This window comes from Loxodonta africana, chromosome 21 (assembly GCF_030014295.1).
Source record: "Loxodonta africana isolate mLoxAfr1 chromosome 21, mLoxAfr1.hap2, whole genome shotgun sequence".
Lineage (NCBI taxonomy): Eukaryota > Metazoa > Chordata > Mammalia > Proboscidea > Elephantidae > Loxodonta > Loxodonta africana.
In genome coordinates, this window is record NC_087362.1 from 50931694 (window position 1) to 51067707 (window position 136014).

Here is a 136014-nt window from a genome sequence, read left to right on the forward strand (position 1 = left end):
CTGCCAACCTTCAAACCTGGGAGCAGTCCTAACCAAGATCGGCAAAGCCACCTAGTGGACAAGCTCAGGTATAATTTTAAAAAATCCCAGTTTCTCATTTCGGAAGTTGTTTGTGTATTTTATTGTTTTCCATTGTTGTTGTTAATTGTTGTAGAGTCAATTCTGACTCATGACGACCCCAACGTGTTGTAGAATAGAACTGCTCCATAGGGTTTTCAAGGCTGTGTGACTTTTTGGAAGTAGATCACCAGGCCTCTCTTCCAAAGTTTCTCTGAGTAGGTTTGAACCTCCAACCTTTTGGCTAGTAGTTGAGCGCTTAACTGTTTGCACTACCACAGACTGTTGTTTTTCATGTTGCTGTTATTTTGTGCCGTCAAGTCAATTCTGACTCATGGCAACTCCCTGTGGTTTTCTTGGCTGTAATCTTTATGGAAGCAGGTTCTGTTGTCAGGAGTGATTCAATAGAATTAGAGAATCGATGTCCCCTGTTTCCCAATTATCTGCCCATACACTGCCATCCCAGGTTTCTGGATACCATTTCTTCCCACTCAGTGCCCTTGCTTTAACTTCAGACACTATTCGAGGTTGGGAATTCAATTGGCATTGTAATTCAGCCACTCTTATAAGTCTCTGGGTTTGGTTTTCCGCAATGTCAGCTGTGTTACTATAAGAAATAAGACATTTTTTCAGGGCACAAATGGCAACTTTCAGGTCTTGTATGTGGCACCTGAGCTTTGACTGTAATGCTTTGAGCTCATCCCTTTCTTTCACCACTTTGTCCTTGGTCCAATCACCTTCCCTACACTTCTTATTCTGAAACAATTGTAGAAAAGTATAAAATATGCAATCATTGACCTTGTCTCTCACAAATATTTGATCCCTTGGTGATGATATTTCGATTGCTACCCAATGCCATGGATTAGCAGTGCCCTTTTTATTGCTGGAGGCAGACTCATAAGGGCCTTTAAAACTAGCCAGACTGGAGAACCAATTCAGAAAATTCATCCTTATTATTTTGTTCTTCTAGAACTGCTCTTGGTACCAAATGTCTTAGGCTGGGTCCTCTACTGAAGCAAAACCACTGAAGTGTATATATAAAATACATATATAGAGAGAGCATTATTTCAAGGAAATGGCTCACGCAGCTTTGAAGGCTGGCAAGTCCCAAATCTGTGGGTCAGGTGTCAGAATGGAGGCTTCTGACTCATGTGGTTGCAGGGGCTGATGAACCCAAAATCTGTGGGTTAGATGGCAAGCTGCTGGCTCACAGGGCTGTAGGAGCTGGCAAATCCCAAAACCTTCAGGTCAGATGGCAGGGTGCTGGCTCACATCCCAAGAACCGGAGGTCAGAGGATGACATGTTGGATACAAGATCAGGAGAGGGCAAGCTTTGCCAGAACATCCATACATATTAGATATAAATCACACCCCCAAGGAAACCCCTCTTTCAACTAATTGGCTGCTCACATCAGATCACAAAATGTAGGATGATTACATAATATCTGCCAAACACTGAGAACCATGGCCTAGCCAAGTTGATACATAACCATAACCATCACAGAATGCAGGAGTCAGGGGCTACTGGGCAGCAGCTAACAACAGAGTCTCCCACATTCACTGTAAGATTTCCTCACACAGCCAGGCCTGCAGGGGGGTAATGTGAGGGCTAGGGAGGGAACAGTGAACTTCAAGAGTAGAGGTGCTGTGTCTGGGGCCAGTGGCATGGCCCTAAATTCTGAGAAGGGTCCAGCCAGACCAGATTCCAGCTCTGCCTGCTTCATTGTTGACTCTGTCCCAGCGGCCAGTATCCCTCACCTGAATGACAGGCAGCAGCATCCTTCCAGCTGCACTCCCTTCTCAGCAACAGCCAAGAGTGGGATCTCCCAGTGAGAAGAGGACCTGGCACTTCCTAGCCTCAGGGCATCCACATGGCACTTAGAACAGAGGCGCAAGTCATTACCGTGGCCCCCAACGCCCAGCCAACATCTCACCTCTCGCTGAAAGGCCTCGGCACTGCAGGCTCCCCCACACAGACCTCCTTTCAGCAGCTCTTGTATCACTCAGGGCCCTCCCTCCCCCCCCCCCATGAGGACTAGACTGTCCTGTGAGAGCAGGGTCCTGAGTTAATGCTCAGTCCTCACTGGAAGGAGCCAGTGCAAGTCCCAGAGGGCTGAGCAAGCTCTGAGGGACCATGCCCAAAATTCTACCTGAGCCCACCCTACTGGGTCCAGCAGGTTGACTCAGGACCTTGGAAGCCCCCAGTCCTGAGGAGATACTACCATCCCCACTGCCCCCTCCCAAGGGAACTCCAAACAAGAATCAATACTGTACTGCAAAATAAGAGTAAGGAAGGCTTCCAAGGTACAGCAATTGATCTCTATTTGCCTGGAGCAACAGAGGAAGAAAGAGTCAGGAATAGGAAGAAGATAGGAATGTGGGGCTAATCGAGTCCAGGAACAACTGCCTCCTCTGCCATGAGTCCAAAAGAACTGGATGTTGCCCAGCTACCATTACTGAACAATTTGATCAAAGATTCCATAGAAGAATCCTGTTGTTATGGATTGAATTGTGTCCCCCCAAAATTTGTGTCAATTTAGCTAGGCCATGATTCCCATTACTGACCACCATTTTGTGATCTGATGTGATTTTCCTATGTGCTGTAAATCCTACCTCTATGATGTTAGTGAGGCAGGATTAGTGGCAGTTATGTTAATGAGGCAGGACTCAATCCACAAGATTAGGTTGCGTTTTGAGTCAATCTCTTTTGAGATATAGAAGAGGCAAGCAGAGGGGGACCTCATACCACCAAGAAAGTAGTGCCAGGAGCAGAGCATGTCATTTGGACCTGGGATCCCTGTATTGAGGAGCTCCTAGACCAGGGGAAGATCGATGACAAGGACTTTCCCCCAGAACAACAGAGAAAGAAAGCCTTCCTAGAGCTGGCACCCTCAATTTGGACTTCTAGCCTCCTAAACTGTGAGAAAATAAATTTCTCTTTGTTAAAGCCATACACTTGTGGATATTTCTGTTACAGCAGCACTAGATAACTAAGACATTGATCAAAAAGGGGAACAGAACAAAACAGAATCTCAAATTCACATGGTCTCCAGGCTTCCTACAGCCATGGAGGCTGGATGAACCCCTGAAGCTATTGCCCTGAGATAATCTTTAAACCTTAAGCCATAAATATCTCCTGAATATTCCACTGGTCTTACCCCTTCAGGAGCAAGGAAGAATGAAGAAAACTAAAGATTACAAGGGAAAGATAAGTCCAAAGGAGTAATGGACCACTTCTACCACGGCCTCCACCAGACTGAGTCCAGTCCTACTACATGGTGCCCGGCTACACCACTGACTGCTCTGACAGGGATCACAAGGGAGGGTCCTGCACAGAGCTGGAGAAAAACGTAGAAAAAAATCTAACTCCAAAAGAAAGACCAGACTTTCTGGCCTGACAGAGAGTGGAGAAACCTGAGAGTATGGCCCCCGAACATCCTTTCAGCTCAGTAATGAAGTCACTCCTGAGGTTCACCTTTGAGCCAAAAATTGGATAGGCCCACAGAACAAAACGAGACTAAAGGGGGACACCAGTCCAGGGGCAGGGACTAGGAGGCAGGAGGGAACAGGAAACCTGGTAATAGGGAACCCAAGGTTGAGAGTGTTGACATGTTGTGGGGATGTTAACTAATGTCATAGAACAATGTGTGTACTGCTGTGGAATGAGAAACTAGTTCTGTAACTCTTCATCTAAAGTACAATAAAAAAAAAAAAAAATCTGCTGAAGTCTTCTTAAAGCCAAACAGTAGTTTAGCTTAACTAGTAAAGAAAGTCTGCCTTGAGCATTGTGCTCTTTTAAGATCTGTATGGGATGAAATTAACAACAGCAACTCGAAAGATTAGATAGGAAACTTAGAAGGCAGTGAGTTTGTGTTAATGGAGAAGGAACAACTTAGAAAAGGAGGGTGAGAATAGGTGAACAACTTGAAGAATGTAATCAGTGTCCCTGAATTGTATATGTAGAAACTGTTGAATTGGGGTATATTTTGTTGTGTATATTCTCAACAATAAAATAAAATTTAGAAAAAAAAGAGTAAGGAAGGCCAATAACCTTATTTTTCTCAAAATGACTACTTGGATGCCTTAGAAAAATGTAAAATAAAAATATCAAAGTGAACGCATTTTGTTTTCCAGTTTCTCATTTTCCTCTGGTCCTTTTGGCTGGTTAGTGTTGACAGCTGGTGCCCATCCACACACTCTTGGTCCCCCAATCCTTCTGTGCCATGTAGCCTGGGAGCACCTCCAGGGCTCAGCTCCCACCTCACCTTATGCACCACTTTCAGTAACTTTTGTTAAATGAACAAAATAATGTTTACATCAAGGTCATTTAAAGAGAAATTTCTTTTCCAAGCAAAGGTGGTTATTCAAATGAAAAAGAAAACCATTCTAGAAAGAAGACAAGGAAGACAGTGGAAATAGGTTTTGTTGTAAAATACACTGCCATTTCTGACAGTAGGAGAGTGTCTTTCCAGTCATTTCTTTTCCGTCCCCTTGTCTGGTTCAGGTCCCTGTGGCTTGTTTGCTTCAGGTTCCTTTTCTTTTTCCTTGGTCTTGTCCTTTGGTGGAGGAGGAACCAGCGTAGTCTTTTTGACCCTCTTGCCGGTGAAGTGCCTTCTTTGAAGACATACATCAATTAAAGCAAATAGTCCAGCCACACCAGTGCATATCTGGAAAACAAAGGATCCTCATTACTTCGGCTTTTCATTCCAAAGGTTCCCATCTCTGTTTCTAATTCATCAATAGATGCCATTTAACACGTCCAGTCAGCTTGTCCCCTCAAACTACCAGACCCAAGAGAGTCTGTCCCTCCCCTAGCCTCGCCTTCCCCCAAAGCCATTTTTCAAGTCTTTTCATCTCTTGTCCTTTCTCTCTTTAAACCCAGCAGGGTAGGGCCCTTTGCTCTGGGATCAGCAGCTGCAAGGAGGAAGCCTTTAGCTTGGCTGCCTCCCCAGACATCACCTTCATTTGGCTTCCCCACTGGAGATATTTACCAATTTTATTTACTATTAAACTTTGCCTTGATCCCAAGAGTTTGTAAAAAGAAAAGAAGCCCTTTCTTGAAACAGGAAAAACACACCCATTCTCCCAAAGTGATGAATGCAGAGCAAATAAATGGCCTGACATGGATGAACTCACCACAGCTATGAAGTAGTGCATGTGCATGGTTGGTCGACTTCTCACAGCGAAGATCACAGCCCACAGAAGGAAAATAAAGGCAGCTATGTCGTTGAGAAGGTCCTGAAAGATGGGAGCGATAAGAGTCAGCCTTAAACAGGGCCAAGCCCGCTACCTGCAACACCCAGCCCAGCATGTTGTTTTTGTTTGGTGCTGTTGATTTTCAACTCACGGGGACCCCGCGGAGCAGAGTAGGACTGCCCCCACGGGGTTTTCTAGGCTGTAATCTATTTTTTAATCTTTATGGGAGTAGATCTCTAGGTCTTTCTGCCACAGAGCCGCTGGGTGGATTTGAATCGCCAATCTTTCAGTTAGCAGCTGAGCGCTTAACTGTTGCACCACTAGGGCTCCTTCAACACAGCATAGCTTCCTTCAAAGGGACTGATTTTCAAACTTCCACCTTATTAAAAATAAAAAAAATTTTTTTTGGTGAAAATATACACAGCAAAATGTACGCCAACATAACAATTTCTATATGTACAACTCAATAATGACATTGGTTATATTCTTCAGGATGTGCAACCATTTTATTCTCCCACCATTAACATAAACTCACTGCCCCCTAAGCTTCTCATTTAACTTTCCGAGTTGCTGTTGTCAATTTGAACCCATATAGATAATTATTTAAAACAGCACAATGCTCAAGGCAGACATTCTTTATTAATTAAGCTAAACTATTCTTTGGAAACTCTGGTGGCATAGTGGTTAAGAGCTACAGCTGCTTTGGTTTAAAGATGACTTCAGGGAATAGTTTCAGTTTGAGGTTTAACATTTAATGATTCTCTCATGGTAATAGTTTCAGGGGTCATCCAGCCTCAAAGGCTCCAGAAAATCTGAATTTCAAGAAAATGTGAAATTCTGTTCCATATTTCTCCCCCTTTTGATCAGGATTCTTCTATAAAATCTTCGATCAAAATGTTCCGTAATTATAGCCAGGTGCCACCCAACTCTGGTCTCATAGTCTCTCCCACAGTTGAGAACAGGGCCCATACTGTTTCCTCTGGTACCAGCAAGTTGTACCAGGAATGTGGGTCACAATCTTCATGGCCTCTACTGAGCTGGGGAGGAAGAATGATAGGTGGCTAAGTTAAAATGCCACAATGCTCTCTTATCAGAATCCACTAGCTTCTTTCTTCATTAAGTATTTACCTGGTTGTTTTAAGTTTTTTATTAAATTCAAGTTCCAACAAGATTGAGTCTGACAGTATTTTCCAGCTTAATCATTTCTTTAGTAGAGGGACAGAATTTGGGAGTTCCCCACTCTGCCAATTTCAGTGACATCACTCTCATTACATCTGGAAGGTTCTCAGTCATTATCACTTTGAATATGTCTCCTCCTCCATTCTCTTGAGTCTCTTCTTGTGGGATTCCTATTAGACTTATAATGGACTATCTCATTTTGTCCTCTGTTTCTCATCCTCTTTCATATTTTCTCTTTATCTCTCAATGCTATATTCTGGGCAATTTCTCCATATCTTTCAGTTCACTAATTCTCTCTTTAGCTGTCTCTGATCTGCTTTTTAACCAACCTATTGACTTTTTAAAAAATATTTTTTATTGTGGTAAATATATAACAAAACATTTGTTATTTCAACAATTATGTGTACAATTCAATGAAATTAATTATGTTCACCATGTTCTGCAATCATCACCACTGTCTGTTTCCAAATTTTTCTATCACCCTTAACAGAAGCTCAGTGCTCCCTAAGCAATAACTCCCCCTCTCACCCTCCCAGCCACCCCTGGTAACCACTAATAAACTTTGGTCTCTATGCATTTGCCTATTCTAAATATTTGAATCAAAATCGACTCCACAGCAAAGGGTTTTTAGATATTTCATATTAAGTGGCATCATATGATACCTGTCCTTTGGTGTCTGACTTATTTCACTCATCTATGTCATAGCATATATCAGATCTTTTTTATTTTGACATTTTTATTTCAATAACAATATTTTTAATTCTAGATGTTGTACTTTGTGCTTTGTGCTTAAAAAAAAAAATCTATTCTGACCTCACAGTGTCTTATTCTTCTCTTAGGGCTCTTAATTATGTCTTTAGTCATTTTAAGCATATTTCTTAATATCAGACAACTGTTCTATTATCTCATAGTCTTGTGCTTCTAGTCTTTCAGTTTGTTATTTTGCTTACTCTTACTCACGGGGAATTTTTAAAAAATCAGGTGTTTTGTTTGTTTTGTTTTTGTGAGTTCATGTTTGATATCATTTTTTTTTCTTCCTGTGAGAATCTCTTGGGCACTTGGTTGTGATCTTGCGTTTGTTTCTGGCAGGAGCTCCAAGAATATCATCACATTGGGATCTTTTTTTCCTCCCCTAATTCTAAGGCATGAAGGTTTCTAAAATGCAGGCAGTAAAAATTGAAACTACAAATCTGTACAAAGGGCAGGCCCAAAGTTTCTATTTTCTGTTTGTTTGTTTTCCACTCAAAGGGCAGGAAGAAATGAAAACACTTTCTTGTTCCTCTGTGTGGGGGAATGGTGTGTGTCGTCTCTATCCATTTTTTCCTGAGGATGCACGCAGTCTTTTCAGGGTGCTGGCTTTATGCAGGGTTCCCACTTTGCTTGGGATCAAGACCTCATCTTATGACCTTAAGAGTGTATGAAACCCCAGGACATTACCACACCGGCCATTCCCACCCCCACTTCAGCAGCTTATACGATCACTGCTCCTGTTCTCCACACACTCCCCCCTCCCTGCCCCACCCGCCCCTCATTTCTGGCACCTCTGTATTTCGCTTTCTTTTCTGCCAGCTCAGCCATTCGGTTAAAACACAATTGGTCACATTTCCCCTAGTATTTTTGGTAAGTGCAGCAGGGGAATTTTCAGGTTTCATTGGTTTTTCACCTTGCCAGAATTATATAAGTACCTTCTCAGGCTTCTTCACTGGGGAATTGTCCTCTGTCCTTTTACCTTGTCCTCTGCATGTACCTGCCCATGAATCTTGATTCAACCCTCTTTTCCTTTTTCCCAGTATTGGGGATCCTCACCAACCCCACTGAGACCTGGGCCCTTTTAATAGGGAGGCAGGACAGAGTGTAGTTAGGGGCTCAGACTCTGCTGACAAAGCTGGGTTTGAATTATTTTTCTGCCACTTACTATCTGAGTGACCTGGGGCAAGTGATTTGGCAGTTCTGAGCCCCAGTTTCATCCTGTGTGAGGTGAGTGAAATGGTGAGCATAGAGCTCTGGAGGCACGCTATGGGTGTGCAGTGAGCGTGGAGCCTTGGGAGCTTCATCAACTGGCCAGGAGTCAGGTTGGTGCGCTCTGTGATTACACAGGTGATGCAGAGGGATTTCAGTTCACAGCATCCAGGACTTCGCATTCAATCTGCGGGAACAATCTCATCTCTGTCCTGTTCCACTGGACCACTGCCTTGGCCTGAACATCCTTTATAGGGTGGAGATCTAAGTCTGCTTTAGGAGTGATGTTTAAAAACTCTCATTTTATCTTACTGATTTATGGGGAAGCTGATTTTCTTCCTTAAATTCTGGGGGTAGGTGCCTTCCCCAGTGATCTCCCTCATCAGCTGTGAGCAGCTCTCCCCACCCCCCATGACAGTGAAGCCTCAGGCCCTCTAACCTTGCCCACCAAGTTGGTAAGAGCTCCCACCTCCCCTCCCCGGCCTGGCCCCTTCCAACCTCCCCCACCTCCCCACACACCGCAGCTCGGCTTGCTCAGAGCCTTTCCTGTCTAACTTCCCCCCACCCCCAGCTGCGGCTGCCGGGACTACAGAAACGGGAGGGAAGGCGTGTTTCTCTGTTCAGTCATTTCCCAGGTGCCAAGACCCACGAGGAAGGCACAACGGCAGGGGTACTTCCTCCCTCCTCGCCCGACCCTCACTTACCGTAATGGGCCACAGGATGAAGGGCAGGTATCTGTTGATGGCGAAAGTGTAAATGATGATGAAGAAGATGAGGATGGACAGCTCCATGGTGACGATGAGCGTCAGGAATGGGTGCACCGACAAGCCCGTGAACAGGATCAGCGCTACTACCAGGCAACCCTTTCGGGAGACAGGCTCCTGAGCCAGCGGCCAAGGGTTCTAACCCACCCCGGAGCCCCTCTGGAAACCCCTAGAGCCCGCTCCCCAGTCCTTGGACCTGCGTCTTGGATACCAGCCCTGCTCACCACGGATAGGTATTTGACCTCGCCGTGACCCATAACCCAGAACTCTTTGTTGCTGCTCTTAAGTTCCCACCGGTACCGGCGACACTTCTTCCTAGTGCCCACTTCATCCTTGGGCTGCGGTGACTTTTGCTTTTTGGGCTTCTTCTCTTCTACCTTCTTGTCCTCCGCTGGTTTGTCCGGCGGGGGCGGGGGCGGGGGCGGGGGTGGGGGAGGAGGCGGGGCAGCCGGCGCTGCAGCGGGTGGAGGTGCTGGCGGGGCCTTACCCTTGGCTTTGCCCTTGCCCTTGCCCTTATCAGTCATATTCACTTCCGAGTCCTTAGGTTTTCACGGGCTGTGCAACCTCTCCCGATGTCCCCTGACAGGCCTGATCTGTGAGAGAGCCTGGTGCCCACCGACCTGCTCAGAGGCGGTGCTCAGCCAACGGCCGGGCCCAGGGAAGGCCAACGCTTGAGCTGTCTCGGCGCGTGCTGGCTCAACGCGTGGGTCCCACCTCCGCTTGGGGTCCCGCCCCATCTCAGCGCGCGGTGCAGCGCAGTTCTTATTAACCCATAAGCCTCCAGGCCCACCACCATCCACGCGGAGGCTCCCTCCGGGTCCCCCCTCTGTGCCCGCCACGCTGGTGCTAGTTCCACGCCAAGCTCCCCTTCCTGGCCTGGTGGAGCCTCGCCGGGTGCCCTAAGGCTGTAGCCGCCGTTCTCATTCCGGGTCGGGTCCGGTTGGCAGCAGAAACCCGGGGTCGTGACCCTCGCCGGGCCTCCTGGGGCAGCAGCGCCGTGCAACCAGCTGGCTCAGCACCACATTCATGAAAATGCAACGCGACCTTTACACAAGGCAACATGAGGAAGCAGGAGTGTTCCCGACTTAGCAGCCCCGACTTTATGGTCACAAGTGGGCCAGAATGGGTAACAGCATCCAAGCTCAGTAGTTGGTGGGGTTGAAGTGACTGGAGGAAGACAGGTGCATCTGCGAGTGTCCTGGCTCAGGCGCCGGCTTTTTTAGCACTTTGATTTGCAGGAGTGATTTCATAGCTGACCTCATCTTCTTGGTGACCACAAACGCGTCGAGGAGACACACGATTGCTGCTGCGAGACACAGGGACTGTCCAGCACAAGACCATAGGGGAAGGAAAGGTGGGGTTATTGTGCAGCCCACAGCAATACTCTCTTGTCCCTATCCCGGGGAGGAGCCGCAAGGTCCTTTTCTTCCCCTCTGACCAGTAAAGAGTGTCATGATGTCACCAGGGGGTTGGGGGGGTGCAGACCACACTGGCTGACACTGTCGTAGGGGGTGACACCAAAATGACTATCTCTAGAACTATCCCTATAGTTATATCAGCAAAACATGTTTTGTAAACCCCGCTTACATGTATCAATATACCTACAAGGCTAAAACTCTAGGCTAATTTACTTTTTGAACCAATGTTTTTTTTTGGTTAATGCGCTCTGGTCAGAGCTGTCATTATTATCCAATTACAATGATGCTTAGAATCACGTGGTTTCCTCTGCACCTGCTAGAAGCATGTGATGCTATTTTGTTGCTTCTGTTTTTTTATAGTTGCTGATTTTGTCAAATTTTTTTATGTTTTAGCTACAATATTGTGTTAATCAGCATTTGTGAACCTCTATCAATAACATTTTTGAGACTGAAATAGTAATTAAAGGAAAAGAAGGAGTGATAGGCGGGAATTACAGTTTACCAGTAACATTAGTACAAAGTTGGTACCGAGGAGGTCCATGGCCAGGGGTGGGGGTGACACCATGAGTTACCACAGTGAGTGACACCAACCCTAGTGACACCACTGCCTCTGACCCCCCTCTCCCGCCTGGTGTCTGCCTTGCCAGCTGCTGCAGGCCCATTCTGCCTTTACCAGAGGCAGAGAGAGGGGATTTGAGGAATGGTGAGTCTTGCCACCAGTAGTGGCCTCACTGGATGCTGAGGCACCAGGAAAGGACCAGGGAAGGGCACTGGCCATAACGGCTCAGGTCAGGATGTGTCCTGAGAAGCCTTCTCAGAGGAAAGAACTCTTGGGCTATGTTTGAAAGAGCAGGCAGGAGTTTCCAAGGGCAGTGACTGGGAAGAGGAGAGCTCGAGGCATGGGAGGGGGGTAGGAATTTGGTGTGGCAAAGACCCCTGGAGCCAGTGAAGGAGGGGGCAGAGTTGAGGCTGGAGAGGCATGAGCTATGGAACTCTCCCCAAAGGATGGTGATGAGGCTGAGGGCTGAGGTCAGGTGCGAGGCTCAGAAAGCCCAGTTTCAGTGGCCATGAAGCGAATGGAGGCAGGGACCTGAGGGTACAGGGCAGGAGATGGGGAGGGGGAGGGGAGCTGGGAAACTGCTGCCATCCAGGTAAGAGTTGATAGAGACAGGGGATGGGAGCCTCCGGCAGGCAGGAGAAGGCTGGAGAGCTGAGCTAGCTTCCTTTGGGGACCAGCAGCCCACAGCATTCGAGATTCCTGGTGCTCGGCTGCGCCTGACTGGCTTGGATGTTTCCCTTATGGTCACTTAGTCTCTGGCTGCTTAATGAACTTTTCCTAGGTAGGTCTTGCCCTAGCTAATCTGTGAGCTCCCCTAGGCAAGGGACTCATTCCCCAGCATGGCGATCAGGGCTGGCACAGTCCCATGGGATTGACAAATATTTACTGATTATGGAATGAATTCATAGAATTTAAACCTTTTGCCTTGATTAATTTCTGTCCCCATTGTTTAGCCCTGCCACCCCTTCCCCCCATCTTCCAAGCATTTAATCTGCCATTTCTTGTGCTCCTCCATATGATGAGGGTTTGAGTTCCAGTTTGTCCCAACCTTGTGGCCCAGGGCAAGGCATTTAACCTTAGTTCCCATACCTGTAAAAATGAGAGTTGTAAAGAGTGTCATGATGTGCCCAGTCTGGTGTGAGGCATATACTGGCCACTTCAACTTGTATAGCTTCCTTCCTCCCCTTCCTTCTTGAATAGGCTAGGCTACTCAGTTTTGACAATGCACTTGTTTTCCTTTACAATGCACTCTTTTCATCTGCCTTTAAAATAAAATTCCCTAGTCCAGAAAAAAATCAAAGCCCAAATTTATAAACAAGAACATTTTGCTCCAACATTTCAGAAATGAGTATGTACGACTCTCAAAAGGGGTTTAACAGACTCTTGTTTCTACACCTGTTTGGAGAATGAGTATTAGAATGACGATTTTCAAGATCTTCGCTTGTGCAACTTCACATCTGAGGAAGTCGGTGCAAGGGAGAGATGGAGTGGTGGTGGGGATTTTGTTCTAGAAATAAAATAACAATGGCCTGCCATGTTTCCTTTTCAAAGAGCCTTGGGATCCTGATCTTAAATGGAGTCATGAAGGCCTCTACTTACCCCTCCAGTATAGAACAACTTCCTTCTGTTCTTTTCTTGCATCGCCAAGATGGCAACTATGAAAAGGAACACAGCCGTAATGATACTGTTGATAAGATCCTGTAATACAGAATTGAAAATTGTCAACTTTGCATGAAAATGGAATTCCATAAAATATTTAAATTGGTCAATTACCCGTCAAAGAATGGGTATCTTTTTAAAAACATTCCCTTTGATTTAGAGGAACCCTGAGAGGCATAATTCTTACATCCTTCAGAGACATGAGTTTATGTGATTTCAAGGCCTTGAAGAGGAGTTTGTCTGCAGAAATGGGTTTAACTTCATTATATAAAAAAACCCAAACCAAAACAAAAACTGACAGCACTGTTTTTCAAACTTGTCCAGCAGACTTTTCTTAAAGGGCAGAAGAACATGAGCATAAAAATACGTGGAGGTCTAGGGGCCTAGTCTAAAAAGGCCCTCCGTAATATGATTTTTTCCAGGTTTTGCATTTTAAGTTAATGTAAATTCTGCTTTCTATTTCATAACACATTTGTTTTTATATAAGAATAAAATTTTAGATTAGCACTTTAGTTACTGATTTAATTCCACTTCCAAATCTGCAGGTAAAACCAATGCTCTGGAAGTTAGGTCACACACTTTGCTATGGTTTTGCACATCCCGAGAATGCACAAACCCATCAGAGGCTCGGGCTTGACATTTTAGTGTGCTTGGCTGTGCTGTTGACCTTTGCTCTTCCCTGAGACATGGCTAGAGTTGAGTTCCTCCTGACATCTAAAGGCTGTTTTGTGTCCTTCATTTTGGATTTTCAGCACTGGTTCTTTAGCTGCCAGCCCAACCTGCTTCTTTATGTGCTGAAATGAAGGGTGAGGATGAGTTGGTGGAGGAATCCTTCTGAGAATAAGCAGACGGTGGGCTTTGGTAGCAGAGCAATAATGCAGGAGATGGAGTCATGAGTTAAAAAAAAAAAAATTTTTTTTTTTCAAGTGTTAGGTGGGTCAAAAGCCCAGGGTTATGTAACCACAATAAGATACCTCATCTGACCATTTTAAGTCTTTAAGTCATGATGGCCTGACTTGGTAGTGGCACCCAGTCTGGTGCACTAGCCGAAAGACATCAAGGAGCTCTGCTACCCAGTGTATATGATAATAATTGCTGCCGAAGATGAAGAAATTGAAGATTTTTGCTGACTTCTGCAGTCTGAAATTGATCAAACGTGCTATCAAGATGCATTGATAATTACTGGTGATTGGAATATGAAAGTTGGAAACAAAGAAGAAGGATCAATAGTTGTAAAATATGGCCTTGGTGATAGAAACGATGCTGGAGATTGCATGATAGAATATTCTAAGACCAATGACCTATTTGTTAGAAATACATTTATTCAACAACATAAATGGTGGACCTCTCCAGACAGAATACACAGGGATCAAATTGACTACATCTGTGGAAAAAGACAATGCAGAAGTTCAATATCATTAGTCAAAACAAGGCCATGAGCCGACTGTGGAACAGACCATCAATTGCTCATATACAAGCTCAAGTTGAAGCTGAAGAAAATGAAAATCAGTACACGAGAGCCAAAATACAACCTTGAGTATATTCCACCTGAATTTAGAGACCATTTCAAGAATAGATTTGACATATTGAACACAAATGACCGAAGACCAGACAAGTTCTGGGATGATATCTAGGACATCAAACATGAAGAAAGCAAAAGGTCATTAAAAAGACAAGAAAGATAGAAAAGACCAAACTAGATGTCAGAAGAGACTCTGAAACTTGCTCTTAAACATAGAGAATGAATGGAAGAAATGATGAAATAAAAGAGCTGAACAGCTTTAAAAGGGTGGCTGGAGAAAACAAAGGTAAGTATTTTATAATGAAATAGAAAAGACCTGACTTTAGAAAACCAGAAGGGAAGAACATGCTTGGCATTTCTCACCCTGAAAGAACTGAAGAAAAAATTCAAACCTCAAGTTGCAATATTGAAGGATTCTATAGGCAAAATATTGAACAATGCAGGAAGCATCAAAAGAAGGTGGAAGGAATACATACAGTCACTGTACCCAAAACAGCAGGTTGACATTCAACCATTTTGGAAGGTAGCATATGATTAAGAACCGATAATATTGAGGGAAGAAGTCCAAGCTACACTGAAGCCATTGGTGAAAAACAAGTCTCCAGGAATTGATGGAATACCAATTGGGATGTTTCAACAAATGGATGGTGAGACTTTGTTTCACATACTTTGGATGTATTATCAGGTAGGACCAGTCCCTGGAGAAGGACCTCATGCTTGATAAAGTAGAAAAAAAAAACCCGTATAAAGTAGAGGGTCATCAAAAAAGAGGAAGACCCTCAATGAGATGAATTGATACAGTGGCTATAATGGATTCAAACATACTAATGATTGTGAGGATGGCACAGGACAGGGCAGTGTTTCTTTCTTTTGTACATAGGGTCGCCATGAGTTGGAACCAGCTCAAGGGCACCTAACAACAACAGAGGGTACGCTTCACTGCACCAGGCATAGCTGACAATATCCTTCAAACTCAGTATTGCTGTTATCTTCATTTTACAGAGGATGAAATGGAGGCTTAGAGAGGTTTGTGAAGTTGCCTAAGATTGAATAACTGCTACGGAGTGGAGTCAGAACTCAACTCACTATTGCCTCCCATATTAAACCAGTTGCCATCAAGTCAATTCCAACTCATGGTGACTCCATGTGTGTCAGAGTAGAATTATGCTCTGTAGGGTTTTCAATAGCTGATTTTTTTGGAGTAGATCACCAGGCCTTCCCAGGTGCCTCTGGGTGGACTCAAACCTCCAGTTTTTTGGTTAGCAGCTGAGTACTTAAGTGTTTGTGCCACCCAGGGACTCCTATTAGGAACACCTGAATAGGCTGTGAGTACAGCATCCATTTTTGGCATTTTTTGTAAAACGGGTTCATGGAGGGTCAAAATGGCATGGTGCAAATAAGGTGAGAGTGTTTTTTGTTGATTACCTCTTTTGCTCTGTCAACTCGTAGATGTGTGGCCTGGGGCATGGGTTATCACCCTTTTGTGCCAACTTGCTAATTTTTAACATGGGGACCGTGATTGGTTTAGGATTAAATGGCATAATGGATCCAAAAGCATCTGATAAGGTGCCTGGCCATCTGCTGGGTAGTTAAGAGTGCATCAGAATACAGCTTCACGATATATACTCTCAAAATACGCACAGCTAATAAACTTTGTGCAAACACCAGGTATACTTCCTGTTGAGGCTGGTGAGCAAGGAATCCTACTGTGGAATGCAACTTGCCTCTTGCAAGGGCATTAATGTCTATTGTTTAGGTGTTTGGTAGGTAAGAGTGGAAGGGGGACATGGAGCAGGGCTGGTAGGCATTGGCAGTGAGTCCCAGATGGGTTCTGCGGGCAGGGGCAAGGTCGACTGGGTAGGTACAGCAGCAGGTTGCAACTATACAGGAAGCTTGTACAGGAAGCCTGAGGATTGTGTAAACCAAGATATTGAAAGATGTGAACAAGAACTCTTACAGTTAAGAAGCAGAATGTAAACTTTTAAAAATTGAAATTCATTAGCTGTGGTCATAGATCATTGATAATTTCAATAAAGGCACATTAATAATGATAATAATCATAAGCCAAACACAGACCAGACTTAGCTAATCTTGAGCTGGCTGTCTCCTTCTTGGATTACTAGACATTATAGTTTACTCTGGTCCTCACTGCCAAGGAACTGCTCTCTGGAACTGTCCTTTGGAGTTAAGATTTGCCTGGTACCTAACATTTCTACTAAAGCTCATGTTTCTTGAGCATTTACTATGGGTCATGCACTGTGCCATCTCATTTGATTCTCACAACAAATTCTCATTCTTTCCACTTTACAGATGGGTAAGCAGCAGGCCCAGGGTTGCTCAGCCAGTAAGAAGATATGCCCCTTAGCAATCTGACTTGAGTTCCCAAGGCCTCCTTTCTGACCCACCTCCCTCCTTTGGCCTTGGGCACAGACCCTCTTGTTGGCCTCATCTGGACAGAGAGAGAGCTATGTTCTACCTGATGACTGGGGTACAATTGCAGCTGAGCCTTGCCACATATAAGACTCTGGGTTTCCTCATAAATGTGGCCCATTAGTTGTCCTTACTGATCATCATTTTCTTTCCTCCACTAAATATCCCATTGACTCAAGTAGCCTCCTCTGACTAAAATGAGAAATAGGGTGGTTGCTTGACTATTATTTCCCCCATTGTTCTCCCCAGTTCTCTGAGATACACAAAATTGTGTAGAATTATAAGTTGGAAGGAAAGAGATATTTTAATGGTGAATGCTTATTTTTAAAACTCACTGAATATTAGGAAAAAAGGAAATATTTACTATTTGTTTCATTGGTTTCCCTCACACCAGGAGCTGGCTGAACACGTGGCAAAGCCTGATTGGAAATCAACAGAACTGTTGTTTTTCATTAATCTTACTTGAAGTGGAACCTTCTAAAGCCTCTTATTTATCAATGTAAAGGAGCTGCTGGTATTTTTGAATCATCACATCTATAGAGTTTTAGTTTAAAGTATAGTTTATTATATTCATTTTCTTAAAAATCGCTTTCTATTGGCAAAAACATCTGACCATGTGGGATAGTATTTGTTACAATGTATAAGTATTAGCAATATGGGTTATTCAGAAGACAATAATTACGATGTATACTTTCCTTAGGAGCCCTGGTGGCACGGTGGTTCAGTGCTGAGCTGCTAACCAAAAGGTAAGCAGTTCGAACCCACTAGTTCAAACCCACTAGCTGCTCTGTGGGAGAACAATGTGGCAGTTAGCTTCTGTAAAGATTACAGCCTTGGAAATCCTATGGGGCAGTTCTTCTCTGTCCTACAGGGTTGCCATGAGTCAGAATCGCCTCAACAGCAGTGGGTTCTTTTTGTCTGTGTGTGTGTGTGTGTGTGTGTGTGTGTGTGCGCACTTTAGATGAAAGTTTACAGGCCAAGTTAGTTTCTCATACAAAAATTCATGCACACACTGTTATGTGACCCAGAATGTGACTGCACATTCCTCCTTTCCACCCTAGATTTCCTGTGTCCATTCAACCAGTTCCTGTCCCTTTCTGTCTTCTCCTCTCGTCTCCGGAGATGAGCTGTGCATTTAGTTCCTTGTATCTACTTGAACTAAGAAGCACACTCTTCCTGAGTGTCATTTTACATCTTATAGTCCAGTCTCTACGGAGCAGTTCTACTCTGTCCTATAGGGTCGCTATGAGTAGGAATCAACTTGACGGCAGTGGTTTTTTTGGGTTTAGTCCAGTCTAGTCTTTGAAGAGTTGGTTTCGGCAATGGTCTAGGGGCCATGTCTTCTGGGGTTCCTCCAGTCTCAGTCAGACCATTAAGTCTGGTCTTTTTACCAGAATTTGAGTTCTGCACCACACTTTTCTCCCAGTCTGTCAGAGGCTTTCTGTTGTATTCCCTAGCAGTTATTGGTGGTAGCTGGGCCCATGTAGTTCTTCTGGTCTCAGGCTGATGGAGTCTCCAGTTTATGTGGCCCCTTTTGTCTCTTGGGCTAATATTTTCCTTGTGTCTTTGGTGTTCTTCATTCTCCTTCACTCCAGGTAGGTTGGGACCAATTGATGCAACTTAGATGGCCGCTTGCTAGCTTTTAAGACCCCAGACACCACTCACCAAAGTGGGATGCAGAACATTTTCTTAATTAACTTTGTTATGGCAATTGACCTGGATGTCCCCTGAAACCATGGTCCCCAGACCCCCAGCCCTGCTACACTGTCCCTCGAAGTGTTTGGTTGTATTCAGGAAACTTCTTAGCTTTTGGTTTAGTCCAGTGGTGCTGACTTCCCCTGTATTGTGTGTTTTCCTTCCATTCACCTAAGATAAAAATATAGTTCTTGTCTACTACTATCTAGTTAGTGAATACCCCTCTTTCTCCCTCCCCACCCTCATAGTCATCAAAGAATATTTTCTTCTGTGTTTAAACCTTTTTTTGAGTTCTTATAATAGTGGTCTCATACAATATTTGTCCTTTTGCAACTGACTAATTTCACTCAGAATAATGCCTTCCAGATTCATCCATGTTATGAGATGTTTCGCGGATTCATCGTTGTTCTTTACAGTTGTGTAGTTTTCTATTGTGTGAATATACCATAATTTGTTTATCCATTTGTCCATTGATGGGCACCTAGGTTGTTTCCATCTTTTTGCTATCATGAACAGTGCTGCGATGAACATGGGTGTGCATATATCTATTTGTGTGACGGCTCTTATTTCTCTAGGGTATATTCCAAGGAATGGAATTGATGAATCATATGGTACTTCTATTTCTGGCTTTTTAAGGAAGCACCAAATCGATTTCCAAAGTGGTTGTACCATTTTAGATTGCCACCAGCAGTGTATGTGTTCCAGTCTCTCCACAACCTCTCCAACATTTTTTATTTTGTATTTTTTGGATTAATGCTAGCCTAATTGGGGTGAGATGGTATCTCATTGTAGTTTCGATTTGCATTTCTCTAATGGCTAATGATCAAGAACATTTCCTCATGTATCTGTTAGCCGCTTGAATGTTTTCTTTGGTGAAGTGCCTGTTCATATCCTTTGCCCATTTTCTAATTGGGTTGTCTTTTTGTGGTTGAAGTTTTGCAGTATCTTGTAGATTTTAGAGATTAGGCCCTGATTGGATATGTCGTAGCAAAAATTTTTTCCAGTCTATAGGTTGTCTTCTCACCGTTTTTGTGAAGTGTTTTGAAGAGCATAAGTTTTTGATTTTTAGGAACTCCCTGTTATCTAGCTTCTCTTCTGGTGTTTGTGCACTGTTAATTATGTTTTGTATTCTGTTTATGCCATATATTAGGGCTCCCAGCATTGTCCCTATTTTTTCTTCCATGATCTTCTGTCGTTTTACATTTTACATTTAGGTCTTTGATCCACTTTGAGTTAGCTTTTGTTAATGTATGTAACTCTTGTATAAGTTAGTTACCCATACAAGAGGTATGAGTCTTGTTTCATTTTTTTGCAGATGGATATCCAGTTATGCCTGCACCATTTTTTAAAGAGACTGTCTTTTCCCCATTTAATGGACTTTGGGCCTTTGTCAAATATCAGCTGCTCATAGGTGGATGAATTTATGTTTGTATTCTCAATTCTGTTCCATTGGTCTGTGTATCTGTCGTTGTACCAGTACCAGGCTGTTTTGACTACTGTGGCAGCATAATAGGTTCTAAAATCAGGTAGTGTGAAGCCTCCCACTTTGTTGTTCTTCTTCAGTAATGCTTTACTTATCCAGGGCCTCTTCCCCTTCCATATGAAGTTGGTGATTTGTTTCTCCATCTCATTAAAAAATGTTGTTGGAATTTGGATTGGGATTGCATTGTATCTGTAGATTGCTTTGGGTAGAACTGACATTCCACAATGTGGAGTCTCCTGTCCATGAGCAAGGTATGTTTTTCCACTTATGTAAATCTCTTTTGGTTTCTTGCAGTAGTGTCTTGTAGTTTTCTTTGTGTAGGTCTTTTACGTCTCTGGTTAGATTTATTCTTAAGTATTTTATCTTCTTGGGGGCTATTGTAAATGGTACTGATTTGGTGATTTCCTCTTTGATGTTCTCTTTGTTGGTGTAGAGAAATCCAACTGATTTTTTATGTTTATCTTGTATCCTGATACTTGGCTGAAATGTTTTATTGTTCCAGCAGTTTTCTTGTGGTTTCTTTGGGATTTTTGTGTATAAGATCATATCATCTGCACATAGAGATACTTTTACTTCTTCCTTACCAATTTGGATGCCCTTTATTTATTTTTCTAGCCTAATTGTTCTGGCTAGGACCTCCAGCACAATGTTGAATAAGAGTGGTAATAAAGGGCGTCCTTGTCTGGCTCCCCAGCACAATGTTGAATAAGAGTGGTGATAAAGGGCATCCTTGTCTGGTTCCTGTTCTCAAGGGGAATGCTTTCAGACCCTCTCCATTTAGGATGATGTTGGCTGTTGGCTTTGTATAAATGCCTTTTATTATGTTGAGGAACTTCCCTTCTATTCCTATTTACTGAGAGTTTTTATCATGAATGGGCATTGGACTTTGTCAAATACCTTTTCTGCATCTATTGATAAGATCATGTGGTTCTTGTCTTTTATCTATGTGATAGATTACATTGATTGTTTTTCTAATGTTGAACCATTCCTGCATACCTGGTATGAATCCCACTTGGTCATTGTGAATTATTTTTTTGATATGTTTTTTAATTCTATTGGCTAGAATTTTTTTGAGGATTTTTGCGTCCATGTTCATGAGGGATATTGGTCTGTAATTTTCTTTTTTTGTGGTGTCTTTACCTGATTTTGGTATCAGGGTTATGTTGGCTTCATAGAATGAGTTTGGGAGTATTCCATCCTTTTCTATGCTCTGGAAGGCAGTGGGTTTTTTTTATGGGATATTTTTCCTGGGCAGGAAACCCTGGTGGCATAGCAGTTAATAGCTATGGCTGCTAACCAAAAGATCAGCAGTTCGAATCCACCAGGCACTTCTTGGAAACCATATTGAGCAGTTCTACTCTGTCCTGTAGGGTCACTATGAGTCAGACTTGACTTGACACCAATGGGTTTCTTGGGCATGTTGGCAGATAACCTTAGACTGTTGTTAGATGTCTTCAAGTTGCTATTGACTCATAGTGACCCCATGTGATGGAGTAGAACTGCCCCATAGATTTCCTAGGCTATAATCTTTATGGGAGCAGATCACCAGGTCTTTCTCCTGTGGAGCCGCTGGGTAGATTTGAACTGCCATCCTTTCAGTTAGCAGCCAAGCACTTAATTGCTTGCACTACTAGGTCACTTTTGACTCTGGACTTTGGTGGGTAAAGCTGCTAACCTTAAAAATGAAAACAGTGACTCTACTACAGTTGGAGTGTGGAAAGTTGTCCTTTCACTAATACTGATGTAAAGTCAGGACAGGAGCTGAGGGCTGGACCTGCACCCTCCTTGATAATGTCAGGGTTCCTACTATCAGGGCACCAGCACAGCCTTCACAGAAGCAGACAGCTACAGCTCAGAGACTGGGGTGTGAGTCCCCAAGCACAGGCTCCATAATCTGCCCAGAGATGGTCCTGCCACAACTGCCCAACGTGGTCCCAGAGCTCACAGGTCTCAGCAGGTCACTGTGTCTGAGGCCAGTATTCTTTGAGGGACCTATAAGGGTCTGAAGCCCAGATTTATCAGACTTTTCATCTCTTTCCCTGGTAGAACCCTGGCTCTCAGCCCTTCGTCAACCAAGAATGGAAGTAGGGGATGCTATCCTTGGGGTGAGCCTTGAAGGAAGTCAGTACTCCTTACCCGAATCCTATACCTCCTGGGCACCAAACCATCTTGTCTGGAGGGAAAGGATGAAAGGAAATGACAGCTGAGCGTGCTGGACAGCTTCAGCCCAAGCAAGCACTGAAACAGTTCCAGGATGATGCAGGTGGTATGTTCTGTGGCTTTCTGCTCTGACCTCTTGACAAGGTCCCAGGAGTTTCCTGCAGCTTGATTCCAGCATGTCTCCAAGTCTGGCCACTCTCTCAAGTACTGAACAGTCACTTCCCAGGCACCAGTGCTCTCACTCAACCAGCACATTGCCTGCAATGCCAAGGCCTCCCCACTACCACCCAGTGGTAGCTACTTGCCCCTGCGAGCAAAATTATATGCACAAGTCCTCCATCTCATGCAGTCTGAAAGAGCACAGTAGAAAGGAAGGGACTGCGTAGGGGAAGCGAACACAGTTTGGGCCCTGTTTTGATGGGCATTTTTCAAAGACTTCCAAGTCAAATAGATCACTCACCATCTGACTGACTGTGGGGTTGCTCAGTGTATGTGCTGCTAGGTAGATGAGCATCAGAATCACTGGGCAACCTTCTTGGTGAGTCAGAGTTGTCATACTATGAAGCTCCTAGGAGCTCACCAGGCATATCCATGTGCTGTGCCAGGCCCTGGCCCTGGAGGACAGTAGCAAGAAAAAGGCAAGGCCCTCTGAGCATGTCTCACCCTCTGGGCTCCCACAGTCATCCAAAGAAAGGAGAACGCTCCCTCCCAAGGAAAGAGGCAGCAAGGGGAGTTGGTTATCAGAGCTGACCAAAGGCCATGTGACCTTTAAGGCTCGGTTTCCCCATCAATGAAATGCAGAGGAGGAAAAGGTCACATGGCTAGTAAGGGGACAGGACAAGTAACTGGACCTCGCGTCTGTCTCTGGACAAAACCCGTGTTCCTAACTATGCAGCTGAGCTGCCCCTCTAGTCCATGGAGGATGCAGATCTGTGGGCTCCAGAACCAACAGGCTTTATCTGAGATCTGAGGGAGTCACTGCAAGAATTGTTCAACTGGTAAAGAATGTGAAATTCTGGAAATGGCTACTGCAGGAGGCTGTGCAATGTCTTTTCCTGGGTACTCTACCACATGGCACCCCTTTGGGAGGAAGGGCTCTCAACCAACACAATAAGGTTGACTCCTACAACTCTTCAAGGTATGTGTGGCAATTTTTCTACAACTGTCATATTGCCTCTTGCTTTTGGGTGGGTGTTTGCAAAGTAGAAGCATTCACTGTTTTATAAGCCATGGGTGAAAAGTGTGTTTATCTACTGAATGTACTAATTGAAACATTCTTAAGTGCAAGATGAAAAGAACCATGTGCCACAGTGAGATGGGCTTTACAATCTGAGCCAGCAGTGGGAGTGCGAGTTGGTTGTCCTGAGGACAGTGCACTTCAAGGACTCATTTTAGGTGTTAGGCTATTTTCTCCCCAAGGGACAGGACAACTCCTAACTGTCACAGCTCAGTTATGTCCTTGTCCAGAGAGAGAGAGCGCTCTGTTGTTTCATTTTGAGGAGAGCCTTTACGGGGTGAGGGAAAAGCTTATATTTGAATTATGAAAATGAACACTTACTAGTAAGGGCCAGTGTAAATAAGTCATCAAGTGTTGAAGGGTTATCATATATGTTAGAATAAAAAAAATGACGATGCAGCTTTCTAAAACTGTGATTGCTATAAACGACTCATGGGCTTGGACGTGGATGAAACAGGCCAATGCTCCTGTGATAAGACCCTGCAATAAAAGAGACAGGATTTGTTTTAATGCACATTTAATGTTACTAAAATATATATATATATGTAAATTGTCAGAATATAAATGATTGTGTTGTAATTTCTTGCGTTGTTTTGCACATACATTTTGTTTTTAAAATTTCTTACATTTTTAGAAAATGAAATGATACATGTGCACAGTAAAAATGCACAGAGTATAGAAAGGTAAAAAATACCAGTTTCTTTCTCATCCCTCAATCCCTTAGTTTATACTTCATGCCAGAATACAAACAGATATACATACATATATATATATACATAAAGGGAAAATAGCCTGTGGTTGTCATGTATTGTAAATATTTCTCCCCTTTGTCATTTGTCCTTTGACTTAGTTTGTGGCTTTTTTTCAGTTTAGCAGTTTAAATTTTTTTTTTTATGTCAAATTTATATTTTGTGTCCTGCTTAAATAATTCCATTTTAAATCTTTCATCTCTCTGAAATTGATTTTAATGGAAAGACGGAGGGAGAGCTCCAGCTTTATATTTGTGCAAACAGCCGCTGGTTAGCCCAACAACATTTATTGGAAAACATAATTATTTGTATACACCAACCTCTATTGTATACTAAGTTCTTTTTTGGGTCTCTTGAGACTGTTTTCTTCCATTGAGTTGCCAATTTCTTCTCTAATACCTTTAAAATTATAGGCATTTCACTTTATATTGTGTTTCTGTTTGACCTACTCCTCATTACTTTCTAAGACTGTCTCCCATGCTTGTTTTAGTTAAGTTCCCTAAACTAAGCCCGTTGGTATTTTAATTGGGATTACATTTAATTTATAGATTAATTTGGAAAGATTATGAAATTTAGTTTTACATTAAAAAAAAAAATCATCTTTCCAGTTATTTTAGTGGTTTTTTATATCCCTCGGAATTTTAAAACTTTCTTCATATAGATCTTTTGTATTTATTTCATTTTAATTCCTGTTTTAAAGAGAAATATTTTCTTCTATTTTGACTGGTCACTTGTTTATAGAAACACTTTTGATTGGTTTATTAACTCAATAATGAGTCTCCTAGCTATCTAGTTTTAAATTGCTTTCTAGTTGACCTTGGGTTTTTTAAATATACAATCATATCAGCTGCAAGAAATGAGTCATATATTTTGCTTCTTCTCTCAAATTTTCTTATTTCTTTTTCCTAATTGTGATGACTAGCAGTTCCAGAAACATGTTGAATAATAGCATTGATAGTGAACATCTTTTTGCTCATATTAATGGGAATCCTTCTGATGTTTAAGTATGGTGTTGACTTTTGGTTTGAGATGTCTTTTTATGTCAATAAAATATCTACTTCTATTTTACTGGTTTCTTTTTGCAGTCAGGAATGAGTACTGAATTTTGTCAAATGTGTTCTCTATTTGATGCACTCTCATAGGTTTTTTTTTTTCCTCCTTTTAGATATAATATCATAAGTTATTTTAATTGAGTCCTAATACTGAAATCATCTTTATGTTTCTTCCTCATGGTATGTTTTAAAAATATTGCTGAATATTTTCTGCAAATATATTAAGATTTTTTACTTTGACACAAGTGAAATCTCTGTTTTCTCTTTCTGAACTCAGTCTGGTTTTGATATCAGTGCTATATTGGCTTTTCTTATGTATACTTTTTAATTTTTCTGCAACAAGTATGCTCTACTTATATACTTTTGAAAAAAATTAACAAAAAGATCTTGGGAAAAAAATCACCCACACTCCCACCACTGAAACACAGTTGCTTCCTTTTTGTATATTATCTTCTAGGCCCAACCACAGAGCTGTCTGTCATGTAGCTGCAATCACAGTCATACATATTTTACTTAGAAATTAAAAAAAAAAATCCCCATGTTTCAGGACTCTATTATTATTGTTCTCATTATTAAAAAAATCTCATTATTAGGTGCCATTAATTCTAACTCATAGCAACCCCATATGACAGAGAACTGTTTCATAGGGTTTTCTTGGCTGTAATCTTTACAGAAGCAGATTGCCAGGTCTTTCTTCCCAGGAGCAGCTGGGTGGGCTCAAACCCTTTTGGTAAGCAGCCAAGCCCTTAACCATTGTGCCACTAAGGCTCCTTTCATTATGAATTACTTCATAATAAACTACTATCTTGATGAACATTAATTTCTAAATCATATCCCTATCCTTTAAATTGTTTCTTCTTTCTTACTCAAATAGTCCTGCACTGAATATCTTTATGCATAAAGATTTTGGTCTCTATTGAATAATCTCGTTAGCAGTTCCAGGAATGGAACTGTTGAGTCAAAAGGCAGGAACATCTGCCACATGGCTTTCTCATTACTCATTATTAATTGTCATGCTAGTTTAAATGCCACCAATAGAGCAGAGAGTCCTACTGGTGCAGTGGTTAAGAGCTCGGCTGCTAACCAAAAAGCTGGCAGTTCAAATCCACCAGCTGCTCCTTGGAAACCCTATGGGGCAGTTCTACTCTGTTCTATAGGGTCACTATGAGTCAGAACCAACTCGATGGCAACAGGTATGGACAGAGTAGAAGGGTACAAATTTCACCACAACCTGACAACACTAGATTTTATCATCAAAATTTCTGCTAATTTAATGGATGCAAAGTAGTTGGCCAGTATTATTGTTCTAATTAAATTAACTGAACTTACCAATCATGGATAATCAATGACATTAAGCAGTGACTGGCCAGCTAGTTCAGTTAGCAACATGCCAATTAATAAGAATCCAAACATGGAACTAGTTCGTCTGTACAAACTCAACTTATCACGTGAAAAATACTTTTAACCCTTCAATCAGGCATACTTGGAATAGAAGAACAAAATGTTATGTCTCTGCATAATCAGCCAAACACAGTTTTGGAAAGGACAATATATGTGACAGGAAACATGAGAAATACAAAACCAAGACAGAAAAAGCCAAATTTAGGAATAAGGGCTGAGGTTTTTAGGGGCAGAGATGGAGAGGAGAAGAGCTGAGGCAAAAATAATAATAATAATAATAAAAAAGAGTGGTAAGGGGAAGCCGGGAACTTCCCGGAGGCAGCGGCCCCTGGGCATCAATCCCCAAGGGTGCGGCTGGCCTGTCACCCAGCCAGGTCACCAGCTCTCCACTCACCAGCCTCAGGACCTTCAACATTCCGGTAGGTGAGAAGAAAAAGCGCTTGATGCTGTCCCTGTATCTGTGTGGGACTTTGGCCCGGCCCTCAGCACGCTTTTTGGCCGCATTCTTCATCTTTGCAGTCAATGGCAAGTAATGTACAGGGGAAGGCCCATGTGCCGTGTGAGTCTTTGTGTGTGAGGGGTGCTCCGAAGGTGCTGGAGGCTCCGGAGTCGGAGGTGCGGCTGGCGGCGCCGGGGCTCCATAACTCACTGACTGCTGGGAAGGTGCTGGCCGCACCGAAGCTGAGGAGCGCACAGAGAGCTCTGAGCGTATGGACCGCGCCGGGCCTGAGGAGCGCACCGAGCCTGAGGAGCGCACCGAGAGCCCTGAGCGGCTGGGAGGCGCCGGCGCTGAGTACCGCACTGAGCGCGTTGACCGTCTGGGTTGAAAGTTCTTTGTAGGTGCCCCGCGTCTGGCGTTTTGGGAGGCCATGGTGGGCTTCTGGGCCTGGCGTCTGACTGGCCCTGCGGCTCTGAGCAGCACCGCGGCGGCCGGCTCTCCTCGGGTAACCAGCGGCGCGCCCCAACGGCTGCCAGCCGCCCTTTCGTCGCGCGCAACCCGAGGACAAGCCGAGCCCTCCAGACACCCTCTTCGCAAGCCCACCACCCCCAGGCTGCCAGGCAATGAACTCCAGCGGCCATTTAAGGCGCGCCTTGGCACATTCTACCCCGCTCCCCAATCCCAGGAGCAGTGCTCCCTGCGCCCCACTGGAGGTGAGAGTCAGGGTGAGCAGTGGGCACCGGATGTCCCACGAATCTCCTCAGCCCTCATCCCAGTAAACAAAAATACTGAGAGCAAAATGAGAACTGCAGACATGTGGAAGAATAAAGACAAATTTTAATGCTTAGCATCAACTAAAAAGGAATATAAAATTACAAAATATGTTTTTGTTCATGAGAGGGCTTTTTCTGATAAGGACCACTTGGATTAAACAGAAGCTTCCGGTAAATAAGGGCCCCATCTGCAATACAGCACACTACTGACACGAGTCCAAACACCTGGAAACAAAGACACAGTGTCACAGCAGCCACCAAGTTAAGTGGTTTTCCCCCCAGCACCCTCTCCTGCTAAGGGACTGAGACTGCCCCCACTGTGTGCCTAACGTGCAAATGGGAAGAGACCTCAGAGATGGACATATGCTCCTGATAAAAAGATAGAAAGGGAGGAGATAACTGAAGTGAGCAGGAAGTGGCCCTGGGCTCTGACGTAAGTTACTTGTCTGCCTTTATTGTTTGACTTTGGTCCTGGAAGCTGGATGTATCATTTTGAGCCCTAATGACCATATTTAGTTATCAATCAACATTTCTATTCCCTACGTTCAACTGTTTGACTTCCCTGTTGCCAAACTCTGCTGAAGAAAGGGTCAAAGTTAACACCAGTTTAAGATTAAACCAGGGGGACAGTAGTTGTGATAAAAGCCTTGGAGAGCTGGAATGATGATTTAGAGCACACCCTCAAAGGCTGAGTTCCATCTGATAAAGTGGGATCTAAACAGGGCCTTAGAAAATAAAATTTTCTAGTGATGGGAATACCCTAGAACACAAGGGGGTTCTCTAGATACTCTGATGATGGCCATCTGGTCTGCTCCATTCAGCAGCCAGAAATCTGGCTTCTTGACTGCAGACAAGGCTCCCACAACGTGGCCCTATTCATTACCTCCGTTTCCACCCAGAATCTCAAGACACCACCTCCTAGATTGTGACCACATTGCACACCTCCTCCCGGTCCTTCCATGACCTAGGCACTCTGCACATTGCTGGCTCCTCCACCTGGAACTCCTCTCCTTCCCTCCCCTTTTATTCTCGGCAAACTGCAATTCCTCTGCCAAAGACGTCATTGCTTCCTTTTTTCTGTGCTCCACAGCACTCTGTCAACATCTCATATACAGCTGTTTGCACTACTGTCTCCTGTATTAGGCTCTAAGCAACTGATGGGTAGGACTCACATGCTAGCCTAGTGCTGTCCGAAATATAAATTGAGCCACCAATGCAAGCCACATAATTAACTTAAAAATTTCTAGTAGCCACACTTGAAACCCTGGTGTAGTGGTTAGAGCAATGGCTGCTAATCAAAAAGACTGGCAGTTTGAATCCACCAGGCACTCCTTGGAAACCCTATGGGGCAGTTCTACTCTGTCCTATAGGGTCACTATGAGTCGCAATCGACTCATCGGCAGCAGGTTTTTAGTAGCCACACTAGGAAAGTTAAAAAAGTGAAATTAATTTTTGTGATATATTTTATTCAACTCTATATATCCAAAAATTATTTTAGCACCTTATCAACATAGTAAAGTATTGAGATATTTTTCTTTTGGGTAGTAAAATCCCGTGTATGTTTTACACTTACAGCCATGCTTCCAGGGGTCAGTAGCCACGTGTGGCTAGTGGCCACTGTATTAGACAGCACAGCTCTGTATTTTATGACAGCACCTGCCAAAGCACACTTTAGGAATAAATAAGTGAATGAATGCATAAAGAAGTGAATGAAAGTAAACAACAAAAAAAACCCCAAACCTACTGGTGTAGAGCCAATTCTGACTCATAGCGACCCTGTAAGACGGGAGAACTCCCCCACAGGGTTTCTAAGGCTGTCATTTTCACTGATGCAGACTGCCACATCTTTCTACTGCAGAGTGGCTGGTGGGTTTGAACCACTGACCTCTTGGTTAGCAGCTGAGCACTTTTCCACTGTGCCACCAGGGCTCCTTTTCTCCAGAGGGATAAAATTATCTTTAAAGACAACTGGTGAAACTGCTGTTACAGTGCTAGTATGTCACTTCTAGAGTAATTCTGACTCCTCATGAAGTTGCTTAGGGCCTAATAAGGAAGACAGAAAAATCATGAATTCTGGCCTACATGGTTGTCTGAGAGTGATCAGTTCTTCTAGGTCATCCATACTATGAAAGGGCATGGAAGTAGGAGGGAGATTTATTTAAGAAGAACTTTCTAAATCAATTCTCCAGATCAGGACCTGGAAAAACCCAATGATGCTGAACCACTGTCAAGAAATCTCAAAAGCCTATCAGTCAGAACTATAATGAAATTACTTTTTAAAAACAATTTTGGCTTGCCTTCCAGAATAGTCTGATTAAATTGATTTGCTTTCCTTCAAGCAGGGTTCAAACGAATCCTTTAGTTACAATGTTTCTACCACCATTACTTTATCTATTATATTGCATCTGAAGAAGGAGCTAAACAGTAACTGACTCAGAATAATCTCTCTCTCATTATGTATTCTTTTATTTAAAGGGGAGAGCTTTGAAACTCACCCATCATGTTTTTCCGTACCTTGACCATCAGGTTCCTCAGAGCTAACTATTGTAACTAATTGCAGCAGCTTCCCTCAGTCTAGGTTTTCTGATATGATTATTATCCTTTCTCACTTTTGTAACTTCACAGGGTTTTTTTTCACTCATTTGAATTACTTTCACTTTTATCCTCCTTGGGTCTTTTCTGGGCAGGCTTAAATCCTTTTTGGCAGTACCAAAAAAGCCAAACCCATTTCTGTAGATTTGATTCCGACTCATAGCGATCCTACAGGACAGCATAGAACTGCCCCATAGGATTCCCAAGGAGCAGCTGGTGGATTTGAACTGCTGACCTTTTGGTTAGCAGCCCAGCTCTTTATCACTGTGCCACCAGTGCTGCTTTTGGAAGTAGGGTACAAATATATAGATCTAGTGGTAACAACACTGCCTATAATATTTTTATGTCTGAGGAGTGTTTATTGTGACTGAATATCATTTTCTGGGGGCTGAAATTATTATTCCTGAGCTTCTGGGATATGAGCTTGTGAACAAGAAAGCCCTACATAAAAAAATACGTTGCGATCTCTGTATTTGGTTAAATCCAGTTTTTGGGTGAAATCATATTCCTTCATGTTAATCAGGGCATGCATTCACACACAAAATAATTCATTAAGCCACTAGGCACGGTGTACAGGCCTAGGAGCCTCAATGATGAATAGAGCATAATTTTCTGCCTTGTATCTATTTTTCAGACGGATTTGTATTCTGAACAATCCTGAAGAAAGAATCCAGAAATGTATTCACTTACCCCTCCAAGGACTGTCATTGTTGTGGTTTCTGGTATCAGTGCCAACACAGACACAATTATCATGAATACTGTTGTTACCAATGAGTTGATAATATCCTGAAAACCCAGAATAGAAAGGCCAACTTTACGTGAAGATCACTAAGCAATGCTAAAAAAAGTATCAGCTCTGAAAAGATTTATTTTGAAAGTTCGATTTTATTAGAAAAAACTAACTTACGTGTATATCTCAAGGAAACCAAACTGCCAAGGTCAAACGACACCTGTATTGTATCTGGTCTACAATGACACCTAGTGGTTCCCTTTGTCCGTGATTTGTTGTTACACCAATCATTTAACTACTTAACAAGCTTCGTTATTTTTTAACATAAACGTAGTTGAAGGGAGAACTTATCTAGTTAGGAAAGAAAGTGCTGGCTATGCAGAAAGTTTACGGTAAAATGGATACACCGGGAAGCTAGGATGCTCACTTTTAATAATATGAGCGAAAATGTGTAGTAGTCTACATTGCAAATCAAACAACTTTATAATGCCACTAAGATGCAATTAATAAAACTAAAGCAGTACACAATTAAGAAAAAGGAAACGGTAACTTTCAGGAAAGTCTCACAGCTGTTGGCCATGTTATTACTGTTGTTGCGTGCAGTGCAGTGGATTCTGACTCATGGCAACCCTGTACGACAGAGTAGAACTACCCCACAGGGTTTCCCAGGCTGTAATCTTCGCAGGAGCAGATCACAAGTTTATGTATGTTTGCAGATAACTATAGGCAGGAAGGAACCGTTAACACAGAATTATCAAACTTCAAAATTTGGCTAATTTAGGAAAGTACACATTAAAAGAAAGTAGGAAGAGGTTCAATAGGGGCAGGGCAAAATTAGATACACTTAGGAAGAAAAGTTCTCATTGGCAGGAGATATTGAGACTAACTGTCCTAGGTTAACTCTAAAGTCCTCTCTCCTTAATAGGAGTTGTCAGCTTGGATAACTGGCACTTCAATGTCCAAGAGGATGAGACAAGTGTAGTAGAGGAAGACACAGCAGCCACTGGACACACCAAAGGGGGTTTGAGCAATAGGAAGACTTAGGAGGGAGACCTTCAGAGATGAGATGCTGCAGATGAGACTCACGAGAGGAGAGGTGAAGTCACTCGGTTTTTCCTAGAACCACCATATATTCCAGGCTGAAGTGCCACATACACCTTAACAAATACCTTTAAGTCATCTGTTTGGGCAATTTTCAGAACCATCTGGGTACTCCACTGGGAAGTTATTCCCAGCTCCATGAGTATAGCAGGTGGAAGACTGTATGCTATTAAGTTAAGGTACTTCAGGATGAACTAAAACGACTTAGCATTATTACAAACATTTTTAAGTAAAATAAAATCGTACTTTACTCATCCCCCCCAAATTAGTTTGATTGTTCATGTAGTGATCTGAGATGTGGAAGGCGAAAGGCAGAGATACAGGAGTACTCGCCTCTCTTTTCCCAATTTTGAGGCCATAGCAACATGCACTTAAAAGAGGTAAAGATTAAGAATATCTACACTTTTATCAAAATTATCCTAAATTTAAACTTCTTTAGAAGACCCACACTGAAGTGAATTTTCCTAACAGAAGGGTTAGCCACATCTATGAATAGATGGAGCTCAGAGAAGGGGAATTTATGCTCTGTGGCTGCCCTGGTTTCCTGAGAACCTCCCCCAGGGACTATAGAGAACACATGAGCAGTGGGGTAGAGTTCCTAAACCTATTACATATCATCTTAAAAGCTTAGGAGGACTGAAGAACAGAGTGTGTAGCATAATGGTTAAGAGTTATGGCTGCTAACCAAAAGGTCAGCAGTTCAATCTACCAGGTGCTCCTTGAAAACCATATGGAGCAGTTCTACTCTGTCCAATAGGGTCGCTATGAGTTGGAATTGACTCGATGGCAACGGGTTATGGTAGGAAAACGTAGTTAAATTTTAACTGTAAAACTGAACACTTACAAGCAGAGGCCAAAACAACCATGTCAGTAATCGATCAAGTCTGAGTAAATATAAAATTATAAAAAAGAAAACAACGGTGACTTCAAATCCAGTGATAACAATGTATGGTTCAGGGGCCTGTGCCAGGATAAAAAAGACCATAGATGTCACAGTTAGTACCTGTAAGGAAACAAAAAAACTATTCAATTATTATTGAATACAGTTTTCAGCCATAAAAATGATAATTTCTAAAATAACTAGATAAATGGGTTTCTGCCATATGCGTACACATATAAAACAAGCACGATTAAAGTGTACGGATATTGAGTTCTCTTTGTGTTTTAGAGGACTAGGTATCTATCTTAGTCATCTAGCGCTGCTGTGACAGAAATACCACAAGTGGATGGCTTTAACAAAGAGAAGTTTATTCCCTCATAGTCCAGTAGGCTAGAAGTCCAAATTCAGGGCGTCAGCTCCAGGGGAAGGCTCTCTCTCTTTGTCGGCTCTGAAGGAAGGTCCTTCTTGTCAATCTTCCCCTGGACTAGGAGCTTCTCCGCACAGAGACCTCCAGGTCCAAAGGACGGGCTCTGCTTCCTGCACTACTTTCTTAGTGGTATGAGGCACCGCCCCCCCTTCCCTTTACTTTTTATCTCTTGAGAGATAAAAGGTGGTGCAGGCCACGCCCCAGGGAAACTCCCTTTACATTGGATCAGGGATGTGACCTGGGTAAGGGTGTTACAATCCCACCCAAATCCTCTTTAACATAAAATTACAATCACAAAATAGAGGACATCGGCACAATACTGCAATCATTGCCTAACCAAGTTGACACATATTTTTGGGGGACACAATTCAATCCATGACAGTGTCCCTCTCTGTTTTAGTCTAATTAATTACTCCACTTATACATATAACACCATCACTCTCCACATCTCTTGATATTTTCCCATCAAACATGTCCTTTTCCTTCAATCTCTCCTCCTTCACCAGCTCCTTTCCTCATCCTATAAACATACTTGATTACTCTTAAAAACAAGCACATACATACACACCCCTTCTTTTCATCCTGCTCCCCGCAGAAACCACTTCTGTTTTCCCCTTCCTGTTAATGCTTCTCAACAAAGTCGTTATACTAGCTACCTACCATTCATCACTCCTAAATTCTTAGAAAAATGGAATATACTGTCAAATTTAAATTTATAATGTTGTCATGCAAAATACTGGAGAGGGAAGTTTAAAACAAATTGTCAGAGAAAAACAATTCTGGTGTTTAACAGCTTTATTATTCAAAGTGCAATTTTTACACACTTCTTCTTGTCTAAACACAATACAATCAGAATTGAAAAATATTTTAAATGAGGAAAAAAAAACTCTTGAAGGTAACTCATCTAACCCAGTTACCTCATTTCCAAATGAAGATATAGAACATGGCAATTCAAGCGACTTGTTAAAGGAAAAAAATGAGCTGGCAGGTCCCGGAGAGTTCCATCAATGCCATTATCAGGGACAGCTCTATCCAAAGTCTCTTTGTGTTCTTTGTACACGGTTTGTCAAGTCCTCTCTAGCTGGACTTTTATAATCAGTTGTCAGCTGGCAGCAGCTACATATTCTTTTTTGCTTTGAATCTATACAAGCTTTTTCATAACGCTTTAAATTACTTTATTAGTGTAAAAATAGCCTAGCTTTAAACTTCTAAAGCAGTTTGACTACCTAGTAAATGTAACTAATTAATAACTGATACTGTATAATATTAGCAGCATGTCATCTTAAACCACTCCATTTACTCTAATGAACCAAGTTCTTATGTTCACCAATTATGAAATCAAAGGTCACTTTTTCAGGCTCCATCCTCTAACCTTTCTGCACCATGGTATTTGGCATTGATGATTACCCCATTTTGTTAAAATTTCCAGGGTTCTCCTTAATCCTTATTACAGCTCTATGTCTTTCCTAAGCCCCTGTCCTTTGTTTCTAGTTATTTTTTAAATATCCCACTAGCATGTTTATGATGTCTTTACCACTCTATGGAAACTGCTTCGTAGGCTCATCAATGATTTCCGAATTACTAAATCTAATGAACATTTTTCAATCTTTATCCTATTGGAACCCATGACTTATTTGTTACTGGGCACCTTTCTCCTACTTCCCTACTCTTTTGGCTCCTGCATCACTTTTCCTAGTTCTTCTATCTCTGCAATTGTTCTCTCGGTGGGCTCTCCTTTAACTCATTCCCTTAAAATGCTGGCATCTCTCTGGGTTCTGTCCACAACCTACTCTATGAATTTGGATCTTTAGCCAGGTCTATCCTCCAAAACTTCACAAATAGCCATTTAGAATCTCTAATCTGGATAATTGACAGGAATCTCCAGTTCACCATGCCCCAAACAACTCATCTTGCCCCTTCCTCCTGTATTGACTACCTCGATTGGTGATGCCACCTCCTACCTTATTACTCATGCTAGAAACTTAAGATCACCCCTCCTGCTTCCCACAACTGCTCAATCATCAGGTCCTGCTGACTGAATGCAAACATTCTGAGAATGCTTGCTCCCCTTTTCATTCCTACAACTACTGATCTGCTGCATCTTTTCCTGGAACTACCTTGACAGAGATACTACAGCAAAATTTCTAAAATGCAAATTTGTATATGCATTTCTTCACCTATTTAAAATCCTTCAGTGGCTCCCTGTGGTCTTTAGAATAAAGCCCACCTCCCACAATGGTCGGAATCGACTCAATGGCAACAGGTTTGGTTTTTGGCTGGTTCTCACAATGGTATTCAAGGTTTTTGATGATCCAGTCCCACCCTACTTCTCTAGCAGACATGCCTCATACTTTATCCACAGAATAATTGCGATATTCAATTCTCAGTCCTCATCTTGATGCTTCATCAATATTTGACACAGTTGATCGCTGCCTTGATAGACTTTCTATACTTGGCTTCCAGGACACCATTCTTGGTTTCTCCTGCCTCCCCAATTGCTCCCTCTCAGTTTTCTTTGCTGGTTCCTCCTCTTCTCCCCAACCCCTTAATGTTGAATTGTTCCAGGGCTTAATCTATGGTCCTCTTCTATCTACATTCCTCTCTTGATGATCTCATCCAGTGTGGCTTTAGCTACCTCTACTTCTCAAGCCCAAATATCTTTTCCAAAATCTGGTCTGGTATATGCAAACTGCCTACTCAGTACTGACATTTGGATGTCTAATAAACACCTCTAATCAAACCTTGAAGTCCAAAATTGAACTTTTGATCTTCCTCCCACATCTGTTTCACTCACAGGCTTTGCAGTTTCAGTTGATGACAACTCCATCCTTCCAATTGCTTAGGTAAAAAACCTTGGAGTCACCTGGAACTCCACTCCTCCTCTCACACAGCACATCTAGTTCATCAGAAAATTTTGTTAGGGCTACTTTCAAAATATATCCCAAATGTGAATATTTCTTATGACCCACCCTGAGGCCCCCTTAGTCTGGACCATCATCATCTCGTGCCCAGATTACTGTAATAGCTGTAATTTGTCTTCTTGGTTCTACCCTTGCCTCTGCAGCAATCCCCTCTATTTTCAGCATAGCAGCTGATGTACTTTTTAAAGAATGTAAGTCAGATCATACACTCCTTACTCAAAACCTACTATGTCCCCCTCATTTATTCCACTCCATTCACACTCATTTCATTGCTCTTTCTTGAACCCTCAGGCACATTCCTACCACAGGGCCTTTGCACTGGATTTTCCTCTGCCTTAAACACTCTTCCTCCTGATAGTCTCATAGATAACTCCCTCATCTCCTTCAAGTCTTTGCTCAGATGTCATCTCAACAAGGCCTAACCTGATTACTACTGCAACCAGCAACCTTCCTTCCAGTCCCCACTCTTCTGCTCCCTTACCTGGCTTTACTTTTGTATTGTTCCATAGCACTTACCACCATCTAGAATGCTACATATTTATTTATTATGTTTACTGTGTTGTCTCCCCTGCCCACCAACCCCAATATGTAAACTTCGTAAGGGCAAGGGTCTTTGTTTTATTCACTGATCTTTCCTAGAGCCTGGAAAGTGCCTGGGACATGGCAGGCATTCACAAAATGTCTGTTGAATGAATAAATAAGGCAATAGTCAACTGCTTACAGTTTGCTGCATTAACTATACTGTTTTTTTGCCTCCATGCTTTTGCTCAGGTAACTCCCCCTGACCCTCTACACTAGGTTCCTTTAGGGTGTTTCCTGACACTTCCCCTTATCCTATACTGAGTTAGATGCCTCTTCTGTGTTCTATGTCCATCTTACCACATATGAGAGCTATCTGCTCACATGTGTCTGTGTCTCCCTGACTAAACTAAAGAACTCTGAGTTGGGGAACTTGGTTCTTTTATGTTGTTGCAATTCTTAGCCCAGAGCTTGAACATAAATACTCAAATCGTTTGCTGAAGCAATTAAAATGTCAAAAACTAAAACTCTGTCATAAAACCCTGTTCCTACTCCAGTGTTCCAGAGCTTCCAGTACCTGCCACAAAATTCTCGACCTTCATGCCATTTCTGTGATTATTTACTCCTACCCAAAAGTAACCTCTCCCTCCTTTGAACTCCAGAGCAGTTTCGTATGCATTCTGACTTGTACTATATTATAGTTATTTTTCCGAATGATGAACTCTTAGGTGGGAAGAATATTCCATGTAATTTTATTCTACCCAATCACCTGAAGTTTGAATCTCCTTTACAACATCCTCACCAAGTAGTCTTCCATGCCTGGACACCATGCTGTCCTGGCTTGTACCTTCCCAAGTGACCCTACAATTTCAGAATTTTTTTCCAATATAAAATTCTTCTTCATATTAAGTGGAAATGTGTGTCCCTGTAAGTTTTATCTATTTCCACTCGCTTTTCTACATAAGAACTTTTTAAAATTGAAAACAATTATTTTTCCCTCCCCCTTTTCTCCAATTCCTTCAACATTCTAAGAATAGTTTCCACTTCTCTAACCAGGTCACCTTCCTCCAGATGATTCAAGTTCTCCAAAACTCTTAGGGTGCCATATTGGGAACTGACTGCAGTGTTCCTGTTATGTTACGGTCTGACACCCCACAAACAGGCAGTTCCATCGTTGTCCACTGTAGCAGCCTCCAGCATGGTCACCGCGAACTCCTGACTTAGAATAAACACGGTGTCTTGTTGGCTTCTGAATGCTGCCATTGCATCTCCCTCACCCGGTGCCCTAGGAACTTGGTTTGTGCGTGCAAGTGTAGGTCATTCCTGTTGATCTGGATATTGTGATTTATGACTGGGCCATGAACTCTCTGAGCAAGGCGACAGGGTCTTATTTCTCTCCTTTTCTCAGGTGCAGAGCAAAATGCCTTGCCCCTGGGGAGGACATGAGAAAGACAAGGTAGAAGGAGAAAACAGGACATTCGGCTTCAAATGTACACCGCCCCCGCCCACGGCCCGGCCCTCACCAGCCGAAGGATCTTCACGTGGCCTTTGACGCTTAGACAGAAGGGACGATACGGCGCCTTCGGCAGGGGTTGGGTGGAATCCGGCCTCCGCGGCTGCGCTGCCTGCATAGCGCCGGCAGATCCAGCAGCTGCACTTCCCCTTGCAGCCTGTCTCCTCAGAGCAGTGTTCCGCGGGGCTTCGCGCAGCGACTGCAACCGCCTCTGCTTCCGGGCGCCGCCCGCCGCTCTCCCAGGCTTCCCGCGCTCTTGCGCGCATGTGCGTGTGGGCGTGGCCCGAGCTTGTGGGCATGCGCCCCACGGGGGCCGTCGTCTGGCAACCCTCGCTCAGCCCAATCTCGCAGTTCGTGCCCGGCCGCACGCATCACCGTTAGAGGGCACTGGAGCCCTGGTGGCCCGTGGTTCGGAGCTGGGCTCCTAACCGAAAGGTCGGCAGTTGGAATCCACCAGCTGCTCCTTGGAAACCCTATGGGGCGGTTCTACTTTGTCCTATAGGTGGTTATGAGTAGGAACCGAATCCACGGCGCCTATCAGAAACAGCCACTCAGGCCAAACCGCTGTCCTCAGTCGCTTTAAAGCGCCGCTTCTCCCTGCCTAGCGCTAATGACACTGGTCTTCAGCTCTCCCAAGGAGATTTCCTGTCTGGAAGCCGTTCCTCACGGGGCGGGAGGGAAGGGAGGAGCCTGCCTTCCGACACCCTGGGCTTCTCCAGTGCCATCTCTTTAGAGAGGATTTCGCTTGGCCACCCCGTTTAGAGTAGCTACCGTCACTCTCCCCTCATAGCATTTATCACCAGCTGATATATATATCAGAAACCATGGTGGTGTAGTGGTTAAGTGCTACGGCTGCTAACCAAAAGGTCGGCAGTTCCAACCCGCCAGGCGCTCCGTGGAAACTTCTATGGGACAGTTCTACTCAGTCCTATAGGGTCGCCATCAGGTGGAATCGACTCGACGGCAGTGGGTTTGGTTTTTGGTGGATATATATATCCTACAAAAGCAGGGACCTGCCTGTCTGCCTCCCTCACTGCAGGGTCCCCAGGGTCTGGCACAGAATAGGGTAGAATATGTGTAGTCTGAGTGAATGACCTGGGCCTGAGACTGTATTTCTGCTCGCAGGGGCTCACAGTCTGAGTTTTCAAACGCAGTCTGGGTTATGTTTGTTCTGCATATTTTTATTTTTTGCCTCCCACTGGTGGTGTTTTCCCTAGAATGGTTGGAGGCCCTTTAGATATTTCAATTCATGTTTTTCACAAGTGCTCCTGTGAAGCCATAGTTCCACCATCTTGAAGTGTTTCCTTTTAGGTATATGAAGTCTGTGTTGCTCCTTTTATCTGATTTTAACTCTGTCTTGAATAACTTGGCCATCACCCTAGTCCACACAGACCTCTTTGGATCCTGCCCATCTCAGCTTCAATCCATTTCATACATTCAAATCTGATCAACAGGTACCTTCAACAATCTCATCTTGTTACTCCCCAAAATATTGAACTTAATCCTGAAGTTTATTTATGGAAGGTGCACTTGCCCTGTGCTAGGTCTGTGGCAGATATCTAGGAAGCACAAGATGGGGTTGCAGCTTTCAGATAATAGATCTGGAGGCTAAGTGAACCCTCTGGCAAATAACTTCTTCCTGCCTGCCTGAGAGGTGACTGCTTGCATCATATACTACTGGGAGAGCTGGGAAACACCTCTACTGAAGCACCACCCAAGCACTGGAACACACACATGCAGTCACCACTCCTGAAGGGCAACAACCTGGATTACAGGGCCTGGGCCTATTGGATTATAAGATCCCAGCTACCTCACACCTCCTGTCTGGACTTTTGCAACCCAACTATGGAGGAGGTTGCCACACCATTTGTCTGTCCAGTTGGAATGTTGAATGTGCCTACCTGAGGAACCTAGTACATTTAGAGTCCAGACCCTGGAAATGTTAAAGTGCAGAGGAAAGACCATAAGCTATGAAGCAAGACAGATGGGCTTGAGTTCCAGCTCTACCACTTAATGACTGCTTCTTATAATTTTGAATAAGTTTTCTAATTCTCTGAGTGTTGGATGGGAGAATGGGTGTGACAATATCTACCTTCAGAGTTGTTGGGGGGAAGGGGTGAGGAATAAATGACACTGTGTATGGAGGTGCCTGGATAAGAGTAGGTGCTCAGTTGTTATTGCTAGTTGCTATGGAGTCAGTTCCAACTCATGGCAACACCAGGTGTGCAGAGTAGAACTGCTCCATGGGGTTTTCAAGGCCCTGACCTTTCGGAAGCAGGTCACCAGGCCTGCCTTCCCAGGCACCTCTGGGTAGGTTTTAAACCACCAACCTTTCAGCTAGTGGAGCACTTCATTATTTGTCCCACCCAAGGACTCCTAGGTGTTCAATTAGGTAATCCCTAATAATTAATCACCATCACTCATTTGTCAGTTTGTTGTACTGTGGTGGCTTGCCTGTTGCTGTGATGCTGGAAGCTATGCCACCAGTATTTCAAATACCAGCAGGGTCACCCATGGTGGACAGGTTTCAGCAGAGCTTCCAGACTAAGACAGACCCCATGGGAGGAAGGACCTGGCGGTCTACTTCTGAAAAAAATGGCCCGTGAAAACCTTATCAATAACAGGAGAACATTATTACAGTGCCAGAAGATGAGCCCCTCAGGTTGGAAGGCACTCAAAATATGACTGGGGAAGAGCTGCTTCCTCAAAGTAGAGTTGACCTGAATGATGTGGATGGAGTCAAGCTTTTGGGACCTTCATTTGCTGATGTGGCAGGACTCCAAAAGAGAAGAAACAGCTACAAATATCCATTAATAACAGGAACATGGAATGTACTAAGTATGAATCTAGGAAAATTGGAAGTCATCAAAAATGAAACAGAATGTATAAACATCGATATCCTAGGCATTAGTGAGCTGAAATAGACTTTTACTGGACAATCATAAGGTTTACTATGCTAGAAATGACAAATTGAAGAGGAATGGCACTGCATTCATCATCAAAAAGAACATTTCAAGGTCTATCCTGAAGTATAATGCTTCAGTGATAGGATAATATCCATATGCCTACAAGGAAAACCAGTTAATATGACTATTATTCAAATTTACTCACCAACTGTTAATGCCAAAAATTAAGAAATAGAAGATTTTTACGAATTTCTGCAGTCTGAAATTGATCAAACATGCAATCGAGATGCATTGATAATTACTGCTGAATGGAATGTGCAAGTTGGAAACAAAGAAGAAGGATCGGTAGTTGGAAAATATGGCCTTGGTGACAGAAACAATGCCAGAGATTGTATGTTAGAATTTTGTGTAAGACCAATGACCTATTTGTTGGAAATACATTTATTCAACAACATAAATGGTGACTATGGACCTCTCCAGACAAAATAGACAGGAAGCAAATCGACTACATCTGTGGAAACAGACAATGGAGAAGCTCAATATCATCAGTCAGAACAAGGCCATGGGCCAAGTGCAGAACAGACCATCGATTACTCATATGCAAGCTCAAGCTGAAGCTGAAGAAAATGAAAACAAGTCCGCGAGAATCAAAGTACAAACTTCAGTATATTCCACCTGAATTCAGAGACGGTCTCAAAAGTAGATTTGATACATTGAACACTAATGACCGAAGACCAGAGAAGCTGTGGGGTGACATCAAGAACATCATACATGAAGAAAGCAAAAGATCATTAAAAAGATAGGAAAGAGAAAAGACCAAAATGGATGCCAGGAGAGACACGGAAACTTGCTCTTGAATGCTGAGTAGCTAAAGTGAATGGAAGAAATGAAGAAGTAAAAGAGCTGAGCAGAAGATTTCAAAGGGCAGCTCAAGAAGACAAATTTAAGTATTATAATGAAATGTGAAAAGAGATGGAGCTAGAAAACCAAAAGGGGAGAACACAGCATTTCTCTCAAGCTGAAAGAACTGAAGAAAAAATTCAAGCCTTAAGCTCCAATTTTGATGGATTCTATGGGGGGAAAAAAGTGTTAAAAAGCGAAGATGTCACCTTGAAGACTAAGGTGTGCCTGACCCAAGCCATGGTGTTTTCAACCACCTCATTTGCATGCAAAAGCTGGACGATAAGACTGAAGAAGAATCGATGCCTTTGAATTACCGTGTTGGCGAAGAATATTGAATAGTGTGCCATGGAGTGCCAGAAGAATGAACAGATGTCTTGGAAGAAGTACAACCAGAATGGTCCTTAGAAGCAAGAATGGTGAGACTACATCTGACATACTTGCTGATGTCAGATGGATCCTGGCTGAAAACAGAGAATACCAGGTGTTTACCTTTGTTTTATTGACTACGCTAAGGCATTCAACTGTGTGAATTATAACAAATTACGGATAACATTGCAGAGAATGGGAATTCTGGAACACTTAATTGTGCTCATGAGGAATCTGTACATGGATTAAAAGAGGCAGTCGTTCAAACGGAAAAAGGGGATACTGCATGATTTAAAGTCAGGAAAGGTGTGCATAAGGGTCGTCGTGTCCTTTCACCATACCTATTCAATCGGTAGAATTCGAGAAGCTGGACTATATGAAGAACGGTGTGTCAGGACTGGAAGAAGGCTCATTAACAACCTGCAATATGCAGATAACACAACCTTGCTTGCAGAAAGTGAAGAGGATTTGAAGCACTTACTGATGAAGATCAAAGACCACAGCCTTCAGTATGGACTACACTCAACATAAAGAAAGCAAAAATCCTCACAACTGGACCAATAAGCAACAAAATGATAAAGGGAGAATATATTGAAGTTATCAAGAATTCTATTTTCTTGGATCCACAGTCAGTGCCTGTGGAAGCAGCTGTCAAGAAATCAAACGACAGATCGCACTGGACAAGCCTGCTGCAAAGGACCTTAACAAAGTGTTAAAGAGCAAAGATGTCACTTTGAGGACTGAGGTGTGCCTGACCAAGACATGGTATTTTCAGTAGCCTCGTATGTGTGGGAAAACTGGACCACGACCAAGGGAGATGGAAGACTTGATGCCTTTGAATTATGGCATTGGCGAAGAATATTGAATATACCATTGGACTGCTGGTAGGAGTAACAAATCTATCTTGGAAGAAGTACAGCCAGAGTAGTCTTTAGAAGGGAAGATGGCAAGACTTTGTCTCAAGTACTTTGGACGTGTTATCAGGAGGGACCAGTCCATGGAGAAGGACATCATGCGTGGTAAAGTAGAGGCTCAGTGAAAAAGAGGAAGACACTCAAGGAGATGAACTGACATAGCAGCTACGATCATGGGGTCAAGCACAGCAAGATTGTGGGGATAGCACATGACTTTTTCAAGAGCAAGTTCACAGTCTCTTCTGACATCCATTTTTGTCTTTTCCTTCTATCCTATTTTTTAGTGACCTTTTGCTTTCTTCCTGTATAATGTCCTTGATGTCATCCCACAACTCGTCTGGTCTTCATCATTACTGTTCAGTGTGTCAAATTTATTCGTGTTTGGCTCTGTTGCACATAGTTACGCTATGAGTTGCAACCGGACTCGTGGCACCTAACATCAACAACGATAATTAATCAGTCACTGATAGGGTTAGCCGTCCATCCCCGAGTTTAGCCAAGTCAACAGTTCATTCTGCCAGCATTCCAGTGGTGAGATGTCCTATCTGCAAAACGCGAACGCCTCTGGACAATTACTTGCCCTTCCGGAGAGAGGGTGAAATGCGCCGGGGTCTCTTTAAGAGCCCGCGCGGACACCACGGCGGCGCGCAGAGGCGGCACCCGCGCAGGCATCGTTTGCCTAGACTTGCACAGAAAAGAAATCTGGCCCCCCGGATCCGCCCGGGCCATGCTGCTACGGCCGCTGTGGGGCTGGGCGGCCCGGGCGGTGCGCCGCGTGGCGCGGCGGAGCCCCGGGAGTCCCGCCCCGGGACCCGGACCTCGGGCGGGGGCACATGGCCGGGCCGGGCCTCCGGGTAACTCCTCTCTTTGTTTCCGCCTCCCTTGGCTCCCTACTGCGACCCCCGCGTTTTTGCTCTAGCCCGCCGGCCCTTCACTCCCCGCCTTTGGGCTCGCCGGAAGCCGACACTGCTCCCCCGGCCGCAGGGGGCGGGGACGGCCGTTGGCCGGTACCCGGATGCAAGCCGGCCAGGCCGGGGAGTTGCTTCCCCTTGTCTCGCTCTGGGTTGGGGAGAGGGGCTCTGAAGGGCAGAAAGACCCTTCCCCACTTCCCGCGGGCGGGGGCTGCACTGAACACTGAGGCCCGGGGTCCAGTCGCCGACCCATTTCTGGTCCCATCTTTTTGGCTTTGGGGAAAATTGGGGGCCAGAAGCTGCGTCTAACCAATCCCCAGCAAATCCTGGCGCGAGCTAGTCAGTGTTGGATAGTTTAGGTTCCTAGGGTCTGTCTCTTCTACCCCTCTCTAGGAGTGCGGACCCCGCCTCCTCCTTACCAGGATGGTGGCGACCATTCTAGCAAGTTATGGTGTTCCGAGGCCTCAGATTGTTTAGAGGCTTCTCCGAGCCAGCTGTAGGTGGGTGGGCGAAGATGCCAGAAACCTGGGTCCCCACGAAGTCCATGCCCGTGCCCAGTCTTACCCCGTGTGCCATTTCTAGAGGCCACACCGCGTTTTTATTTGCGGGACACACTTCTGTGGAGACTGTAAATGTAAAATATGTGGGAAATGAGAAATATACTAAGTGAAAAAAGCTGAGCACATTTGAGGCCCAGACAGGGCAGCAGGACGAAGGCAGGCGCATAGAGCAGTGGATAGTCTGCTGCCTTCCCTCGGTGCAGAGTCCCAGGTGGCTTGGAAAACATCTTTAGGCCAAGGAGCAAGCATAAAAATGACTATTTTATGGGTGTTTTTGCAAATTATGACAAAATAATTAGTTGTTTAAAACTAGGTTTAAGCATTGATTTCTTTTATAGGTAAAGACAGAGAAAATGAAAAAGAGAAAAAGTCAGTGGTAAGTCCCTCTTTTATGAGCACTTTCCAGTGTAGGATAATATTTCTTTGGTGGAAGGAGGGTCCGTTCATTCGTTGTACTGGAAATCAGATTTAAAAAATAAATTCCAAAGATAGGTTAAAAAGAAGCACAGGTCACTAACATTTTCACATGAACAAAGGACCTGAACAGATATTTCTTAAGGGAATTTATTAATGGCTAAGGTGGTGTAGTGGTTAAATGCTATGGCTGCTAAACAAGAGGTCGGCAGTTCAGATCCACCAGGCACTCCTGGGAAACTATGGGGCAGTTCTGCTCTGTCCTGTAGGGTCGCTATGAGTCAGAATCGACTCGATGGCAGTAGGTTTGGTTTTTGGTTTTGGAATAAACCTGAAACGTATTCACTCTCCCTCTCAGTGAAAGGATGCTTTTGAAGCATGGAGATATAAAGGCTTTGGAGTTAGACACACCTGGGTTCCAATCCCAACTCTGCTATTACTAGAGGTAGACAAGCCCTTAACCTCTTAAAGCCTCAGTTTCCCCATCTGGATAAAGGGGAAAATAATACTTCATGTGGTTGTTACAAGGATCAGTGTTATAAAGTTTGCAAAACACAGGATATGCAGGAGCTAATACTAAATGCCAAATAAAATTAACAAAGATTTAGAACAAGATATACCCAATTCTGCTCTAATACATGAAGTTGCCATGAGTCAGAATTGATTCGACAGCAAGGGGTTTTTGGTTTGATACCCAGTATTGGGGCTCCTGGGTGGTGCAAACAGTTAAGCGTTTTGCTACTAACTTAAAGGTTGGCCATGTGAATCTACCCAGAGGGACCTCAGAAGAAAGTCCTGGCAATCTCCCTTCAAAAGGTCACAGCACTGAAAGCCCTGTGGAGCACAGTTCTAGTCTGCAACACATTTGGTCACCAAGAGTCAGAATCGACTCAATGGCAACTGGTTTTGTTTTAGTTTTTTATACCTGATGTTAGCAGGGTGTGCGTTAAGGCACACACTCATTCTGCTAACCCCAAACCAAACCAAACCCACTGCCATTGAGTCGATTCCGACTCATAGCAACCCTATAGGACAGAGTAGAACTGCCCCATAGAGTTTCCAAGAAGCGCCTGGTGGATTCAAACTGCCGACCTCTTGGTTAGCAGCCGTAGCACTTAACCGCTACGCCACCAGGGTTTCCCATTCCACTAAAGGGGATGTGAGTTGGGCAACAGTTCTGGAGGGTGATTTGGTACCAAGCATCAGCATCAGAACCCATTTATCCTTTGACTGAGTGATTACACTTCTAGAAATCTATTGAAGGGAAGTAGTTGTAGGCAGTGACAAAGATTTTTGTTCAGGGATGTTCACCACCATAGTATTTATAGTATCAAAAAAAAAAAGTTATCACCAAAACTAAACACACACACACACACACACACAAATCATCACTACATGATTTTGTAATAAAAAATTGGACAGAACTTAACATTCTGCAGTAGGGATTTCAGTTAGTCATGGTATCTCTTATATGATGGAATATTATTCAGCTGCTCAAAATCATGTTTTTGAAAAACACTTAATGACTTGGGAAAGTACTTACTGTGTAAGATGAAAAAAAAAAACACAAAAAAACAAGATAAAAATATGTGAAGCATAATCCGAAGGGGGGGGGGAAGTCTGTAGAATGATGTATAGATGGAGCTCTTTTTAAATATCTAGGAAGAGGAAAAGTTGTTTCCTTTGAAACATCAAAAACTAAAATTGAGTAGCCCCCAAGTGGGGTCTCTGTGCCTTTTGGACACCCCTTCCGGTCAGTTTGTAGTTTGGGGTTCTAACAGTAGCTGGGAGGAGCGTGGACTGGAGGGTGGCCTGGTATCTGTTGGAAGTGTCATTGTTGAGCCATCTGGGGTACTTTTAGGATGAAGGTGGGGGAAACCTTCACAGTAGCCTGAGTGAAGTGGGCGAGGTGAAACTGGCCCACTGTGACCCAGTGTCTTATGTAGGGCCTGACTGGGGTCATGAGAAGTGCCTGCCAGGCCTGGGTGTGATTTCTGACTGTCCTCTTCCAGGCCTGGCTCCTTGGCAAGTTACCTAAGTGACCTGCGTTGCTCTGGGTGCCTCCAGCCCGTGTGTAAAGGAACGGGCCACTGTGCCGTAGGACAGGCAGTTCTCTGTGTGTACTCAAGGGCCAGTTTGTCTTCTTACTGTGATGGAGCTGCCCCATAATCTGCTGGAGCCAAAACTACTTGGCCTGCGTCACCTGGCAGTGCCCAGCTGAGCAGAGCCTCATTAGAGTCCCCGGGCAGCAGGTTTGAGGCCCAGCCCATAGTCCAAATCCGAGGGCCTGGGTGCTACAGGATCCTCATGTCTAACAAACTCATCCGGAATTCTGAAGCAGGGAGTCTGGGTTACACATTGAGAAACCCTGCAGACCAGTGGAATGCAGCCTTAGCTGCCTGTGAAATCACCTGGAGACTTTGACAGGTTGATGCCTATGCACCATCCTCAGAGATCGTGGGTTAATTAGTCTGGGCTGCGGCTAGATGAAGAGAGTTGTGAAACCTCCCAGGTGGTCTTGGATGCTTTCTTCCCCTACAATGAGGTATTTGTAGGAGAGGCTCCTTGGTTTTTGGTGGAGAAAGACCCCAGACTGCAGTTTGTGGCCCCTCCTACCCACCAGATACGGTCATTATGAGCAGATTGTAAGCTTGAGCTGTCCTCCTGCTTTAGTCCTTCCTGTTAGTGCATTGTTCTCTTCTGTCAGGAATGTAAGGACCCACTTCTCAGGTTCTGGAGGGATTAAATGCAATCATGGTGCATGTCACCTGTCCTAGGGCCAGGCCTACAAGGTGCTCAAGTCCTGGCTTTTCTTTTTCTCCCCTTTGCTAATATCTTCTAATCAATGACTGAGTGCTTCATTCTGCACAAAGCAGTGAGTTAAGCACCGGATAACATACATGCTTCCCGACCTCAGAGACCTCAGTTCTGGTTGTGGGGGCAAGACACTTAGGTCTGGTGAGTCGAGCTAGGGAAGGGCAGGCCTAGGGTGGGTGGGCAAGCCATGCATGCTCTAGGAGGGCCTGGTCTCATGGGGAGTCGTCTGGTGACCACCAGTGGGGGCCTTGAGCCTGCCGCTGAGGGGGGATCTGTTTGTTTATTATTAACAGTGGGATACGGGGGTTTCCTGAGAATGGTTTTTGGTTTATACATTGAAGTCTTGGGCTGAAACAGTTATTCTGTTCACATGAGCCCTTCCCAAGACATCATTCCCTGATGTTCCCCTGGGCTTGTGATTTCTGCTTCTAACATATGTTTGTCTTTTGCCAGATCTGTGTCGAGGGCAATATTGCAAGTGGGAAGTCCACGTGCCTGGAGTTCTTCTCCAGCACCACAGACCTAGAGGTACGGCCTCCCTACTGGGTTCCAAAGAGCCTGAAAAACCTTGGAGTGATTTAGAGCGGGCGTAGGCCAGGCCTGTCCAATAGAAATAAAAGGTGAACTGGGCCCAGGGAGCAAGGTTGCCTGTGACCCAGCCTCTGATGGGTCTGAGTGGAGTAGTGGATGTTTCATCAGGGGATAGGAACTGAATGCTGAGAGACCCAGAAGAAGGAGGCAGTTGGGACAGGCAGAGAATGATGTACAGATGAGGGGTATTTGAACTGGATTTTGAAGGCTGTGTAGGTGTTTTCCATATAGTGTGAAAGTTGATGTGAAGTAGGGTAGGCTGGGCATGCTGGGCAGAAGGAACAGCATGAGCCAAATCACAGAGGAGTGGAGAGTGTGTGTGTGTGGGGGCACTCCTCGGGGTCCCATTCAATTGCTTTTCTTTGGGCTCTTGTGTCCTATGGCCCTGCTAATGTTTATTCTGAAGGTTCGCAGATGGATCCTGGTACTCTCAAAATCTTGGCCTCAGAACATCACTTAAATTCTTCCCAGCATATGACCTTACACTCAGAAAGGCTCTTGCACAGCCAGGAATCAGGGGAGGTGAAAGCCCTGCCCCGCCCACAGACAGAGACTTTAAATGCTGCAGAGAGGGCCTGATCTGTGTCTCAGGAGACACAAGGTGGTGAAGTTGGCAGTCATCTGAAAGTTCAGATGGGACCAGAGGGAGAGAATGGCTTCCAGGCCAGGAAGACAGGGAGGCTACTAAAGAAACATAGGCTTTTAGCTGCCAGTGTGTCCAATGCAAAGACTAGAGGGAGGAAATCAAGGCACAGCCATCTGTTGAGGTTGTGGCAGAGCTCCCAGCAGGAGACCTGGGCACGAAGCCTGGGTCTGTCTGGCTTCCCTCTTGGCTCCTCCCACCTTTCTGCCCAGCTCGACATGGTGAGCAGTATGGGCTGGAGGCTGGGAAAAGGTCTAGAGAGGACCAGTCTGGCCTTGGGGGAGCTCCCAGGGCAGCTGGAGAGGTGGGATGCATATATGCTTGCCTACAGAGGTAGATAGAATGTCCTCAGCATTTCTGGAAGTTGCATGAGGAAGTCATGTCTAGACGGGGTTGTGGCCCTCCAGATGGGTCTGCTCAGCCAGTTTGGCCCTCCCTGGGTACCCGAATCTTGATTGATCCTCTGTCTCTCTCTCTCTCAACACTTGCATACTTTCACAGAGTTCAGACCTGAGGGAGAACAGCTCCCTGACATTTTCTTTCCTTCCAGGTGTTGACGGAGCCTGTGCCCAAGTGGAGAAATGTCCGTGGCCATAATCCTCTGGTGAGCAGGTTGCTCTAGCATGAGCCACCAAGTCCCCCCCGAACAGCTGGGAAAGGTGGTGCTGATGCCTGAGTCTGAGCCTGATCTGCCATCCTGCCTGGGCATATTCCCCCCTCTTAGCTGTGTCAGAGGAGGAGGGAGGGGACAAGTGGAAAATGGCGGCATGTTGGTGTTCTGAGGTCAAATATCTGAGGTGGGGTGGGAGGACCTCTCGTCTGCTCTCTCAAGTGGCCAACCTCGGCGGCCCATCTTCCTCTTCTCATTCCACCACCACCCTCTCCTAAAAGAAGCCTACCAGAACCCAGGCCTGGTCCCCCAGGACCTATCTCCAAGTAACCAGGGTCCATGGCAAACCCCTGATTTGAGTTGTACTTGGCATGTCCAAGGACAGGGATGCCCCCCTGCTCACCCTGAAGCTACCTGTCTGCTTTCCCAAGGGTGGACTTAACAAGCAGGGGCTGCACCGTGCCTGTCCCCCTCCTCAATCCTGGTTCCAAAGGCTCTGGGTGCTGGAGAGATCTGGATGCTAAAAGAGGGAGCATAAGAAAGGATGTAGGTTCTAGGCCCCTGCCCCATGACACAGGTACTATTAGTCTCATTTTTCAGGTGAGGAAATTGCAGCTCAGGTAAGTTGCCCAAGGTCACACATCTGGTAAATGACAGATCTAGATTTGAACCTTGGACTCTGAAGCCTGTGCCACACCACCCCCATCTCACACCCCCCTGCCCCTATTTCTAGCAATACGGTTGGTATTTCCTTGTGTGATTGATTAGACCCTTAGTTCTATTAGGGGCAGGGACTGTGTATGTCTGTTTTTGTTTGCCATTATATGGTAGAACAGTGTGTTGCCTAGCACATAGTAGATGTTGCTTCATTCATTCATTCAGTGAATGTTTATTACACGTGCCAGACACCATTCTAGATGCTGGGAACGCAGCAGTGAGCATCACAAAGCCCCTGCTCTCCTGGCTCCAACAGTCCAGTGTAGGGAGGCAGCAGACATGTATAATACATCAGGTGGTGATAAAGAGCTATGGGGACAGCTAAGGCAGGGAAAAAGATGTTACGTAAGACAAAACCTCTGACTCTTTCTTTGAACAACGAATCCACGGAGTCTTAAAATCAATTTTACCTCTCTGCCTGTGGAAGAAGAATGGAATACCAGTCATCCTCTTTGGGTGCAACAAAGAAGCCTCAGACACATATTCTGCAGAAAACAGGGCAAGGCCAGGGCTGGGTTATTAAGTAAGACAGCTAGAGTTGCAGACGGTAGGGGTTTTAGGTGACGTTTCCCAGGACAGAGTCAAGGTCTCAGAAGTCCTAATATCCTTGTAATGAGAGTTTTATGATAAAAAATACATCAGAATTAGACAGCTTTACACATGTTTTCCCTCTGCACAGAAGAGCAAGATTAGTACTTCTGTGTATAGTCTCACGTGATCACTTGATCTGAATTGGTTTTCTGATGCAGAGAGGGGTCTGCGTCTGCAGCTGTGGGCAGGAGGGAGCGCTTCTCCTAACCTTCCTGAGATGGTCTTTCACCTGTCGGTAGGAAGGTTTGCACTGTTCAATGCAGAGCCTCAGAGCTCCATGAGTTAGCCTAAGAGAAAAAAAAATATGGAAAGGAAAAGAACAGAATAAGATTATGAGCAAGGGGAATAAGGGGCATGAAGTGATTTGGATCTGATGTCTATGGGAGATGGGGTGGGGACTTCTAGATAGGATAGCCAGGGAAAGTGGCCCTGATGAGTGACATTTGGGCAGAGACCTAAACAAAGTGAAGGTGTGAGCAGTGCAGGTATCTGGAGGCAGAGCGTCCAGACAGAAGGAACAGCAAATGCAAAGGCCTTGAGGTAGACTTGTGCTCAGTGTGTTTGGGGAACACAAAGGAGGCTCGTGTTGTGTGCTTGGAGGCTGACTGAGCTGGAGGGAGAATGGTAGGAGACAGAGAAGACAGAAGGGATTCTTTAGGGCCCTGTGGGCTGTGGTGAGGGCTTTGGATTTCATTCTGAATGCAGTGGGGAGTCCCTGGAAGGTTCTGAGCGGGATAATGATTGAGGTTGACCAGGCTCACTTTGGCTGCTTGACAGGGAAAAGACTGCAGGGGCTCAGTGAGCATTTACTGAATGAACGTTCCCAGGGACTTTATATCAGCTCCTGTTATAGCTGTTGCTGGGCTGTTGTATGATTGCTCTGGTGCCTGTCTTCTGTCTGTCCAGTTCTGAGGGCTCTGCAGTCTTCTTGTATTCATTTCTGACCCCAGCCTCATTCCTGGGTTTCACACGTTTGCATTTTTTTTTTAAATTAACTTTTATTAAGCTTCAAGTGAACATTTACAATTCCAATCAGTCTGTCACATGTAAGTTTACATACATCTTACTCCCTTCTCCCACTTGCTCTCCCCCTATTGAGTCAGCCCTTTCAGTCTCTTGTTTCGTGCCAATTTTGCCATCTTCCCTCTCTATCTTCCCATCCCCCCTCCAGTCAAGAGTTGCCAACACACTCTCCCGTGTCCACCTGATTTAATTAGCTCACTCTTCATCAGCATCTCTCTCCCCCCCGCTGACCAGTCCCTTTCATGTCTGATGAGTTGTCTTCGGGGATGGTTCCTGTCCTGTGCCAACAGAAGGTCTGGGGAGCATTGCCGCCGGGATTCCTCTAGTCGCAGTCAGACCATTAAGTATGGTCTTTTTATGAGAATTTGGGGTCTGTATCCCACTGATCTCCTGCTCCCTCAGGAGTTCTCTCTTGTGCTCCCTGACAGGGCAGTCATCGATTGTGGCCGGGCACCAACTAGTTCTTCTGGTCTCAGGATGATGTAGGTCTCTGGTTCATGTGGCCCTTTCTGTCTCTTGGTTTCTTAGTTGTTGTGTGACCTTGGTGTTCTTCATTTTCCTTTGCTCCAGGTGGCTTGAGACCAATTGATGTATCTTAGATGGCGGCTTGTTAGCATTTAGGACCCCAGACGCCACATTTCAAAGTGGGATGCAGAATGTTTTCATAATAGAATTATTTTGCCAATTGACTTAGAAGTCCCCTCAAACCATGTTACACGTTTGCATTTTTAATGCGTTCCCAGGAAGTTACATAAGAATCACCTGGGGGTCGTGTTAAAATGCAGATCCTGATTCAGTATATCTGGGGTGCAAATAAATTCCAGCAGGGAGCCTGTTAGAAATGGAAATTCTCAGCAGGGGTTGCAACCACAGTGAACCAGTTCAAAGCCCTGATTTCGTGAGATGGCTGTCAGTGACCAAACAGACCAGGGTCCTGCAGATGCCACTTTGAGGTAAAGGGCTGCGTTCTCCTTCTGCAGGGTCTGATGTACTGTGACCCCTGTCGATGGGGCCTCACACTGCAGACGTATGTGCAGCTCACCATGCTGGACCAGCACACTCGTCCTCAGGTATGTTCTGGATGCTCAGTTTCAACCTTCTTTAAAAAATTTTTTTGTCAAGTCAGGTGTGTGATTGTAAGGAAGGGAAACCTATGTCACAAGGAAGCTCAGCTGGGCCTTCAGTGGGCACAGCCTTCTGTGTCTCTGGGGCCAAGGTCTCCTGTCCCTGTGGCTGTCTGAGGACCAGCCTCCATTCCCCTGCCAACCTCAGCTAGCCAAGTGGTTGCTGTGCTACTGCCCTGAGCCCAAGCCTTCATGACCCTGCCACTCCTGGGCTCAATGCCATTTGACTCAGTTCTCCTCAAAGTGCAGCAGCACCTGGGAATTTGTTCAAAATGCAAAGTCTCTGGCCCCACCCTAGACCTGCTGAATCAGAAATTCTGGGGACACGGCCCAGCAACCTTGTTCATCAAGACCTGCAGGTGAATTTGATACATGGGGAAATTTGAGAACACTGACCTAACTAAGCTCACAGGGTCTGCCTCTTAGTGCACATTCTTCAGAGGCAGAATCTGATTGGCTCAGTTTGGGTCAGGTGTCCCGCCCTGAACCAGTCAGGTGTAGGGGCGGGATAATAGGGCACAAACAGGGCTGCTTAGGCCCATTCCGCCAGTAGGGACGTGAATAGGGGCAGGGTCTCTTAGAAGAAAGGGCGGCTGAGGAGATTCTGATTGGCACCTGTGGTTCAAAATTGTAAGCACAACCTAAGAGACTGGCTTTGGAGGCTCCATGAAGGAGATGGGTTATCCCTGTAACCAGTTATGTTGGCACAGCCATCGGGCCTGGGCACTTGCAACTATAGTTATAGGCCTTCTACAAATCTGTGTCTTTAAAAATGTCAGGATGTAAGCTGAACCTTTTTGATGAATATAAACTTCTACCTCACCACATCTGTCTAAAAGGTACAGATGAGAGGATCTGAAGTTGACTCTTTTCCCTCTTGCCTACCCTGCTTTTCCAGAGTGGCCCTCAGTTACAAACCTAAATTACGCCTAATATATCCACAAGGCTAATTAAGATGGGGCATAAGTGTGTCCTTCCATGAGGGAGGGAGAGAGAAAGAGATGGACAGACTGAGAAAGATGAGCAGAAAGACAGATGGATGATTGGGGAGCTGGCACAAGAGTCGTAAGTGAAGAGAAGGTGGAAAAATGGAAAGGAAGATGGATGGACAGAGGACAGGTGGACAAGCAGGGAGAGCTCTGGTTTGCTGGCCCAGGTCCCATGGGTGGGTGCCCTGGGCTGCTGAGTGGGGAGGCAGTGCTAACTCACTTGGTATCAAGAACGAGGGCCTCTCCTGGTTCCCAGAGGTACACTGTGGACAAAGAGAAAGGTCGTTGGTGGAGGGTGGAACACCCTGGTGGAGAGGGGCATGGCCAGCATCTTCTTCCTCCTGGACACAGTTCTTCCCAACTTAGAAAGGGCTGCAGTGATCTCTGCACAGGCCCTGTGGGGAGGCAGCTAAGTTGAAGGCCTCTTGTGGGCCAGACCCTCAGGCACCAGTGGCAGAGCCCCCAGAACCTCACCAGTATCCCCCAACTCCCATGGAGCTCTAGCTCAGGCATACAGATCCCTGCACTTACACAGATTCACCATATGGATATAGGTCTGGAATAATCACCACACTTTGCCTCTGGGCAGCACTTCGCAGTTTTTCCAGCACTTTCTCAAATTCACATTCCAGTTGAGGCTCACCTCTCCTGTGAAGGAACCTGCTGTGGAGCCCTCAGCTGGGCACTGCTATGCTGCCTACTGATGTCCAGGGCATGGCAAGGGCCCAGGTCAGAGGGAGGAACACAGCTGAGCTTCAGGTCACACCTGGGTTCTCCTCTGGTGACTACCTCCCCTTCCCTGCGGCCTCTGAGTTCTCATACTCAGCAAAGACCTTAGACAGGGGAGTAACAGACCCTTCTCAATGCTTCCTGACCTCTTCTTTGCCTGAGTTAGTGAATCACTTTTTGCTTTCCTTTAGACGTCACCTGTACGGTTGATGGAGAGGTCGATTCACAGCGCAAGATACGTTTTTGTAGAAAACCTGTATAGAAGGTACCAAAGTTTGCACAATTTAATAATTTATTAAGCCATAAATATTTAGAAGTAAAATTGGAACTTGTTTATTCAATGGACAGATGTTGAGTAACTACCATGTTGTATCACTTATTTATGGCCTCAGTAATGCTGTGTAACAAACCATCAGGAAACCTCGGTGGCAAACAGCTGTCTGTTCATGCCCATGCAGCTAGGTGGTTGGCCAGGCAGCTGCTGACCTTGGCTGGGCTCAGTCGTAGGTCTGGGGGCTGGCAGGTCTGGATGGCCTCGGCAGGGGTGACTGGAGTGGCTCCTCTTCCTTCCTCTTGCCTTCATCCTCCTCCTGGAACCAGCCAGCTAGCCTGGACTTTCCCTTCTTACGGTGGCGGGAGAGGCAAAAGTGCTTCGGGAAATGCATGGGCACCCTTTCAGGCCTCTGCTTCACGTTGCTAGCATCCCATTGGTCAAAGCAGGCCACATGGCCTGAGCATCAGTGGTGGGAGGGTCTGTAAGTTACATGGCGCAGGGTGAGGTGAGGGTACAGAAAGGGTGAAGAATTGGGGTGACTAGAGCGACCATTCTGTCACAGTGTGTATAATGGTGTGGTTTTGACCCAAAACTGCCTCTGCCTTCATGGGAAGACTGTCGTATATATAGAGTTGCAGGACTCTGGTGGCCTATCAGTACTGAGGCCTCAGAGGCGTGGGGCCCTCCATTTCTATGCTAGGTTGGCCGCTGATTTTCAGGGGTTTTGGGGGAAGCGGGTTGCAGGTTGGGTCTGAAGTTACTGCTTCTTAGACACCTCTCCCTTCCTGGTAGCCTGTGCCTGGTCCCCCCCCACCCCCATATTACTACCTCTTCCTGCTTTGAGCTTCAGGGTGCTGCTGACAGTGCCTCACAGAGCTGGTCCTCATAGCAGCATAGGACACTCCTCTTCCACTCTCCACCTGCTGGCTCCTCTCCTCTGCAGCTGTCTCAAATGTCACCTCTTCTCCCGACCCTCCTTGACTACCCTGTCTATTTGGGTTGAGTCCCCTTGTTATTCTTTTTTTTTCTCTGTAATTTTTTTATTTTGTTGTTGAGAATATACATAGCAAAACAACACCAATTGAACAGTTTCTACATATACAATTCAGGGATGTTGATTAGATTCTTCACATTGTGCAACCATCCTCACCCTCCTAAGTTGTTCATTCCCCATTAATATAAACTCAGTGCTCCTAAGGTTTCTATCTAATCTTTCAAGTTGCTGTTGTTGATTTGATCCCATATAGATAGTTCTTAAAAGAGCATTATGCTCAAGGCAGACATTTTTTACTAGTTAAGCTAAACTATTGTTTGGTTTTAAGAAGACTTTGGGGGATATTTTTGGTTTAGAGTTTAAAGATTTTCTCAGGGCAATAGTTTCAGGGGTTCACCCAGCCTCCATGGCTCCAGGAAGTCTGGAGTCTGTGAGAATTTGAAATTCTGTTCTGCATTTCCCCTCTTTTGATCAGGATTCTTCTATGGCATCTTTGATCAAAATGTTCAGTAATGGTAGCCAGGTACCATCCAGTTCTTCTGGTCTCATGCCCTTTATTAGTCTTAATTACTGCTTTCAGTTGAATTTCTTTGTATTTAAGACAACTTCTAGTTACACTGAACCATAAGAAATTGTTGTATGTGACCAATTTCGACCTAAAAAACAACAGTTTCATGTGGTTCAACTTAATGAATGTTCATTTGTTTAACTGTCTATTACTCGTTCCCCACCTGGCCCATAGGCTCCTGGAGGGCAGGGATGGCATCTGGGTTACTTGCCTAGCTCGGACAGGCCAAGAGTGGGCTGCTGGTGGGTAGGTACTTGTTAACTATTGTTGGGCAGTGGGACCTGCAGCTGGCCTTTGACTCCAGCCCCTGCTGTTTCATACCCTTCCTTTCATGGGACACTAAAAAGGCTTTTCCCACGGGTCCTGATCCTGCCATGGATGGTGCCCTGGAGCTTGTGTAGCCCCAGAAACGAGACCCTCTGCCCCAAGTCTATTCTGTGCATTATACCCAATGCTGTGGAGTTAGAACAGGCAGCAAGAGCAAGTCCTGACTGTAGCTCTGTCCTCTGACATTTCTCATGGGCTCTGGTTGCCCTTCCAGCAGGTAGCATTTCTGTTGCTGGGCCCCATCTTCACCCATCTGCCTGCGTTTCTGGGGGGACATGAGGCGTCCACTACTAGCTCTAGCTGACCCTTTGCTCTCCTGTGTTCTCTCTGCCAGAGGGAGGACAGGCAGGAAAAAGGAGAGCAACCAAACGGGAGCCCCTTGTTGTTGATTCAAGCCTGACGGGCAGATTCTGGGCAGTGGGATGGGATTTCCTGTGAACTGCATGTAGCTGGATTATTTGTCTTCTAGTCAGAGTCAGCTTGTCAGCTTCTTTGCCACACTTGGTGGCTGTTTTTGAAGAAGGTAACTTGGAATGATCAGAGGTCCGGGGAGAGAGTGAGGCATGGAGTTAGGTGGACTTGGATTCTATCCTGGTTCTGATGTTTGTTCTCTGTTGAGTGTGACCAAATTTCTAACCTCTCTGAGCCCATTTCTCATCTCTAGTTCTCATAGTCCTTCTCTGGATAGCCTATAGACAGTTGTCTAGCTTAGGTCTTGTGACCCTTATATGGGCCCTTGCCTACCTTGGTCTTCATGAAATTTGTCAGCTCTCCACCGACCCTCCCCCCGCCCCGCATACATATACCACCTGTCTGCTGCCCAACCGCATTGAAGTTTCCCAGGAGCCATTTGTCTTTGCTTGTCACAGACCACTGTTTCAGCTGTAGGTGTTGATAACTCCCCCCATGGTCCTTCATCGCAGTTCTGATGGGTCAGTTCTGTATTCTCCATTCTCTGTGGCTGTGTTGCCTAATTAGGGCCTGTGCCCTGGAGCAGTCGAGCCAGTGAAATGTACTCCAAGTCGGAAAGAGTGAGAAGGTTTATTTAGGAAGCATCTGTCAGTGGGGATCCGACAATAATGTAGACTGTCTCTAGGGAGTCCCAAAAGGCAATTTTACATTAGAGCTTATATATGATTTTTACAAGGGTTAGAAGTGTTTTCATAGCCCATGGATGGCATGGCTAGAGAAGTTATTCATTATGAGATAATGACAAGAAACTCTTTATCAGGCTAAAGAGATGCGTGCTGGACATCTCCTTATCAGGCTAAACATATTACATGTCAGACATCTGGGCTCTAATCTCCATGCTGGAGGTCGTAAATTACAGGTGGTCAGACAGAACAAAATAAAGTTATTAGCATCAGACCAAAACAAAGAACAGAGTTGTTAGCATCAGATCCAAACAAAGTCATTAACAAAGGTATGTAGAAAGAAGTCAGGCAGAGGAAGGAGAAAAGCTAATAGGTTCATCATGGCATTAGCTATGTCAAGCTCTCGGTCGCCCATTTTGAAAAGGAGAAAACATGCTAGGGAATATTAGGGTCACAGCTGTGGCCGAAGACACTGCTCCATACCACACTGGCAGAGGCCTTGGCCTGGGCCATTGTGTGGGCAGTGTCACTGTAGGCAAACAATGTGGCATTCAGTGTTTTTTAGCTCTTCTCCCTGCCTGTTTCCTGCACGCCAGCTTGTATTACTCCATTTCACATTTTGTTGCTTCACGTTTCGTTGTTGGGGGTTTTGTTCTGGGTTTAGGTGGGGCAGGGAGGCCCTGAGCCACCCAGGTTTCCTGAGACCTGGAGCAGATTTCTAAGGGGAGCAGCGTCTCTCAGGCCCCAGAGACACCTGCAGATGTGAGTCCCCACCTCCATGTCTCCACATACCTCCGTGCACAGGCGACGTTCGGTTGTTATTTTTGGTTTGGTTTTAGTTAACACCATGCTTCTTTCACCCTGGGTTGTGGTTTAGGAAATTCAGATGTTGTATTTAACAGAGAATCTCTTGAGCATTGCATAGACATATGTAAGGTCTGTCAGGGACAGAGTTTGATAACGCTTCATCTGCCCTAGTGATTTGGGAGAATTTTGTGTTGGGCAGGTTTCTTCTCCAAGCCACTAAAAACCTGTTGCCGTTGAACAAACCCAAACCTATTGCTGTCAAGTCAGTTCTCACTCATAGCGACCCTGCAGGACAGAGTAGAACTGCCTCATAGGTTTTCCACGGAGCGCCTGGTGGATTTGAACTGCCAGCCTTTTGGTTAGCAGCTCTTAACCACTATGCCACTAAGGTTTCCTGTTGTCTTTGAGTCGACTCAGTTCCTACTCAGAAAGACCCCGTGTGTGTCCGAATAGAGCTATGCTTTATAGGATTTTCAATGGCTGATTTCTTGGAAGTAAGTTGCCAGGCCTTTCTTCCAAGGTGCCTCTGGATGGACTAGAACCTCCAGTCTTTCATCTTTTAACAGCTGTTTGAGTTTACTGCTTGGGCTGCTTTGCCCAATCTCCGTTTGCAAGTCTGTTCTGTCTCCTCAGGCTGTGCATTTGGTTGAAAAGTGGAGGGGCTGGCCAGAGCTTCCTTTTTGGCAATCCTCACTCTCTTGGGGTCAGTTTCATTCTGGGTCTTCTTTTCCCAGAGAAGGGAAATATGCCAAAGAGAGAGGAGTGGTTTGGTTTCTTGGATATCAGCTGCTCTCAGCTGGAACTAACTGAGACCCTACACGTAGTGGCCTAAACAATGAGTTTGTTATTACACTCTTAAGGCAGGCTTTGGTGACTCTGGTCTTCTTCTGTCTGGTTTCCTCTTCTGTGTCTTGTTCATGTCTTCAATATGCTTCTCTTATGATGACAAAATGGCTCTGGTAGTTCCAGACTTCTCACCTGCTAACCAGAGGAAAGGGGGGTAATCTTGCCAGTGGCTTTCCCCTAAGCTGGAGGAAGCCTTTTTTCCCTAAACTCTTGCAGAACCCCCTCATGTCTTGCTGGGGATGCCCTGCACTGATTGGCTTAGTTTGGCTTTCTTAACTAATCACTGGGGCCAGGGAATAAGATTTCCTTTAGACTGATTGGGCCTACCCTAAAGCTTGGGATGGGGTCAGGTTTCCTTGAAGCACTTGGGATTATGAGATGGATGCTGAAGCAATGATGAACTACTTTTAAGAAGGAAGAAAGGGGAAAGGATGCTGGGGAGACAAGCCCCTGTCCCCAGTCATACCAGCCTGGGGGTACAAAGTCAACCCCTTAATGTTAATACCTGAATTTCATTAGCTCAGAGTTCCCTCAGCAATGTTGTAGGACTTCTTCCCAGTCCGTCACTCTCCCCCTTTCCCCACGCAGCCTCCCTCAATTATTCTGGGAGCCCTGGTGGTCCTCCCATGTCACCTGTTCTGGTCTCCTTGCTGAGGTCTGATGCCTGAAGACTCTTCGAGGCAGGGCCCCAAGACTCTCCCTGCTGCCCTTGCTGTACTCTCAGCACCGTATGCCCTCCACCACTCTGCCAAGCGCAGCTCTTCTCTGCTGAGGATGTCTTGGTGGTCTCAGGGAGTAGGGGAGAGTGTTCCTCCCAGTCTGTGCTGTGCTGTGTCATCTGGGCTTGGCAAACACACACACACATTCACACACAAGTCTGGGCAGGGGATTGGCTCCTTGCCCCCCCACAGCTGCTTTCCCACCCCTCTTCTGTAGTCAAACATCAGAAGTGCCCTTGCGTAACCACTCTCCCTGGAGCTGGTCTTACAAACCAAGTTCTAAGTGGATTGGGTTGGAGCCCCCTGGTGACAGTTACTCCTGGGATTCTCTGCTTCAATGGAGGATGTTAAAAAGAGAGAATTTCTCTCTTGGGCCTTTGAGGTTCACCAGCTGTTCATGTGTTTGCTTCCTCCAGCTGCTGCCATTCCTCTGTCTCTTCCCTGTTCCTTTCCTCTCAGGGCAGAGGAAACTCCCCGGATGGGTCCTTTGGCTCGTTTCTCACAGGAGCCAGGAGAGACACCAAGGCCCATGTTCACCCTTTTTTTTTTTCTAAATGTGTCTTTTAGGTGAGTTTACAGAGCAAATTAGTTTCCCATTCAACAAATTGTACACAAAATATAACAGGACATTGGTTGCAATCCCTACTCTCTGTCAATTTCTCTCCATTTCCACCCTGGGTTCCCCGTTTCCTTTGATCTGGTTTTCTTAACCTTCTTGTTTTCTCATCTTTACTTTTGGGCAAATGTTGCCCTTTTGGTCTTACATAATTGTTTGTTCAGTGGAGCACGTTCTTTTCAGGTATCATTGTTTATTTTATAGGCCTGTCTGTTGCTTGGCTAGCAGGTGGTTTCTAGGAATGGCTGCAGTTCCAAGTCAGAGGGGTGTTTTAGGGCCATAGTCTTGGGAGTTCATGCAGTCTGTATCAGGCCAGTAAGTCTGGTCTTTTTTTAAATGAATTTTTCTACATTTTTCTCCCTCTCTGTCCGGGACCCTCTATTGTGATCCTGATGAGAATGTTCAGTAGTGGTAACTGGGCACCATCTAGTTCTTCTGGTCTTGGGGTCATGTAGGCTGTGGTGCATGTGATCTATTAGTCCTTTGGACTAATTGCTCCCTTGAGTCTTTGGTTTTCTTCACTCTCCTTTACTCCGGACTGGAAGAGACCACTGGTTGTGTCTTAGATGGCCGCTCGCAAGCTTTAAAGACCCCAGACGCTACTCACCAAAGTAGGATGTAGAACATTGTTTTTATTCCGTTGTACCAGTTGACATAAATGTTCCCTTAGTCTGTGGTCCTTAGCCTTCAAGCCTAGTATCTTTGTCCTGGGAGGTGTTTGGTTTTGCATAAGCTTCCATGACTGCGCATCCTTGTGTGTTCTATTGTCTACGGTAGTATACATGCAACATCTACAAATATGATGTAGAGGTAGCCACACCCTAACCTATATCTGCGGGTGGGCACATTCCCTTAAACCCTCTCACACCTCTGTAGCATAGCTCTCTACCTGTGTATCTCTTCGTAAATCATTGTTTGTTAATACTGTTGCTGCAGGGTTGTCTGTGTTACAGTAATTGCCATAGGTGCCGTTTGTTCCTGTGCTGTGTTCACTCTTGTGCTCTTTCTTCCTACCTCTTTTCTGTCTTCCTTTTTTTTTTTTTTTTGGTTAACGCTGTAAGTTTGTAGTAGTAACCTCATCTCTGATTTGAAAACTAATATGTTGTTAAAATTTGGAAAACAGAGAAGGGAATAAAGAAAAAAAATTCTCCCATAGCCCTACAGCTCAGAGAAGAGCACTGTTTACCTTTCGGTGTTTTCCTTCCTGTCTTGTCAAACACGTGAACGAATACTTCTTAAAATATGGGTGAGGTCATACTATTCATACTATGTTGTTGTTAGTTGCCGTTGAGTCGGTTCCGACTCCCGAAGCCCTTACAGTTTTATATTCTGCTGTTTTCATTGAACGTTAGACTATTGAGCATTTTCCATGTCATTGAATATTATTTTATAACACCATCTTCCAGCTACTGCATGGTTTTCTATTATATAGGTGTACCAAGATTTAATTGTTCATTCTTTAAACAGTGCTACAGTGAGCATCTGTGATTATTTTCACAAAATAAATTCCTAGAAGTGAAATTGGTTTGTAGTTTCAAAGGTTTTTTTGTTGTTGTTTGTTTTTGCTATATATATATTGCCCAAATGCCCTCTGGAAAGATTGCATCCGTTTACATTTTCATAACCACCAGCAGGGTATCAGAGTGCCCCCTACACCCTACCAACCGTGGGTAAGGTCGATTAAGAAAATACTTACCTGATCAAAAGCAGGGAAGTGTAGAACAGAATTTCAAATTCTCGTGGACTCCAGACTTTCTGGAGCCATGGAGGCTGCATGAACTCCTGAAACTATTGCCCTGAGATAATCTTTAAACCTTAAACCAAACATATCCCCTCAAGTCTTCTTAAAACCAAACGATATTAGCTTACCTAGTAAAAAATGTCTGCCTTGAGCATTATGCTGTTTTAAGGACTATCTATATGGGGTCAGATTGAAAACAGCAACTTGAAAGATTAGATTGGAACCTTAGGGGGCCGTGAGTTTATGTTAATGGGGGAGGAGCAACTCAGAAAAGGAGGGCGAGAATGGTTACACAACTTGAAGAATGTAATCAGTGTCACTGAATTGTACACGTAGGAATGTTGAATTGGGGTATGTTTTGCTGTGTTTATTTTCAACAATAACAAAATAAATTAAAAAAAATACCAGTGTAGCAGGTGAAATATTGTACCTTTTTGTTTGATTAGTGTTTCTTTGAGTATCAGTGAGGCTGAGTGTTTTCTCTGATGTCTTTTAACTGTCCTTTTGTGTGAGTTTTCTGCGAACACTTTGAAACATTAAGATACGTAGGTGTCTTCTGTGTGATGGCCGAGTTTTCTGCATTGGAGGTGTAATGTCTCTTTGTCTGCCACATTTGTCACAAATACATGTGCCGGTTTGCTACTGCCTTGCAAGAATATGTTTGAAACCTTAAGTTTGGTTTCAAACTTAAGTTTGGTGTTTCCCGCTGAGTGAGGGCATATCTGGTGAGAGCAGGAGTACTCATGGTTAGGTCGTGGGGGCCCAGTGAGGCTCAAAGATGACAAGGCAGCACTTGAAATCTTAAGTCTCACAATGCATCTTGTCATCACTATACACCCAGTATTGCCTGGATTACACTCTGCTGTGGTGCTGTTGGCAGTGCCCTTTCAATGAAAGTGATTCCCAGATCCTTTTGGGAAATAGTGCAGCTCAGAAACTTTCTCACGGGTGAGCAAAGCCCTTACCACAGTGGGTTCTCTCATTGCAGTGGGAAGATGCCTGAAGTGGACTATGTGGTTTTGTCAGAATGGTTTGACTGGATCGTGAGGAACATTGACGTGTCCGTTGATTTGATAGGTAAGACCCCCCCCCCCACACCCTGCTTCCTCCCTGAGCTCTTCCCTGAGCCCTAGTGAGACTGTGCTTGGCTGAGTCTCAAACCAGCAGGGGCAGCAGGTTGGGCGCTTGCCATCAACAATTCTTTCCCCAAATTAATTCAGCCTCCTCCCCAAAGGCGGACAGGATTTGTGAACAGAACCTAGATATTTCCTGGGACCCACTGTGTGCCAGACCCTGTGCTAAGTTCTATGTGTGGAATCTCATCCAGCTTACAGTGACCCCTTAGACGCTTCATAGACAAAGGGAACAAAAGTCAGGGGATGAGAGTCACTGTGTCTGTTGGGCCACACAGCCGGTCAGTGGTCAAGCTGAGCGCTAACCCGGCCTATCTCTCTTGGTGCTGCTGGCAGATGTTTCTCACCACCCCTACACACTTGCCTTCCTCCCTCCCCTGCTCCTTTGCTTTTACTTCCAAGCCAGGAGCAGAGTCATTAGAGACACATGTTTTTCTTTAACTTCAGTTTATCTCCGGACCACTCCTGAGACCTGTTACCAGAGGTTAAAAATGAGATGCAGGGAAGAGGAGAAGGTCATCCCACTGGTAAGAGCCCTCTCCCCTGTTAAAGACCACCCTGGACGGTTGTGCATCTGTCTGGCTTTGTCTTCCGACCCCACCCACCATGAGACCATCATGCTGTAGAGAGAGAAACAGGAATTGAGCACATTGGTGGTGAATTCTGAACTTCCTCTGTAGCTGGAGACCTGTGTGGACAAGTCAGATCTGCTTCACTTCGTGTGGTCCTTGACTCAGGACTGGAACTCCTGCACTCAGAGGTGCCCCTCCCCTCCCCTTCCCCCCAGGTGTCACCAGGGCTTGTCGGTTCCACCTCCTGAAGGGCTCTTGACCTTGGGCTCCCCTCTGGATCCTCACCAGAATGTGGGTTCCAGGGGCAGGGCTGTGCCTTCTTGCTCACTGCCACATTCCCAATGCTCAGAGCAGGGCCTGACGGAGGTGGTGCTCAGCTATATGTGCCGAGTGGAGGGACACCCTTGCCCGCCCCTCTGGGTTGTGGCTCAGGGCACATGGACTCTAGTCGGGACTGTGGCAACAGGCTCTGAACTGCTCTTCTTGCCCTGGATCCTTCACAGCCTCATGCACTGCTGCTTGGGGCATGTTTCCAATAGGGACCACTGCCCATGCAGCCTCCCGGCCTAAAACCCTGCAGTGCCTAGACAAATGCCCTTGTCTAATATAAAGTCCCTGGTTCGTAGCATGGCGTATGGGGCCCTGCATGATGCAGCCCATGTCTTAGGCATGTGTCCCAGGGCTTGGCATCTGGTAGTCATCCAGTTAATATGAAACGGAACACCCCGTGTGAGCAGCTGCCCCTGGAGGTATACAGACAGAGGCTGGGCAGGCACCTAGTGGGACGTCACAGGACTCGGTGAGCTCAGGATGGGCGAGACTCAGGGTCCTGGGAGGCCTTCCCAGCTCCAAAGTCCCTGCCCAGCCCTATTTTGAGTCTTTCTGGCACTAGTAAGGTAGATTTCAGCCATGAAGGCTGAGCCTTGCTCTGGGCAGCTCCTTTGAAATCCAGGACACAGGTGATTGGAGGGAGGAATGCAATGGAGCAGGCCTGGGCCATGCTGTGACGGGTGCGGCAGCTCTGCACAGTGACCCACATGTCCCCAGGAAATGTCACGGCTGGTGTTCCTCCAAGCCGTTATCCAAGCTATTGCCTTAACAGTTTCGACAAGGCCTGTGGGACAAATCTGTCCTGTCAGTGAGGTAGAACTTGGTGGCAGATGAAAAGGTGGTGGTGCAGTTTACACGAGGGCTCCCGGGCTGGCAAGCAGAGCTGCTGAGGAGGTGTCAGTGGGTGGCCAGGAGCACCTGGGCCTGCGTGGGGAGAGTGTGCTGTCCAGGCCTGCCCAGCGTAGATGCACGAGTGGCTGATGGGCAGGTCCATGCCGTTCTCCCCTTGAGTACCACCTTGCCGGGCTTTCTGAAGTCTTGAGGATCCGGAGGTTACGCATTGTCTGTTGGAACAGAAACAGGATGGAGTAGGGCTTCCCAGCCTGTGAGCGTCTCAGTCTTCTTGGTGGCAAGGACAGAGGGAGGGGAGGGTTCAGAGGCTTTCCAGGGCTGCCACACCTGGTGTCCCCATGTGATGGTAGTGGTGGCTTGGTGCTGGAGAAATGGCAGTAAATGGGAGAAGCCAGATGAGAGGGCCGTGCTTTTTGACGTGGCACTGGAGGTGGTGCCTCTGACTGCTGCGATGCAGGGCCTGGCCCGTGGTGCTGTGTGGCTGCGCTTAGTGCTGCCTATCTGAGTCAGGTTGGCTGGTGCAGAGCTCCTTTGCCCAAGTCACCAGCTGCTCACGTCCTTTGATGGGAAAGGTTGCTCCCCGTCGTGCCCCTGACAGCCTGCTCTTCTGTGATTTCCCTGCAGGAATACCTGGATGCCATTCACCAGCTCTATGAGGAGTGGTTTCTCAAAGGAAGCCCCTTCCCCGTGGCGGCCCCTGTCCTGGTAAGTCAGCCTCCTTCACAGGGCAGGGACTTTTCCAGAAGGAGGAGTGACCTGGGGAATGTCAGCCACTCTGCAGACCAGGGTGGGGTCCTTAAGGGCTGGAGAATCTGGAAGGAGGAAGGTGGGTAGGGTGGGAAGGGCTCTTGCTCTCCTCTGGTCCCCATTTCTGGACTAAGTCTCAGGGTGAGTGGCAGAGATCCGAGAGATGGTGAGCTGTCTCAGCAACACTGTAACATCTCACTTACCAGCACCACCAAGGAGAGAATGTTCCCGATGACCAAAGCCTCTAGACCTGGGCTTTGGTTTTAACCATTTGGGATGGTGGTCTTTCCGATATGACCTTCCCCTTCTTCAGTGGATGACACAGAGCCTCGGGTCACCGTTTCTCGATGACTCAGGGTCATGAGGAGGAACATCGATTGCCGCTCTGGGCCGTGACACAGTGATGCCCTTAGGAGGTGCTGAGGTGTGTCGGACTGTTTGCCCTAGACGAATAATGTCTTTGAGTTCCCATGTTTGCTTTTTATGGTAATCCTTTTTCTTGCTGACGCTCATCACTTCTAACTGACAGTGACGTGCCTACCCCGTCGGTGTGTCCTCACTTCCCATCCCCTCGTTCTCTGACTTGCTGTTGCTAGATTGCTTTAGGCAGGCAAACAGGTACCTGAGATGGTTAGAGAGTGTGCACAGTATGGGATGCCAGGAGGGCCTGCACAGGCTTCTGTGCATGGCCTTGGGGACGTCTACTTGGGCCGTTCACATGTGCTTTTACTCACGGCTCGTCCAGGCAGTGAGGTTGCTGGAAAGTGAGATATTACTGTAGTGGATTTTTAAAGAAGCAAAGTTCATTTTTTCTCCCTCGTTATAGAAAATTGGATGGTATAAAATGGTGAGAAAAAAAAAATCATTGACTGCAGGGACAGCTTTAGTGGATTCTTGAGTGAGAATCTACTTGTGAATGTAGACTTGACCTAGAACTGAGAGCTGTTTGGCTCTAACATTCCTTTTTACCTGCCTGTGACCCTGAGCTTGTTTGCCTCTCTGCCTCATCTTGCCTGCCTCCATCTCTCTCTGTCTGTGAAAAGAGGGCAAGACTCAGGTCAGCTGCAGCTCTGTGACCCATGTGTTTAACTTCCAGGTGATTGAGGCCGACCACAACAGGCAGAAAATGTTGGAACTCTTTGAACAAAACCGGGACCGAATCTTAACGCCAGTGAATCAGAAGCACGGTCTGTAGGACGGGAAGGGCACACAGGATCCTGCCAGAAAAATGCCTGCAGCTGCGTTAGGAGCAATTGGGAAAAATATTCTCTTAGGAGGGCTGTACGTCTGGCCAGGTTTATTTGCCTAATGTCCTTTTCTCCATTGCCAGCATCTTCCTCTGGGGTCTCTGGCCCTCATGGGTGAATAACAAATGGGACCAAGGGGTTTGTTGTGCCTTTTGGTGCTCACAGCCAGTGGCATCACTAGGATTGGTGTTACCCAGTGTGGTAACTCATGGTGTCACAAACCCCTACCCCCTGCTTGGGGTAGGTGAGGCCACCAGCAAACTTGCCCCCATGGGGGGAGTGGCCTGGCCCTGCCCCACCCCCATGCAGGGCCCAGTGCTGTGCTGTGTGCCCTGCCCTTTCCCCCTCCCCCATGGCTCTCTGCAGCTCCTCCCCTCCCCACTGGCCAAGGCGGAGACCATACTCTCCACCCAATGGTGGGCACCATTGCCTGCCTGCCTGCACTGACTGGTGGGTGACGGGTGTGTGTGGGTGATGAGTTACTGCACTGGGTGACACCAACCCTAGTGACTGGCGAGTGATGGGAGTTGAGTGGGGTGGGGTGGGGTGGTGATGAGTTACCACACTGGATGACTACAAGGTGACACCATCCCTAGTGACGTTACTGTCTTGGTGGCCCCTCTGCTGGTGGCACCAACCCACCAGCTGCGGCTGCCACCACAGACCCTGGGGTCATTTTGGTGTCACCCCCTCTAACTGCGCTTCCCCCAGTGACACTATTGCTCACAGCCTTACATTCCCCCAGCGCCCCTCCTGGTGGCTTCCTACTGCTGGGTCCCTCATTTAAGTCTGTAGGGAGAGCTGCCAGCTCCTGAGCACTTGCCGTGTGCCCCACATCATGCGGGACTCTGTCTACGCATTGCCTCTGTCCCTTCAGCCCACCCAAGAGGTTGAAGTAGTGGCCTGAAATTCCAGGTGGGGACGCTGGAGCTCAGGGAGGTTAAAGGCCTCTCCAGGGCCACGCAGCCAATGTGCAGTAGAGCTGGCAATGTTCAGACTTTTGGCCAACCCCAAGCTGATGTCCTTTTCCTGTCCCGGCTGCCTTGTCCTGAGAGCCATCCCTCACAGCCCTAGCACTCCTGCTGGAGACCCTCATGTCTGCGTGGGGAGAGCCTGCAGTGCTGGAGCCAATACCATCATTTTCTTATTATCTGAGCAGCTCTTTTGAGGCAGTTGGCTTTTCTAGACTGTCACCAGATGGTGCTGGGGTTGACCTGACCCTGACGTTCATCGGTTTTCCAATATGAGGCTACTGCAGCATTTACCACTTCATCATCTGAACATTGCTGTCCTTAGAAGAATCCTGTGTGGGCTCCTGAATGGTGTGTGGTCTCCTTGGTGATGAAGGTCCTGCTCTAGCTCCTGCTAATTCCATGTCAGTGAAATAGCATTTCGTGCCCGGCCAGTTAGCCCAGTGCCAAGCTGTGGCAGGGGGCGGCCAGCCATGGCTTCTGAGGCCCCCAGACTGTGGTGTCCCTGTGTGAGCAGCTTTGCCCTTGGAATTACTGAGCGCTTGTGGCCCAGAGGGAGAGAGACACAAGTGGCCTGAAGCCTTCGAAGTGTTTCCATCAAAGGGCTGGGGCCACAGAACATGAAGCCATCTTTGTGGGTTAAGAAGACGTCTCGGCTTCACTCAGCTATGACAGTGCACCAGAGAGACAACTGTCTCTCCAATCATGTAGGCAGCAGGAGAAAGGAAGAACATTCCTTTTGGGGACAGTCTGGATGGAAGAGTCGGGGTTTGCAAATAAAGACTCTTGAAACATTGGTGCTCCTGACATTTTGGAGGGGGGCGGAGGGACTGCCAGAAGGCTGGTTGCAAACACAGGGAAGGGTCAGTGGTGGACTTTGGAGAACTGTGCTTAGGCCTCTTGGGCAGCAGCTGGCTGTGGATGAAGGGGCGAAGGCCATTCCCGGCCTCGGTGTGAGGGTGGATGCCCGTACATGTGATGCTTTGACTCTGCATTGGTGATAGATGCCCTGGGGTCAGTCCCAAGGAAGTCTGAGTGAGAGGGAGCGGTAGGAGGTCAAGGACTCAGCCCCTGCCCTTCCTGTTTGGGCCGATTCTTGGGCTGTGTCGGTAGAATGAGGGACAGCAGCCAGTTGGGGGTTGTGTCTATCAGCACCTGCAGCCCAAACACTGGTGACAAACCAGAAAACTGCTTGGGGCAGACAGAACCTTTGCTACCAGGAATCTTGACGTGCCAGGACGGTCTTTGGGAGTTGATAAGTGAACAGGCCAGTAGTGTCCCATGGCTCAATTTCAGCATCTGTTTTGGGGGAAATGTGTTTCTTATCTTGCTGTGTGGTAGCCAATAAATCCTTCATTTAAAACCTGATGTACATTTTGAAGTGCTTCTTGTGCTGGTAGTTTTAGCTCTCTATAGCCTCCTTTTGCCATTAGGATAATGTGTTTTTATATTTTTAAACACCGTGTTTCCCCCTGTGTGGTTATGTATGGGTCCAGCAGAGCTTGCTCTTCTCCCTCTGGCACCTCAGAGAGACACTGTATGCATCGGAGTAGCCGAGGCTGGTCACAGAAATCTCTGGGCCCTCACGCCCCCTCCTCTCTGCCCCTACGTCACAACACCCTCACTGTCCTGTAGGTAATGTCCTTGGGTCAGCCTGCCTCCCACTAGGCCCATTCCTGAGAGGACAGAGATGACCTGGTCCTTGTTCCCTGCCATGTTCCCATCAGCTTGGTTTTCAGGAGGCCCTTGCTGAATGTGAGTAACTGAATTCATGAATGAATGGATGTGGACCCTGAGAAATGGTGTCCCCAGCCAGCTTTAAGTTTTCAGTTTCTCTTTCTGCCTCCTTTCATTTCCATCAGAGCCCCTCATCTGGATGAGAAGTGCTGCCTTGCCTGGGGGCACCCATCAGTGCCATGAAAGAAAGCCTGGCAATCTGCTTCCCTAAAGATTACAGCTAAGAAAACCCTGTGGAGCAGTCCTCTATAACACATGGGTTCACCGTGAGTCATAATCGACTCTAAGGCAATGGGTTTAGTTTCTTTGGTTATCATAAACAAATCATAAATAACCATGAAGAACTAAACAAATTGAGTGATAAAGGACCAATAGAAACATGAAAAGACATGAACAGAAAATTCATAAAAATATAAAAATGGACCTCAAATATATGAAATAGATTCAAATTCACTCAAAAATCCAAATTAAAACAACACCGAGATACTATTTCTCATACACTAGACTGGCAATATTAAAAAAAAAAATGACCACACATTTTGTTCGCGAGACGTTGGGGACACACATTCTTGTACATTGCTGGTGGGAATGCAAATTGGTATGACCCTTCTGGAAGGAAATTTGGTAAAACCTAAGAAAACTACATAAGCATTTGCCTTGTGACCCAGCAATCCCACTTCTAAGATCTAACATACCGTGCAACAGTATTAAAATAAATATATACATCAGGTTATTTATTGCAGCATCGTTTGTAATTGCAAAGTATTGGAAACATATTTTTCACATTTTCTATGTATTTGACAGTTTCTGGATATAGTAGTGAGAGGTTTCTCGAGCTTATGTACTCTAGTGGGGGAAATAGAAAAGGAACGGTGTGTTATTAGGTGCCATTGAGTCGGCTCCGACACATAGCTACCCTGTGTACAACAGAACGAAACACTGCCCAGTCCTGCACCATCCTCACAACTGTTGCTGTGTTTGAGCCCACTGTCAGTCCATCTTGTTGAGGGTCTTCCTCTTTTTCGTTGACCCTCTATTTTTAGCAAGCATGATGTCTTTCTTCAGGGACTGATCCCTCCTAATAACATGTCCAAAGCACGTGAGACAAAGTCTCACCATCCTCCCTTCTAAGGAGCATTATGGCTAAGAGAGATTTGTTCGTTCTTCTGGCAGCCCGTGGTATATTCAATATTTTTCACCAACACCATAATTCAAATGCATCAATTCTTTTATCTTCCTTATTCATTGTATAGCTTTCACAGGCATATAGGTGATTGAAAATACGACAGCTTGGGTCTGGTGCACCTTAGTCCTCAAAGTCACATCTTTGCTTTTTAACACTTTAAAGAGCTCTTTTGCAGCAGATTTGCCCAGTGCAACATGTCGTTTGATTTCTTGAGTGTTGCTTCTGTGGGCAGTGATTGTGGATTCAAGTTAAATGAAATCCTTGACAACTTTAGTATTTTCTCCTTTTATCATGATGTTGCTTATTGGTCCAGTTGTGAGGATTTTTGTTTTGTTTATGTTGAGGTGTAATCCAGACTGTAGGCTGTGGTCTTTGATCTTCATCAGTAAGTGCTTCGAGTCCTCTTCACTTTCAGCAAGCAAGCTTGTGTCAATCTGCATATTGCAGTTTGTTAATAAGCCTTCCTTCAATCCTGATGCCCTGTTCTAAATATAATCCAGCTTCTTGGGTTATTTGCCCAGTACACAGATGGAAAAAGTATGGTGAAAGGATACGACCCTGATGCACACCTTTCCTGACTTTAAACCATGCAATATCCCACTGTTCTGTTGGAACGACTGCCTCTCGGTCTATGTACACATTCTGTGTGAGCACAATTAAGTGTTCTGGAATTCCCATTCTTCGCAGTGTTATCCATAGTTTGTTATGATTCACACAGTCGAATGCCTTTGGAGAGTCAATAAAACACAGGGAAACATCTTTCTGGTATTCTCTGCTTTCAGCCAGGGTCCATCTGACATCAGTAATGATATCCCTGGTTCCACGTCCTCTTCTGAATCCAGCTGTATTTCTGGCAGTTCCCTGCCGATGTACTACTGCAACTGTTTTTGAATGATCTTAGTAAAATTTTACTTGCGTGTGATGTTAATGATATCATCACGTGCCTGTCAGTTTGTCTTACTGTGGTGGCTTGTGTATTGCTGTGATACTGGAAGCTACGCTGCCAGTATGTCAAATACCAGTTGGAACAACCCCGGAGAGAATTTGCATTTCTAACAAGTTCCCAGGAAGTTATACATAAGAATCTCATGGGGATCTTGTTAAAATGTAGATTCTGATTCACTATATCTGGGGTGGAAATGTAAATTCTCAGCAGGGAACTTATTAAAAATGCAAAGTATCAGCAGGAACAAACAGGTTCAAAGCCCTGTGGCTACAGGTTTCAAGTACCTAGAAGAAGCTAGTGTGGTTTGGCTGCTGTGGCTGAGGAGGAAAGGGACATAAGGTGAGGTTGGAGGGTGAGTGAGGGTATGGCCTTTGGATTTTGAGTGTGACAGGAGCCCTGGAGGGAATTGGGCAGATGAGAGTCGTGATGGAACTTGGGTTTCAACAGGCACCCTGGGTGGCTGGGTGGGGCATAGGCTGCAGGGGAAGGGGGTGGAGCTAGGAGACCAGGAGGAGGCTGGCATTCTCCAGGATCTGGGGGAGGTTGACTGTGGTAACTGGGAGGAAGAGGAAAGCGGTTGGATTCTGGATCCCTTGTGAAAGCAGAGCTATGGATTGAATGAGGGATGAGAAAGAAGACAGAAAAGTCAGGATGACTTCTACATTTGGGCTTCAGCTAGTCAATGGGTGGTGGAGTCACTCCCCAGATGGGAAATGTTGGGGGGAGTAGGCATTGAGGGGAGACCAAAAGTTCTGTTTTGGTTTCGGGATGAGTTTAGTATTTTTAATGATCAGAAAAGAATGAATAAAGTTTAGAAGACTTCTACCCCCTGGAATCCTCCACCCAAGTTGCCGTCTGGGCCCTGGGCAGTACAATGCCACAAGCCTGGTTGTCTAAGCATCTCTTTTTAATCTACACTGTGACAGCTGAATGGGGTCTTAAGGATGCCGGTCATAGCTAAGCTGTAATGTGAAGGGGACAGGAAGCCTCCCAGGGACCCCCTGGGTCAGGCACTGATAGGTGCCATCACACCTCAGCTCACAAACTCTTCCTAGCCTCCTGGGGGTAGGTGTGACCCCTCTCACTATACAGATGAGGAAACTGAGGCTCAGAGAGGTGGAGTGAGTTGTCCAAAGTCACATAGCCAGTAGGTAGCAGGGCTGGGGTTAGCAGATTGGTTCCTTTGCCTGACAAGCCACAGGTTTGGATGTCATTCCCCTCCCCGGCTCCTACCCTCACCATGGTCCCAGGTCCGCCACTTCTGCCTGAAGCCACCTTCCCATGGATGTCACTGTGGGAACGATCTGCTCAGTCAGGGTGTCTGCCCTGGCACCGTCTAGGGGCAGCACAATCAGCTGTTGCCTGGGTGGTATCCTCGAGTGGGCACTGGCGCCTCCAGCCCCCCTGGGGGGATGTAGTGAGTGTTGGGGTGCTATAGTATATGTGAGGGCACCTGGGAAGACTTCCAGAGCCCAGTTCCCCTACTGTCTGTGCTCTAGCTGGCTCTGGCCCCATGTGATGCTCTGGTTGTCCTTTCTCTTCAACCCCATGGCCCAGGAAGCCCCCCGGATGACCTGCTAGCGTTGGGGGTCTAAAGAGGTGGGAGAGACTCTCACAGAGCTTGTCTATCTCGGAGGAGGCACTGGGAGAAATGGAGTCCGTTACAGGGGTGGCCTCCTCCAGCTCAGCTTCTGGTGATTGGGGTCCTGGTGTCAGGTAGAGCTGACTGGGGACGGTGACCAGGGGCTGCTCTCCAGTGCTACTGGAGGGGGCGACCACCTTGCCGAAGAGTGGTCTGGGGGCCAGGGCTGGGTCCTGGAGTTGGTTTCCCTGTAGGCTGCTCAGGAGAAGGTCCCTGTGGAACAGGGGTGTCTGGTGCAGGGCAAGGTCACTGTAGCAGGTCACGAACTCCTCACTATCTGAGCGAGTGCTGGCATGGCACTGTTTGCCCAAGGGGGCCGGAGGATTGTTGCAGGGACCTTTGGGGGCTGTTGAGGCCTCAGGCAGGATGAGAAGCATAGGCAGAGAATGCTGACCTTCAGTGCCCTCGGCCAGAGCCCTGTCAGACCCTGCCACTTCCGAGGGGCCTTGCGGCGATCCCCCCAAGCCTGGGCCTGGCTGGGTGCCCTTGATGCGGTTGCCAGGTTTCCCCAGCCCTCTTTCTGAGCTGCACCTGCAGAGGGGCCTGGCAAGTCTCTCTCTGCCCAGCTCACAGACCTGCTTGTCCGCAGTTCCAACAACAGCCTCAGACGCGACTCTCATCAGGAAGATCTCAAACACCATCTGCTTGGCATCCTCCTTGCTGATGGGCTGGGCCAGCAAAAACTCGGCCTCAGAGGTAGCTGTGTAGCCCAGCCTCCCCAGAATGGTGTCCAGACCGTGTTTGGAAAGCACAGGCTGCACCCAGTAGGCAAAGCTCCCAGTGTATGTCTGGAACAAACAAGGGTGTTTGTGAGAGGTGGGACACGCCTCAGCATAGCTGCCGAGAGCGGCCAGGCCAGCCAGGACCAAAGCCAGGTGCCCAGAGGCACTGGGGTTGAAGGCATTTGGCCAAAGGAAATACTGGCCCACAATCATGTTACCCTCTGTCCCATTTTACAGAGGCCCAGAGACAAGACAGGGCCTGTCTTAAATCACACAGCAGGAGAGTGACAGAGTTGGGGTGAGGCCCCTGGTATCCTGGCTCCCAATCTAATAGTTGGGGCCTGCAGCCAGAAGAGATTAAAGCTCTTCAGTGGTTTTTCCAAGTCCCTGCTGCCTTCTCCACACCTACCTTGTACCCCCCACCTCTCCATCACTAAGCTCTAGTCTCACACAGCCCCTTACCTTTGAAGGCCTTGACCACACCAAGTCCTTGCCCACCTCAGGGTCGTTGCACTTGCCGTTTCCATGTCCAGAATACCCTTTCTTTAGCTTTTCCTTTAACAACTTCTGTTTCTTCAGATTTCAGCTACAGTCTGGCTCCCCAGAGAGGCCTATTTGTTTACTTATTCATTGTCCATCTCCCTGAGGCTGAGTTCCATGTTAAGCAGGGACTGTGTCTACCTCAGTCAGTGACATCCCCAGCGCCCAGTCCAGAGCCTAGCACACAATAGGAGCCTAAGAATTTGGCTTTCAGAAACTGCACGCTTGGCACGACCGCCCGAGTTTCTTGGTTCCTTTTCTCTTTAGAGAGGCAGTATAGTTTACTGGTTAGGACCAGCCCTGCCTGGGTTTGAGTCCTGGCTGTGCCGCTTACTAGCTGTTGACCATAGACAGATTGCCTGAACCTCTCTAGTCCTCAGTTTCTCCAACTGTACAATGGGACCAAAGTCGGTGGGCATCGTGGGCATGCTGCTCCCCACAGAGGTAGAACCCCACCCCCGCCTGAGCCCTCCTTACTCAGGGGCACCACGGTGCTTACCTTCAGGGACCTGATTTCCTTCCTCCAGGGAAACAGAAGCAGGTTGACAGAGATCAGCTCCAGGAACTCTAGTGCCTTCACCAGCTTGGGGCAGACGTCCTGGGCAGGGCTGGGGTCCCCCCAGGAGCAGCCCCCCAGCGCAGGGCCCATGTCTTCAAATAGATGGAGCCCTAGAGGGCCCCCTCTGTCCAGGAGCTGCTGGGCCCTGTGGGTAAGGGCTGCCTGCCTGCAAACCCTGAGCCGGCCGTCCCCTGCTCCCTCCCAGTAGTAGCTGATGAGGTCGCCCAGGAGGGTCTCCACAGCAGCCCTGCCTGGGCCAGGGGGCTGGGGCCTGCTCATGGCAGCTCTGAGGGGCTGGATGCAGACGAGAGACTCCTGTGGGCCTCCGTAGGCCGGGCCGAGGCCAAGCACTTGGAGGACTGGATGGCTGTCCCTGCCCTGCACTCAGTCAGGAAGCCAGGGAGGAAGTGTGTTCGCAAAAGCGAAACCGCACAGCAGCCCTGCCCTGCCTTCCAGGCCAGAGGGCCCAGGGTGCTCCCAGTGCGGCAGGGCCCGTGTCAGACTGTGTCCCCACAGCAGCCCTGCCCTGCCTTCCAGGCCAGAGGGCCCAGGGTGCTCCCAGTGCGGCAGGGCCCGTGTCAGACTGTGTCCCCACAGCAGCCCTGCCCTGCCTTCCAGGCCAGAGGGCCCAGGGTGCTCCCAGTGCAGCAGGGCCCGTGTCAGACTGTGTCCCCACAGCAGCCCTGCCCTGCCTTCCAGGCCAGAGGGCCCAGGGTGCTCCCAGTGCAGCAGGGCCCGTGTCAGACTGTGTCCCCACAGCAGCCCTGTCCTGCCTTCCAGGCCAGAGGGCCCAGGGTGCTCCCAGTGCGGCAGGGCCCGTGTCAGACTGTGTCCCCACAGCAGCCCTGCCCTGCCTTCCAGGCCAGAGGGCCCAGGGTGCTCCCAGTGCGGCAGGGCCCGTGTCAGACTGTGTCCCCACAGCAGCCCTGCCCTGCCTTCCAGGCTAGAGGGCCCAGGGTGCTCCCAGTGCAGCAGGGCCCGTGTCAGACTGTGTCCCCACAGCAGCCCTGCCCTGCCTTCCAGGCCAGAGGGCCCAGGGTGCTCCCAGTGCGGCAGGGCCCGTGTCAGACTGTGTCCCCACAGCAGCCCTGCCCTGCCTTCCAGGCTAGAGGGCCCAGGGTGCTCCCAGTGCGGCAGGGCCCGTGTCAGACTGTGTCCCCACAGCAGCCCTGCCCTGCCTTCCAGGCCAGAGGGCCCAGGGTGCTCCCAGTGCAGCAGGGCCCGTGTCAGACTGTGTCCCCACAGCAGCCCTGCCCTGCCTTCAAGGCCAGAGGGCCCAGGGTGCTCCCAGTGCGGCAGGGCCCGTGTCAGACTGTGTCCCCACAGCAGCCCTGCCCTGCCTTCCAGGCCAGAGGGCCCAGGGTGCTCCCAGTGCGGCAGGGCCCGTGTCAGACTGTGTCCCCACAGCAGCCCTGCCCTGCCTTCCAGGCCAGAGGGCCCAGGGTGCTCCCAGTGCAGCAGGGCCCGTGTCAGACTGTGTCCCCACAGCAGCCCTGCCCTGCCTTCCAGGCCAGAGGGCCCAGGGTGCTCCCAGTGCGGCAGGGCCCATGTCAGACTGTGTCCCCACAGCAGCCCTGCCCTGCCTTCCAGGCCAGAGGGCCCAGGGTGCTCCCAGTGCAGCAGGGCCCGTGTCAGACTGTGTCCCCACAGCAGCCCTGCCCTGCCTTCCAGGCCAGAGGGCCCAGGGTGCTCCCAGTGCAGAAGGGCCCGTGTCAGACTGTGTCCCCACAGCAGCCCTGCCCTGCCTTCCAGGCCAGAGGGCCCAGGGTGCTCCCAGTGCGGCAGGGCCCATGTCAGACTGTGTCCCCACAGCAGCCCTGCCCTGCCTTCCAGGCCAGAGGGCCCAGGGTGCTCCCAGTGCAGCAGGGCCCATGTCAGACTGTGTCCCCACAGCAGCCCTGCCCTGCCTTCCAGGCCAGAGGGCCCAGGGTGCTCCCAGTGCAGCAGGGCCCGTGTCAGACTGTGTCCCCACAGCAGCCCTGCCCTGCCTTCCAGGCCAGAGGGCCCAGGGTGCTCCCAGTGCGGCAGGGCCCGTGTCAGACTGTGTCCCCACAGCAGCCCTGCCCTGCCTTCCAGGCCAGAGGGCCCAGGGTGCTCCCAGTGCGGCAGGGCCCGTGTCAGACTGTGTCCCCACAGCAGCCCTGCCCTGCCTTCCAGGCCAGAGGGCCCAGGGTGCTCCCAGTGCGGCAGGGCCCGTGTCAGACTGTGTCCCCACAGCAGCCCTGCCCTGCCTTCCAGGCCAGAGGGCCCAGGGTACTCCCAGTGCGGCAGGGCCCGTGTCAGACTGTGTCCCCACAGCAGCCCTGCCCTGCCTTCCAGGCCAGAGGGCCCAGGGTACTCCCAGTGCGGCAGGGCCCGTGTCAGACTGTGTCCCCACAGCAGCCCTGCCCTGCCTTCCAGGCCAGAGGGCCCAGGGTGCTCCCAGTGCAGCAGGGCCCGTGTCAGACTGTGTCCCCACAGCAGCCCTGCCCTGCCTTCCAGGCCAGAGGGCCCAGGGTGCTCCCAGTGCAGCAGGGCCCGTGTCAGACTGTGTCCCCACAGCAGCCCTGCCCTGCCTTCCAGGCCAGAGGGCCCAGGGTGCTCCCAGTGCGGCAGGGCCCGTGTCAGACTGTGTCCCCACAGCAGCCCTGCCCTGCCTTCCAGGCCAGAGGGCCCAGGGTGCTCCCAGTGCGGCAGGGCCCGTGTCAGACTGTGTCCCCACAGCAGCCCTGCCCTGCCTTCCAGGCCAGAGGGCCCAGGGTGCTCCCAGTGCGGCAGGGCCCGTGTCAGACTGTGTCCCCACAGCAGCCCTGCCCTGCCTTCCAGGCCAGAGGGCCCAGGGTGCTCCCAGTGCGGCAGGGCCCGTGTCAGACTGTGTCCCCACAGCAGCCCTGCCCTGCCTTCCAGGCCAGAGGGCCCAGGGTGCTCCCAGTGCAGCAGGGCCCGTGTCAGACTGTGTCCCCACAGCAGCCCTGCCCTGCCTTCCAGGCCAGAGGGCCCAGGGTGCTCCCAGTGCGGCAGGGCCTGTGTCAGACTGTGTCCCCACAGCAGCCCTGCCCTGCCTTCCAGGCCAGAGGGCCCAGGGTGCTCCCAGTGCAGCAGGGCCTGTGTCAGACTGTGTCCCCACAGCAGCCCTGCCCTGCCTTCCAGGCCAGAGGGCCCAGGGTGCTCCCAGTGCAGCAGGGCCCGTGTCAGACTGTGTCCCCACAGCAGCCCTGCCCTGCCTTCCAGGCCAGAGGGCCCAGGGTGCTCCCAGTGCGGCAGGGCCCGTGTCAGACTGTGTCCCCACAGCAGCCCTGCCCTGCCTTCCAGGCCAGAGGGCCCAGGGTGCTCCCAGTGCGGCAGGGCCCGTGTCAGACTGTGTCCCCACAGCAGCCCTGCCCTGCCTTCCAGGCCAGAGGGCCCAGGGTGCTCCCAGTGCGGCAGGGCCCGTGTCAGACTGTGTCCCCACAGCAGCCCTGCCCTGCCTTCCAGGCCAGAGGGCCCAGGGTGCTCCCAGTGCGGCAGGGCCCGTGTCAGACTGTGTCCCCACAGCAGCCCTGCCCTGCCTTCCAGGCCAGAGGGCCCAGGGTGCTCCCAGTGCGGCAGGGCCCGTGTCAGACTGTGTCCCCACAGCAGCCCTGCCCTGCCTTCCAGGCCAGAGGGCCCAGGGTGCTCCCAGTGCAGCAGGGCCCGTGTCAGACTGTGTCCCCACAGCAGCCCTGCCCTGCCTTCCAGGCCAGAGGGCCCAGGGTGCTCCCAGTGCGGCAGGGCCCGTGTGAGACTGTGTCCCCACAGCAGCCCTGCCCTGCCTTCCAGGCCAGAGGGCCCAGGGTGCTCCCAGTGCAGCAGGGCCCGTGTCAGACTGTGTCCCCACAGCAGCCCTGCCCTGCCTTCCAGGCCAGAGGGCCCAGGGTGCTCCCAGTGCGGCAGGGCCCGTGTCAGACTGTGTCCCCACAGCAGCCCTGCCCTGCCTTCCAGGCCAGAGGGCCTAGGGTGCTCCCAGTGCGGCAGGGCCCGTGTCAGACTGTGTCCCCACAGCAGCCCTGCCCTGCCTTCCAGGCCAGAGGGCCCAGGGTGCTCCCAGTGCGGCAGGGCCCGTGTCAGACTGTGTCCCCACAGCAGCCCTGCCCTGCCTTCCAGGCCAGAGGGCCCAGGGTGCTCCCAGTGCGGCAGGGCCCGTGTCAGACTGTGTCCCCACAGCAGCCCTGCCCTGCCTTCCAGGCCAGAGGGCCCAGGGTGCTCCCAGTGCGGCAGGGCCCGTGTCAGACTGTGTCCCCACAGCAGCCCTGCCCTGCCTTCCAGGCCAGAGTGCCCAGGGTGCTCCCAGTGCAGCAGGGCCTGTGTCAGACTGTGTCCCCACAGCAGCCCTGCCCTGCCTTCCAGGCCAGAGGGCCCAGGGTGCTCCCAGTGCAGCAGGGCCTGTGTCAGACTGTGTCCCCACAGCAGCCCTGCCCTGCCTTCCAGGCCAGAGGGCCCAGGGTGCTCCCAGTGCAGCAGGGCCTGTGTCAGACTGTGTCCCCACAGCAGCCCTGCCCTGCCTTCCAGGCCAGAGGGCCCAGGGTGCTCCCAGTGCAGCAGGGCCCGTGTCAGACTGTGTCCCCACAGCAGCCCTGTCCTGCCTTCCAGGCCAGAGGGCCCAGGGTGCTCCCAGTGCGGCAGGGCCCGTGTCAGACTGTGTCCCCACAGCAGCCCTGCCCTGCCTTCCAGGCCAGAGGGCCCAGGGTGCTCCCAGTGCGGCAGGGCCCGTGTCAGACTGTGTCCCCACAGCAGCCCTGCCCTGCCTTCCAGGCTAGAGGGCCCAGGGTGCTCCCAGTGCAGCAGGGCCCGTGTCAGACTGTGTCCCCACAGCAGCCCTGCCCTGCCTTCCAGGCCAGAGGGCCCAGGGTGCTCCCAGTGCGGCAGGGCCCGTGTCAGACTGTGTCCCCACAGCAGCCCTGCCCTGCCTTCCAGGCTAGAGGGCCCAGGGTGCTCCCAGTGCGGCAGGGCCCGTGTCAGACTGTGTCCCCACAGCAGCCCTGCCCTGCCTTCCAGGCCAGAGGGCCCAGGGTGCTCCCAGTGCAGCAGGGCCCGTGTCAGACTGTGTCCCCACAGCAGCCCTGCCCTGCCTTCCAGGCCAGAGGGCCCAGGGTGCTCCCAGTGCGGCAGGGCCCGTGTCAGACTGTGTCCCCACAGCAGCCCTGCCCTGCCTTCCAGGCCAGAGGGCCCAGGGTGCTCCCAGTGCGGCAGGGCCCGTGTCAGACTGTGTCCCCACAGCAGCCCTGCCCTGCCTTCCAGGCCAGAGGGCCCAGGGTGCTCCCAGTGCAGCAGGGCCCGTGTCAGACTGTGTCCCCACAGCAGCCCTGCCCTGCCTTCCAGGCCAGAGGGCCCAGGGTGCTCCCAGTGCGGCAGGGCCCATGTCAGACTGTGTCCCCACAGCAGCCCTGCCCTGCCTTCCAGGCCAGAGGGCCCAGGGTGCTCCCAGTGCAGCAGGGCCCGTGTCAGACTGTGTCCCCACAGCAGCCCTGCCCTGCCTTCCAGGCCAGAGGGCCCAGGGTGCTCCCAGTGCAGAAGGGCCCGTGTCAGACTGTGTCCCCACAGCAGCCCTGCCCTGCCTTCCAGGCCAGAGGGCCCAGGGTGCTCCCAGTGCGGCAGGGCCCATGTCAGACTGTGTCCCCACAGCAGCCCTGCCCTGCCTTCCAGGCCAGAGGGCCCAGGGTGCTCCCAGTGCAGCAGGGCCCATGTCAGACTGTGTCCCCACAGCAGCCCTGCCCTGCCTTCCAGGCCAGAGGGCCCAGGGTGCTCCCAGTGCAGCAGGGCCCGTGTCAGACTGTGTCCCCACAGCAGCCCTGCCCTGCCTTCCAGGCCAGAGGGCCCAGGGTACTCCCAGTGCGGCAGGGCCCGTGTCAGACTGTGTCCCCACAGCAGCCCTGCCCTGCCTTCCAGGCCAGAGGGCCCAGGGTGCTCCCAGTGCGGCAGGGCCCGTGTCAGACTGTGTCCCCACAGCAGCCCTGCCCTGCCTTCCAGGCCAGAGGGCCCAGGGTGCTCCCAGTGCGGCAGGGCCCGTGTCAGACTGTGTCCCCACAGCAGCCCTGCCCTGCCTTCCAGGCCAGAGGGCCCAGGGTGCTCCCAGTGCGGCAGGGCCCGTGTCAGACTGTGTCCCCACAGCAGCCCTGCCCTGCCTTCCAGGCCAGAGGGCCCAGGGTGCTCCCAGTGCGGCAGGGCCCGTGTCAGACTGTGTCCCCACAGCAGCCCTGCCCTGCCTTCCAGGCCAGAGGGCCCAGGGTGCTCCCAGTGCGGCAGGGCCCGTGTCAGACTGTGTCCCCACAGCAGCCCTGCCCTGCCTTCCAGGCCAGAGGGCCCAGGGTGCTCCCAGTGCGGCAGGGCCTGTGTCAGACTGTGTCCCCACAGCAGCCCTGCCCTGCCTTCCAGGCCAGAGGGCCCAGGGTGCTCCCAGTGCAGCAGGGCCCGTGTCAGACTGTGTCCCCACAGCAGCCCTGCCCTGCCTTCCAGGCCAGAGGGCCCAGGGTGCTCCCAGTGCGGCAGGGCCCGTGTCAGACTGTGTCCCCACAGCAGCCCTGCCCTGCCTTCCAGGCCAGAGGGCCTAGGGTGCTCCCAGTGCGGCAGGGCCCGTGTCAGACTGTGTCCCCACAGCAGCCCTGCCCTGCCTTCCAGGCCAGAGGGCCCAGGGTGCTCCCAGTGCGGCAGGGCCCGTGTCAGACTGTGTCCCCACAGCAGCCCTGCCCTGCCTTCCAGGCCAGAGGGCCCAGGGTGCTCCCAGTGCGGCAGGGCCCGTGTCAGACTGTGTCCCCACAGCAGCCCTGCCCCTGCCTTCCAGGCCAGAGGGCCCAGGGTGCTCCCAGTGCAGCAGGGCCCGTGTCAGACTGTGTCCCCACAGCAGCCCTGCCCTGCCTTCCAGGCCAGAGGGCCCAGGGTGCTCCCAGTGCGGCAGGGCCCGTGTCAGACTGTGTCCCCACAGCAGCCCTGCCCTGCCTTCCAGGCCAGAGGGCCCAGGGTGCTCCCAGTGCGGCAGGGCCTGTGTCAGACTGTGTCCCCACAGCAGCCCTGCCCTGCCTTCCAGGCCAGAGGGCCCAGGGTGCTCCCAGTGCAGCAGGGCCTGTGTCAGACTGTGTCCCCACAGCAGCCCTGCCCTGCCTTCCAGGCCAGAGGGCCCAGGGTGCTCCCAGTGCAGCAGGGCCTGTGTCAGACTGTGTCCCCACAGCAGCCCTGCCCTGCCTTCCAGGCCAGAGGGCCCAGGGTGCTCCCAGTGCAACAGGGCCTGTGTCAGACTGTGTCCCCACAGCAGCCCTGCCCTGCCTTCCAGGCCAGAGGGCCCAGGGTGCTCCCAGTGCAGCAGGGCCCGTGTCAGACTGTGTCCCCACAGCAGCCCTGCCCTGCCTTCCAGGCCAGAGGGCCCAGGGTGCTCCCAGTGCGGCAGGGCCCGTGTCAGACTGTGTCCCCACAGCAGCCCTGCCCTGCCTTCCAGGCCAGAGGGCCCAGGGTGCTCCCAGTGCAGCAGGGCCCGTGTCAGACTGTGTCCCCACAGCAGCCCTGCCCTGCCTTCCAGGCCAGAGGGCCCAGGGTGCTCCCAGTGCAGCAGGGCCCGTGTCAGACTGTGTCCCCACAGCAGCCCTGCCCTGCCTTCCAGGCCAGAGGGCCCAGGGTGCTCCCAGTGCGGCAGGGCCCGTGTCAGACTGTGTCCCCACAGCAGCCCTGCCCTGCCTTCCAGGCCAGAGGGCCCAGGGTGCTCCCAGTGCGGCAGGGCCCGTGTCAGACTGTGTCCCCACAGCAGCCCTGCCCCTGCCTTCCAGGCCAGAGGGCCCAGGGTGCTCCCAGTGCGGCAGGGCCCGTGTCAGACTGTGTCCCCACAGCAGCCCTGCCCTGCCTTCCAGGCCAGAGGGCCCAGGGTGCTCCCAGTGCGGCAGGGCCCGTGTCAGACTGTGTCCCCACAGCAGCCCTGCCCTGCCTTCCAGGCCAGAGGGCCCAGGGTGCTCCCAGTGCAGCAGGGCCCGTGTCAGACTGTGTCCCCACAGCAGCCCTGCCCTGCCTTCCAGGCCAGAGGGCCCAGGGTGCTCCCAGTGCGGCAGGGCCCGTGTCAGACTGTGTCCCCACAGCAGCCCTGGCCCTGCCTTCCAGGCCAGAGGGCCCAGGGTGCTCCCAGTGCGGCAGGGCCCGTGTCAGACTGTGTCCCCACAGCAGCCCTGCCCTGCCTTCCAGGCCAGAGGGCCCAGGGTGCTCCCAGTGCAGCAGGGCCCGTGTCAGACTGTGTCCCCACAGCAGCCCTGCCCTGCCTTCCAGGCCAGAGGGCCCAGGGTGCTCCCAGTGCAGCAGGGCCCGTGTCAGACTGTGTCCCCACAGCAGCCCTGGCCCTGCCTTCCAGGCCAGAGGGCCCAGGGTGCTCCCAGTGCAGCAGGGCCCGTGTCAGACTGTGTCCCCACAGCAGCCCTGCCCCTGCCTTCCAGGCCAGAGGGCCCAGGGTGCTCCCAGTGCAGCAGGGCCCGTGTCAGACTGTGTCCCCACAGCAGCCCTGCCCTGCCTTCCAGGCCAGAGGGCCCAGGGTGCTCCCAGTGCAGCAGGGCCCGTGTCAGACTGTGTCCCCACAGCAGCCCTGCCCCTGCCTTCCAGGCCAGAGGGCCCAGGGTGCTCCCAGTGCAGCAGGGCCTGTGTCAGACTGTGTCCCACCCTGTCCCAGACACAGAGGGAGAGCCAGGTGGGCATCCTTCACACCCCTGTCAGCCTCAGAGCTCTGGTGGCGCCCTGCCCCATCTCTCAGCTGTCACCTGCTGCGGCCCCTGTGCCTCCGGTGCTCTCAGGCAGCTGGAGCGGCTCCTCAAGTGCCTGAGAGAGCCCCGGGGCAAGCTTAACCAGAGGAAGGCCTGTGGGGCCCTGCATTGGTGGACAGAAACCCCAGCTTCCCGCCCCTGGGTGGGACAGCTCTGAAGTGTGCTCTACATGGTCTCTCAGAGGGTCCCCAGTGGAGGCTGGCCACCAGTTGTCCATGGCAATAACCCACTCGCTAACACACTCTGTTGGCTCTTCTCTCTTCTTTGTCTTAATCCGCACCCCCCACCCCCCACCCACCATGCTTCCTAGGATCGCCTCCCAAATAAACTATTTATACCCAAATCTATTTTACCCAAATCTTGTGTCAGGGGCTGCTTTGGGGGAATCCAGACTGAAACAGCTACCTGTCCACTCTCCCATCACTGCCCTTCCTCCCTGCCTCCATCCCTCCATCTCCCTTCATTCCTCCCATTACCCCATCTTAATTAATTGATCTCATTCACTCATTCAGCCACGAAGTCACTCACTTTTTCCATCTGGTTCAGCATTTCTCAAAGTGTGCTCCATGGAAGGGTTCTTGTCTCGTATTCTTCATCAGTCTTATGTGAGTAAATCCATTTGGGAAACCCTGGGCCAAGGGTCACTATGAGTTGGAATTGGCTCCACAGCAATGGGTTTTTGGGCTAATTACGGTTCCTCTGGTGCAGTGGTTAAGAGCTTGGCTGCTAACCAAAAGGCCAGCAGTTCGAATCCACCAGTTCCTCCTTGGAAACCCTCTGGGGGCAGTTCTACACTGTCTTGTAGGGTCACTATGAGCCAGAATTGACTCTACAGCAATGGATTTGGTTTGGGGTTTATGGTTCCTCCTGCCTCCTGGCTTCGGGACTTCGAGTCCACGTCGCCAGCTAACGGGGATTGTGAATTTCACGGAGGGGGCAACATGAGCAGTATTCTTACTTTTCTGGGCTCTGGGTCCCTTTTAATGCCCTTGTCTGGTGTTTGGAGACCTGCTGATAATGCTGCTGTCCTTGAGTAGGCAGCCTGTGTCCTGTCCTGTGCTGGCCCAGGGGCTTCAAAGGCCAATGAGATATGGTCCTTGCTCTTAGGTTGCCTACAGCCTGGGAGCAGCTCTGGGGGTAGGAGCTGGTTGTGACCTGTGGTCACTACAGCCAAGGAAGACCTGGTTATTGACCATTGTTTGTTTTCTGTAAGACTCTGCTGGCCTGCCCACCACTCACCAGAAGGGCATCTGTGTCACCCCCTGTCCCGTGGGGCCCTGATGAGCCCTAGCCTGAGTGCCAGTACTGGAGTACTCTCCTCAGCCCCTCCCCCCAGGCTCCTGGCAGAGAGGAGGCCAGTCTCCTTGGAGGAGTGTGCATATATGGACATTACGGCAGAGGGCACCTTGTAGGTGGAGGAGGCAGGAAAAGCCGAGAACACGACAGTGGCATCCTGAGTCCTTTTGTTTGTGGGAGCTGGGGGTTGGAGTGGGTTGGAGTCAGCATGGAGCTGGGCACTGTCATCATAAATGCCACTACATTCATTCCCAGAGCACAGAGGTGGCACCTCAGTTATCTGTAGTGGTGTTTAAAACCAAGCCAAACCCATTGCCATTGAGCCGATTCCGATTCATGGTGACCCCATGTGTTACAGAGTAGAACTGCTCCACAGGGTTTCTTGGCTATAATCTTAATGGAAGCAGATTGCCAGGCCTTTCTTTCATGGCACCAATGGGTGGGTTCAAACCACCAAACTTTATGTTAGCAGTCACGCACAAATTATTTGTGCCACCTAGGGACTCTAAGAAGGACAGAGACTGAGTATTTTGCATGCAGCGAGGGACACACAAGTATCAGGCTGTGCCCAGAGAGAGCTGCTCAGGAGAGCAGGGGCTATTCCTGAAAATGGAAGGCATGAGTGGGTTCAATCTGGAACATCCCTAGGGTGGGAGGCAAGCCCAGGATCAAAATGATAAGTTTTGTCCACAGTGAGGAGTGTCTGTGGCCCATGGGTTTGAAAGTGGGAGAAAGAAGCGTCCTCATTCTTCAGGGGCTGACTCCAGTTTGCCATGAACAATGGCGGCAATGAGCTGCCATGTTGTGGTGAGGACTTGGAGAGGGTGGTGGGCCAGGGTAGCCGGCCTCAGCCCCTCTGCTTGGTGGTGCTCTGGGGCTGGTGGATGAGAAAGAGCTGTGCTTTCCTACCTCATCTTCCCCTCCTGTCAAAAGGTCGGCAGTTTGAATCCACCATGCACTCCTTGGAAACCCTATGGGGCAGTTCTACTCTGTCCTATAGGGTCACTATGAGTCGGAATTGACTCAATGGCAGCGGGTTTTTTTTTTTTTTTTTTTTTGTACCCTTCTATGGCTGGCGCCCCACCCTCAGGGCTGTGGGGGAGGCTTCTAGAACAATGCTAGTGGACAGGAGTTCTAGTAGGAGGGAGGGTGGCAGAGGAAGGGACCCACGCTCTGTCAAGAGATCAATGTCCGAAACCAGGGCCTTATGGAGGATACAGAAAGGGAGAAATTTATGTAAGGGGGAGAAAACAACTCATTCCGGTCTAGTTTCAAACTACCCCTCCTGCCATACTCTTTCTTGGTAGTAAAAGCCATTTGTGCTGAAAGCCAGCTGCTCTGAAAGTAACGTATGCAGTCCCTAATGTCCCTGGGGTCAGGTCCTGAAGTTTACGGCTCATCTTGGTGACACTGACGCTGGCCAGGTCTTGGAGAAACAATGCCATATTGCAAACGAGGTTAAGAAGAATAAAGTTTATCTTCTGCAAGTCGGTGAATACCCCAATACCCCTGTCAACAGGAAAACGACAGAGCTTCGGGTGGCTCCTAATCTTCAGAGAAGTAATGGGAAAGGATTCCTAACCCAGTTACCACCAGTTCCAACTCTGTATGTCAGAATAGAATTGTGCTCCACAGCATTTTCAATGGCTGATTTTTTTTGGATCTCCAGGCCTCTGGTTGGACTCGAACTGCCAACCTTTTGGCTAGTAGCTCTGCAATGTTAACCATTTGCACCACCTACAGGCTCTAGATGGAGGTATAGTTTTAGTTTGTTACTGTTTGGTGTTTCCTTTCCTTACAAGTTTCAGATAACATGAATCCCCAGGCACTCTTGATCATGCTACTTCCTGCTACATTTTTATTGATACAGTATATTTATTTTGAACACAAAAAGAATACATGGTTGCTTATTCAGCGCCTAGTCCAGGAACAAGAAAAGCTGTTCAGCTCCATCCCCAAAACACTGATGAGTAGGTAGGGATTTTTTTTTTCCTGCACTCTCTAGATTTGCAGACGCAAGACGTGTTTCTTGTAAGAGTCTCATCCCTGGTGTGCATGTTAAAGGCTGTACAGTACAACAGACAGATTTTTTGCCTAGAAAACAGTACACCACAAAGGTGGACAGAACTGCTTGTAAACAAGGTCCCTCCCCCAGGTGGAGTTGAGGGCTGGAGGATGTGGGTGCTCTCGATGCTATAAAATCTCCAGATGGATCTGTTCAGTTCTGCACCAGAATAAATTCTATTTCTACAGAAAATAAATCTTTTAAGATTGCCATCCTTGCCACCCCTCTGCTTAAGAAAAACCAAAACCAAACCAAACCTGTTGCCATTGAGTCAGTTTTAACTCATGGCGACCCCATGTGTTACAGCGTAGAACTGCTCCATAGGGTTTTCTTGGCTGTAATTTTTACAGAAGCAGGTTGCCAGGCCTTTCTTCTGTGGTTTCCTGTGGAGCCGCTGTCTGGGTTTGAACAGCCAACCTTTAGGTTAGCAGCCAATCGCAAACTGCTTATGCCACCAGGGCTCCTCAGCTTAGGAAAGGGATTGCTGAATTGTTTTAGCCCTTTATTGGAGGAATTGATGATGATGATGTTTAAAGATGGGTGACAACAGGTGGGAGAGGAAAGTGGGCAGAAGGACTCTAGCTCCCTGTTGCTGGCAATGCTGGCAGGGATACTCCTCAAAGCTGCTCGGCTGCCACCCTCTGGTAGGCTGGGTCTTCAGAATCCTCGCTGCACCTGCATGGTCTCTGATGGAAATTTCTGGAATTCATGGTCCAAGATCTGAGCCTCTCTGCAACCAGGCAGACCCCACGTATCCCCTCCTGTGGCAGGGCCCTGAAAGGGAGGCTGAGACACAACTCTGATCCTCTCGTGGTAGGGTAGTGGTATGTAGGGGGCTCACATCCCCTTTATTTTGACTGCAGACACCCTAAAGGGGCAAGGCCTGCACGTGTCGACTTCCAGTTCCCAACTATGAGCCATCCAGGATGACAGCACCAGCTCCTGGGGTTTGGCTCCAGCCCGTTTAAGGTCAGGCTGCAATGGTCGCTGCTCTGCCTGGGAGCCATGTCAGGGCAGCACCACAGCCAGGCTACCTGGAGAAGGGCAGTGGCCTCATCTTCCTTAGAGACCCTCAGTTCTGGGCATGCAAGTGGCTGGACTGGCTTGGGAACAGCTGTAACCCACCACCACACACCCAAGGGCCCTGTTCATCCCCTTGTAGCTTGAGAGTGGGGGTTCCTGTGCTAACTCCGCTAGCACCACCAGACTGAAGGTACTGCATTAGGGAGGGGGGCAGGAGGACTGTGTGGGCCTCTTGGTTATGCCCGAGCCCCCATACCCGTGTCCCCTACCCGTAAGTGGCAGGAAGGTGATGTTGTGGCTCTTCTGCCCTGGAATGGAGGGCAGGTCGCAGCACACAACTGCCCCCTCATGGAGGCTGCCCCAGCTCCCCTGAAGGACAAGCGGGCCCTGGGGTGGGGGTAGGGGCAGGCAGCAGACCTGGGGCCGTGGAGCAGTTTCTGGAGACAGAGCCAGAGTTTGGTCATGGCCTGCCAGGCGAGGACAGGAGTAGAAAGGTGCAGGGAAGGGGCCTGGGCAGCCAGGGGGACAGGGGAGTAAGCCCCACTCCCTGTCACCTCTTCTGCACCCTAAGTGTTCCCTAGAGAGACACAACCAACAGGCTGGGGGGGAGGAGCTGGCCACCGGGAATGTCAATTTTTTAACAAAACCTTCACAGGTGGGTTTTCTGTGTGTGCAGTGGGCTTGTGGGTGTGTATGCATCTACACACGTGTGAAGTATGTTGGGATATGTCTGTGTACATGTATGTGTGTATCTGTCTAAATCATGTACATGTGTGTGCATGGGGGTGTCTTATGTGTTTGCCCATGTGTGCCGGATGGATGCTCTCAGCCCAGTGGGACTGGCAGGACCTGGCTGCCAGGGTCGCTCACACAGTCCTCTCTGGGCCCGAGGCTGGGGCCTGGGTTGGGGTGGCTGAGCCCTGGGAGCTCTTGGGTCCTAGTCCTGGTCCTGGCAGTGGTAGCAGACCCAGTGGGGGGCTGGCCCCACACACAGCCTCGTAAGGGGGCAGGGTGTCCATGGAGATTGTACAGAGGCCACTCTGGTGCTGGGTCCTCTGCACCTGCTGGTGTTGGCCAGGGTTGTGGCTGCTGCTTGTGTCGAGGGGGCTGTCCAGTGCAGGGCAGGAGTCGGTCAGCGAGTAGGGCGGTGGTGCGTCTGTAGGGATGTACAGCTGAGTGGCTCCTGGGCCCATACACTCCTCATAGCTATAAGAGAAGAGGCTCCCTCAGGACCCTGTGGAAGATGGGCCTTAGGGGGTTGTTGGGGGTCTCTCCCCAGGTGCTAGGGCCTATCCGCAGCGAGAAGCTGCCGTGGTTCCCAGGGAGGGCCTTGTCCACACTAGCTCCAAAGGAACCACTGAGACCTGGGTTCTGCCCCAGCTCAACTTCCAATGGCCCATGGGAACTCAGGCGAGTCCTGACTTTCTTGGGCCTCAGCTTCCTCAACGTAATAGTAGCTGCTGCCCTTTACAGAGCATCTCCCAGGCCAGCGCTGGACTAAGGTCTATGAGTGTGTGGGCAGGTGTTGGGGGCGGGGCTGCCTCAGGCTCAAGTCACCCCAAAGCTGTCCTTCTAGGCTCAGGCAAAAGTCCCCTGATCCCTGACCTCACAGACACTGGGCAGGGAGGCATCCACTGCCCTGGGGGCCAGAGGGCAGGGGTACAGGATAAAGGATGATGGCACAAAGCGGCTGTTTGTCCAGGGGCTGAGGGGTCTCCTGGTGGGGAAGTGATGGAGGCCCCAACCCTCCCCTTTTGAAATACTAACTGGCAGGAGAGGACCCCAAGGCACCCAGAGAAGAACTCCCCAAAGGGACCTGCCTGATCTCACAGAGACCTGCTGGGTTGGGAAGGGTGAGGAGGTGGCTACGCCCAAGACCCCAAGACGTTTCCTGCATTTATACCATTTGGGGAGGGGCACTCTTTTCCATGGTAAGGATCTTTGTTCCCAGGCCCCCCGTTCCCTCCTCTGCCGTGTGGCCTCCTTACCCTGGGGGAGAATCCGGATACAGCTCTTGGAGCGTCGTGGCATCCATATCCCCATCAGAGCTGAGGTCCAAGGGTGGGGGCCAGTCCTCGTCAGGGCTGCAGGCATAGCGCATCCTGTGGCTCAAGCCACTGTAAGTGAGCCCCTCGGACACTGCAGGGAACAGGTCATCAGCCCGGGACTCCAGCCAGTGGCCAGGGAGGGTCCTTAGGCTCTTATCTCCCCACCTAACCATCAAGCCCTAGCCAAGCCACAGCCTCAGAATGTGAGTGCCCATGCTGTGCTGGGCTTGGGGCCATAGAGAGGAGACAGAGCTGACCCTGCCCTGGTGGGGCTCCCAGGGTGGCAGGGAGAGGGCCCTGGGGACAGCCCTATACCAGGTGGTGTTATCATGAACTTTGACAGAGGAAGCACTGGGGCTGTAGGAGCAGAGCCTGGAGGTCAGGAGGGCTTCCTGGTGGAGGAGCTGCCAGAGCTGAATATTATCAAGGAATTAGCCATTGGAAGAAGGGCAAACCAGGTGGAGGGAACAGCACAGCTAGAGCCAAGGAGGGAGATGAGAAAGACTTCCCTGTGGATAGGAAGCTTCAAGCTTGGGTATGAAAAATGGGGAGGAAGGTGGCGGGGAATGAGGGCTGCAGAGGGCGCTAGTAAGGTCTTCCTCTCCCCCACCATTCCTTTTAGATATGCCAAGGAAAAAGGGGGCTTCGTTGGTGAAATAAATTTGGTCCACTCCACATACCAAATTCTCCCCTGAGGTTTTTACCACAGATTAGCACGTTGAAGGCTCTGGAAAGTTCTGCAGCTAAGAAACATCTCTAGCTGTGTTTGTCCAGCATTTGATCTCAGAATCTTATTTTCTTAGACTTAATAGGACATGCTGATGGAGCACAATCTTCTTATTCTACAGCCGAGGTTCAGAGAGGCCCAGTGATTTGCCAGAGGCCACACAGCAAGTTAGCAGTAGAGAGGGCTGGGGGCAGCCGGATGTCTGGCTCCTCACCCTTTAAGCCTCTACCTGCCTGTGCCTAACATGTCTAGTTGTGAGTGAGGGACAGTGTCAGCTGCAAAGATGGCTGATACATAAGGTCTCCCTATCCCCAGTGGGTGCCCAGGTGGCTCCTCCCCTCACAGGGCAGGACTCAATGTCAGAGGCGGGGTTCCACATCAGGGGTGGAGCTCATGAAATCGGTACCATGGCTGCCACCCCATTCTACAGATGGTCACATACCTGGATCAGTGTGGAGTTAGAATTCATGCATAGTCTGTGTAACCACAAAGACTGCTCTTTCCAATCCCCTCCTCTCCTTTCCCCACTGATGATACCACTGTGAGTGGAAAAGTCTGATACAAAACTGTATCTGCAGGTATAATCCCAGGTTTACCTATGGACATGGGGAAAGCTCCCAGAAGAAAATATTCCACATACGTTAACAGTGGCTCCATCTGGATAACAAGATCATGACCCCTATTTCCTTCTCTGTATTTTCTGTATTTTTAAGGTTTTCCCACAATTAACACATATTACTTTTCTACTAGGAAGAAGGAACCTAATAGCATGTGCTGTAAAAAAGCAGGTGAAATGAGATTTGTTTCCCTTCAGGGCACCAGTTGAAAGATGAGAATTTTGGAAAAAACTTCAAGGAGAAACTCAGGGAAGATGAAAGCATAAAATAGCAGGACGAGGATAAAAGCTGATTTTTGGAGCCTCTGGGCTCTGGTGCCAGGGTCCTGTCCCTGCCAGTCTTGCCAGGGAAGGGTCTTTGAGCTCCGGGGAGGATCCTACCTGCAGAGCAGAAGGTTGGGGCTGTCCCACCGGGTGTCCCTGGGTAACGCTAAGGCCGTTTCCTAGGGCTGAGTGGGTGGCCCTGGCAGAAGGGCAGAGAGCCGACAGGACTGAACTAAACTCAGCAGTTCTCTGAGCAGTCTCTCTCTGTGGGCTGCTTTTCCTTGGGTCTTCAGAGGCTGAGTATTTGGGGGAACTGGGGTACCCTGTACCTACCTCAACCTCCAATCCTGAGATGACGAAGCTGAGTCTCAGATAACAGCTGGAAAGACCCTTCCTTGCCCCCTTTGAACTACTTGCATTCCTTTTTATCCCCTCTCCTCTCCTAATTTCCACACCAGCACAGACCCAGATGGTCCAGGGCTCCAGGAGTCCCTCTTTCCACTTTGTGGAAGGTGAAATCTCCCTATCTTCCACTTTACCAGAATTAAGCCATACCTTGATTCATTGTTTAACCCAATTCCAAGGTTACCGACCCTTGGCAGCCCCTGGGAGACAGGGAGGGGAAGGAACTCACATCCAGGCAGTAGCTCACCGTAATTGTGCTCCAGCTCTTGGGGTTGATGCTGCCGGTCCTGGTGGTGGCGGTGGCGGCCGTGCTGGACCCGGGCCTGCCTGTCCCTGCGGATGCTGCCTACGATGATGGTGATGCAGGAGAGGATGATAACCACCCCTATGACTGCACTTGCCACCAGCACAGGGGACACGAGCAGATGGCTGTGCTCCAAGTTCTCCGAGAATGTGGTGTAGAAGTAGTTGGTGCGGTTGTATCGAGCTACTGTGGACAGAGAGAAAGGACACTGAGCTGGGCCCAGGCTCTGCCACAGACCTTCTTCCTTAACTTGAGAGTTACTTATCACTAAGTAAGCGGACGGCACTGGGTTGTTTGGGTAAGTAAGCGGAGGTGGGCCTGAGGTCAGATCCATGGACTATATTCTGGCTGTTCCTGCTCAGCAAGAGGGCAGCCTAACTTACCCCACTGCCTGCAGGAGTCTCTGGTAGCTAGGGCTGACCTCCACTTCTCTCCTCTAAAGGCTTTATCCCCAAAACCTCAGCTAACTCACATATAGGGAAAGGGAGGAGCAGAGAGGGTAATGGACTTGCTCAAGATCACACAGCAAATTAGTGGCAAAGCTGAGGCCTGAACCTAAGATTTGGTGCCAGACAAAGACTCCGCTTCACCAAAATAGGAGGTTTCAAGGCCAACGTGACTTTACCAAGGTACTGGGAAGCAGCAAGAGATATACAGGGGGATGGAGTATGAGGACCAACTCTGTTGGCCTCCTGCCTCAGAAGGGCTGTGGCAACAACTGACATAGACATGTTGAGGGGTTGGGTGAGATTAGGGAAGACTTCCCAGAGGAGGTGAAGCTGAGGGGATCTTGGAGGGTGAGAGTTAGCTCAGTGAAGGGAGGGGAAGGCACTCCAGATGGGAGAGCAAAGGCAGCAAGGTGTGGGAGGAGATTTCCAGAAAGCAGTGTGGGTGGCAGAAGCATGTTGTTGTTGGGTGCTGTTAGTCGATTCTGACTCATGGTGACCCCATGTGACAGAGTAGAGCTGCTCCGTAGGGTTTGCTAGGCTGTAATCTTCATGGGAGCAGATCTCCAGGTCTTTCTCCTGTGGAGTCACTGGGTGGGTTCAAACTCCCAACCTTCCGGTTAGCAGCTGAGTGCTTAACTGTTGTGCTACCAGGGGCAAGAGCATGGGGAGGGTGCAAGATCCTCCTGAAAGAGTAACAGCTGGGCCCCTGAGAGCCCTAAGGAAGGAACCTCCTGGGACCCTTGGTTACTTCGTCATCGTACGGGATAAGATGAAGGGGTGCTGAGGGCTGGGCTTCCTGGGGGAGGGTCAGGGATCAGCTAGGTCCAGCCAGGAGCACCTGCTGCCTTGCTCAGGGAGAGCTGCTGGACCTCATTGGTGAGGGCCTTCAAGCTACTTAATCCTCCAACTCAGTCGGGCAGGGATGTCAAGTTCCCCTTTTATAGATGCATTGACTGAGGCAGCAAGAGAGAAAATCCCTGAAACCAAAAGCTGATTCTTTGAAAAGATCAACAAAATTGACAAACCTTTTACTAGACTGACCAAGAAAAAAGAGAAGACTCAAATGACTATAATCAGAAATGAAAAAGGGGACCTTTAAAAAAAATCGTGGTAAACTATATGTAACAAAACATCTGCCATTTCAACCATTTGTACGTGTACGATTCTGTGACATTGATTACATTTGTCATGTGCAGCCATCACCACTACCTGTCACCACTCTGTTAGGAGACATTTTTTTTTAATTGAAATTTACTTTAATGGAAAAGAAAACATTATTTATTCTGACCTTATGGAAATAAAAAAGGATTACAAAGGAATACTATGAACAATTGTATGCCAAAAAATTAGATAACTTAGAAAAATGGACAAATTCCTGGAAAGACACAAACTACCAAAATTATAAATCTCTTAGAAGAAAACATAGGTGTAAAACTTCGTGACCTTGGATTAGGCAGTGGTATCTTAGACTTGACACCCAAAACACAAACAATAAAAGAAAAAATCAATAGACCGAACATCAAAATTAAAGCATTTGTACTTCAAAGGACACTACTGAGAAAGTGAAGACAGCCTGAAGAATGGGAGAAAATTTTTGTGAATCATGTATCTCCTAAGGGACTTTATCTAGAATATATAAAGACCTTTATAACTCAATAATAAAAAGAAAAATAATGCAATTAAAAATGGGCAAAGTACCTGAATGGACATTTCTCCAAAGAAGATACAAATAGCCAATAAGCACATGAAAAGGTACTTGCTTATTCTCTCCCTTTCTCTTTCTCTGTGTCACACACACAAGCATGGCTGCCTCTTTCTCGTCCATTAAATCATGAAATGTCACCGCCTCAGAGATGCTGCCCCTGGTTGCCCCACCCCAATATATGTCACTATCATCATCCTGTGTGCTTCCTTCAAGGTACATATCACAATCTATGAATATACTGATTATTTGTTTACTTGTTTATTAGGTTTTTGGACTCTTTAGCCAAAAGGAGCCCTGCTGGCGCAGCGGTTAAGTGCTTGGTTGCTAACCAAAAGGTCAGCAGTTCAAACCCACCAGCCTCTCTGGGGAAGAAAGATGTGGCAGCCTGCTTCTATAAAAGATTTACAGCCTTAGAAACACTATGGGGTAGTTCTACTCAGTCCTCTAGGGTTGTAAGTTGGAATTGACTCAATGGCAACAGGTTTGGTTTTTTTTGTAACCTCTCACTAGATTGTCACCTCCTTTTGGACAGATATCCTGTCTGTCCTTACTTGTTCACTGTTTGACTCTGCAGCACCTAGCCCGGTGCCAGGCACAAAGCAGGTGCTCAATAAATATTTACTGAATGACTGAGTGAACTGCATAGGCTTTAGTTGGATCTGTGTCTGTCATCTCATGAGTCTAGAATTCAGTTTCTTCTCTGCTTTCTGACTGGCTGTGACTCTCTGAGTTCTGGATGAAGTGCTGGCATCTCATTTTTATTCCTTGGGCCATCAGCTATGCTAAGCTAAAGCTTTCCATTTTTCTTCAAGACTCGCAGATGAAAGGTGGTAAAGAGAAACTCCCTCTCATCTCTTCCTCTCAGGCAAAAGGGATCAGTTTAAATTATTTATCTGGTCTGACCTCAACTTCGGAGCGATCTAGTCCTTATCTGGTGAATATATAGCATGCCTGCCACCACTTACCAAGCTTATGCCAATGACAGACATTACTAATCAATCATGGTTCTTTTTCCTGTTTGGCCCGGGAAGTAGCCTCAGCATCCTTTTCAACACAGCACTTCACATAGTGACTACAACTGTCTAGAGCTTGTCATGAGATGGAGCTGTTGGGCATCACTCATCTAGTGTGACCAGTGGCCAATGACCAAGGACTGTGGCTTGGACTGGAGCTGAGCCAGCAGCTACTCTGTTACCATATTTTCTCTAATTAAGTACAGGCCAGCCATTGTCCGTCTGGCCAAAGTCTCCCTCTTCCTTCCTACTCATGCAACCTCTCACCTGCAAAGCCAAGTGCAGGACTTGGGAGTGTCAGGGATGCCAGTGCTACTTGGGGAGAGTAGAGTGTGTAGGGCCCACACTACTGTGGAACAGTGGGGCTGGGTCTGAGAATCTTGTCCCCAGCAGGACTCTGGGGTGGCCTGTTCAGATCCCCCCTGCTGCTGTGGCCTGGGCCACCTCAAAATCCAAGGCAGACATACCACCAGAGCTGGCCATGGGCAGGGCTGCACGTGCCCAGAACGACAGCCCAGGGTTGGAAGTGTATGGGTGTGCCCACCCCACAGAGCCTGCTGCAGAGGGGCCAGCCCCGCAGGGTCACCTTGAAGACAACCTTCCCTCCGGGCTCATTACCAACCTGGCTCAGAGACAGCCCCACCCATGTGCCTGCAGATGGATCCAGTCAGTGCAGGTGCCTGCCTACATGGCTGGCTGGGAAATTAATCTCCCAGTCACCATGACCAGCAGAGGTAGGTACTGTTTTAAATGACGAGGGAAACTCTTGCAGTTTTCAAACCCAGGGCCCATTTTATCAGCAAGAGAAATATGACTGCAGAGAAGTAACCTGATGACAGCACCCCCCTGCCAGCCCCTCCGCCTTCCTGTCCCCTAGCACCAGCTGTGGCAAGGACAGAGGATGAAGCAAGCTTTGCCTCTGCCCTGGAATTTCTTCCCAAGCAATTTCTAGACAGATGCTGGTGATCAAGTGGAAATTGCACCTCAAAATACAGCCTCTTCCCTGAGATGCTTTCCTTCCCCCCATGTCATCATGAGTAGCCACCACCTCCTGACCCCCTGCTGTGTGCCCCTCCCACTGCACTATGCACTATATCAGCTCATTTGTGTCTGTTGGTATGTCATACTGTGACATATGCTGGAAACTATGCCACTGGTATTTCACCCTTGGTGGGCAGGTTTCAGCAGAGCCTACCAACTAAGACAGACTAGGAAGAAAGGCTTGGTGATCTACCTCCCAAAATTGTTGTTGTTGTTTTGTGCCATCGAGTCGATTCTGACTCGTAGCAACCCTACAGGACAGTGTAGAACTGCCCTATAGGGTTTCTAAGGAGTGGCTGGTGGATTCAAACTGCCGACTTTAGGTTAGCAGCCTGAGCTCTTTACTTTGAAATTAGCCAGGGAAAACCATATGGGTCACAACAGAATATTGTCTGATACAGTGCTGGAAGATAAGCACCCTCTGGGTTGAAAGGTACTCAAAATGCACAGTGGTTGCAACCAATGGACTTGATCATAGCAAGGATTGTGACGATGGTGCGGGACTGGGCAGTGTTTGTACGTGGGGTCACCATGAGCCGGAGCCTGGTCCACAGCAACTTACAACCACAACACTTACCATGGCCTGTAATGAGATCCCAATGAACAAGTGGGGAAACTGAGCCTCAGAGGGGTTAAGTAACTTTCCCAAGGTTACAGGCTCCATGCAGAGGGACCTGGGTTTATGGGAAGCCAAAACCCCGTGCTCTCAGCCAAGATACTACTCTGTGGCTACCAAGCACTGTGGGCTGGGAGCTCATACAGTTGGGATCTTGCTGAAGTAAAAAAATGTTCCTCTTTCTAAAGCAATGGTTTGCTTCTTCGAGGCCACTTTATATGCAGTCAAAGCAGGTCATGACCTGCGAGTTACTCCGGGGGAAGGCAAATCAGCAGCTGAACGTTGCTACAACACCAAGATTCCAGAGATGAGAGCCTGAATGTCTCAGAAGAGACAGTCATGGCAGCCACCCACGTATATGGTGGAAACAAACAATCCAGTGCTGGGGGTGAAGGTGGGAGGGGACCCCTAGGCTATGTATATTCAATCTAGAGATGTGGGAGATTGTGGGGAAGGGCCCTTCAGCGACTTCTCCAGAGACTGAGGAAGATACTAAGGTTGTTCGCACTGACTGAGTACTTGCTATACATTAACTAGTAACCGGTTGCCTTGAGTTATCTCTGACTTATGGCGATCCCATGTGTATCAGAGTAGAGCTGTGCTCCACAGGGTTTTCATTAACTGATTTTTCAGAAGTAGATTATCAGGTCTTTCTTCCAAGGTACCTCTGGGTGGATTCAAACATTGAACCTTTTGGGTAGTAACCAAACACGTTAATGGTTTTAACCACCCAGGGACTTCTATTATGCATTCCAAAAAACCCCAAACCCACTGTCATCAAGTTGATTCCAACTCATAGAAACCCTACAGGACAGAGTAGAACTGTCCTGTGAGGTTTCTGAGGTTGTAAATCTTCATGGAAGCAGACTGCCACATTCTTTCTTACAGGGAGCAGCTGGTGGGTTCAAACTGCTGGCCTTTAGATTAACAGCTGAGCGCTTAGCCACTGTGCCACCAGGACTCCTTTTATTATGCATTAGCCAGGCTCTAAACCCTTTACAGGCAAAATTATTTCATTTACTCTTCACAGCAACCCTGTCTTCCCATTTTACAGTTGAGGAAAATGAGGCACAGAGCTAGTCCAAGTGGCAGAGCCAGAACTTAAATCCAGCCTTTTCTTTACAATCCCTGAGCTGCACTCTCAACCACTCTGGTTCCATACAGACTGAGAACTCCTGGTGGGGAGACAGGGAAGGGCCCTTCACAGCAGGAAGCTGCCCCAAGCAGCACTGGCTGGGGGTGTGGATTGTGGGGTGGGGTGGGGTGCAGAGACATCGAAGGTGGTGAATCAGCATCTTTAGACCTCCAGAGAAGGGGGACCAGGGACTCAGATCTGACTGACGGCTCCTGTCACACAAAATGCTGAAGACATTTGTCACAGGCCTGCTTCCTGGGCTAGTCTGGCCTCGGTGGTGCCCTTCGTCCTGCACTGCTGAAACTGACAGGGTGAGGCCATGGAAATCACTGGAGTCCCATGCTGTGTGGGACATAGTTCAGGTACCATGTTACCTCTGCTCACCACTGGCTGGTCCTAGCCTCCCAGTAGGACTTGGAGAAGGACAGGGGCTGGGGGGATGGCAGGATGGCGCTCACTGGCTTAGGGACTTCTAAGTCTCTTCCCTGCTTTTTTTGGGTGACCTCTCAGCTTACTTGCTGACATTCACCCACTAGCCACAGGGGACTGTGATGGAGGGATGTCAGAGGGCTAGGGGCAGTTCAGGGACATCCACAGGGCTGGGTCTAGAAGGACAAACCAGCAGAACAAGGGCAGGGGAGGGAGGGAGGAGCACAGGCAGGAACACAGAGGGGCGGGGTCCTGGCAGAGCTCAGGAAAGGGGTGGGTGCTTCTGGGTTGAGGCTGTGAGACGTCACCTTGATGGCAGCTAAGTGTTGGCACCATGAGGATGAGGAAAGGCTGCCTGGTGTTCAGAATTCTTTTTTTACAATGGAGATGTACCTCCCAAAAAGTCAGCTGATATGTCAAGGTCCTGATACCGCTTACATGCAACTTGGTCATTTGTGGCAATAGGAGTGGGGCAGATTATGGAGGAAATGAAGAACGGAATGTAGAGCCATCCACCCATTCATTAATCTTCCATCAATTCACTCACCCAACTAACCACCCACCCTCCCATGTGTCTGTCTGTCTATCTATCTACCTGTCTATCTGGGTACCTTCAGTATGAATTACACCTCAACACAAAACAAAAATCCTCACAACTGGACCAATAAGCAACATAATGATAAATGGTAAAAATGTACGTTGTCAAGGATTTCATTTTTCTTGGATCTACAATCAACACCCACGGAAGCAGAAATCAAGAAATCAAATGACGTACTGCAACAGGCAAATCTGCTGCAAAAGCGTTTAAAGTGTAAAAAAAAGTTTAAAGTGTTAAAAAAAAGTTTAAAGTGTTAAAAAAGCAAAGATGTCACTTTCAGGACTAAGGTGCACCTGACCCAAGCCATGTTATTTTCAATTGCCTCATATGCATGCAAACGCTGGATAATGAATAAGGAAGACCAAAGAAGAACTGATGCCTTTGGATTGTGGTTTTGGTGAAGAATATTGAATACACCATGAACTGCCAGAAGAACGAAAAAATCTGCCTTGGAAAAAGGACAGCCAGAATGCTCCTTAGAAGGCAAGATGGCGAGACTTCATCTCATGTGCTTTGGACATGTTATCAAGAGGGACCAGTCCCTGGAGAAGGATATCATTCTTGGTAAAGTAGAGGGTCAGCGAAAAACAGGAAGAGCCTCAATGAGATGGACTGACACAGTGGCTGCAACAATGGGCTCAAATACAGCAACAATTGTAAGGATGCCTCAGGACTGGGCAGTCTTTTGTTCTGTTGTATATAGAGTCATTATGAGTTAGAATTGACTTGATGGCATACAACAACAACAATAACCCAAACATCCACTAGGTCATCCATCCACCCATCCACCCGTCTGCCCGTCCACCTGTCCGCCCCTCCACCCATCCATCCATCCGTCCACTCACCTACACGTTCATCTATCTACTTACCAATACTCATGCTTACTCGATGCCTGGCGCATGCTAAACACCAGGAACATGGCTATGAATAAGACTAAGGCAAATCTCTCAAACTGGAAGGCAAGAGGCCCTACACAGGTGCCCTGGGTGATAGGGGTTGGCTGGTGCATCATGGAGCTCCCTGCTCCTCTTTCATACAAAGCAGCTCTGCTTCTATCTGTTTAACATATCAGGCTTCCACTTAAGAGTTAGTAGGAGCATGCTCCACTGCCAAGAAGAAATTTCTAAACAACTGCATCAAAACGTAACTGGAAAAATATAAGTGACCACCCACAGGCCCTTAACGATTCTATAAATATAAGATGAAAACAATTTATTCTATTAAAATACATCCTGCCACTTAAATAAATTCACTAAGATTAACTCACATGTTCCTCTGACTATCCAAATTCCATAAGTTTACTGCCTTGTCATCATTCACTAAGGTTTTATCTCTGGCTTGATGAACCATTTATATACATCGGCTGGAAGACTCACAGAACTGTTTTACAAATCACTTTCCCCTGTTTTTGTGGAGGAAATGGTGAACTGGCTGACATCACAGAGTCTAACCACGGCAGACTAGGCATTTCACTCGAACTCAAGCCAACCTCTTATTTCCTTCCTAGAGCCATCACTTGTCCCGATCGCTTCACTTCCTCTTCTCTTTCTTCACCAGCCTGGAGTTGGCTTTTGGGTCATTTTCCACCAAGGGCCCAGGTTTTGGTCACACCAGCAGAGTCCCTGTGTTTGCTGGGTGAGTAGGAAGCAGAAGAGTTATGTTGAGAGGCAGATGCTGGGGGGCTGGCTTGGCCCACACATTGGCTTGGGATTAGCTAGCACAACCTAGCTCTCACAATCACGGCTCATAAAATGACCATTTGCTACAATGTGGACTTGTATCAGGAAGTTCATGAATAATTGAAATATAAAATGTTAAATCCACGAATGTTGCAAATCATCATCAGCTGTCCCACCCGGGGAATGAGGACTATTATGGAGGGCTGGATGAAGGAAATGTCATCCACCCAGTGCTCTGTACAGTAAAGATTTTACAGCAGAGGAAAGGCAACTCAGCTCCTTCAGTACCACGTGCTTGTGGGGAAGTTCCTCAAGAGATGGAGGCTGATAACTTGCCAGCCCTCCCTACACCAGCCACCCCTCCCTGGATGCTGACCTGAGCCCAGTAACACAGAGTCAAGGGACAGCAGAAACTGAATTACCCCAAATCATGTCAACAGTCAGTGGCACTGGTCATTGTTAGTTGCTGTCAAGTCAGCTCCAACTTAGGATTCTGACTCATAGCAACCCTATAGGACAGAGCAGAACTGCCTCATAGGGTTTCCAAGGAGCACCTGGTGGATTCCAACTGCTGACCTTTTGGTTAGCAGCTGTAGCTCTTAACCACTACACCACCAGGGTTTCCTCCTTGCTTCTAGGAAGTGTTTAAAACTGTTTAATTCATGATGAAGCTCAGGAGGTGTCTGAGATGTCTGAGCCTGGGAAGAAGCTGAGAAAGTCAAGGTCAAGAAGTATGAGGGCTAGTGCATTGGGCCCTCCAGCCAGCCCAGTCTCAGAATGTTTGCTTTTGCCAAGAACTTCTCCAGCAGTTGAGAGCATCTGGCTTGTTGCTACCTGGCCGGCTCCCGCCTCCCTTAGTAATAGCAGCAACAACAATGACATACCAGGAATCTGTGTGAAATAAGGCTGTCTGGGTCCACCACAGGCTGAATTCAGGACCACCCTGGCTCCACTAGGCCTGGAGAACTCCCAGAGAGTGGGAGCCCTTTGTCTGTGGTGCCTAACAAAGAGACTGATCACCAGTTAGAGCATCCGTCTCTTACCCCATCTGAAATAAATTTCCCCATCCCCTTGGACAGCGGTTCTCAAAGTGCCATCCACACACCAGCACCATCTCTTGGGAACTTGTTAGACATGCACATTCTTGAGCCCCGCCTTGTTGTTAGTTGACTTCCAGTTAGCTCGGACTCAGGGCGGCTTTGTGTGTAACAGATGAGGGAACTGGGGCTCAGAGAAATGAAGCCACTTGCTCAAGGTCACACAGCTGGTCAGTAGTAGGGCTGAGGCTTGCACTGAAGCCTAAGTGGTAAGTGCATGAGCTTTGCACTCTCTGGGTGCCCTGGGCTGTGCTATAATCTCCCCTTTAGGAGAGATTCACTCCTTACCAGGCTCCCCGAGAGCAGGGACTGGGTGTGGCTGGTCCTGTGGGACATCCTCCTCATAGCTCCACTTTTAATTCTCTAGGGCTTCCCACCTGGCCGCAGACTTTGGCAGGATTCTCAAAAAGAAATCGGGCTGAAGCCACATTAAGTTGCACCCTCAGACCAGCCATCTGGCACATGCCTGCTGCTCTTTATTTGACTGCCCGACACATACTTATTACACCCTCTCTCTTTCCACAAATGAAATAAGGGACTTACAAGAAGGCATTTACAACAAACAGAATAGATTCTGAACTGAAAGGGGGAAATGAGAATTGAGGAAAAATGAAGAATGAAATATGACAACCATGGAGACTGACACTGCTGCTGTGATTAAAGGTAAAATGTGCCAGGAGCTTCCCTGTAGCCCTGGGAAAAAGGGAAACAGAATACCCACGCCCCGCTCCCCACACCTCTGGACTTGTCTACTCAGGCCTCGGTGCCTACAGGTCAGCCCACTCTCTAGCTCTGTGAGCACCAGAGTAACTTCTTTACGCCGGCTAAACCTAGTCCAGAAATCTGGGATGCCCTTTGCTACCTTCCCCCTTTCTCCACACGTCCAACCATTTATCAAGTTCAGCTGATTTAGTCCTAACTCACCCTCAAATCTCATCCCTCCCTTAAGACTGCCCTGGTTCCTGCCCTCACCACTGCTCCTGAATGACCTTTCAGTCTGGAGAATACTTCTCATGGTGGCTTCTGTGTGTAAAGCAACTGGGATCTGGAACTAGTTAACAGATCCTAATACACAAAAAGGGTCCTTCTTTGCATCATTATGGAACCATTCATTTTTCATAATTAGCTATTTCACTTTAATAGGTTTGTTCTTTGCTGGATACACAAGAGAGTCTTTGTACCATCAATTGGAGCAGTTCAACGTGAAAGCATATTAACAGAATATCACATGTCTTGTGATGATACAGGAAAACTGATTTTAAAACCCAGTCCTCATGTTCAATGAGGGGACCTAAGAGGGCCTTTCTTCACATAAGTGATAAGCGAAAAGCCCGGCAGGATTCCTCTCCAGTTTGAAATCTGTAAGTTTTAGCAGTAGCTGACAGGAAATGGGCGATATTTACCCAGACTGTCTTTGATGATGACTGACATTATCAGTGCCTTTGGTACCTCTGATTACCTATGTTTCAACATTAAAAAAAATCCAGTGCCATCGAGTCGATTCCGACTCATAGCGACGCTATAGGACAGAGTAGAATTGCCCCATAGAGTTTCCAAAGGAGCGCCTGGCGGATTCGAACTGCCGACCCTTTGATTAGCAGCCATAGCACTTACAGTTTCAACATTAGTGCCACTTTAATATTTCCAGTCCTGCAATGAGTTTTGCAGTTGAAGCATAGAGTTCTTAGGTGCTAAATCGAACTTAGAAACAAACCCTCATTCAATTTGTATAGTGTGTGTGTGTATGAGTATATATGTTTTTTTTAACAAACTAGCAAATCAAAGCCAATATTAAACATTGGGGAAAATGCTGTGTGCACCTTTGTTCTTCTGGACCAGTGTTTCGTCAGCTTCCCATTCTCAAAAACCAAACTCATTGCCTGATTCTGACTCATGTCGATCCCATGTGTTACAGAGTAGAACTGCTCCATAGGGCTCTTTTGGAAGTTCCTGGGTGGTACAAAGGGTTTAAGTGCTCATCTACTAGCTGAAAGATTTGCACTTCGAACCCACCCAGAGGTGCCTCGGAAGACAGGCCTGGCAATCTGTTTCCGAAAGGTCACAGCCTTGAAAGCCCTAAGGAGCACAGTTCTAATCTGCACACACGGGGTCTCTATGAATTGGGACTGACTCAATGGCGACTAACAACAACAATCTTTTTGGAAGCAGTCACCAGGCCTTTCTTCCAAGGTACCATTGCTGTTGTTAGGTGCCATAGGGTCAGTTCTGACTCATAGCGACCCTATGTACAACAGAATGAAACACTGCACGGTCCTGCACCATTCTCACCGTCGTTATGCGTGAGCCCCTTTTTGCAGCTACTGTGTCAACCCATTTCATTCAGAGTCTTCCTCTTTTTTGCGGACCCTCTACTTTACCAAACGTGATGTCCTTCTCTGGGGACTGATCCCTCCTGATAACATGTGCAAAGTATGTGAGACTAGTCTTGCCATCCTTCCTTCTAAGAAGCATTCTGATTACACTTCTTCCAAGACAGATTTGTTGGTTCTTCTGGCAGTCCATGGTATATTCAATATTCTTCGCCAACACCACAATTCAAAGGTGTCAATTCTTCTTTGGTCTTCCTTATTCATTGTCCAGCTTTCACATGGCTTGGGTCAGGCGCACCATAGTCTTCAAGATGACATCTTCGCTTTTTCACACTTTAAAGAGGTCTTTTGCAGCAGATTTGCCCCATGCAACACGTCTTTTGATTTCTTGACTGCTGCTCCCATGGGCATTGATTGTGGTTGCAAGTAAAATGAAATCCTTCACAACTTCAATATTTTCTCCATTTATCATGATGTTGCTTATTGGTCCAGTAGTAGGATTTTTGTTTTCTTTAGTTTGAGGTGTAATCCATACTGATGGCTGTGGTCTTGGATCTTCATCAGTAAGTGCTTCAAGTCCTCTTCACTTTCAGCAAGCAAGACTGTGTCATCTGCACAATGCAGGTTGTTAATGAGTCGTCTTCCAATCCTGATGCTGCATTCTTCTTCATATAGTCCAGCTTCTCAGATTATTCGCTCAGCATACAGACTGAATAAGTAGGGTGAAAGGATACAACCCTGATGCACACCTTTTCTGACTTAAAACCAATCAGTATCCCCTTGTTCTGTTTGAATGACTGTGTCTTGATCTATGTGCAGGTTCCTCATGAGCACAATTAAGTATTCTGAAATTCCCATTTTTTGCAACGTTATTCATAATTTGTCATGATCCACACAGTCGAATGCCTTTGCATAATCAATAAAACACAGGTAAATATCCTTCTGGTAGGTATTCTCTGCTTTCAGCCAGGATCCACATGACATCAGCAATGACATCCCTGGTTCCACATCCTCTTCTGAATCTAGCTTGAATTTCTGGCAGTTCCCTGTTGATGTACTGATGCAGCCACTCTGGAATGATCTTCAGCAAAATTTTACCTGCGTGTGATATTAATGATATTGCTTGATAATTTCTGCATTCAGTTGGATCACCTTTCTTTGGAAGAGGCATAAACATGGATCTCTTCCAATTGGTTGGCTAGGTGACTGTATTCCAAATTTCTTGGCATAGATGAGTGAGCACCTCCAACACTGCATCTGTTTGTTGAAACATCTCAACTGGTATTCCGTCAATTCCTGGAGCCTTGTTTTTCACCAATGCCTTCAGTGCAGCTTGGACCTCTTCCTTCAGTACCATCAGTACCTGATAAAATGCTACCTCCTGAAATTTTTGAATTTTGACCAACTCTTTTTGGTATAGTGACTCTGTGTATTCTTTCCATCTTCTTTTGATGACTCCTGCATCATTTAATATTTTCCTGATTGTTGTTGTTGTTGTTGTTAGGTTCCGTCGAGTCGGTTCCAAATCATAGTGACCCTATGCACAACAGAACGAAACACTGCCCGGTCCTGCGCCATCCTTAAAATCGTTGTTATGCTTGAGCTCATTGTTGCAGCCACTGTGTCAATCCACCTCATTGAGGGTCTTCCTCTTTTCCGCTGACCCTGTACTCTGCCAGGCATGATGTCCTTCTCCAGGGACTCATCCCTCCTGACAACACATCCAAAGTATGTAAGACGCAGTCTCGCCATCCTTGCCTCTAAGGAGCATTCTGGTCGCACTTCTTCCAAGACAGATTTGTTCGTTCTTTTGGCAGTCCGTGGTATATTCAAGATTCTTCGCCAACACCACAATTCAAAGGCATCAACTCTTCTTCGGTCTTCCTTATTCATTGTCCAGCTTTCACATGCATAGGATATGATTGAAAATACCATGGCTTGGGTCTGGCGCACCTTAGTCTTCAGGGTGACATCTTTGCTCTTCAACACTTTGAAGAGGTCCTTTGCAGCAGATTTGCCCAATGCAATGCGTCTTTTGATTTCTTGACTGCCGCTTCCATGGCTGTTGATTGTAGATCCAAGTAAAACGAAATCCTTGACAACTTCAATCTTTTCTCCGTTTATCATGATGTTGCTCATTGGTCCAGTTGTGAAGATTTTTGTTTTCTTTATGTTGAGGTGTAATCCATACTGAAGGCTGTGGTCTTTGATCTTCATTAGTAAGTGCTTCAAGTCCTCTTCACTTTCAGCAAGCAAGGTTGTGTCGTCTGCATAATGCAGGTTGTTAATAAGTCTTCTTCCAATCCTGATGCCCTGTTCTTCATATAGTCCAGCTTCTCGTATTATTTGTTCAGCATACAGATTAAATAGGTATGGTGAAAGAATACAACCCTGACGCACACCTTTCCTGACCTTAAACCAATCAGTATCCCCTTGTTTTGTCCGAACAACTGCCTCTTGATCTATGTAAAGGTTCCTCATGAGCACAACTAAGTGTTCTGGAATTCCCATTTTTCGCAACGTTATTCATAGTTTGTTATGGTCCACACAGTCGAATGCCTTTGCATAGTCAATAAAACACAGGTAAACATCCTTCTGGTATTCTCTGCTTTCAGCCAGGATCCATCTGACATCAGCAATGATATCCCTGGTTCCACGTCCTCTTCTGAATCCAGCCTGAATTTCTGGCAGTTCCCTGTCGATAGACTGCTGCAGCCGTTTTTGAATGATCTTCAGCAGAATTTTGCTTGTGTGTGATAATAATGATATTGTTCTATAATTTCCACATTCGGTTGGATCACCTCTCTTGGGAATAGGCATAAATATGGATCTCTTCCAGTCAGTTAGCCAGGAAGCTGTCCTCCATATTTCTTGGCATAGATGAGTGAGCACGTCCAACGCTGCATCTGTTTGCTGAAACATCTCAATTGATATTCCATCAATTCCTGGAGCCTTGTTTTTTGCCAGTGCCTTCAAAGCAGCTTGGACTTCTTCCTTCAGTACCGTCGGTTCCTGATCATATGCCACCTCTTGAAATGGTTGAATATTGACTGATTCTTTTTGGTATAATGACTCTGTGTATTCCTTCCATCTTCTTTTGATGCTTCCTGTGTCGTTTAATATTTTCCCCATGGAATCCTTCACTATTGCAACTTGAGGCTTGAATTTTTCTTCGGTTCTTTCAGCTTGAGAAATACCGAGCATGTTCTTCCCTTTTGCTTTTCTTGGATGGGTTCAAACTGCCAAACTTTAGGTTAGGAGTCAAACAATGTGGGCCACCCAGGGACCTTTTGCCATCCCATAGCTCTTTTAATAAGGTATTTGTGTACAGCTGTGTATTCCTGCATGCTAAAAACAAAACCCTACTGCAGGAGAAACCCTGGATGTGCTAGGACTGATGTCTCAGTGACAGATGTTTTGAGAATCATATTTTCGATAAACCAGATACTGAGCTTCAGTCACGATTGTGGTTATGGTCTTTAGTTCAGTGTTTTTATTTAATACTCAGTAAACTTTGCATTTTTAAAGAACTTAAAGAACACACCACAGGTTTTGAATTACAAATTCAGTTAGAAGTTAGTTTCTGGAAGTTTAATAGTCACTTTGTTTCACATAATTGGATTTCTCGTTTGGTAGGCAGGTGGGGACACTGGTATTGCACAGGTGTAAATGGTCACCCACTCCATCACAGGGACAAGGTGGAGCAGTGGTACACACTACGATCCTCACTGTTCAGAGTGCTGAGGACTTACTGTGTATGCATGACAGCGATATGTACTACAGTCACACAAATTACATCACCGGGATTCCTGTCAATATTTTAATGTACTAGAAATGCCTTCTTATCTGTTCATAAGAAGATTTTGAAAAGGTTTAAACTATTTCATGAGCAAGCCTTTAAATTTCATATAACTCCAAACCTGAAATTTCAATAACAACAGACAAAAACCCTTTAACAAGGTTGCTATTTGACTTAAAACATGCCTCCTTTGGCTTTCATGTTTCTAAAATAAATTCTTTGAACTGCAGCAACAAGACCCTCTGCTCCTAAGAAGTCCAGGAGGGCTACTCCATATTATGTTCTCCACTATTTTATTTTCTGTAAAATTTTAGGTTACATATACGTAAAAATTAAGAATATCTATTAATTCAAAGACTCCATTATGACAGTCAAAAGGTAACCTACAGAGAGGGAGAAGACCTTTGCACTAACATATCCAACAAGGCCTGAAAGCCCAACGATGACATCAGGGAGGACAACCATCTTTCCCAATCATCTTGGCACATTTCCAGGAGGGGCTGAGTTTCAGGGTAGCTAATGTTGTCAATGACACTAGTTTTTAATGTGGAGTAGCTCCTGGTAGGGAAATGGTGGTGTCTTTACATATTCCTATTTGTAGGAAAATCCCCTCCCCCACATACCTGGCTTTGGGATGCCATGGGTAATGGTCCTGGGATCACACCTTCCTCAGCAGGACTTCTAGAAGCAGAAACCATTTTGCCCTCCACCAACCCAAGGCTGAGTCCTGAGACTCTCCCCTTTCCCACACTCGCTCCCTGGTGATCTCTTCCAGCTCCCAGGACTGAACCGCACCCATATAAACAGCCCCATATATACGTCCCCAGCTTCAGACACTCTTCTGAACGCCAGTCACATAGACCCATCCAACTGCCTGCCCTGTACTCACTTTCAGACGTCCACAGAGCATTTCAGATGAACATGTTCAAACCTTAAATCTTGATTCACAGCCCCACCAAGCCTGCCCACAATCTTCCCCATCTCGGTAAACAGTGGTTCAGTCCCACCGCACGCTCAGTCTCCAAGCCTTGTTATCTCTAACTCTTCTTCTCATCCATCCAGATCCAACTAGTCTGCAAACCCTGACAACTTCACCTTCAAATCTCACCCTATCTTACCACCTCCACCGCTAACCCCCTTGTCCCATCGTCGCTTGCCTGGACCACTGTCCTGGCCTCCTAACTGGCCTCCTCGCCTGTTCCCCTTTTCCTACAGCCTCTTCTGCCACAGCCAGGGTGATAAGGTCCCTTCTTGGCTGAAAGTTTCCAATGACCCTCCGTGTCCTTGAGTAGAAGCCAAAGTCCTACCAGGGCCTCCACATGGCCCTATGTCACCTGACTCCCGCCACCTTTCCTACTTTTCCTCTCCTGATCTCCAGCCACCGTGGCCTTCCTGCTGTTGCTGGAACAAGCCAAGCCTGCGCCCACTTCAGAACCCCTCTGCTGGAACTCTATTGCTCCAGACACCTGCATGGCTCCTTCTCTCCCTTCTAGTAACTGCCACATGACACAGACTCTGAGGGAGATCCAAGCTCACCATGAGCCTCTGCCAGGCAGCGATTCCTGCCAGCCTGTGGGCAGCCACTGTGAGCGCAGCAGGACAAGCCCCGCCCGGCTTCTCTTTGGATCAACAGATGCAACGCACACCTTCCCTCCTCCTTCTTCCTGCTTTGCTACAGGTTTAGTCTCCCTGGGACTCCAAAGGCCCTCCTTCCTTGGATCTGTCCCCAGAGGCCAGAGTTAAGAAGGACGCCCCCACCTCCCAGGGAGCTGCCATCTGCTGGCTGAAGGTGAGACTGTGCAGCATCTCTTCTTGGAGCCTGGGTCCTGGGGGAATCCTTAGCAGCCCTGCCCAGCAGGGGCCGGGTGGTGAAGACTACCTCCTGGCCTTCCCAAGGATCCAGGCCAGTGCTCCTCCTTCTCCATGAGTGCCTGGGGTAGGCCCACCGAAGGCTGGAAAATAGTTCACAGGCCTGGCACTGGGCGGCAGAACTGACTTCCCTCTTGCAGCCACTCGGTCAATGACCCTCAGCGCTTCCCTGAGTCAGGGATTACCCATCTCCCCCTCCTCAGTCCCTACCACCTCCTCAGTCTTCTCACCTGCAAATGGTTAGAGGAGGGAGGGAGCAACAAGGCCTCCTGGAGCTGTCTCTGGGGGGCGAAGATGGGCCGAAACACCTGGAAGGTGAGCCAGGGAGGGGAGGAGGATGCTGGGTCTGGACAGTGCCTGGGAGGAGCCTGTGAAACTCATTAGTGCCTGCTGGACTCCCAAGATGGGCTTCCTGGGTAGTGCAAATGGTTCAGCACTCGACTACTAACTGAAAGGTTGGCAGCGGAAGAGAGGCCTGGTGATCTGCTTCTGAAAGCTCACAGCCTTGAAAACTCTATGGAACGTATACTCTGCAGCAACACAGTGGGTGGCCATGAGTCAACTCAAGGGCAATGGGTTTGGGCTGGGTTCCAGAGTCCCGAGAGACAAGTAGACGATTCTGATTCACCCAGGTGTGTGGCTGACACTGTGGCCAGAGCTGCGGAGGCCGAGCAGACTTGTGCCTGAATGTGGGTTGAGCTCTGACACCTAGGGGTGAGGTCTTGCTTGGGAAGCTTTTGGGCTTTTCCTTCTGGGGACTTTGCTGGTTGCCTTCCTAAATTGGCAGGGGGCATGGGTATGAAGAACCACCTGTCTGTCAGTTTGTTGTACAGTGGTGGCTTGCATCTCCGGGCTGTCTCTGGTGGCACCTGACACCATGGGGAATGCTGAGTGACAAAGTGTCAGGCCCACTCTAACAAGGGATCCCCCCAGCTACCCGCCCTAGACTCTGCCTGGACCCCTTTCACCTCTCCCTGGTCAACCTTGCCCCCTCACTCTCCTTCCCCTGTGTAAGTGGGTCTGGTCCACCCATTTGCAATGGAGAAAACTGTTTTCACAAAGTAATCCATCCTCTGTGCTGCTAAAGACCTGAAGTGGTTCGGTTCCTCCTCGTGTGTCCTCAAGCACCACAAGGCTAGGTGAGCAGAAGGGAGATACATGTCCTACTTCCTAGGGGCTGTGGTCGCTTAGCTTACAGAGCTGCACCTTTGGGGGTTGCTGAGCCGGCCTGCCAAGGCTGAGCCCAGTGGGCTCCTGGAGAGGAAAGCTGGTGGCCACACGCCCACAGGAAAAGAACCTGGCTCCTTCAGGTCCCACCAGGGGTCAGCTTCCCTGAACCTGGAGATGGCATCATTGTGGATGGAACTTTTTGGCTAAAGCAGGTCTAGAGGATCCCATCCTTGTCTCCCCCAGGGACCCCTTTTACTATGTATTTTTTTCCAATGAGTCCCATGCTCTGACGGAGTTCACTGGCCAAAGAAACTGCAATTGATTAATAGCTTTTTTTTCTTTCCATCTAATAAATGATTCAAAGACTTATCTAAAGATAAACAACTCTAAAAGCACTCTAAAGAGAGTCCTCAGAAATCTGACACCCTGATTGCTAATATCAACTTTGCCACCTCCTGGCTGTGTGACTTGGGGCAAAACATTTCCCCTCTCTGAGCCTCATCGTTCTCATGGGTAAAGCTTCCAGGACGAAGGGTCTGTACCTACAGCATCCAGCATGAGGTGTCATGTGTGCTCATTCTGCTCTGCTCTCGGAGGGGATGGGAGGAAGGAAGGGAACATCACTGCCTAGAATGCAGACCGGAAATCCCCGGTCTGAGATCCAGACTCTCTCCAGGTGACTACTTCTAGCCTCCTCCTGGCATGGCTCAGCCTTCCCTGGTGTGAACCTGGGGCTGGCCTGATGCTCCCTCCCAGTCCCCATAGAAACCAGCCAGAGACCTCTCTCCCAGGGAAGTGTGGATAGGAAGTGATCTCTCCGGCCTGGTAGGGAGGTGTCCCCAGAGTGGCAGGCTGCTTGGGAAACTGTGATTTCACACCAGAAAATTTGAGAACAATCTCAGGCCTGGGATCCATCTATGCTTTCTAAAAATACATGTGCAAAGAAGCCCTGGTGGCATGGTGGTTAAGTGCTTAGCTGCTAACCGAAAGGTTGGTGGTTTGAACCCACCAGCAGCTCTGCAGAAAAAAGACCTGGCAATCTGCTCCCGTAAAGATTACAGCCTAAAAAACCCTATGGGGACAGTTCTAACTCTGTCACGTGGGGTCACCTAAAAATACACATGTGTGCACGTGCCTATGTGCCTATCGTGGGTGTGCCCATGTGTACCGTGTCCATGTTCGTGTGGGGATGAAAGCAGGCTGAGAAGTCACCTCTCATGCTGCTTCCAGGAAGGACTTCTTTAAAGGCAAAATGGGTCACATTACTCCCTGGCTGAACACCCTTTTGTCGCTCCCCAGTGTCCTTAGGAAAATGTCCTGGCTTCTTATAACAACCTCCACACCCAGGGTTCTTATAACAAGTTCCACAACCTCTAGTGAACTGGCATAGTATAGGTGCTTAATAAATGCATGCTGAATGTCCACTTCCTATAGGGCTGCCTCTGGTGGCACCTGTTGTCACTGGGTGTTGCTGACCACCCTCTTGGCCTCGAGGGGTTGTCCCCAGGGTCCTGCTTCTCCCAGAGCCCCACTCCTGACCCCTCTTTCCTCCCATTAGGCCCAGTGACTCTCTCTGGGATGAAGGCTGAGGCTTTGCAGGGGGTGGGGACGTGGGAGATGGGACTTCCGGGGCAGAGGGCAGCATGAACTCTTGGATTACGTAGGATTTTCCATGGTCAGTTTTGGTGTTTGGTGGACAAAGTGTAAGGAGACTGGCGAGGGGACAGCTGATCTGGCCATCGGTCAGGAAGACGTTTCCTCATGTGGAGGCCTTCTGGGTACTTGGGGTTTCAGGCGTGGCTTGCAGTCATCAAACATCTGTGTGTGCCAGGTAGCATCACCAACGTTACTGCAACAACTCCCCTGAGGCAGGTAACATCATCTCCATTTTGTAGATGAGAAAACTGAGGCTCAGGGAAAAAACCTGGTCAAGGTCACAGAGAAGAGATGGAGGGAGAGCTGTGCAGGGAGAGACAATGTCACCCCCAGAGTGCCTCTGTTACTGCCAGGATCACCCCACAGAGACCTGCCACCCCTGGTACTCTGGCTATTACAAACACCTCCCTGCTTCCTGAATATCCTGGGCCTTTCGTACTGCCAGGCTGTTCCCTTTCCTTGGCATTCCATTCCTTCCCTCTCCACCTGGCAAACCCCTGTTTAGCTGTCAACACCCAGCTCAAGAAAACCCTTCCTTCAGTAAGTCCTTTTTGACTACTGGTGACATAGTGGTCACTCTGGTTACGCTTCCACAGCCATGGACATCCTTCCAGGACAGCTCTGGTCCTAAACTGTTCTAGGCTTTTAGGTCCTTGAGGGCAGGGAGGGCCAGTGCAGCCTCTGCAAACTTGCTCAGGGCTGGGTGCTGGGAGGGGGGGACAATTCAAAAGGATGTGAAAAGTCTAGAATAAGCCAACCTAGGTCTTATCCTAATGCATGGCTTATGTGTTTAGGCTGCCTTTTAATGATACTCAACTTCCTGAGACAAAGGACGCCATGCTCCCCAGACATCCTTTGGTGACAACGATGTTGACATTAGCCAAGGGTACCAGACTCTGCAGGTCCCTGGGTGGTGCAAACTCTTTGAACTCAACTACGAACCTAAAGGTTGGCAGGTTGAACCTATCCAGTGGTGCCGTGGATGAAAGCCCTGGCGATCTGACTCTGTAAAGATTACAGCCAAGAAAACCCTGCGAAGCAGTTCTACTCTGTCACACACGGGGTCACCGTGAGTTGGCAATGACTTGACGACAATGGGCTTGTTTTTTTTTAAACCGATCCTTGCCTCGTGCCGCCCAACTGGTATTTTTCACACCTCCCCCCACTGTATCCCCACGGTGTCCCTGCCTTACATCCATTTATTCAAATATTTACAAAGCGCCACCATTGTGGTAAATAAAACCTTTTGAAAACACAAGGAGGGGCTTTGGGGATCCTAAAACTGCACCTGGATTTTCAAGCTTGACCTCTGTTTCCTCTTCCCCTTCCCACTTCATGACTTCAGCATGAGGACCCATGGGACAATCACTTCCTGGTGGGGCTTTGGTGGAGTCATCAAGACAAAGGAGTTGGATGTCGGTGTCCATGGGAGCCAGTGCCCTTCCTGGCTCTCTCTTTCCCCACATGTGACCTGAGCTGCTGAGAGATACGCACTGGATGAGTCTGGCACAGGTGGTCAGGGACTGTGGTTTGCTGGGGAGAGGAGCCCCGGAGCAAGGACTTCCCGGGGTGGGGGCCGCGCCCTGTAAGGCCACGTCTCCCCCTGCCTGCCTCTCTGAGCCCAGCTTCCCAGGCTTGCTTCTGCAGTGACTCATTTCGGGCTGGACTGTCTGGAACTCAAGGGTGCCGGTGGCACTACAAGCTTCGAAGTGGCTGAATGGTGTGTTGCAAGTCCATGTCACTCTCACTCCCTGCATGTTCCCTGCTCCTGGAATACTCCACTCTGGGCCCCGCTGTGACACTCAGACCTGGGAGATGAGTCTGTGGTGGTGGTGGTGGGGCTTGGGGGCAGGGGGGTGTGATGAGGCAGCAGTGCAAGGGGAGACCCAGTGCACAGACTCATGACAGCGCACGATGCCCAGTGAAGGGTCTGGCCTCACCGGTGGGATGGGGGGGGGAGCTCAGGAGTGGGCTAGCCTTGTGGAAGGGGTAATCCGATGCCCCACGTGGAGGGAGTGCCTGCTCAATACCAGGTCCATCAGGTGCTGGCATCTCACTGGGTCCTCAGAATGAATTCCCATTTTACAGGTGATAAGACTGAGACCCAGAAAAATGAAGGGGCATGCTTGTGTTCTGGCGAGATCCAGTCCCCAGGGAGATATCGAGGTCCCTGTCCCAAAAGGACACTTTGGAGGGCTGTAAGCAGGGCGGTGACATGGTCAGGCTTTTCTTTTTCTGGACAGTCTCCCTGCTGTCAGTGTGGAAGGTGAACCAGGTGTGGGCGGGAGGCAGGGGAGCAGTGAGGAGGCCGTGAACCAGGTGTGGGCGGGAGGCAGGGGAGCAGTGAGGAGGCCGTGAACCAGGTGTGGGCGGGAGGCAGGGCAGCAGTGAGGAGGCCACGAACCAGGTGTGGGCGGGAGGCAGGGGAGCAGTGAGGGGCCGTGAACCAGGTGTGGGCGGGAGGCAGGGGAGCAGTGAGGGGGCCGTGAACCAGGTGTGGGCGGGAGGCAGGGGAGCAGTGAGGAGGCCGTGAACCAGGTGTGGGCGGAAGGCAGGGGAGCAGGAAGGAGGCCGTGGTGGGAGAGGATGAGGTCTACATTAAGGCAGTGGTGGCCGGCGGAGAAGAGGGGAGAGGCCGCACTGCTGCTTCAGCAAACATTCACTGAGAGCCCCTTGTGTACCAGGTTTGAGTGCTGAGGATAAAGCAGTGAAGAAAACATTCTCAGTCCCTGTCCTCATGGAGCTTCCCTGCTAGATGGGAGATACACATGTAAATGGTAGAGTGTGCCAGGTAGCAGTAAGGGAAGGAATGGAGTCCCTGGGTGGTGCAAACGGTTAAGCGCTCAATAATTAGCTGAACAGTTGGTGCTTTGAACTCACCCAGAGGCACCTCAGAAGACAGGCCTGGTGATCTGCTTTTGAAAAGTCACTGCCTTGAAAACCCTATAGAGCACAGTTTTACTCTGCAGACATGGGGTCGCCATGAGTTGGAATGGACTCCATGGCAACTAACAACAACAACAACAAAGGGAAGGAATAAGGCAGTGTGCGTAGGCGGGATTTGCACATTGAGATACAGGGGCTGTGGACAGAAATATAGGAGTCCTGGTGGCACAGTGGTTATAGTGCTCAGGTGCTAACCAAGGATCAGGTGTTTGAACCCACCAGCTGCTCCATGGGAGAAAGATGTGGCATTCTGCTTCTGTAAAGATTTACAGCCTTGAAAACCCTATGGGGCAGTTCTACTCGGTCCTATAGGGTCACTATGAGTCAGAGTCAACTCAACAGCAATGGGTTTGGTCTTTTTAGGTTTGGACGGCCTTAGTGAGGAGGCGATGTGTAAGCAAAGACCTGAACAAGGGAGCAAGCTGGATGAACACCTGAGAGGAGAGCGTTCCACACAGATGGCACGACAAGTGCAAAGGCCTCTGGGCAGGAACACGCTGGGTGAGTCTGAGGAATGCAGCAAGCTATGGAAGGGATATTTAAGAAGCGGGACAGATGGATTGGTTGCAGACAGCGAGAAGAGGGAAGAGTTGAGCATGATTTTCTGGTGGAGAGGCCCTTGCTGAGATGGGGGAGCTGGTGACTACAGGCCTACACAGCCTCAGGCAACCACTGGGCCGTGGTGCCTGGCACAGTGCCTGGCACATAGCAAGTGCCCAGTGACTATTTACCAAATGATGTCACCTCACAGAGGCTTGATGAACCCTGGGTGTGAATGAGATTGCCCAGACCCAGAGGCAGTCAGGAATCCCAGGGACTTTGGTCGTATACAGTGATCTCAAAAGGGCTGCATCCACCTCTCCAAGACACGGGCTAACTCCCAGGGCTGCAGGTGGGGGACCCCAGGAGGCAGAACACCTTTCTCTTCCACAGGAAGATCATTCAGCTGGTGACTCCCTCAATGGAGAAGAACGTTCCTTGGAAAGTGCTCAAACACATGTCATTAAACCTTTGTTGGATGATTAAATGAAGGAATGAATGAATTTGGGAGTGGGGGAGAAAAAGAGAGAGAATAGTGGCAAAGATGTGGGCAGGAGGCATTAAACTGTGCAAGCAGGTAATGTGGCCTGGTATTGGAAGAGGTGCATAGCAGTCTCTGCAGCAAGGGGACCATCTGTCTCCATGCAATGTCTGTCCCCATGTGTGCTCCTCCGGGCTTGGTCGGGACGCCTGCAGGTTACTGGGTCTCCATGTTGCTCAATTTACCTGCAGTAGCCTTCTATAGGGGACAGTGGTGATTCAGTGGCAGAACTCTCTGCTTCCATGCAGAAGACCCGAGTTTGATTTCTGGCCAGTGTATGTCATGTACAGTCACCATCCGTCAGTGCAGGCTTGTGTGTTGCTATGATGCTGAACGGGTTTCAGCAGAGCTTCCAGACTAAGAGGGACTAGGAAGAAAGTCCTGGCTATCTATTTCCAAAAATTAGCCAATGAAAACCCTATGGATCACACAGTCTGATCTGCAACCAGTCATGGCAATGGTTCAGAACCAGGCAGTGTTTTCACTGTGCGTGGGGTTGCCATGAGTTGGGCCCAACTCAACATTAGCTAACAACAACAGGATCAGTTGGCACCCACTTCCCCACCACCCCATGGTCCAATTTCTAGGGGTTGACATAATGTCTAACTGTGTAAACTAGTTCATCTGCAAACCGGTAGGTGGGTCCTGACCATGTGTGTACAGGAGCTTGGTTCAGGGCTCGGAACACCAAAGGGGGTGCAGACGAGCATTATTTATCTCAGTGAAACGTGGGAGGTAACCCCCGAGTCTAACCAGTAGACGACAGGCTGGGCAGATTGTGCCTCACACTTAAAATGGAATATGATGCAGCCATTAAATCATGTTTTTAAAGACATTTTAATAACATAGGTAAAGACTTTCAATTTAATGTTAAGGAATAAAAAGCAGGTTATAGAACTGTGCATACAGCATGATTCTTATTTTGCAAAAGAAAAAAACAACCTTACAGAACAGACACATGAACATTCATAGGAAAAAAAAGAAGGAAAATAGACTAAAATGTTCAGTCACCACATGGTCTCTGGGCAACAGTGGGGTTAAAGAGGATTTTTATGTTCTTTATATTTTTTTAATGATTTTCCAGATTTCCTTGGTTAAACATGTATTACTTTCATCATCTGGAAATCGGTAAAATGAAGATTTAAAAAATATTTTGTGCTAACAAAATGAAAAGTAATTAGGTGAATAAATCAGTGACAGTTAACTCACTGAAAGTTTTTTTAAAAAATCTAATTGCCTTTGAATAATTTGTTACGAGATTTTTTAAAAAATTCACTTGTTTTTGAACTCACTGATAAGAAGCTGTATTAACATACCACATAAATGATCTTTTTAACCTTCATCACACTATCCCTGGCGCTTTTAACCTTCATCACACTATCCCTGCTTTTTAACCTTCATCACACTATCCCTGGCGCTTGAGCAAGTCCTATTTGCCAGATTTTTGAGGGAATGGTTTCTGCCTATGAGCCTTAATGTTTTCTTTTGCAGGCAATCTATACACTTGGCAAAAATAATAACAATAGACCTTATGTTTGTAAAACACTTTATGATTTGCCAAGCATACCAAGTGCTGAGTACTATTCTAGGCTCTGGGGATATCACAGTGGACAAAATGATTAAAAATTCCTTTCCGCAGGGAGCTTATACTGGAGGGCAGACAATAAGCAGATAAACTAGATGCTCAGATGCCAGGAATGATAAGTACTATGGAGAACAATAGAGAGAAGGGGGTGGGGAATGAATGGAGCCTGCTCTTTTCAATCAGTTTGTTGTTTGAAGAGAAAAAAAAAAAATGGTGTTTCTATAGCCCCTGGACAATTCATATCTTCTCCTTCCATTCTCAGACATAAAAATGATCGAAGATATTTATGGACAAATCATTCCAAGAACTAAGTACATGTCATCTAAGTTATAACGTCAAATGTGCTAATTATCAACTTTACAAAAAAAGACTCTTATAAAATTATGATGAGTCATAGTGGTATTTTAAATATTTTCGGTCTAGCAAAGTTAGACATTAACCTAACCCTTCTAAGCGTCAGCGCTCTCATCTATAAAATGAGAACAGTAATAGTACCTAAGTCAGAGGACTGTTGTCAGAATTCCAAGAGAAAGTGCTCTTGGCTGGAAAATAGTGCGTGCTCAATGCGTGTTTGTAACAGTGACACAGTGTGGAGCAACTGGAAGAGGAGGTTTGAATTGTTCTATGTTTCCTAGATATTATTGCTTCAGTCCTCACAACTGTCCCGGGAGGCGTGTAGGATTTATTCCTATTTTCAAAAGGAAACTGAAGCTCTGAAAGATAAGTCCAGGCTCGCATGCTATAAACCCAGGTAGTTCACCATCTCTCAACCATGACTCTATTTTGTGCTCAAGGGGTTCCAGAAACCCTCCTGGCCTCAGTTTCTCCCTTTAGGGGCCTGAGAGGTGATTTACACCTTCCCATTTTATCCCTCACTCTGTATGCTGAACTCTTTCAGGGCAAGGGCTTCAGTTAATGGGAGGGTGTCTGGTGGATTATTCCCAAAGATAGACAACACTTATATCTCTATCATGTTCCCTCTTGGATGTTCTCTGAATTCTGTGAGCACTAGACATACACCTGATTGGTCTCTGATGAACTTCTTTTGAAAGAAGAGGAGGATTATGGAAGATGGAGGGAGGTACCGGACTAGTAAGTGAATGGGGAAGGGGTAGGTGGGCTACAGAGAAAGAGGAGAGAGGGGGTTTCTGTGTAGAAGGGACCCTGAGGAGGCAGTCCATTCTCTGGGTCTCGCTAGGTTCCCACCAGACATCATGTGGACACCCTCTTACCACCTGACCCGTGCCCTGGGCAGTTGGGCTACAGGTGGCCAGGGACAAACATGGCTGTCTATAAGCTGGACCCCTGCTCTCTTCCCACCAGTACTTCTGGCCACCTACACTGTCCAGGCCACCCTAGGGACCTGTGCATCCTCCCCGGGGCCCTGGGCCCACCTCCCTCTGCTCTGCTCTGGGTCTGAGCACCCGCTCTCCACGCCTGCTGCCCAGCCCAGGGCCCATCGCTTCCTGGGCACCTTCCAGCTCTGAAGTCCTAACATCTCAATGAGCAGCTTGGCTCCATTCCTCCTGGAGCCTCATCATTTCTGGTACCTCTGGGCCCATTCACCTGGATAAACACACCACAGTCAGTGAAGAATCAGGGTTGGGACCCCTCAGACCTCGGCTGTCTCCTGCCCTGGTGGCTGTTCTCCCAGCTGCCTTTACTGTGTGTCTGAACCATCTCCATTGGAATGTCTGACCCACCTGACAGCCCCAAAGCCCACCGCTCCTCAGAGACAGCAATTCTCCCCACGCCCCAAAGCCGGAGTCAGGGGAGGTGGGCAGAATTCCCTTGTACAGAGCACGGGCAATATGTGGGGTCCCTCCTCATGTCCACCTGGGGCAGCAGACATAAAGCAAGAGCAAAGGGGAAAGAGTACCCCTTATAGTCAGGTACCACCTTTTTCATCATGGCTGGAGATGATGGGTAGGCAGAGGGTAACTGGGCAGGGCAGCTCAGGGCACAGAGGAAGGGGTGTCCCAGAAAAGGCTAGCCCTGAAGAGAGAGACCTGCTTTGCAATTAGATGTCAACAAGGTGTTGGGGGGTTGAAAAGCCTCCTGGGAGGACAGTGTGGGGGACTGTCAAGCCCCCCACCATCGCCGGGGAACTTACTCTGCTCAGCATCTACTGTGTGCTGGACACTTTGTAAAACCACACCTGTAGCCAACCTGACTGAGGGCTGACTGTGTGCCCGGCACTGTGCTTGCCCCCCGCCCCCCCACAACGAGCCGGGTCTCATTCAGTGTTCCCAACTCACCTTCCCCACGTTTCAGATGGGGAAATTGAGGCTCAGAGAGATTAGTGCCTTGGCTACAATCACACAGCTAAGAAGTCAGCCAGGCCTGTAGTCTGGCTCCAAAGCCCTTAAACATCCTGCTCACAACAGAATCCTGCCTACTTTTCAGGTGAGGAAATTGAGGCACAGAATGGTGAAGTCACAGGTTTGACTCTAACAGTCAGCATGTTTGAGGAGAGTCTAGAAAAGGAGGTGTATCCTCCTGGCAGGAGCCTGAAGGGCTGTGTGGGTCATGGCCGCGGGCCAAGCCCCTTGAGCCCCTGCCTCTCATGCCTTGTACTGCGTCCTTGCCACCCCAGCCTTGGCCTGGACACCCGCGCAGGCACCGGCGCGGCAGGGTCAGGAGGGCAGCCCCAGGTCGCCCCTCTGCGCCGGCCTCCCGACCGCGGAGGCCGGGGGTGGGGGCGGGGGTGGTGAGAGGACAGGCCTTGCGAGTCAGCCAGCTTCCGAGGGAGCTTGGGGAGAGGCGGCTACGCTGCTTGGCACTTCGCAGCCCGCCGGAGCCGCCGCCCTCGGAATCAGCCTGGAGACCTTCTTACCCCGCAAGTGAAAGTCTGCTCGAACGGGGGAGAAGGCGTGGCGAGGACGCCCCCTCTCCCACCCTTGGTGTTGAGATAGGCCGGCGCAGCAGGCACGGAGGCAGGGGCATAGGCCGGGGACCTGCCTGTCAGAGGTCAAACTTCCTGACTCAGTGGGGAGCGGGGTGGTTTCCGGCTCCAAACTCCTCAAAGACCCGGTCCCTTTCCTCCCCCACCCCAGCCGAGAGTGCTCCCTAGTTTCCCCCTTTTGGGTGGGATGCTCAGGGGTCCCCGGCACCGAGGGCTCGGAGCCAGGTAGACTGTCTTGCGCCCCTACCCCGGGTGCATGCTTGGCTGACACTCGCGCCCCAAGTCTAGTTGGAACCCGAGAGCCCCCTTTGCCGCAGCCCGAGGGCGAGCTCAGAGGCAGCCCCGGCCGCGCGCGTCCGTGTGGCGCGGCTCGAAGCGGGGGTGCAGGCGGGGGGGTCAGCGGGGGTCCGGGGATCCAGCTCTGTTCTGAGCGCGCTAGGGCTCCGCTCGAGACCGCGCAGCTGCTTGCCCCGCGCGCCGAGGCTCCGCGTGGAGCGCCCGGTGTGTGCGTGCGCGGGGTCGCCGCAGGGCGCGGGGGAAGGGGCACGACACCCCCCACCCCCCAGCCTTCCCTGCGCCTCCCCAGCCCGCTCCCCTTACTCGGTTTGGCCGCCTCGCTCCGCTCGGTGCGCCGCAGTGCCGGCTCCAGCTTCGGCTCCAGCTCTGGTTCCCGCTCCGGCTCCCGCTCCGGTTCCGGATCGGATGCCGCTGCGCTCGGGCTCCGGCGTCGCGGTGGGCGCGCCGCTCAACCTCCGCTGGCTTCGCGCGCAGGGGCGGGACGGACTGGCGAGGCGAGGCGGGGCCGGGCCGGGCAGAACCCAAGATCCAGCCGAGGTGGTGGCGGCGGCGTCCCAGGGCCCGGCCCCGCACTGCTGCAGCCCAGCCCGGCCCGGCCGCCGCCTTCCCCGCACCGCTGCCCACACCACCGCCCACTCCGGCCCCCCTCGGCGGCGGAGCCACTCCCAGGCCTCAGCGCCGCTGCGCCGCGGCCCGGGTCATTGCTGAAATGGGGACGCGGGCGAGGGGGAGGGCCGAGCCGCGCCCCTCTGCGCACAGCCAGCCTGACACCCACACAGCGCCAGGCGGGGCAGGCGGGGAGAGAAGGCTGAGAGATGCACAAGAGGCCAGAGCGACGGCCAGGCGTGAGCGGAGAACAACAGACAGACGGGCATGTAGAGGACAGACAGATAGGAACTGAGAAGGACAGACACCTGCAGAGAAGGGTAGACAAATGATCCATTCTGGGAAGGACAGCAGGGCAGGTTGGGCAGAGGCAAGTGTGGGCACTTGGGCTGGGGAACACTGTCACAGGCAAGGAGCAAGGGGAAGAATGGAGAGCGGGATGGCTCGCGGGACACAGCGTGGCTGAGTCGCTGGGTGTGCAGAGGAACCTGGCGGGGCTTCCTGTCCTCAGTCGCAGGAAGGTGAGTTCTGGGCCATGCTGGGTGTCAGCCAGGCCTGGCTAGAGTCTTGCCCACCTCAGCGCCCCGCAGGCTTATTCCCTCCGCCCTTCACCACGCCTCCTGCCCTCCTTCCCCGCTGCCCAAACCTCCAGCACCGAGGTTAACCCTGCCAGATGCAAGCCTGCCAATACGGACTTGGGGCCGAGAAGGGCTCTTGGCTCCTAAGACCTGCTCTGCCCCCACCCTACTCCTGAGCGTTGGCCAAGTCTCAGCCCCTCCCCCCAGGCCTACAGTTGTTTGTGGCATTTATTTAGTCCCCTCTGTATGGAAACCCTGGTGGCGCAGTGGTTAAGAGCTACGCTGCTAACCAAGAGGTCAGTCTTCCGCTATGAGTCGGAGCAGACTCGACGGCAATGCGTTTTGGTTTATTTGACTGGGAACTCTATGGGGCAGTTGTACTCAGCCATATAGTGTCACTCACTGTCATTTGGAATCAACTTGAGGGCACACAGCAACAACTTAACTGGAGGTCCCTAAAAAAAAAAAGTCAAACCCATTGCCATCCAGTGGATTCAGACCCACAGTGACCCTATAGGCCAGAGCAGAGTTGCCCCACAGGGTTTCCAAGGAGCAGCTGGTGGATTCCAGCTGCCAACCTTTTAGTTCGCAGCCAAGCTCTTAACCGCTGTGGCACCTGGGCTTGGGGAGGTCCTTAGATGGTGCAAATAGTTTGCGCTTGACTACTAACCTAAAGGTTGGTGGTTTGCATCCACCCACTGATGCCATGGAAGAAAGGTCTGGTGACCTGCTTCCATAAAGGTTACAGCCAAGCAAACTCCATGGAGCAGTTCTACTCGGTAACACATGGGGTTGTCATGAGTCAGAACCAAGTCCATGACAATGCATTTGGGGTTTTTTTCTTTTTTTTTTTTTAACTTGACTGGGAGCCCCATAGCCCTGGTGGTGAAGTGGTTAAGAGCTACAGCTGCTAACCAAAAGGTCAGCAGTTTGAATCCACCAGCTGCTCCTTGGAAACCCTATGGGGCAGTTCTATTCTGACCTATAGGGTCACTATGACAGACTGGCCAAGAGCAGGCAGGTTGGCAGGAGGGAAATCACACAGTGTGGACTCAGGACAATGCGATGCCCTGAGAACCCCTGGGTGTCCAGGCTGTAAGAACTTGCCCTAGATTGTGCTCTGTGTTACCCCACAGGGAATCCTGAGGAATGTTCCTTCTATTCTTTTCTTCAGTGTCCGTGTTGCCATCCAGCCCAAGCACAGCCCATGAGGTAAAGATAATGGAGGGGCTTCCTGGGCCTGTTCAGCTTGTACTGAACCATGATGCTTCTGTCCTTTAACCTCTTTGCTCTCCCACATGTACTTCTACCCCTTCAGTGATGGCCAACTTCACATTTTCATTGTTGGGGGATCTTCTGATACTAAGGGTGAAGGAGAAGATGGGGAAAGACTTTCAGGGTGGTCTGGCCTCTAGCTGGGATGTTTGTCTAAAAAACCCATCAGACATTTTTGCAAGGTTGCCTTCTTGCTAGTATACCTCTTACATGAAATTATGTCAAAAGTGTGTCTAGCGTCTTTCCGGCCTTGAATTATAAAGGACCCAGCTCCCTAGGTTGCCTAGGCCTTGGAGATTGAGAGCGCTACCAATCTCTAAAAGAGAAGGGAGCTGTGGGAGGGAAACCTATCCCACCAGGTTTGCAAACAAAGATTTCCCTTGTTTCTCTCTGATTTTGCCAGATGTTCCCTTGAATATGCCTTGGTGGTGCTAAGGAGAGATGAAAGGAGGTTTTGATTTTTGCTTTGGTGGGGGGCTGGGAGTGGGGGCCATCCTAAGGCCCACAAAGTCTGAGGTGGCAGCCGAGGTGGGGAGAGGGGAAACGTGTGATACTGGAAGTAGCTCCTTCTGGACCTCCTGTCTACTGAGAGCTCAGAGGGTTTCGTGTTTTCAAGCTTACCCGGGAGTGTTTCACTTCCATGCTCCACTTTTCTGCCTCTACAATTCGCATCCACAAAACCTATTACCTCCCTATCAGTCACGCCATGATGATTTTTCTGGCCCTGTGAAATCTCCAACCTGGTAGCTGCAAGTGATGCCTGACAGTGTTCAGGTAGAGCTCCAACAGTGAGTCAGACATGGCTCAACCCTCAGAAAGTTTGCAGCAGTGTGAAAGACAGGTATATCACAGGTCTGGACTAAGGAACACCAGAAAGAAGGGGAGACAGCTCAGGCTGCAGAGCTGGATGGGTTTGGTTTAAGTCTTTGCCACTCACTAGGTGTGTGACCTTGGGCAAGTCACTTTACTTTCCCTGAGCTTCAGTTTCTTCATATGTGGAATGAGAAAAATAATATTTACCTATCTTAGTTTAGAAATTTTTGGCAGCAACTACTGGGAACCAACTTGAGCTATCTTAAGCAAAAAAGGAGAATTTACTAGTACCCAAGTGTCTTAGTCATCTAGTGCAGCTGTAACAGAAATACCACAAGTGGATGGCATTAAAAAACAAGTTCATTCTCTCCCAGTCTAAGAGGCTTGAAGTCTGAATTCAGGGCACCGGCTCTAGGGGAAGGCTTTCTTTATCAGTTCTGGGGGGAAGATCCTTGTCATCAGTCTTCCCCTCGTCTAGAAGCTTCTCAGCACAGGGACCCCTGGGTCCAAAGGACATGCTTTGCTCCCAGCGCTTCTTTCCTGGTGGTATGAGGTCACTCCTCTCTCTCTCGATTCTCTCTTTTATATCTCAAAAGAGATCGACACAATATACAACTTAATCCTGTAGATTGAGTCCTGCCTCATTAACATCATAGAAGTTAGGATTTACAACAAGTAGGATAATCACATCAGATCACAAAAGGGTGGACAACCACACAGTACTGAGAATCATGGCCTAGCCAAGTTGACTCACATTTTTGGGGAACACAATTCAATCCATAACACCAAGTCTGGGCTTCCTGAGGCCCTGGAGAAGGGACCAGAGAAGCAGACGGGAACCCAGCCTCTTATCTCTGCACCTTCCTGCTCAGTCACTTGCTTTTTCTCCCCCTGAAGACCTTCTTTCTCTGCACTTCCTTAAGAAAGACTGCACTGCAGCTCGGGAGTAAGATCACAATACCTCAACTCTAACCACAAGCAAAACTAACCATCTTTCAACCACAAGCCCAGATTCCAAGAGAGAATCTGATTGGATGAACTGTACTACCCTTGGTCCAATAAACTGTGACCAAACGTGTCTTAGTTATCTAATGCTACCATAACAGAAATACCACAAGTGGATGGCTTTAACAAACAGAAATTTATTCTTTCACAGTTTAGGAGGCTAGAAGTCTGAATTCAGGGTGCCTGCTCTAGGGGAATGCTTTCCCTGTCGACTCTGGGGGAAGGTCCTTGTCTCCTGTCAACATTGGTGGGTCCAGTGTTCCTTGGAGATCTCCATGTGTCTTGAAATCGATATTCCCCTGGGTCTGGGAGGTTCTCAGCTCAGGGACCCTGGGTCCAAAGAATACAGTCTGTTCCCAGCTCTTCCTTCTTGGCGGTAGTAAGGTCGCTCCCCTCTCCACTCACTTTTCTCTTTTTTTATCTCTTGAGTCTTGTGACTCAAGAAAGGGTGTGACTTGAGTAAGGGTGTGACTTAAGTAAGGGTATGACTTCACACTGATCCTGTCTCATTAACATATACCCCTACCCGTTGCCTTCTAGTCACTTCCGACTAATAGTGACCTTAAAGGGTAGAGTGGAAATGCCCCACAGGGTTTCCAAGGAGTGGCTGGTAGATTCAAACTGCTGAGCTTTTGGTTAGAAGCCGTAGCTCTTAACCATTGCACCACCATGGCTCCCATTAACATATAGAGGTTAGGGTTTACAGCACATCACAAATGGAAGATAATTACATCAGATCACAAAAATGGAGGACAACCACACAATACTGGAAACCATGGTCTAGCCAAGTTGACACATTTTGGGGAGACACAATTCGATCCATGACAAAAGGGGTGGGGTCATATAACAACCAGGCAGCAAGCGGACATATGCATAAGCAGGGGCTAGTTTTCAGAGAAAGTGGGGACTTTTGTGCCGGGCAGAAACCCCTGAAGGTGTCTCCTATGCTGCCTTACAGGTTTGTTGGGAATATCAAATGGAATAATGAATACAAACATTTGGCACAGTGTCTGGTATATACTATACCAGTAAAAACCAGTTGCTGTAGGGTTGATTCCGACTCATGGCGACCTCAGGTGTGTCAGCATAGAACTGTGCTCCATAGTGTTTTCAGTGGCTGATTTTTTTGGAAGGCCTTTGGTCTGAGGTATCTCTGGGTGGACTTGAGCCTTCAGTCTTTTGGGTAGCAGCCCAATGCTTAACCATTCGCGTCACTCAGGGCTGCCTGGTATATACTAAGAACTCAATAAACAGTAGCAGCTATTACTCATTTATTGTCTTGTTTAATAAAAAAAATATCGAGTGCCTGGTTTGTACTGAATGCTACACTAGATGCTGAGATGAAGGGCTGGGCAAGCAGACAAAGCTTGAACAATGACAGCAATAAAAGTAAAACTACTTCAAAGGGCTGTTGTCCGGGTTAAATGAAATAGTACATGCAAAGGAAGTATTTAGTTCAGTTTCTGACACACTGTAAAGTCTCAATTAATGTTGCTTACAAATGTTGAATGTCTATTTGCAAAAGAGAGAAAAAAGACATTCCTTATGGCTCTTTTCTTTGTTTTCTGCTCCCTTGGCCACAGGACTGAGACATCTTTGGTTACGAAAATAGATTTTAGTGATCAAAATAATGTCAGTTGCCAGACTGACAGTTTTCAGAAGCTGCAGTTAAGTCTAACTTGAAACCTTCGAAAAATAACATCGGCATCTTCTGAACCCAAGCACTGGAACGCATTAACAGAGTTAATGCGGCTAACACTCCTGTGCATCCAATGACCGCCTTTATTTTCTTGACTGAGAATGGAGAGACCTGCCAGAATAAATTGTGCTAGAGTCCCATGACAGAATATTCTATAGCAAGGAGAATGATCATACTACAACTACACGAAACAACACGGAGGATTCTTACAAACATAAGGTTGAGCAAAAGAAGCTAGACGCTGTATGATTTCCTTTATATAAACTTTTAAAACAGGCAAAGCAGATCTATGGTGTTAACAGCACTTTAACTGTTGGCACCATCCAGGGAGTCTGCAGCCCTGGGAGCTTCCTTAAATCAAGTCGCACCCTGGCTTCAGCCCTTTGATAGCTTCCGATTACTACAGAGCCAAGTTCACGCTGTGGCATGACCATCAAGGTTATTTCTGATCTGGTCTTGGTCCACCTCTGCAGGTTCTCTTCCATTCACTCTCCACCTCAACCCCCTGCTCTAGTCACCAAGCTTTCTTTTCTCCAGCTGTAACTCTGTGCTCTTCCTTCTGCCATGAATGACCCCCCTCCAATGTTAGCCGTTCTTCATCCCCTTCCTTCTTCAACATTATTGACCCTCAGGTCGAATTAATAGCTCCTACATCTGGGGTCCTCTAACACGCTTCACTTTCCAAAATGATTGGAATGGTGTAAGATTTTCTTTGTGTTTGTGTGTGTACTCACCTCCCCATTTGTGAGTCTTTGGAAGGCAGGAACCATGTCTTGCTCACTGCTTTGTCCCCAGCACTGGGGTTCGCTCAGGAGTCCATGAACACTTGCCGCCCAAATGGAGTGGGATCCTAAAGACATCAGTGACTGGGCTGCCTCCAGAGGTTATTCAGATGTACGAGTTGACTGCCCTTGCACTCTATGGCCCCAAACTGCAAAGTAATAGTTATTTCTCTCTCCCTGCCACTCCTCAGTGCCACGTCTAGCTCCCCTCCTCCTTCCATCTGATACTTGTAAGCTTCTCAGAAGAACCATGAGTTTCTTGTGAGAACAACATCCATGATTGTGAAACAAATAAGCTATTTTTCAGACAATACCGCAAAACCAGGTTTGGTGAGAATGACTTCATATCAGGGTGTTGCTGGCTGTGTCCAAGTCCTATAAAAGACAAAACAAAACAAAGCACCCTTTTTATTTTAAGATAATTTTAGACTTACAGAAAAACTGCAGAAATAGAACAGAGAGTACATATATACTCTTTACCCAGCTTCCCCTGATGTTAACAATGTACGTAATCATAGCACAATGATCAGCACCAGGAAATTAAGGTTGGTGCAATACTATTGAAGACAGAAGAATTGATGCGGTTGAACTGTGGTGTTAGCAAAGAATATTGAATGTACTGTGGACTGTCAGAAGAATGAACAAATCAGTTTTAGAAGAAATTACAACTAGAAGGTCCGTTGGAAGCGAGGATGGCAAGACTTTGACTTGCTTACCTTGGGTATGTCATTAGGAAAGACCAATCACTAGGAAAAGACATCATGTGTGGTAAAGTAGAGGGCCCACAAAAACGAGAGAAACCCTGAATGAGATGGATTGACACCATAACCACAACGGTGGACTCAAATATATCAACGATCATGAGGATGGCGCAGGATCAGGCAACATTTCAACATTTTGCGATGAGTTGGAGGCAACTCAACAGCAAGTAACAATAACAACAACTGTACTATTATCCAAGCTACAGACCTTATTTGGCTGTGCCCATTTTTTCTCTAATGCTTTTTTTCTGTGTCAGGAACCAATCAGAGGCCCACGTTGCCCCTAGTTCTTGTGTCTCCTCAGACTCTTCCCATCTGTGACCACTGCTCATTCTCTCCTTGCTTTCACAACCTGGACATCTCTGATGAGTACTGATCAGTTCCATAGAGGCTTTTTATGTGTTTCTGGTTCCTGTTTTAAGGAGCCCTGATGGCGCAGTGGTTAAACATTCGGCTGCTAACTGAAAGGTAGGCAGTTCAAACCCACCAGGTGCACTGCAGGAGAAAGATGTGGCAGTCTGTGTCCATAAAAGATTTACAGTCTTGGAAACTCTATGGGCAGTCCCACTTTGTCCTTACAGGGTCTCTATGAATCAGAATTGACTTGATGGCAATGGGATTTTTTTTTGGTTTTTGGTTAAAGGTAGCCACTGCCAACCAAAGGGTTGGTGATTCTAACCCACTGGCCGCTCTTCGGGAGAGAGACCACCTGGCAATCTGCTTCTGTAAATCTTTACAGCCTTGGAAACCCTATGGGGAGGCTCTACTCTGTCCTATAAGGTTGCTATGAGTCAGAATTGGTTCGACAGCAATGGGCTTGGTTTGGTTCATGTTTGGTTTCCAGATGATTGAAGTTCCTGGAGTTATGCCTCTAGGATGAGTTCTGGATAAGTGGGGCAGCAGGGGATAGGATTTGTATGCTTCTTTTTCTTCTCCCCTCTCATTCTTTTTGCTTCCCTTGGAATTTTCCGATGCAAAAGTCAGTTTAAGCAAGAACGCATGATGATGAGATGATTGCTGTTTCTTGACCTTGGGTGCTGGGCTCACTGTCATAGTCAGAGTTCCATCACATCTGCAGTCAATTATGCAATTAACCATGCACATTGATCTTGAGATGGGTGCAAATTCTGCTTGATCCTCCTTCTTTCCTGCGTATCTTTCCCCATTTCTCCTTCCTCTCTGTTGCCTCCTTTCAGTACCAGACAGAAGGGGCTCCAGGCCTGGTGCACACACTTCTCTAGAGTCACGCCCTCTGAGATACCTCTGCCAGGCTTGCTGGGGAAGTGGGCAGTGGCTTTGAGAGGTTAGGGACAGGAGCAGAGACCTGAGAGAGGAGCCAATCAGCTCAATCCCTGTCGTATTCAGAGTTTGCCCTCCAATCGTGAGCCTGAACTTTTCTGAGGGATGTGGAAGAACATGCTAACACTGATTCACATGAATTCATTCATTCCCTCAAACACTCGTCTATCCATTTACTTGACCAGAGTAAGCCCTGGTTGGTTATCATTATTGTTTTTTTGTTGTTGACGTCATTATTATTAAGTCTTAAACATGGGGAGTGTTATGGATTGAATTGTGTCCCCTCCAAATATGTGTTGTAAATCCTAACCCTTATACCTGTGGTTATGATCTCATTTAGGAATGAATTTTCTTTGTTTTATTAATGAGACAGTATTAGTATAGGTGTGTCTTCAGCCAATCTCTTTTGAGATATAAAAGGAGCAGATTAAGCAAGGAAGAGAGCAAGGAGATCCAGGGGAAGATAGATTGCATGCCAGACGGAGATCACCAATTGCCAAGGAACAAGGATCTGTCCCCAGAGCAGACAAAGAGAGAAAGCCTAAAGCTGGCATCCTGAATTTGGACTTCTAGCCTCCTAAACTGTGAGGAAAACACATTTTTGTTTGTTACAGCCACCTACTTGTGGTATTTCTGTTATAGCAGCACTAGAGAACTAAGACAGGGACCTAGGGATGAATCAGTCCTCAAGACATTCCTAGAGAGAGAGAGACAAACCCATCGAACATCTCAGCACCATGTGATCAGGGCTCTGTTAAAGGATGCGTTAAGTCTGTGGGAAAAAGGAGAGGGGAATGGCTAATTGTGATAGGTGTGTGTGGTGGATGGGCCAGGTGGATCTTCAAGGATTTAGAAGAATTAGGCAGGCAAATAGGGAGGGGACTGGGGCTCCATGTCGGGGGAGCAGCATGTGAAAAGGCTGGGGGTGTAGAGAGGCTGTGACCACCTGAAGGCACTGAAAACTCCCCACACCCTCATGCCATCATTCACTCATCCACCCATCCACCCACCTGCTCTGGGTTTGACTCTGCTGGGCACAGGGGCCACCGAGGTGAGGCAGACCCGGCCCTGCCTGAAGGGTTTGTAGTCAGGGCAGGGAGACAGGTCATTACTATGAGGCCAGAAATATGCACAGATGTCCTGGGGAGGAGGAATAATTTCGGAAGTAAAAAAAGAATAGAATTAATCAACCCTCCAACAACAGTTTTGCTGGGTTCAAAAGTAATGACTTCAAAAGCAATTTAGTTAATTTTAAAAGTCTCTATTGCATGAATATAGTGAATTTAAAACCATGTTTAAGCAAAATATTTCGTTAAAAAAACATGATATTTGAGGACATATTTTGCGTCTGAATTAACTGCTTTTCACTTAGAAGAAAATGTTTAGAATTAACGGTAAAATAACCTTTTTTTCTGATTGTAAAAGTAATACATATTGATTATAGAGTATGTGGAAAACACACACACACACGCACACAAAAGAAGAAGGGAAAAATGTTCATAGTCCTGTAACCTGGAGATGGATACCTACTAGTGAAAATGGAATCCGACTGTAAATAATGCATTGGGTTCTGATTTTCCTTCACCTTGAATTTATCTCAAGGTTACCCCATCACAACACGGCTCATAGTGGCTTCCCCATATTCTGTTTTATGGATCTGCCATAATTTACCTAACCAGTCTCTTATTGTTGGACACTTAAGTTGTTTCCAATGTTTTTGTATTATAAATAACGCTGAAATTAACACTGTGCCGGGTACACCCTGTGTCTCTTAAGCTAAACCTCTAGAAGGGGGATTTCTGGGGTGGTCTGGAGTTTTAGTTGTGAGGAGCAGAGTGTCAGCCCGTCACTTTGAGGACGGTACGACTTGTCCTCAGGATTCATGATGTGGGGGGCGCCAGGAACCAGGGCGCTGAGAGACTGCTGTTCTTTTTCTGGCTGAATCAAGTCTCTGGGAGAGGCTTAAGGAGACCTGGAGCTGGGCGGGGCGGGACAGGGCAGGAGGGCTGGGGGTTGACACTGATGCTGGGACCCTGGTGCAGGGAGGGATGATGGGGGCGCGCTGTCACGCCCACAGTCCAGGGCTCCAGCGGGTTATGCCCTTCAGTGGGTTTTGTTCCAGGTGAGGACAAGGCTTCTGGGGGTCACGCCTTACCCTCCCCCCTCACGCTTGGGCGGCGGGGACTAGGTCGCCGTTGGTCTCTTCCTCCATGAGAGCTCCGCGCTGGGGAAGCGAAGAGGGCTGTGGGCCCAGATTGCACCGCCTTCCTTCTGACCCAGGTACTCTGTCTTGGCCCAGGACTGCCGCCCTGGACTCTCTCAGCCTGTGACCCATACCAAGATGCCTGGGCGCTCCGCATCTAGAGGCCAGGGCCAGAGGGGGCTGAGCATTTGTTGACGCACGTTGCCCCCTAGTGGTTAATTTCCTCATGACCAGAGACAAGGGCACAGGCGATGCAACCTGGTCCAGTCTCCAGGCTTAACCGTGTGGCCTGGGGAAGCCCTGGGGCTCACTTGGAGCCAGAAGGCCAGGTTCTAGCCCTAACTTGCAGTGTGCCCTGGTCACGTGGAACCCCTCTCTGAGTCTCACCTTAGTCATCTGTGAAATGGGGACAGTACCCAGGCTCAAAAGTTTGGCCTGGGGAAGGGGAAGGACTCTGAGGCTGTGCTTCCCCTGCCCACATTAGCCAGGTCTAGGACTCAGAGTTGGCCAGAGCAAGCATGGGTAGTGTGGTCAGTAGGTTTTGGGATCACTGGGCTTTTGCCCTACCTTAGTGTTTTTCAGCACAGTGGTTTAGATCTTGGCTACCAACAAAAGGCTGGCAGTTTGAATCCACCAGCTGCTCCTTGGAAACTCTATGGGGCAGTTTTACTCAGTCCTATAGAGTCGCTATGAGTTGGAATCGACTCAGTGGCAATGCGTTTGGTTTTTGGTTTTTAGAGGCCCTCTAGCCATGAGGGTCATTCCTCCCCACCACAGGGCAAATAAGAGCCAAGGAGGGGAGGCAGCCAGGTTGGCCAAGAGCCCAGAGTTAGGCCCCAGTGAGAGTTGGAAGGACAGGGGCTGCCTTATCTGGAGATGACTCAGGAGTCTGGAAGGCTTCCAGGAAGAGGAGGTAGTGGATGGATCCTATGGGCTCCAGGAGTTGGACAGTTTGAGGAACAGCCATTTCAGAAAGGTAGGAAAACTGAGCTTGAAAACCAGCATGAGGGGTGACATCAGGAGAATTGGAGCAGGAAAGATCTCCAAAAATCCTCCCCTTCATAAGAGCAATGAGAACACTGGCAAAAATGGTCAAAATCAAGTTTTTGAGAACTTTGCAAATTAGCTAAAGGGTTACAAAAATTTAGGGAATGTTTACTTGATATAAACAGTTAAATATCAGTAAGAACAGTGAGCTTTGTGGCATTTTAGCTTGCTCTAGTTGCATGTCCCTTTTCCCAGCCATATGGTAGCCTCGAGAGCCAATAGTCCCAAAATCACAGTGAAAACCAACAGCCTAGCAGCCACTGGGGGAGGCAGAACGGGGTTGGAGCTCACCTAACACTCAATTTTCGGATAAATGTCATTATTTGACCTGTTTAGTGGTTCTCTGGAAGACTCATAAAGCTACGTTTATTTGTTCTCACTCAGAGCTTGCTTAAAGCAAATGGCCTTTTCCCTTGGGGTGTTTAACACTGAAGCTGTCTGCGGTGATGATAAAAGTTGGGGCAAACAGGAACTAATCAAAAAACTTAAAACTTTGAGTAACTTTGGCATATTTATTTCTAGAAGGCCACATACAGCCCAGGAAAAACCTCAGAAGGCCCTGAGCTCTTACCTCTAGCTGACCTTGAGGCTGTGTGCAAGCAGGAAGTGAAGGGTAAGGCACAGTTGTAAACAGCTTGCCTGAGTATTGAAAGTGGGTCCAACGCACACGTAGAGCCCCTTGACA

At 48.7% G+C, this 136014-nt stretch overlaps 5 protein-coding genes across 13 annotated transcripts; 1 reads left to right on the top strand and 4 right to left on the bottom strand.

Moving 5' to 3' along the window:
- Nucleotides 1-2113: 2113 nt before the first annotated feature.
- CMTM2 (CKLF like MARVEL transmembrane domain containing 2) lies at nt 2114-9679 on the bottom strand. Its single transcript, XM_003417103.3, has 4 exons — nt 9380-9679; nt 9096-9254; nt 5194-5295; nt 2114-4724 (listed from the first exon to the last, which is right to left on the bottom strand). The coding sequence occupies exons 1-4, from the start codon at nt 9677-9679 to the stop codon at nt 4530-4532; spliced, it is 756 nt and encodes a 251-aa protein (XP_003417151.1). The 3' UTR covers nt 2114-4529.
- Nucleotides 9680-10047: 368 nt separating this feature from the next.
- On the bottom strand, nt 10048-27640 carry CMTM1 (CKLF like MARVEL transmembrane domain containing 1). Its single transcript, XM_003417102.4, has 4 exons — nt 26915-27640; nt 23640-23798; nt 12732-12830; nt 10048-10477 (listed from the first exon to the last, which is right to left on the bottom strand). The coding sequence occupies exons 1-4, from the start codon at nt 27389-27391 to the stop codon at nt 10298-10300; spliced, it is 915 nt and encodes a 304-aa protein (XP_003417150.4). The 5' UTR covers nt 27392-27640; the 3' UTR covers nt 10048-10297.
- A 111-nt stretch (nt 27641-27751) lies between these two features.
- LOC100654054 (chemokine-like factor) lies at nt 27752-38638 on the bottom strand. Of its 2 annotated transcripts, XM_023556532.2 has the most exons (5): nt 38426-38529; nt 36257-36358; nt 33000-33158; nt 31015-31110; nt 27752-27957 (listed from the first exon to the last, which is right to left on the bottom strand). In XM_023556532.2, exons 2-5 carry the CDS (start codon nt 36287-36289, stop codon nt 27832-27834), a joined length of 414 nt encoding a protein of 137 aa, XP_023412300.1. In that variant the 5' UTR covers nt 36290-36358; nt 38426-38529; the 3' UTR covers nt 27752-27831. The 2 variants fall into 2 exon arrangements, with proteins under 2 accessions (XP_023412300.1, XP_003417149.1); XM_003417101.4 differs by lacking the exon at nt 36257-36358 and having other exon boundaries at nt 27756-27957; nt 38426-38638.
- An 86-nt stretch (nt 38639-38724) lies between these two features.
- Nucleotides 38725-70429, top strand: TK2 (thymidine kinase 2). Of its 7 annotated transcripts, XM_064273944.1 has the most exons (12): nt 44187-44358; nt 45314-45351; nt 48660-48734; nt 49991-50044; nt 53362-53451; nt 55415-55488; nt 64198-64286; nt 64790-64869; nt 65023-65102; nt 66721-66801; nt 67200-67267; nt 67940-70429. In XM_064273944.1, the coding sequence occupies exons 1-11, from the start codon at nt 44232-44234 to the stop codon at nt 67237-67239; spliced, it is 828 nt and encodes a 275-aa protein (XP_064130014.1). In that variant the 5' UTR covers nt 44187-44231; the 3' UTR covers nt 67240-67267; nt 67940-70429. The 7 variants fall into 7 exon arrangements, 6 of the variants coding, with proteins under 6 accessions (XP_064130020.1, XP_064130014.1, XP_064130018.1 ...); XM_064273950.1 differs by lacking the exons at nt 67200-67267; nt 67940-70429 and adding an exon at nt 67050-67163 and having other exon boundaries at nt 38725-44358; XM_064273947.1 differs by lacking the exon at nt 67200-67267 and having other exon boundaries at nt 44192-44358.
- BEAN1 (brain expressed associated with NEDD4 1) lies at nt 70423-93920 on the bottom strand. 2 transcript variants are annotated; one of them, XM_023556529.2, is made up of 3 exons: nt 93805-93920; nt 91486-91636; nt 87934-90703 (listed from the first exon to the last, which is right to left on the bottom strand). In XM_023556529.2, exons 2-3 carry the CDS (start codon nt 91596-91598, stop codon nt 90364-90366), a joined length of 453 nt encoding a protein of 150 aa, XP_023412297.2. In that variant the 5' UTR covers nt 91599-91636; nt 93805-93920; the 3' UTR covers nt 87934-90363. The 2 variants fall into 2 exon arrangements, with proteins under 2 accessions (XP_023412259.2, XP_023412297.2); XM_023556491.2 differs by lacking the exons at nt 87934-90703; nt 91486-91636; nt 93805-93920 and adding exons at nt 70423-75360; nt 76334-76793.
- Nucleotides 93921-136014: the final 42094 nt, after the last annotated feature.

Excerpts from the sequence above, each read along its gene's own strand:
- CMTM2 (XM_003417103.3), bottom strand. The coding sequence starts at position 9,679 with ATGACTGATAAGGGCAAGGGCAAGGGCAAAGCCAAGGGTAAGGCCCCG. Across the intron at positions 5,296-9,095 it reads TCATCCTGTGGCCCATTACG|GACCTTCTCAACGACATAGC; the intron begins GTAAGTGAGGGT and ends CCCATCTTTCAG. Across the intron at positions 4,725-5,193 it reads TGCACTACTTCATAGCTGTG|ATATGCACTGGTGTGGCTGG; the intron begins GTGAGTTCATCC and ends TTTGTTTTCCAG.
- CMTM1 (XM_003417102.4), bottom strand. The coding sequence starts at position 27,391 with ATGGCCTCCCAAAACGCCAGACGCGGGGCACCTACAAAGAACTTTCAA. Across the intron at positions 12,831-23,639 it reads ATTTACACTGGCCCTTACTA|GATCTTATCAACAGTATCAT; the intron begins GTAAGTGTTCAT and ends TCTGTATTACAG. Across the intron at positions 10,478-12,731 it reads AGTTGTTCTATACTGGAGGG|TCCCTGTGTCTCGCAGCAGC; the intron begins GTAAGTAGAGGC and ends TGTGCTGGACAG.
- LOC100654054 (XM_003417101.4), bottom strand. The coding sequence starts at position 38,533 with ATGCAGGCAGCGCAGCCGCGGAGGCCGGATTCCACCCAACCCCTGCCG. Across the intron at positions 33,159-38,425 it reads ACGTGAAGATCCTTCGGCTG|GTACTAACTGTGACATCTAT; the intron begins GTGAGGGCCGGG and ends GTTTCCTTACAG. Across the intron at positions 31,111-32,999 it reads GGTTGTTTTGGCCTCTGCTT|GATATTATCAACTCATTGGT; the intron begins GTAAGTGTTCAG and ends CTGGGTTTTCAG.
- TK2 (XM_064273950.1), top strand. The coding sequence starts at position 44,232 with ATGCTGCTACGGCCGCTGTGGGGCTGGGCGGCCCGGGCGGTGCGCCGC. Across the intron at positions 44,359-45,313 it reads TGGCCGGGCCGGGCCTCCGG|GTAAAGACAGAGAAAATGAA; the intron begins GTAACTCCTCTC and ends TTTCTTTTATAG. Across the intron at positions 64,287-64,789 it reads CGTGTCCGTTGATTTGATAG|TTTATCTCCGGACCACTCCT; the intron begins GTAAGACCCCCC and ends CTTTAACTTCAG.
- BEAN1 (XM_023556491.2), bottom strand. The coding sequence starts at position 76,672 with ATGAGCAGGCCCCAGCCCCCTGGCCCAGGCAGGGCTGCTGTGGAGACC. Across the intron at positions 75,361-76,333 it reads AGGAAATCAGGTCCCTGAAG|ACATACACTGGGAGCTTTGC; the intron begins GTAAGCACCGTG and ends TGTTTGTTCCAG.